Raw genomic sequence first — 121,999 nt, forward strand, 5'->3', positions numbered from 1 at the left:
TCCACCCCAAAGTTCTCAGAGCTGGAAGGCACATGGTGTTTAGGGAGGAGATCAGAGCTGCTGCACCTCATACAACCCCAGAGAGGACACTGTTTGCCCTGAGTGGTGATTCCCCCACGGCTCACAGCGGCTGCCATGATCACAACACAGACCCAGGGGGAGGAGTCTAAGTATGTTTGTTTGCTTGTTTTGTTTCGAGGCATGGCTTCTCTGTGTAGCCTTGGCTGTCCTGGACTCGATTTGTAGACCAGGCTGGCTTCAAACTCACAGAAATCCTCCTGCCTCTGCCTCCCTGAGTGCTGGGATTACAGGCGTGTGCCACCATACCTGTCTTGTTTTAATCTTCATTTATTTATTTTTTAAATTTTTTTGTTGTTCTTTTATGTGTATGGGTGTTTTACCTGCATGTGTGATTGTGTACCATGTGAGTGCCTGGTGCTGCAGAGGCCAGAAGGCGGCACTGGATTGCTAGAGATGGAGTTTTAGGTGGTTGTGACTCACCCAGCTTGGGTGTTGTTAAGAGCTGAACTCCGGTTCTCTGGGAGAGCAGCAGGCACTCCTAACTACTGGTACAGCTCCCCAACCCCTTAAGTGTCTTTTTGATACTGAGTCAATTAATTAATTAATTAATTAATTATTAATCTCTGTCTATCTATCTGCACACATATGTGTATGAGTGTTCACTGCTCTGCATGAGACAAGAAGGGAGCACATATTCCCTATAAGCTGGAGTTACAGGTGTTTGTGGGTCAAGAAGCAAGAAATCCACAGGAGAAGAAATCCACAGCAGAACCAGTTAGAACACCCACACAACACACAAACCTGGAAATGTTCAAAGTATCTGCCCAACATCCTTTCTTAGAGTCTCAAAGGGCTCCTGTTTAGATGAATACCTGATGAGGACATAGTGGAAATGGCTCTTGGGAGGTAGAGGCAGAACAATCAGGAGTTCAAGATCCCAGCGGGGGATGTAGCTCAGTTGATAAAACACCTGTCTAGCATGAGGGAAGCCCTGGGGTCTATCTAGGACCACATAAACCAAACATGGTAGCACACACTTGTAATTGTGGCACTTGGGAGGCAGGGGCAGGAGGATCAAAAGTTCCAGGTCATCCTCTGCTACAAAGTGAGTTCAAGGTCAGCCTGCATTATGTGATACTGTTGAAAACAAAGACCAAGAAGGCCATCCAAACCTCACCTCCCCACCCTCGAAGAGACTTTTTTTTTTTTTTTTAATAGAGGAGCTGAAGAGGCAGGAAATTCCTGGAGGTGAAGGCTGGTGGTGTTGTAATTGGGATCTTAGGGGTCTCTGATTGGGTAGCAGAGTGGGAGGGAAGCACAGCCCTGCTGCCCCCCTCTTTCAACCTCTGCCCATCTCATTTTTGCCTTGGGCTAATCTCCAACCTCAACTACAAGACCCGTTTGCACACCAGCAAACAAACAAGGTGGCAAACAAAGAGCTGTGTGTGCGACTGTAACCAGTCTCGCAGGTGGCTGGGGTGTATCGGAAAGCAGCAGTGGGCGCTGGTACAGATGGCATCTGGGAAGCCGTGGGGCGAGGGCTACGCTCCTGACTGCCCGGGCCACTCTGCCCTCCACCCCTGCGGTGGTCACAGTGTGCATCAGAGGGGGGCTGGGATGGGTCACACAGGCTGAGCGCCTGTCCGCTCTCCTTGTCCTCCTGAAGATGGGTGTGGGTGACCTCAGGCTACCTACAGTGTGTGCCCTCCTGCTAGAATGGTCTGGAAGCTGGTGAGGGCAGCTGGACTCTGAGATTCAAATGCAGGCCTGGAGCTGGTCACACCCTGCTCCCTGGAGTCAGGGCTGGAAACCACTTCTGGGAACTCAGTAGGCCGCTAAGTGCTGAAGGAGCAGGCACTCAGGGGAAGGAGGGGAGCTGCCTGCAGATCCTGGCAGCTGGCCTGCTGTAGGTACCTCCATGGTACACAGCATTTTCCCCTTCCTGTCTTCCTGTTTAGAGCCCAGAAGCTACTTAAAGCTTGGGACGGGTACTTTCTAGCCCTCAGCAGTCTCTCCTTGCCTGTCTCCAGTCTCCATTGTCTGCACCTGCTGCTTTTACGCAGGCTGCCTGTGTCACCACCATCATGGGGTGCCTGCCATTGCTCAGCAACTCATTCTCACAGTTCAGTGAAGGCCAGGATGGCTGCTCCCTTGCTCCGTCTCTCTCTCTCTCCCCTCCTTTCCTTCCTCCCTTCTTCCCTTCCTCTCCTCCCTACCCCATTTTTCTCTGCCTCCCTCCTCTCCATCCCATCTCTCTCTGTCTCTCTTTCTTTTTCTCTCCCTCCCTCCTCTCCATCCTATCTTCTCTGTCTCTCTCTCTTGGTTTTTTAAGATAGGATTTTTCTGTGTAGCCCTGGCTGTCCTGGAACTTGCTCTATAGACCAGGCTGTCCTGGAACTCAGAGATCCACCTGCCTCTGCTGGGATTAAAGCTGCGTGCCACCACACCTTGCTTTCTCACTGTCTCTTGTACATGACTCAGCTAGGAACACAGTCATAGAGGCTCTTGCCTGAAGCTGGATGGAAACTATCATTAGCCTCTCCTTGTGCCCACGGGAGGAATCACTGAGGCCTAGAGAGAACAAAGGGGCATAGAGATGGGCAGGTCTGGGGTATGAGTTGAACCAAGAGATAAGGGCATGCCCATAGAGACAGAGAGAATTTCAGCCTCTAAGTTTGAGATTGTCTGTGTGGTGGTTTGAATGAAGATAGCCCCCCTGGTAAATTCAGGAGTTTGAATGGTTGGGCCTCAACTGGTGTTGTTGTTTGGGGAGGCTTAGGGGATGTAGCCTTGCTGAAGGAAGTGTGGCACTGGGGCGGACTTTGAGAGCTTGAAGGCTTGCATCGTTTTGAGTTTGTGTTCTCTGCTTCCTGCTTGCAGTTCTAGATGTGAGCTCCCGGCTTGCTGCTCCAGTCACTGTGACTGCCTGCTGCCCTGCTTACCTGCTGTGGTGGAAATGAGTCCATCCCTTCCTTGGTCATGGCAGGAGAGAACCTAACTAAGGCAGCCTGGGACATGTGCATCAGCCGCATTTGCAGAAGTCAAAGCTGTCTCTCCTTGCCTGTCTCCAGTCTCCACTGTCTGCACCTGCTGCTTTTACATAGGCTGCCTGTGTTGTAGAAGGTTAAAGAAACTCCACTGCAGCACATTTTCCCTTGAGAGCCATTGATCCGAGGGCTGGCATGTGGCTCAGATGGCAGAGAGCTTGCCAGGCATCCCGGGCCTGATCCCTCTCACCCCAAATCCCACTTATTTGGCTAGGAGCTGTCTCTCTCTGTACTTTAGGCTACCCTTGAACGCAAAATCCCCCTGCCTCAGTTTCTAAGTGCTGGAATTACGGGCATACACCACCTGCACCTGGTACTTAAGTTACTGTAATCAGGGGTGAGACAGAGCATCAGTGTGGAAGCATGTGATGAAAGAAAGCTGCCAGGAGAGAGAAGGAAAGAGAGAGAGGCAGAGGGAGAGACAGAGAGAGAGAGCGCTGTGGGGCTGGAGATAAGTCCCCAAGAGCATGCTTTGTGGATCCACTATATCAACCAGCTCCCCCCCCCCATCTAAGTTTCCAGTACTTTCCTGTAACCCACCAGACAATGAAGTAGCCTGTAACTGGGTGGATTCTGAGGGCTTATGGAGCCCGGAGCCCTCAGGGTCCACTGAGCCACTTTCCAAAAGCACAAGAACTGGTATCCAGCCCTTAGCATGTTGTCTTGGGGAGGTGAAGAGATTTAGTTGTAAACCATAGCAGGGGGGTGGCTTTTCTTTACTTTGTTTTTGCTTTTGAGACAGGGTCTCAAGAAGCCCAGACTGGCCACAAACTTGCTATGTAGTGGAACTCCCAACCCTCCTGCCTCCACCTCATGAATGCTGGGATTACAGCTATTTGCACCACCCTGCCTGGTCCAAGGAGTGACAGATCAGGAGCTATAGTGGGAAGATGCAGTTAGACACAGGAAGAGGAATGGGCTTTGGGGGTTCTCAGGGGGAGACTGGAGAGCCACTTGGAGGGGTGTCATTGAGGGGACTATGTTCTCAGATTCGGACTGGAGAAGTCGTGGGAGCCTGGGGTTTTACTCCCGGCAGGAGCCTTGGGGGTGGGGTGTTTTGGGCAGCTGCAGTTCCAGTAGCTCACAGGGAGCCATCAAGTCTTTATGCGTTTGAGTTCTGACACGCCTCGCCTGGGATCTCTTCCAGCACGCAGCCTCCAGCCCCAGAGCCTAGCTGGCTGTCAGTCACTCAGCTGGAGCTGAGAGAGCAGAGGAATTGGTCTGGGCCCAGGATGGCTCTGAATCCTGTGGAGGAAGCCCTTAGAAGTGACTTCTCTGGGCCTGAGATCCCAGCACGAACTGCAGACCAGCAAATAACAGCAGCCTTTGCATCCGATGCAGGACTGACTGCATGGGACCCACGGATTCATACTGTCATCTTGCAGCAATTAATAGTTTAGGAACACTGACTCAGACAACCAGATTCTTAGCTTCGACACAGAAATGAATTTCAGGTCAAGCCAGTATGGGGCAGAGTTGGAAGTGGTTAAAGATATTTTAATATAGGTTTTTAAACACAAGGGTTTAAACAAGGGTTAAGAGAAAAAGATGCTTAGAGAATAAAACAGGTCAAGTGTGGGTGTGGCTTCTCAGGGGGCTGTTGCAATAAAGTATCTTACTCACTTATTTACTTAGGAAGAGAAAACCTCAATGGAGAAAATGTCCCCATTATATCGTCCTACAGGCAAGTGCCCAGTTTCACTCAGGGGGCATTTTCTTGATGAATGACAGATGTGGGAGGACCCACTTCACTGTGGGTGGAGCCACTCCTGGTGGCAAGTAGTCCTGGGTGGCATAAGAAAGCAGGCTGAGCCAGGCAGTGGTGGCACATGTCTCCTAACCCTAGTACTCAGGAGGAAGAGGCTGGCGACCTCTCTGAGTCTGAGGCCAGCCAGGTCTACAGGGTGAGTTCCAGGGCAGCTAAGGTTATGCAGAGAAACCCTGTCTCAAAGAGCCAAAAGAACGAAGAAAGGAGAGAAGGAAGAAAGGAAGGAAGGGAGGAAAGATAGAAAGAAAGAAAGAAAGAAAGAAAGGAAGGAAGGAAGGAAGGAAGGAAGGAAGGAAGGAAGGAAAAAAGGAAGGAAGGAAGAAGAAATAGTAGGCTTGAGCAAGCCATGGGAAGCAAGCCAGTAAGCAGCACCCCTCTACAGCCTCTGCTTCAGCTCCTGACTCCAGGTTCCTTGCCTTGCTTGAGCTTCTGCCTTGGTTTCACTCAGTGAAGGACATGACTGGGACCTGTAAGGCATGCTGCTTACTGGCTTGCTTGGTGACAAGGCAGCTGGGAAGGACAGAGATGAGGGTTGGGGCTCAGTTTACTGTCTCCTTTTGATTCTAGGACCCCAGCCCACGGGATGGAGTTGCTTACATTCGAGCCGTGTCTTCCTTCCACAGTGAAATCTTTCTAGAAATACCGTCTCAGCCTACCTGGAGACCGTTTCCATGGTGACTTTTAACCCAGCAAGGCTGGTGATCAAGGTTAACTATCATGGCACCCAGAATCTAGAAAGTTCCAGAAAAAGGTTATGAGGTATAGAAAATACAAAAAGAAAAAAAAAGGACAAACAGCAAAGATACCTGTAACCCAACTCCCTAACCATGGCTTAAGCTCAGAATAGGAAGGAAGCCCTGCCTTCTGCACAGCTTCAGAAACTGAGGCCCGAGGAAACAGCGTAGCTCAGCGAATATTATTTAGAGAGTGGGTCAGATTTAAGGACTATGTATTTTGGGTTTCAGACCAAGATTGGTTTGTAATATAGAATGCTTGTGTTTTCTAATGATGTAAGAGAGGCGATTTGAAAATATGGACAAGTGGGAAGCTCTGTTTGGCAGCAATGCCTGCTGATTTTCCTCTGAGAGCAGAGGGAGCTTTCCCTTCAGTCTTGGGGTACCCACCTGGCCTTTCCTTCCATCCCACACCCTGGGCTGGGCAGGATGAGGCAGAGTTCAGCTCTGTTCCCCAGGAAGGTGTGACTGGCTTCCAGCTGCCAATCAACAGCATAGGAGCAGCCCTGAAGTCTTCCCAGCCTCCCATAGGAAGCCAGGCTGGAGTCAGCCCAGGGACCAGATGCCGCAGCGCCACCCACAGGGCCTGACTGTGCAGCCAGGAAAACAACCCACCTGTGTGTTGCCCTATTTAAAATTCCAGGATCCCAGCTTGTTCCTTTAACATAAGCGTTGGCCCAGCCCCACGGCTTGTCAAATCATCTTCTAGAGAGATGAATTAGCTCATCAGGAGGCTGGCCCCATGCTGCTGACAGGGGCCAGGTGTGCTGATTTTCTTTCTCTCCTCACACTTTTTTGGCTTACTTGTCAATAGACCGCCATGGTTGACCCTTGGTCCAGTGCTAGGAACCAAACTCAAGGCCTTGCACACACTAGGCAAGTGCTTTGCCACTGGACCATACCTCAAGCCCTTTTTTACCACTTGAGGGAGCCTGTAGTCACTGAAGATGTTTTACCCAGTGATGCAGTGCTTTGAGAAGAGCATGAGTCTAGTTCTAAACCAGGCTAGCCTCAAACTCACAGAGATCCATCTGCCTCCCAAGTGCTGGGATTAAAGGTGTGTGCCACCACAACCGGCCTACTTTTTTACAGTTCTTACAAAAGCCTGTGAGGCTCAGACATCTTTGCTTTTGCCTTGTTCCCATGGGTGACCTTGCTGCTGAGCTTAGGTTGAACACAGCAGGGACAGAACAGTGATGGGTTGGAGATTCTGAGAGCAGGAAGTCCCGTGGCTTTGAGATGTGTGTGTGGGCATCCTGTAGCCTCATACACTTCCCCAGAGCCATCTCTGTTGTCTGCCACCTCTGAGCTATTGAGTGCATTTTGGGGTCTGTAGAAGAGGGTTAGTCTTCCTGGGTGAGATGCAGGCCTGGGCTTTGGTGTCCATCTTGGCTACTCCACAGCCAGAAGCCTCCTCTGCCTCCATCATCTGACCAGTCAGCCCCTGATTGGCTTCGGGAAAGTCCAGCAGCAGCTGAGGTGACCTACAGCTGGGAAGAGCTCTGGCACAACGGCCCATTTCCAGAATTGCCCCGAACTGCCAGGAATCCTAACATTTGGGAAGCTGAGCAGGGGAATGGTTACAAGTTTAAGCTTGGTCCGGGCTACAAAGTAAGCCCCTGTCTCAAGACAAAACAAAACAAAACAAAAAAGTAAAACAAAGGAAGAAAGCCCCCAAAGCGACAGATAAACAAAGAGAAAAGGAGCGTCCCATGGCACTCCATTTTCCATCCCTAGCTTTTGGAAGGTTCTCTTCTGGGAGAAATCAAAACTCCAGATTTCAACATCTGTGTGATCTTTCCGGGAATTCTCCTCTTGGCTGGCCATGCTTCGGCTGTGTAACCTTGGACAAATAGCAACGTCTCTGAATCTCCAGTCCATATCCATAAAGAAGGAAAATCATTTTTCCCCCTAAGTTTAGTATGGTGGGTTAGGCCTGTAATCTTAGCACTTGGGAGGCAGAGGCTTATAAGAAGACTGAAAATTCCAGGCTGACCTGGGCTACACAGCTGTACTTTAAAAAAGAAAAGAAAAAAAAAAGGTCCCTGAAGTTGGGCAGTGGTGGCTCATGCCTTTAACCCCAGCACCTGGGAGGCAGAGACAGGTGGATCTCAGTGAGTTTGAGGCCAGCCTGGTCTACAGAGTGAAGTTCCAGGACAGCCAGGGACATATAGAGAGACCCTGTCTCAAACAACAACAACAACAACAACAGCAAAAGTGGTCCCTGATCCATGTGACCTGTTGTCAATCTTGGGGCTGATTTTAATATGTATTATCTCTTAGCTCTAAATAAATTATCTTGGTTCTTTTGAAAAAGAAAAGAAAAAGTCACTGCTGTAGAAATGATTCACTGGTTGAGAATATGTACTGCTCTCTCGGAGGACCCAAGTTTGGTTGCCAGCACTCCCCTGAGACTCTAGATCCAGGGAATCCAATGTCCTTTTCTGGCCTCCGCTGCACACACGTCCCACCCACACACTTGAACGACCCACGTTCCCCCCAGCTCTTTCACTAAAGGGAGCTGAGAGGATTAAATGAACCATGTATATAAACATGTTTACAAAGTAATACAGTGAAGCCGGGCATGATGGTTCACGTCCATAATTCTGTCACTCAGAGGTGGAAACAGGAAGATCAGAATGTAAAGGCCATCCTCAGCTATAGATTGCATCACAGGTCAGCCTGGGCTACCCCAGACTCTGCCCTACCTTGAGTGTAATACTGTGGTCTAGCATTTGGGCCCTGGAATCATACAAACGCAGCTCTGCCGCTACCCAGTTGTAGGACCCAGTGAAAGCCACCTAACCTTCCTGTGGCTTGGTTTTCCTGCAACAAAATGGATTTAATACAACCTCAAAGGGGTGTGGAGGAGATTAAAGGTGCTGATGTGCTTGCTGGGGACCTCAGTATCACCCCAGAACCCTGCTAGCCTTCCTGCTCTCCTGCCCTGACTGCCAGCCATAAGCTTTTTTTTTTTTTTTTTTGATTCTTTGACACAAGGTTTCCCTGTATAGCCTTGGCTGTCCTGGACTCACTTTGTAGACCAGGCTGGCCTGGAACTCACAGAGATCCACCTGCCTCTACCTCCCTGAGAGTGATGGGATTACAGGCATAGGCCACTGTGCCCGCCGCCACATGCCTTTCACTGCGGCACGCTTTCCATCGTGTGCACATGCGCGCAGCAGTGTGTTTCTGTAGTCTTCCCCTCCCTATTAAAGAAAGGGTAGGTCTTATTACTTTTTAAACATTTACTTATTGGTTTTGCAAAACCTGCACTCCTGGTGCAGGGTCCGTACCGCTCCCTCCCCCAAAGTGACTCACAGACCACGGTTCGATGCAAAAGCAAGAGGCAGGGATGGGGGTTGTCCCTTCAAAGCAGGAGACGACCCCAAGCATACAAAGCACAGAGTTTTTATTCCTAAAAATCAGGCCTTTACATTGATTAGTTAGCAGAAAAGATAGCAGTTATGCGGTTGGCAGCTGTAGCGGGGAGCTCACAGCTCCAAGGATCGTCCTCCCCTCTTCTCCCATCTCTCGGTTCTGTAGCAGGCCGCTTACAGCTTCAAGGACAGTCCTCCCCTAAATTGTCTGACTTGCTCTTTCTTCTTAGCTGGCCCTTATTCAAGGTCCAGTTGTTTTTCTTTCTAATTTGGGATGGTCCCATTTCTCAGTTTCTTTATTTGTAGGGAAATTTGTGTGTCACAGCTCACATGTGGAGGTCAGAAGACGGCCTGCAGGAGTCAGTTTTCTCCTTCCACCATTTGAATCCCAGGGATGGAACTCAGGTTAGTGTCGGCAGCAAGTTTCTTTGCGGGCCGAGCCCCTTCCCCTTTCCTGTCTTCCTTCCCGCCCTCTTTCCCCTCTTTCTCTTCCTCTCCCCTCCCCTCCTCTTTTTTTTTCTCTCTCTCCCTCCCTTCCTTCCTCCTCTTATCTTCTCTTCTCTCCCTTTTTCTTTTCTTCTCTTTCTGAGGTGAAACTCACTTAGCACAGGCTGGCCCCAAACCCATTATGTAGCAGAGGGCTGACCTTAAATTCCTAATCCTCCTGCCTCCACCTCACAAGTGCTGGCTTTGCAGACAAGCATGACCAGGCCGCCTTGGACCAGGCCATCTTGGACCCCATCCTTTTTGTTGCTGTTCGCTTTTTTTTTTTTTTTTTTTAAATAGAGTTTCTCTGTGTATCCTGGTCTGTCCTGAAACTCACTCAGTAGCCCAGGCTGTCCTCAAACTCTCAGAGACCTACCTGCTTGGACTCCGATCTTTTTGTAAGCCCTGAGCAGTGTCCTCTATTGACTAGCTCTTGACCAGTTCGCAGGTAGGCTGCTCCCACCATCTCCTGTCAGCGTGGCAAGGAATGTGCCACCTTTCTGGACTCCTTTCTGTCCCTGTCATCCTGTGACCACTCCGTGGATCGTACAGGGAAGGGTCTTCGGGACAGTAAGCACAGCTATACATGTCCTAGAGCGACCTGGGCTTTGGCCCGGCCTTTGTGTTTTTCATAGTCACAGTTTCACATGCCCCACAACTACATCTTAGCCACTGCTCTAATCCACTAAAAGAAGAGCCTTCCTGGTTCCCATCCCCAGGACTTGCCATGAGGATTGAGGTCTGCAGCCCTATCTCACGCCAGCACTAGACCGACCGAGCGTTAAACCAGCTCTGGGATTCTTCATGTGTCTGCCCATCGCTCTCTGCAGAGAGGAGCAAATGGAGCAGGGCTGGTGGACAGAGAGGACAGAGATTAGAGGGTCTAGGCTGGAGCCCCAGAGAGAGTCTTCAAGTCCCAAGTCTCCACCTCATGTCTGGGGCTCCCCTCTGACCGTGTGGAGGAGGGGAGCTCAGCCAGAGCCCCAGCAGGGACCACACAGTGATGGATGCTTCCCTTAGCCACATCCTGTGCCAGCTTGTTCCTGATGAATGGGGTTGCACAAGAGGACGGTACCAAGTCCCATTCAACCCTCACCCTGCGGCCATCAAAGAGCCTTTCCATGCTCAGAGCCCTTGTAATTTGCTCTCATTTACACTGCTTTGTTCTGGGATGGGGCATCATGAGGAACCCCCAGGCAGAGGCTGCAGGCCCGATCATGTCACTTCACCTCCCTTCTTCCAGCCCTAGGAGGGCAGTCCCTGAGGGACGGCTGCCTTCCCACACCACTCTCTCTGCAGCGGTCTGCTTGAGGAAGTGGTGAGTCTGTTAGAGGGGAATTCTCAGTGTGGCTTGCTTGGGAACCAGATTGGGGTAGGCCCAACATGGTGGGTGAGGCTGGGCCAAACCTTCACATACCTGCACCAGCAGGTTCCCTCTGCCAAGTGAGATCTGCGGCTGGCATGCCCAGTCGGTGTCAGGAGGAGGTCCTCAGTGTTTCCTTTGCCACCGTTGCCTGCTCAGAAGACCCTGTGCGCGGGCCTGGCATCCCACCTGCTGCCCCAGCCTGCTGCTGTTACCTCTCAGCCTCCATGTGCTTCCCCGAGTTTGCAGCTTTCTCACAGGCCTTCCAGGATGAAGACACGCTATGGGGACCATGCCTGCCCTGCTCTAGGCCACTGCAGAGGACCGGGGCACTTACGCTCCCAGCCATTCAGCTTCTTTGCTATAATTTTAAAAGCTATGCAGAGCCAGGGCTCTGGGTAGATAAGCACCCTACCTCCTCAGCTTGCGTTGATTTTAACTTTTGCTGCCAGTCTTACACACACACACACACACACACACACACACTATCCCCAACACCTCCTATTTGTTCTCCTTAATTCCCTTTTCATTTTTTCTTTAACATTCATTTACTCTCTCTCTCATTTATATATGAGAGAGAGCATGTGGAATCAGGGGACAACTTCCAAACTTTCAGGCTTTCTCTTTTTCCACCATGTGTGTCCTGGTCATCAGGCTTGGCAGCTAGCACTTTAACTGTCTGGATCATCTTGTTCCCACTTTCCCCTTCCCTTATCCCCCCACCCCCTTTCTTTTGGCTTTTTAAAAAAGTTTCCCTATGCAGTCCAGGCTGGTCCCAATTCTCTATCCTTCTGCCTTAGCTTCTTGTGTGCTGGAACTAAAGGTATACACCACCATGTCCAGCTCCAAAGCATCTTATTATCTTTGCCATTTGTTTTGTTTTGTTTTGTTTTTGTTAATGCAAAGATGTGGTTGTTTTATTTTATTTTGTAAGTTATTTATTTTTATTTTATGTGCATTGGTGTTTTGCCTGCATGCATGTCTGTGTGAGGATGTCGGATCCCCTGGAATGAGAGCTGCAGACAGTTGTGATCTGCCATGTGGGTGCTGGAAGAGCAGCCAGTGCTCTTAACCAACGAGCCACACTTCTCCAGCCAAGATATGGTTTTTGTATTGGTTACTTTACTTGTTACTGTAATAAAATATCTGACAAAGGCAACCCAAGGAAGGTAGCCCAGTCCATAAGATGCTTGGAATGAATGATGTTCTGAGAATGATTCCCCCCACACTGCATGAACTGAGCACACACCTGTAATCTCAGCCCTTGGGAGGTGCAGGCAGGAGGATTAGGTGTTCGAGGCCATCCTTGGCTACCTAGGGAGTTCGAAACTAGCTTGGGCTATGGAAGAATCTGTCTCGAAAAACGAAAGCAAAAAACCAAAAATCCACAAAGGGTCCACTCCGCATGAGGAAAGAGTGCTCAGCTGACTCAGATGGGGTAAGCGGTGAGGTGGGGAAGGCCCTCTGAAGTGCTTTAGCAGCCACAGCAAGGTTGCTAGGTGACTGTCACCATTCCCCTTGCTTCTGAGCTGCTCAGCTTATTTATAGAGGACCAGCATGTCAGTTTCCCCTGTCCAGGATGGGCTGGCCGTCCCACCCAAGCTGGTTGTTCTCATCAACCTTTGCTTACTCATGAAGCTTTCCTTGCACACCTGCTCCACGCAGTTCTGGGGCAGACTCTAGGAACCTGGCTCTCAGGCACCACAGGGTTTATTGAGCTGCTTGACTATGTCTTAAGTCCTTCATGCATTTTAAGTTATTTGGCTTTAACAGAGCCTGTGAGGACAGTTACTATTACTCATATGTATTTACTATATACATACACACATAGGATATGTGTGTGTGTGTAACGTATGATTTATAGTACTGGGAAATTGTGGCCTTGTGCATATGGGACAGGCACTGTGTCAGTGAACTATATCCTCTCTCTTTCTCTGTCTTGGCAGGGTCTTCTGGCTGGCTCTGAACTTGACATGTAGCTAAGGCTCACACTGAACCTCTGATTCTCCTGCCTCTGATTGTGCAGCACAGAGATTACAAGTACGTACCACCATGCCTGGCTTTCTGCGGTGCTGGGGCTCAAATGCAGGGCCTTGAGGATGTACTCTCCCAGCAGAGCTATGTGTCTCGTCCTTACTTGCTTTGGTTCTGCTTATTTGTTTTGAGATAGGGTCTCACCCTGCAGCCCAGCCTGCCTCTCACTCCTGAGCCTCTGACCACAGCCTCCCAAGTGCTGGGGTTGTGGGCGGGAGCTCCAGGCCTGCCCCTTTCTTAATATTAAATTAATTTTCAAAGATTGTTTTTATTTTGTGTCTATGAGTTCTCTGCCTGAAAAAAAAATGGGGAGGGAGAAGGAAAGGTTTATTTTGGTTCCATTTCAGAGGAAATATTTCAAAATCCTGCTGTAACCTGTGATGAGACAGAACCTCATGGTGGAAGGAACGCTTCCCACTTCCTTTCTACCAGTAAGCAAAGAGAGAGAGGTGTGGGGGAAAGAGAGAGAAAGAAAATATTCTTTTTAAGTGCACACCCCCAATGACCTACTTCCTACAAGTAGGCCCCGCCTCCTGAAGCTTTCCCCACTACCAAATAGCCCCTTAGGCTATGAATCTGAATATGAACTAATAAATTCTTGAGGTCAGCGCCCCTGTGATCTGGCCACCTCCCAAAGATCGCCTCTGAACATTTGCACCAGGGGCCAAGCCTTAGACATAAGTGCTTTTGAAGACGTTTAAGATCCACGCCTTAACAGGTTCTGAGACCGAGAAAGCTCGGAAAGTCCTGCACAAGCCCAGATGGAAGGTTCCAGTCTTGTATTAACTGGCTATGCTCCAAGACAGGCCTACGTGAGGTGCAGCCCTGGCTTTAACATTAAGTCACTGAGCCTGGCTTGTGCCTCACCGATGGGTCCACAGGAGAAGCTTTGTCACACAGCGTGGCCTGTGACTCAGCGCATCTGCGCTTGTGATTGACACACCGGACTCAATCCTAAATCCTTCCCAGGTTCTTTCTATGTCTTCATGAGAGGGAAGGTGTGTCTCTTTTGATCTGTGATTCCGAGAGCGCCTACAGTGTCTTCCCGCAGAAGCCCAGGGCTGGAATACTTACTTGCCCATTAGACACCAGGTCCCAGTTCCAGCTCCAGTGCTGTTACCAAAAGAATACGGTGGTTCGTGCCTGGAATCTTTGAGTGTGGAGGAAGAAGAAGGAGAAATTTAAAGTTATCCTTAGCTACACAGGGATCGGCCTGGGTTACATAAGAGCAGTCTCAAAAAAAAAAAAAAAAAATCCACAAACATTTCTCCTACTTGGTGAGAATTCCTCCGGCGACTCCCATTTGCTAGGGCGATGATTTTTAGCTGAATAGTGAAGGCAACAGGAGGAATTCTGTCAGCATGCATGACACAGAGTCCAATGTCACAGCTTGGCGGATCTGGAGAAAACTTTGTGAAATGTTTTGCAGGACATTCTGGGAATATATAGGAGAATCTGGTCCTCTGGTGGCATTCCCAATTTAATCTTTCATACGAACCTGCCAATCGTTCTCTCTGGTTTGGAGCCATTTGGGAAGGAATTCCCAAAAGGTGTGTTTTAGAAACTAATCTATCCTTACTAGGTATTAAGTGACAATGTGACACGTACGAGCGTACGAGACTGCCTTTCAATGTTTCTTGCTTGCTTGTTCGGCTGAGGCAGGGTCATATGGAGCTGGCCTTAAACTTACTATGTAGCAGAGGGTGGTCTTGAACATCTGACACTCCTGCTTCCATCTCTCAAGCGCTGGGATGTGCCCCACTGTGCCTGGATGTCCTTATTTTCATTTTTTCCCCTTTGCTTTATTTTGAGGCAGAGTCTCACTATGTAGCCCTAGTTGGCCTGGAACTTGCCACGTAGACCAGGCTGGTCATGAACTCACGTAGGTGCGCCTGCCTCTGCTTGGTTTAAGTGCTTGCACTATGATGCTCAGCCAGCTATATATTTTTTGAGACAGGGTCTCACTATGGAGCCACGCTGACCTGGAGCTCACAAACCCCCTGACTCAGCCTCTCATGCTTTTGGATTACAGGTGCCCACCACATGCCAGACTCCTTTTAATGTTCTGGTGAAGGTTCCCTGATGAGTGAGTCAAATGACTATAGCCCTCAGGGGCTGTGTTAATTCAATTTAAGGGCTCACCAAGAGCATTCCAGATCCCACTTGGCAGCCTGACTGCTCTTGGCTTGGCTTTGAACTATGTCACCCATCCAGAAACTTGCCTGAGAGTGGATCTTGTTCTGGAAGCTGGCAGAGGCACGGTGTCAGAGGGGACAGGCCTCTCATCTGACGTGAAAGGAGACTGCAGGCCACAGACTTCTGCCCCCCTCCCCTCCCAGAATCAGGGCATTCCTGTGTGATCCTGGCCGAACTGTGGGACATTCTAGAACTTTAGATCCTCAGCTGACAAGCGGAAAAAGAAATCTAACCTCTTGCCCTTTCAGCACCTGCTCCAAGGATCAAATAAGGTAAAATACATTGAGAAACAGAGAGCACTTGTCTCTCTCCCGAAGCCTCTGATGTCCTCTTTTCCCTGCTCCTCCTTGTGGTTATGTAACCCCCAATGGTCCTAAGGCATGGCTCTCCTCTTGGGCCATCCCGTCTTCCCCCAACCCCAGACCCTTCATGGCCCCTACACACCTTCTCCTCCCCGCCTCAGGGACTTTACTCCTGAGGTCCTTTGCTTAGCAAGCTGTTCCCCAGGTACTCACACCAGCTCTGCGGCTCAGAGTGCCTCTGTTCAATCATCCCGTTGTCTGAATTGCCCTTCTTCACTCCCCTGACCCTGGCCAGTGTCCCCCAGCACTTACATGGCTGCCTGGTACACTGAGGACTTTTTAAAATGTCAGTACCACAAGGGAGCTGAGACTTACTTTTTCTTCTACAGTCCTGGTGTTTAGAACCTGTCATGTGTTCGCTTTCTACCAAAAATAAAAATAAAAATAAAGTTTAAGAGACTGAGCAGGGTAGGGTGCGGAGAAAGGAAGAAAACCATGGGAGAATGATCTAAGATTAGCAAACAGGGTGGGCTGGGCAGATGGCACTCCAGTGGTGCCAACCACACAGAACAAAGGCCAGGAGACCCCACATTTGTTCTTGCCCCAACCCCATCTCCTGGCTTTAAGTGTATTAGCACAGAGCTTCGGAGTAATTACCAGAGGCCTTTGGATTGTTTACTCCTCATTTAACCGCCCCCTTTGCTCACTTAATTGGTCTGAAGCCCGTGGCATGGGTAAATAACTGTGGAGCAATCTGGCTCCCAGTCAGCAGCAGGGGCAGTTGTGCTGCTCATGGGCTCTGGGTGCAGTTCATACTGGAGCACACTGAAGCACCTTTGAGGTCCCGGTGGTGTGCTCTATGGGACTTGCTCAATTTCAGGACCCCCCCCCCCAATGCAGAGCATGCATACCCAGTGGGGGGGGGTCCCAAATCCCTGCTCTCTGAGAATGGGCAGAATAAATCTTGATTCTGGTTCAGGGGAATCAGATCTAATGGATATGCCTGGCCGCGCCATCTCATGTCTTGTCTGCTTCCATTTGCTGTCTGGTCTCTCTTGCCTTCTGCCTGCTGCCTTTCTGGGGACAGGCTGCCTCAAGCCCTTGCCAAGCTGCTCAAGAGGGAGCTGAAACTCAGAGCCTGAGAGAATGGACAGCCAGGGTTAAACAGAGGGCCCAGGAATACTTGTGGAGGTGTGAGGCTGGGGTAGGGGTGTTGGTGAAGAGCCTGTTGCTGGGAGCATGGAGAGATGATGGAGGTGTTAGGAGCAGAGCTCTGTAGAGAGTGTGACGTTCTCATGTAGAGCCATAGGAATAAAGGGAGAGCTTTAGTCAAGTCAAGTCAAGTCCTGCTGGGGAAGGAGACAGCAGAGATGATGATCACCCAGAGAGAGGCAGCAGCTGCTTGCAGGCAGAGGGGCTGGTTATGCAGTTTGCAGGAAAAGTCCAGAGAATCCAGACTGATGGACCTTATGGTCTCACATGGGAAGATGGGGCGTGGAAGCCTATGTCACATGTCTGATGGACAGCAGACTTGGCTTCGTGACATTACCCCTGCAGGAAGGCTCATTTGTCAGGGCTCAGCTCTGGGTCTAGGCAACTCCTGAAACAGACAGAATAGGGTGGTCTCTGTTTCCCACCTACTGTTTTCTCGGGGAAGGGAACAGATGACTTTTTCACTCTCTATACTCTGAGTCAAGAACAAAGTCAGACACAGAGTTGGCCCTCATAAGATATCCAGAATCATCTCTGGAGCGCCTGTCTCCCTCAGGGGCCTCACAGGTAGGCTCAGGGCTGTGTCATGTGCTCAAAAGGGACCTACCAGTTCTACAGGTAACCAACCCAGGAGGGAGACAGCCTTCCCTCGCCTCACCCACTGTTGTCCTTAGGTCACCGGGCCCTCTGACAACAGACACCTCTGCACCTCTCCTGGCTGCAGGAGCCCAGCTTCAGAACTACAGTAGCTGCTTTTGCCAATCAATGATGTACATGGTGTTTGTGTTGTTTGAAGTTCACTAACGGCGTTAAGCAGGGCACAGGTAAAGCGCCTGCTGTGAACACATGAGGACTTGAATTCAGATCCCCCAGCACCTACATCAGAAGCTAGGCATGGTGGCAAGCACCTGTAATCCTAGAGCTGCGGGGTGCGGGTGGGGCGGCATAGAGACAGGAGGATTCCTGAGGTTGCTGTTTAGCCAGCCTAACTAAGTTGGTATGCTAGATTTAGTGGGAGACCCTGTCTCAAAAGATAACATGCAAAGCAATAAAGGAGGTATTGACCTCTGGCACACACACACACACACACACACACACACACACACACGCACACACACACACACACACACACACACACGCACACACACAAACACTCCCATGCACAAACTCATGAATGCATGGGGAATGTCAGGGAAAGATACTTCAGGAAGAGACATAATTTAGTAATCCAGGCTTCCCTTGGTTGGGAACTCCTCCATTTCATCTGTGATTCAGGAAAGAGATGTTCCTGCTTCCTTCGGTCCTCCAATACTCCCCAGAAGAGAAGTGCCACAGCAGAATCCTCTCAGGGAAAGGACTTAACTCCTGCATACTTTGGCCCAGCCTGGCTCATGACAGGAGCTGCTCCCAGTTCTACAGCTAATAAGAAAGTCAGCCCCGGGGCACTGGGGCCTCATAGTAAAGTTTTAGTAGCCACGGTGGGTTTGATCCCATACTTCTGAGAAAATGAATCACTCCAGGTTCAAGTGAGGAATCTATGGGCAAGCCTCAACAGCTTGCTTCTAATTTGGGGATGGAGAGGTGTTTACAACCCCCCCCAGAGGCAATACAGATTAGAGGAAGGAGCACTAGGCAAAGGGGCCTCGTCTCCTGCCATCCCACAAATCTCTTCCTCTATGGGCCTGGCATCATATTAGTCAAGGGTTCTTTCAAGGAGCTAAAGATGCATCCCTTTCCATCTCTTGGCCTCAGCTTCCTAACAGGCAAATGCTGCAGTGGGGGATCCTTCTGTGTCTGACCTTTGATCCTGGGTGCCTGATGGAGTCTGCAGCCGAGGCTGCTCCTCGGGGCTCCTGTGTGAGAAGCCTGCTGCAGGAGTCAGGCAGTTCAGGAGGGTTGTAATGGCTGGGGCAGCTCAGCCATCTTTTGCCCAGTCCTCTGCTGCAGTCTGCTGGGTTAGTGCAGAACGGGTTAAAGTCACTGAGTGAGGAAGGGCTAGTCACCTAGTCCCCTCCTTCTGGAGTGCTTTCCTCCTTTTGTTCTCAGGAATCTGCTCTGCTTACTTGTGTTAGGCAAGCCCGGCACTGGGCTTTGAGCCATGGCTCTCTGGCACAGAGATGCAGTACTGTAGTAACTTGCCCTTGCTCTGCCCCAGGCAGAAATCTAAAGCAAAGGCAGTAGAGAAAGCCTGGACTCTGAAACCACAGGCTTGCTGAAGCTAGAGGTGACTCAGGAGAGCAGAGCCCAGGGCACTCATTTAGAAGATGGGGAAACTGAGGCTCTTCAGTGAAAACATTTCTCAGGTTCTCCCAGCAAGTCAGACACAGACTCAAATGCAGGTTTCACAATGCCGACACTGAGACTTTCTTTTCTTCTGGGCTGAGCTGTAGGGTTTGAGGACAGCTCTTGGACTGAAGCTGTTACAAACAGGTAATACTTGAGCAAGTAGGCATGATGCCAGGTGCCAGTGAAGCAAGAAAAGGGGACTGGCTCAGTGGAGCTGCCATCCTGGTGCTCCAGGCACTCCAGGTGAGCGGTTTTTTGGAGCCTCGGATAGTGGTCAGCAGGTCTATTCTCACGGAGAGACCATGCTGCTAGAGACCCCTTCAGTTCAGGGCTGAGCCTTTGAAGCAGGCTTCAGGCCCCTTTCTCTCCTTAGTAGCTGTGTGGCCCTGGAAGAGTCCGTAAGCTCTCTGAAGCTAAGCTACAGTTTGCAACATGGTAGCATGACTAGCCTTTTCCCCATGGTGAGTTGCAGCAGGGCAGAGTACAGAGAAAGTGGTGACTAAGTCACAGTTACTATCCTGCCTGGCACTTCCTCAGCTGCAATGCATCAATCAACCTCTCTGTAGCATCCTCCTCTTCCTTTTCAATGCGGTAGCTGTTTCTGGGCCTCCCTCTTTGTGGGGCACAAAGCTCTGGAAGGCAGCAGCAGACAAAGTTGCTTCCTTTATAAAGCACAACAGGGAGCCACGGTGCTGTGCCAGTCCTGCAACCTAGATTATTTGTGGCTCCTGGACCGTCTCCAGGTGGACCAGCTGTCTGTGGGCTTGGGCAGAATTTAGGGGAAACAAACCACAGGATGCCAGAGTTGCAGGTGCCTGTGAGCAGCATGGCTATGGGGTCAGCCTTCACCTCTCTGTGAAAGGTTATCCATTGCAGTGTAGGACCAGAATCCTCTCATTCCCTGCCTCACAGATGTCTGCATGCAACAAGGTTGGTAGAAATGCAGAACTTGGTGCTGGGGAGACAGCTCAGCCATTAGAGTGCTTGCTGTACAAGTGTGAGGGCCTGAGTTCAGAACCCACATGAAAAGGAAGGCCTGGCCTCATGCAGCTGTAATCCCCCCACTGGGGAGACAGAGACAGGGGGTCCCTGGAGCCTGCTGACCAGTCAGTTTAGCTGAATCAGAGCTCCAGGTTTAGTGGGAGACCCTGTCTCAACTAACTAAAAAACTAACTAACTAACACGGGGAAGAAAGAGAGAAAGGCACTCAGCATTGTCCTCCAGCCTCCACAGGAACACACATGCAAACGCGCACATGCACACTGGGCAGGGGAGGGGATTGAAAGCTTTTCACATAGCTCTGCCTCCACCTCTTCTGCTGGCTCTGCCAGATTCCCTGAGGATCCTGTCTGTCCTAGTCTTCAAGGGAAATCAGTGGCTTGGGGGATAGTTGACCCCATCCCTGTCCCAGAGTCGAGTATGAGCTCTGGCTTAGCCAACCAGAATACCGGATTCCATAGAGTCGCTGGGATTGGCTGAAAATGGCCACTCACAGCCAATCAGTGTCTCTCCTGGGAGAAATGACCTCCTCTCATTTCTGCAGATCAAAGCTTGAGGGAAGGGGCTGTCAGGGATCATCAGGTCAAAGCTTGAGGGAAGGGGCTGTCAGCTGCCAGGGATCATCAGGGGAACTAGCCCAAATGTACACAAAAGGGCAGAGAGCAGAGAGGGCAGTCTCAGGTCTGCACTGTCGGCCCATCTGTCTTCACACTGAGACCAAAGCCAAACTGCTTCTGGGCTTTTCGCAGGGATATTTATTGTATTTAGTTTAGCTGTTGTTAGTCAATTTGTTTATTTAAGTACACGCACGCACGCACAGCCTTATTCTCTTCTCCCTCCAAAGTGAAGTGTAGTACCAGCATCTCTGGAATACTGACTTCTTAAGTTCCACCTGACCATGGCCAGGGGCGGCCCCCACCCCTGGGGAGGAGGAAAGCATCCTGAGCAACCTGCCTGAATCATCATCCCTCTGTGCCCCCAGCTCCCTCTTCCTGCTTTCCCCAAGGCCCAGTGCCCTGACTACCATCCCTGACTCACTCAACCTGTCTCAGCCCAGAACAGAGGCCTGTGGTTTTCGCAAGTCTGGGCACAGCCTGAGGAGGGGATGGGGGTACTGGTGTTGAGAAGGGGGAGGTCACTCTCAGGTAAGGACCAGGAAGCGATTCAGTTGTGGGCTGTGTGTCTGGACTGAAGTGCCAGGACTATGAACTAGCTGGGAGTGACCCCAGGCTGCTGGCAACAGAGACCCCCTGACACTGAAGGGACTTGCCCCGCTTCCCCATTACATTGCCCCTGGAGGTGGAGAGCCTCTGGCACTCCAGCCAGTTACCTTCATTTCTGGTTGTAGTCTGAGCCTCCTACGTCGCCGCAGTTTTCATTTTAGTGCCCCTAACCCTGTCAGCTTCCTAGGTCCATGTCTGGGGTCTTTCTTCCACAGTTCTACCTCACCCGAGGGTGGCTTGCAGGGGCCAAGGTGATGCTTGCCAAGGAAGCCTAAGGGTGGTGGAGTTTGGAGTGGTAGTATGCATTCTGTGAGCTCCTAGGTATAACCACTGTCCCTGGGAAGGGTGGGGGAAAGAGAGGGGAGGGGAAGCAGGGAAGAAGAGATGAGAGGAGGATGGACAGGTGAGGAGAGGAGGACCAGGTAGGTGGCTAGAGCCATGGACACCAAATGCACTCTCTTTGTGCCCTGTGGTATTTGGAGACTCTTGCCTGGCATGAGCCCTTGGTCAAGGGTGTAGGAATCTCAGGTGGGCCGACACCAGGCCAGGTTATGACAATGTCTAAAACATCTGACTAGACTATTCGTTAGAGAGCATCATTTAAGCCAAGCCCTCCTCCAGATAGGAATGCCAGCTCTGTGGCCAGCCACCTGGCTTCCAAAACTCAGGGACTTCTAAGGTGGGTGTCACCCCCGTCAAGATCCTTTAATGACCTTCAGTTTTCCTCAGCTGACACCCTAGGCCGTCCCATCCCTAACTCCTGCCTCCCCCGTGAAACAGCAAAGAGATGTGCACACCAGCAAATGTCAGGCCAGGGTGAGTGGGAGGGAAGACAGCCTCAAGACCCGGGATCCCCTGTAGCAGAGGGGAGCAGACACACCTGGCGCCCACCCAGCATCAGCCTCAGTCATGAGAAGCACCCAGATGAGGCTGTCACAGTGTCTGTACTGTGTGTTCCCACCATGGTCATGCTGACCGCTGGTCCTCAGCCACACCTTAACATGTAGAGCACTATGGGGCAACTTGGAGCAAGCAGGAACTGCTTATCTCCCCAGGCTGCAGTCTCCTCTGTAATCTCTCTCTCTGTCTCTTGGTGTCTCTGTCTGACTGTCTGTCTGTCTGTCTTTCTGTCTCTCTCTTTCTCTCTCTCTCTCTCTCTCTCACACACACACACACACACACACACACATACACACACACACACCTGCTTTTACCCTTGATGCCTGTGACCATGTTTGGCAGAAAGAATGGGTGAAAGGGGAACTCCACTAGAGCTGGGGAACTAGGATCATGCTTTCAACGAATGAATGAGTGAATGGAGGTATGACTGAATGTCTCTGGGACACTGTGGTCAAACCCCCCCCCCCAGGAATGGTGGGGTATAGAGGATTATAAGAAACTGTACAAAAACTCTGATCCGGTACCATTTTATCTGTTTACTTATTTTTAATCTATACCATATTTATTTATTTATTTACTTATGTGAGGGCATTTGACCCGAACGCGGTGTGCCTGTGGCGGTTGAAGAACGGCTTGGGGAAGTCGTTTTTTTCTCTCCACCATTAATCAAACTCACATTGTCAGATAGGTGACATATACAACTTGCTGGCTCCTGGTGCTATTTTAGAGAAAGAAAGTCTCGGCATCACCAGCAAGGGAAAACTTGACACATGGCCTCTCCTGTGTAGCCTGCTGGGATCTAGCCTTTGCTGAGCCTCACCCTCCTAACCCACAAAGCCAAGATTGTGGGTGAGGCCACCCCTCCACACCCCCCAACTCTGACACTCTGCGACCTGAGATAGAGTTTTGTGTTAGCTTCTGGCTCCCAGTCTTGTGACCAGATACAAGGTCAGCCCTGCAGATTTCAAGACAAATGAGGGCTCTGTCTTGGTGGCCCAAGCCTGACTTCCGTATCTGTGGCTTTGCCCTTTGCTCGGTGTGGCCGGCTGTCACTGTGTGAGCGGAGTCACCTGTCCCACCAGCCTCTCTGTCTACGGTCCTTCTGGCACACCCTGGAGCTGGGCCAGGGGAAGGTGGTTGGGGGCCTGGCATGTCACTGTGGCTACCCTGGAGAGCCTGGCTCTGCACTCCAGGCTTCAGCCTTTCTTTCCTAAGCCCACCTGTATTTCTTGTAGCCAATAGATTTTGGAATGAGTCAGACCTGCCTTGGCATCCCCTCCTTGCCCAGCTTCACTGTGGGTGTTTGGCCTACTTATCTCATTACCCTGAATCTGAGTTTCTCTGTTCACCAAACTGGGATGATAGTATCTATCTGTTTATTTATTGGTCTGATTTGTTCGGCATTTCACCACTATCCGCTATGAAATAAACACTCAGTCTCACTCCATTCCCACACATACCAAGGATTCAGCAGTGGACAAGCCAACCTAGTCCATATTCTTGTGACACAGCAGAACAGAAGTGTTGGCAAGGCCCACTCTGAGAGCACTCTGTGCTCACAGCTGCCAGGCATTAGAAATGTGATGAACAAGAACAAGCAAGGGGCTAAAATTCAAAGTTCACCTGATGCTAGCTAAGTTGACATTTATATTATTATTATTATTATTGTCTCCAGTGTCGTTTTTAAAGACAGGCTCCCACGAGCCCAGGCTGGCTTCAACTTATTATGTGGCTCAGGATGACCTTGAACTATCTTGTTTCCACCTCAAGTGCTGGGATCACCTGATTTATTCAGCGCTGGGAATGGAACCTAGGGCCTTCTTGCACTCTAAGCAAGTACTCTATGGACTGAGCAATGACCCCAGCCCTAAAGTTAAGTTTTTGTTCTGTTTTGGTTTTGGTTCGGTTTTTCTACACAAGGTTTCTCTGTGCAGTTGCTTTGTGAACTCGCTCTGTAGTCCAGGCTGGCCTCAAACTCAGAGATCTGCCTGCTTCTGCCTCCCAAGCGCTTCGATTAAAGGCATGTGCCACCACGCCCTACTTAATGTTAAGTTTTCAAAAGCATGCTTTTAAGCTCACTTTTAAGTCTGCTGGGGCAAAGCTAGCTTTTTGCCTATGAATTTTATGAATTCATATGAATTTTATGAAATCTAAATGTGGATCAAGTTTGGCTGACAGGAATTTAGCAGTAGAAACCAGATATGCCTGAAGGATATGGAAACACACTGGGTTTTAAAGATATAGTGAGGAAAATAAATAGAAAAGTCTTACCTGTGAATATTTCATATACCAATGGTATGTTGAAAATAATAAAAGTGAGTACAGTACCTTAAGCAAAAGTAATTTCACTTTGCTTTTTGTTGTTTATTCTCACCATGTAATCCTGCTAGCTTAGAATAATACATTATATAACCCAGGCTGGCCTTGAACTTCCAGTGATCTCCCTGCCTACAGCTTCTCAATAGGAATGTGAGGAACGTGCCACCACGTTTGGCTCTTTTTATTGATTTTAAAAAATTAATTACATATGTAATACCAATTATTATACATTATAGCAGTTCATTAATTATTTTAAATAAAGAATAATCATAACAATATGACAATAATTAATTGCTAATTAATTGTTTTAAAATTTAGCTTAGAATGTACAATATTTAGCAAGGTCACACAATCTCAGAATGCATTAAACTGCATGTTCTCCCTCGTATGCGGAATCTAGCCAATAATATATGTTTTTGCAAACAAACGCGTAACTCCACCGAATGTAGAACAGTATCACATAAAGAAAACAGAACAAGAAAGGCTGAATGTAGGGGGATAAGAAAGGACTGAATTCAGATTACGAGCATAAGTTTGAAAAAAAGAAAATTGCTAATTGTTTTTCTAGTTCTAACTCTGTCACAGTTTTGGCTGTAGGTAAGTACACAAAAACATTGAATTTTGAAAGTGTGAAAGTCAATTTGGGATTTGTGTCTAACTGTATAGAAGTTCATCGAGTTGTACGGACTGGTATAGTAGCCCGGTTATTTTTGGTAGATGATGTTTTCATTTATTTCCAACATTTCTACAATGAAGTTTGTTTAAAATGATAACTGTTTTTCAAGTTTTATTTTTAATTGTGTGTGTGTTTGTGCATAGGGGGTTTACGTGCACGTGAGTGCAGGTGTCTGCAGAGGCCAGAGCTGTTGGATTTCCAGGAGTTGGGGCTACAGGTAGTTGTGAGGCATCTGACCTGGGTGCTGGGAGCTGAGCTTTGGTCTGCTGGAAGAGCCCATGTGCTTTTAACCACTGAGACATTTCTCCAGCCCCAAATTCTTTTCTTTTTATTCTTTCTTTCTTTTTTTTTGTAGCCCAGGTTTACCTCAAACTAAGTATGTAACTGAGGCTGACCTTGAATTCCTTATCTTCCTTCTTTTCCCTTCCCAATGTTGTGATTACAGGCATGCACTACCATGCCCAGAAACCTTTTTATCTTTTAAATGTGGCTTCTGGCAGTGTAAAATCACACGGATGCTCTTAGACGGTGTTGTGTTGGGCAATTAAACAAGCAATTATGATGTGAACTCAAGAGGCCGTGGTGAGCATTAAGTGAGATGCTATAGGCCAAGTGCTTCGTTCATTAATATTAATTTCAGCCATGTTCCAGACATTGGGCTGAGCTCCAAATCACTCAGTTCCCTGGCTTTGACAAGCGTATCTGTATACCTCTGTCTGAGCCTGGCTGCCATCACTGCCGGTGACTTCTCCAGGAGTCTCCTGCGTCTTTTATATAAACAGAGCAAGCTGCTTGAATAACCAACAGACTATACAATCCTGACCCCCCCGCCCCAGTTGTTTGGATGTTCTGTTGTGTATCAACCATAGCTCAAACCCAAGCACACCCCCTGCCACTCCGTTCTAATCAGCGCACACTGCTTCATCCTGACATCTGGCTACTTTCCAGGGACTTCTGAAACACTTTCCGATTTTACAGAGAGATGAAAATTCCCTTTAATTTAGAGATTGGACTCCCCCTCCCCCAGAAATGCCAGTAAGGGCAGAGGAGAAGGGAATAGGAGGAGGAAGAGGAAGAAGAGGAAAAAGAGGAGGAAAAAGAGAGAAAAGTAAGGAAGAGGAGTCTTCTAGGCAGTTTTAACTGTCAACTTTTTACAAACTAGAAATCCCATGAGAGCCCCAACTGAGGAACTGTCTACATCAGATGGGCCGGTGGACGTGTCTATGAAGGATTACCTTGATTGTTAGCTGATTCAGGAAGCAAGAAGCATCCTCCTCCGTGGTTTCTGCCACACTTCATTGACTGTGATTGAGTTCTCTGGCCGGAGGTCGTGAGTGGAATGGCAAGCCAGCCTTCCTCTGCTCCGGCTTGAGTTCCTGCCCTGACTCAGTGACAAACTGTCATCCATGCACCTCCTTTCCTTCGCTAAATTGCTTTTGATTAGAGTGTTTTATCACAGCAACAGAAAGTAAACTAGAACAGAGTGGAAGGGAAGGGAGAGGAAGGAGGAGGGAGGGAGAAGAGAGAAGGAAGAAAAAAGGAGGAAAAGAAGGAGTCATCACCACCCTCTAATACCTTATCTTATGAGAATAATTGGAAAGGGGGCTTGATTTGGAAAGATTTGACAAGCTAATTTTATAATTCATATGCAAAGGGCTCAAGAAAATTAAAGCAATTTCTTCTTTTCTTTTCCTTTGCCTATGTTTGTTTGTTTGTTTGTTTGTTTGTCTGTCTGAGACAGGTTTCACTATGTAGTTTTGGCTGGCCTGGAATTCTTTGCTTAGATCAGACTAGCCTCAAATTCATAGTGATTCACCTGTCTTCGTCTCCCATTGCTGCCATGCCCAGCTTCTTATTCTTCATTTTTTTTCTTGTTTGTTTGTGTGTGTGATGAAACCTCACATAATCTATATCAACTTCCAACTTGTTATGTAGCCAAGGATGACCTTGAACTTCTGACTCTCCAGCCTTCACCTCCCAAGTTCTGGGGTCACAGGTGAGAGCTGCTGTACCCAGCTTTGCTAAAGGTAATCCCGGAAAAAGAACAAAGTCGAGAACATGGCCCTGAGCAAAGGTCACTGCGGAGGAACAGTAACCTAGACAGGGCAGTGCTGACATAAGACTAGCAAACAATCCCTGGAAGGCAACCAGGAGCCCAGGAGTAAACACTTAAGTCGACGGTATGATTTTGGCAAGGGTGTCAGGGCAGCTCAATGGAAGAGGCTAGTCTTTTTCAGTAAGCACCTTTGGGACAACTGCACACACAAATGGAAAAAGGTCAGCGGGACCCCGTTAAGGAGATGGGCACAAAAGAACAGACCTGATGCTTCTCCAACAGCAAAGCTGTAGAGAAAAGGTAGAGCAAGGTCACCCAGGCCTGGGATGAAGGATAGAGGTTCTGTAGTAAGTACCAGTTACCAGGTTTGGCAGCAGGGCCTTTACCTGCCGGACTGTCTCACCTGGAGACCAAGTTCCCTCTCTTAGGTGATGGGAATGTTCTAAAATTAGTTGTTCTGAAATGGTTGCATGGCCCTGAGTAACACAGAAGCCATTGAATCACTCACTTTAATAGGCAGACTTTACAGTGTGTAAATTATACCCCAACAAAGCTGTTGAACATTCAGGGGCACCACGGGTAAGAGAGTATAGCTCCGGTGACCTCGGGGCATCAGAGAGTTCTGGCTCTATACTGCTTAGCTTCGGTGTCTTGGACAACTCCATTGACCTTGGACTGGGGAGATGGCTCGTAGGATACAGCACTGGAAGTTTGAAGACCTGGGTTTAATGTTCAGAACCCACATGTAAAATTCCTGGTGAGATGGTCCGGCAGGTATAGGCCTGTTGCCAAGCCTGGTAACCTGACTTCTATGGCAGAACCCATGTGATGGGAGGAGATGACTGACTCCTGCAAGCTGTCTTAGGATCAACCACATAGCTGGTGCGGCAAAAGTCATCCCCAAATCCTTTGCTTACCCCAAACACACACAACAAACTTTATTTTATTTTATTTTATTTTTTAGTTTTTCAAGACAAAGTTTCTCCATGTAGCCCCAGCTGTCCTGGAACTACATTAAAAACAATCAAACAAACAAACAAGCCAGGCATGATGGTATGAAATAGATCCCTGGAACTCATTGGCTAGCCAGCCTAGCCCAATCATGAAGCTCTGTCTCAAAACAAAACAAAACAAAACAAAACAAAACAAAAAAAGTAGATGGGTATTTTGATGTATGATATTCAAGGTTGGTCTTACATATGGCACACATGAACACACACACACACACACACACACATACATACACGCACACACACGGTCTAAAAGTTCTCTGACCTTGATAGAAAGCAGGTTTCTCAAATGACTGGACTCACACTGAGGAGGGTGTTGTCAGAGTGAAATGAGAACACTTGTGGGGTGCCTGGGATGAAGCCGGGACCTGCCCAGCAACAACTCTTCCGGTTGCTAGGAGGGTCTTCATCTCTGGTTCAAAATCAATCCTTTAACCTGAACAAAGCGGGACTTCACATCTCTCCAGCTCACCCCCGTTTCTCATTCCCTACGAAAAAGCAAATGCGGCTTAGCTGGCCAGTGGCATGCTGGGGTATCAGGATGCTGGAAGAAAGTGTGTGTCACCAGTCCTGCCACAAAACCTCTTAGTGGTAGATTCTCCATAAAATTAAAATCACGGTTATGAGCACTTTCGGTCCCAGTGCTTGGGAGGCAGAGGCAGGAGGATCTCGGTGAGTTCTAGGCCAGCCTAGTCTACAGAGTGCGACCCTGTCTCAAGCAAACAGCAACAAAATCACAATAATGAGCATGAATGAGCCTTCTCTGCTGAGCATGCTCCTTGAATAACTGCGAACACCAAAGGTGCTCAGCACCAGTGTTAGGGAGACATCCAGAGTTTATCTACTAAAAACATGTTTCTCTCTCTCTCTCTCTGGGAATCAGGAGCTCATGTAGCCCAGGCTGGCCTCCTGACCTTGATCTCCTGATCCTCTTGCCTCCACCTCCCCAGTGCTGGAATGACAGGTGTACACAACCACACCTAGTTTACACGGTGCTAGAGATCAAACCCAGGGCCCGGTGCATGCTGGGTAAGCACTCTACCCACTGAGCGGCATCCCCAGCACACACCTGTCCTCTTGATGCATTGAGCTTAAAAAAAAAAAAAAAAAAAAAAAGGAGTTTGGAGATCAGCTGCAAGGGAGTACTTGTGTCCCCACTCAAAATTTGGAAGGTCGGCAAGCACCTTGCTCTAGGAAGTAGACACTCTGGGAAGGAGGACACGGTAAGGTCTTCGGGGGTGCTTTGTGCTACCTCACGTGATCCCTACAATGTGGGAGGGCTCTGGCTTCACTACTACTACCATTCCTTTTTTGTCAGGGGGCCAGATGGTGAGCTATAAGTGAGGGCCTTGTAGCTAGAGACAGAGCCTGAGTCCTGCTTACCCCACCTGATTGGCTCTGGTGGCTCTTTCCCAGGGCAGTCCCAAGAGCCCCTCTGCAGAATTCTAGGGCCCTGTGCAACTGTCTCACTCCAGCACCTCAGCTCGTTCTCTGTCACCCATCGCAGAGAGATACGTGGCGCTGCGCAGAATCACAGTTGCTCAGAGGCAAGCACAGGACTGGGACTGGGTGGTTTCTGCCATGTCTGGGGTCCTGGGGTGTCCCTTCAGCCTCAGGGGATTGTGCAACTGCCAGGACTCCCAGGTGGTGGCAGGACTCCCTCCTCCCCTAGTCTCAGAGATAATCCTATAATGAATTAAATGGAGCAATTATGAGGGTTGGGGAGCCTGTACTGCTTTTGGGGAACCAGTTGGCATCTCACTTACGTTCAGTGGTGTACTTAGGCATAATCCCTTTCATGCTCTCCTCTTCAGTTCAAGTCTGTAGTCCCTGCCAGATGCTGAGGTTGAAATGTGAGCAAGAGTCACCTGCCTCTGTCTCCTCTCCAGGGACAGTGCCACCAAGACACTGAATCTCTGTCTAGTGCAGGAGGGACACTGGGCCTACTGCAGCAGGAACACGGAGCTGCTGTCCACCACAGCACACATCAGAGGCAAAACTCACTTTGTAATTCTGTTTGTTCAGAGCAAAGGATGAAGTGAGGGGTTTTAGGAATAACTCAGTCCCAGCTTCATCCTTCCAACTGGAGCATCCCTCTCTGGTCCGTCTGTCTGTCCGTCTGTCTGTCCGTCTGTCTGTCCGTCTGTCCACCTCCTTATCCCTTCAGGTCACCTGCTCAGAAAAGCCCTCTGTGTAATATTCTGGCTTTTTGTTTTGTTTGTTTTTGGAAGAAACAAAATATCCAGGACTGGGGAGGGGTTTATAAGGAAAGGAGTTTTGTTTGGTTTAAAGTTCTGGAGGCTGTGAAGTTCCAAGATTCCAGCCAACATCTGCTGGGATTTGGTGAAGGACACTTTGCTACATGGGAGATGAGAGGCCCAGCACAACATGACAAGCACGCCTTACATCTCTGCAGCAGCCTGCTCTCTTTGCACAACCCCCCAGCCCCAGGCCCAGAGTGCCCGTGTGGACAACAGGGCAGCCTCCACCTGGGTAGCAGCCAGGGAGGTGGGGCAGCAAGAATCATGTATCTCACCTCGGGTTCTAGAAGGATCCCTGCCGAAGCATGCTGGAAACCGAAGGCTTAGCTCAAAATCCTCAGGCAATTTGGGAGACTTGTATCTGGGAGCTGCTGGGGAATTGGCACGCTTAGGGCATAGGGCCATGGAAGGGTCATTTAGACTATGTTTTTGCCTCTGGGCAGGAGGCATTGATAGAGGCCCCCAAATAGGCTTCGGGAGTGCTGAGTCAAGTCTTAACCCTGCCAGGCATCAATAGCTGATCACAGATGAAGGATGGCTGTTGGAGAGTGAGTAGGTAAGCACTGAGTAGCACTGGTGTACCAGGCATGGAGCCTCCTTCTGGATACAGTGAAGAGCTCTTTCTGGTTGTTTCTGAGATAGGTCTCTCTCTCTCTCTCTCTCTCTCTCTCTGTGTGTGTGTGTGTGTGTGTGTGTGTGTGTGTGTGTGTAACCCCAGGTAGCTCAGAACTCACTATGTAGTCCAGGCTGGCCTCAAACTCACAGAGATCCGCTGCCTTTGCCTCCTGACTGCTGGGAGTAGAGTCATGCACCCTCATCTGTCCACCTGTCTTTTGTATTTTGAGGAAAACTCCCTAGACCAACCCCTCATTGTACAAAACACTAACCTGAGGGTCAGAGAGGGTAAGAAATTGCCTAGGACCATACAGCATGGTAGCATGAGCAACAGGCCCTGTGTCCCAGGTGTCTGGCTCTAAGCTGGTGTTTTTTTCTCCTATCCTGAAAAGAGAAGGAAACTAACTAGGAAAATGGAGATGGGGCATGGGTGAGTGGAGACAGAATGTGAGGGGCTAGGGTACCACTGACCTCAGCCAGCCCTGGAGAAGGGGTATTGTGGGGTGAGAAAGGAGGGATGTGGGAGGTGACCCCGCCTTTAAGTTTCCTTTGCTCTGTCCAGTCCTCAGGCCGCCCCTCCTGGAATTTCCCACTGTGGTGCGGTTTACCTCATGAGCCCCACTTGGCTTTGTGGCTGGGGCAGTGTCTGGGAGAGAATCCCACAGCCCTGTGGCTGAGTGGCCTGGGGCCATTCTCACCCCTCTCTTCACCGCAGCTTGCTTGGTGACACCGGGGAGGAACCAGCAGCCTCTGGACTTGGCTTTGAACCCTCTCAGAAGTTCACTTAAAAATGCAGAATCCGAGCTGGAGAGGACAGGGTCTCCACAAGGAGAGCAACAGAACAAGAAAATTTGAACACAGGGAACTTCCCAGAGACTCATACTCCAACCAAGGACTATTCACGGAGATAACCCAGAACCCCCGCACAGATGTAGCCCAGGGCAGTTCAGAGTCCAATTGGGTTACATAGTAATGTGAAGAGGGACTGCCTCTGACATAATCTGATTGGCCTGCTCTTTGATCACCTCCCTCTGGGGGGGAGCAGCCTTACCAGGCCATAGTAGAAGACAATGCAGCCACTTTTGATGTGAACTGACAGACTAAGATCAGAAAGGAGAGGAGAACTTCCCCTATTAGTGGACTTGGGGAGTGGCATGCAAGCAGAGGGAGGAGGGAGGGTGGGATTGGGAGGGGAGGAGAGAGGGGCTTATGGGGGGATGCAGAATGAATAAAGTGTAATTGATGAAAAATTAAAAAAAAAGTGTTAAGGGATCCTTCTTGTCATCAAAAAAGTTAAATTTATCGGATGTTTCTTTGGTTTCAGAACCATGTAAAAGACAAATTTTTATAAGGTGAAAAAAAAATGCAGAATCCAGGAGATGGGGAGATGACTCCGTGGGTAAAGTGGCTGCAGTGCAAGCATGAGGACCTGAGTTCGATACCCAGAACCTGTTTAACAGCCAGGGAGAGACTGAAGACGAAGCGGAGAGCAATAGAGGGAAATACCTGTTACTAACTTCTAATGTGCCCATTTGCATACACAGGTCCACACATGCATATCCTAAATACCTCACCACACACACACATACACAATGCAGACTCTGTCATCTGTGCAATAACGAAGACCTGGATTTGGTCCTCAGAACCTTCATTGTAATGCTGGGCACACAACAGATACATCTACAGTGCAACTCCCATACCGACGGCTCACAGATCGTTTGGAAGACGGGGTGGAAAGATTGTAAAAGCCAAAAGGTCAAGAAGTGTGCTGTGAGATATGTCTCCTAGTAACATCAGAAGCTCCACCCAGAAAGTCTCATCCACATCACTACCTAAACATGACCCGAAGCGAGGGTGAGACCGATAGACATGCCAGTGGGTTGGGGAAAGCCTACCAGGCCTCAGAAAGCACTGCAGGCAGCCAGCAGTGCTAAGATTGGCAGAAAAAGTCTTCCCCGGGGAAGAACACAGCAACGTGTTATCTGATAACAAATGGTCAACCCTAAACACACACACACACACACACACACACACACACACACACAGGTGAGCCCTTTCTTGGTGGGGATACAGTTGGGAATGTGCATTTTAAAAGCCCTTGCACCAAAATACACATACTGTGGCTGAATTGTACAAACTGTGTAGGCAGAGAACCTGGGTTACTGAATCCCGCCCCCTACAAACAGAATCCCGAAGCCTGGCCTGCAAACAGAGCTCAGGACTTTGAGCAGTGGCCCCTGATCCTGCCTCTCTCCTTGCCTCTTCTTGTCTCCCCGGCTTGCTTCTGAAGTTTCCCTCCCTGAGGGAAGGCTCTTTCTAATCAGACAGGATGTGTGGAAGTGATTCAATGGAGACTGGGCAAGCAGGGTGGCGGCTCTGCTTTTAGACAGAGGACAGACTTATGACCCTCAGGGACTCAGCCATGCTGAACTTGATGTGGCCAACAGAGCCCAACACCCAAGCAAGCGAAAGAGTCTCTGAGGCTAAAGAATCGTCATATGCCTCAGTGTCCTAATCTGTAGGGCCATGTCCTACAAGGGAAAGATTTGAAGCCTGCAGAGCCATCTCAAACCTATAAATCATCACCTGTATGTTAGCACTAGGCAAAGAGCTGTGGAAACTATAGACAGATTACATGTCAGACAGGGACAGATTCAGAAAAGGACCTTCCACGTTGTAATATTGTTTTTTTGCCCCAGGCGTGATGCTTAGAGTTTCAGCTCACCTTATCTTCATGGTAACTGTTGTAAGATAAGGGCTGTAATTATACCTACACCTGACAGGAGATGAAACTGCCTCCTAGAGAGGAGGCCACGTCTCACACAGCATCAAAGATGGCACAGCCATCTACGACCCTGGTCTGTCCGACTTTGTCAGGTCCAAGTTTCTCTCAGTTTTACTCTCTGGACAAGCACATCAAGGTGCTGAAGCGTTCGCCACCAAAGTCTGTCTGGGACCAGTTTATGTGTGCAAGAAACCCCCTAGCTGCTCCTGGGGAGGGATGCTGGAGATTGGGGGTGTGCTGAGCAGGTAGCCGTGGGATGAAGCTGTTGAGGATGGGGGATGATGGTTCAGGAGGACCGTCTCCCACCCCCATGCAGGCAATGGGTCGATGATGGGTGCTGTACTGAACCTGGGAGGGTGGGCCATCACGATCACAGAATGAGTGGGACAGTACATCAAGAGACACCAGGGCTTTGCTAGAGAGAAAGGCACAGAGTCAAGGGTAGGGTCATCGTAAAACTGTAGGTCCAGGGCTGGAGAGATGGCTGTCAGTAAAGGGCTGATTGTGTAAGCGTGAGGACTTGAGCTGGGATCCCCAGCAGCTACACACAAAGCAGAGCAGTGCACATCTGTCACCACAGTGCTATAAAGGTGGGGACAGGTAGACCGAGAGCACAACAACCAGCCAGCCTAGCTGACTGACTAAGCCCTAGGTTCAGTGAGAGCCTGCCACGACACCTGACATTGACCTCTGGCCTTCATATACATGTGCACACACGTGCATGTTCACGCTCATACACATGAACATGCACACAGATGCACAGGATATACGTGGTAGGGTCTGGGGATGCAGTTTCAGGAAGCAGATGCATCTAGTATCTGTAAGGCCCTGGGTTCAATCCCCAGTTCTGCAATGTGTGAATTAATGAATTTGTTCAGTGACTACGCAGGTGAGTCCTGCCTGTGATTTGGCTGGAGCGTAATGTGAGGGTTTGGAGCTAAATGAACACAGATTAAGTTCTGACTCTACTGTTAGAGGCTGCCCCGACCTCAGACAAGCTACTATACCTGTCTGAATCTCAACTCCTGCAACATGAGAGGGACAGTGAGAGCCCCTCACTGGGGACTCAGGGTCAACCTGTGGATCACACACAGTGACACTTAGTTCTTTTCATTTTTAAAAAATCTTAGAGTGTGTGTAAGTGTTTGTGTGTGTGTGTGTGTGTGTGCATGTGTGTGTGTGTGAGAGAGAGAGAGAGAGGGAGAGAGAGAGAGAGAGAGAGAGAGTGAGAGAAGAGCTGAGGACCAAACCTCAGTGCCCACCCTCACCTTCTGCCCTGCATGAGACAGGGTCTCTTGTTATTTGTTGCTGCACACACCAGGCTAGTTGGCCTGTGGGCGTCCCTGAATTCTGCTGTCGTCACCTTCCACATCACCAGAGGAGGGCTGCTGCTGTGTGCTTTTACCTGAATTCAAGCTTATGAGGCAAGCCTGTCTCCCACGGAGCCATCCCCACAACCTGATGCTTAGTTCTTGATGAATGGTCACAAGTATTAGTGAAGTTACCAATGCTGTTGATACTACGTGATAGGAAGAAGTAGGAGACAATGGGGCTATCATTCATGGTGCCAGTATCTATCAGTATCTCTGGTACCTTATGTCAGGATCAGCTCAGAGTGCTAAGAGTAAGAGCAGATCACAGGTTCTGTTTCAGGTCCTTAGAAAGGCTTGCTCATTCCCAGGCTTCTAGGTGGGGTGACCCAAGCAAGCCTAGGGCCAACAGTCAGACAGACAGCCCGACAGCCAGGCTCCAGCAGCTCTCAGCAATGCGGCCCCGCCCACTACACCAGCCTGGGGCAGGAGGACCAAAGGTGGGATTGGTGGAAGATGAGCTCATGCCTATAGGCCTGGCCTATGAGGCTGGACGCTTCTCCCCGGCAGGAGCCTGTCAGCCTTGCTGGCTGGGGGTGAGGATGAGCTGGTGCCCAGATGCCCATGGCCAGTGGGTCTGCTGAGTGTTTGATTACATTCCCGGGCACCCCACGCAATGCCAAGGCTGGTTGTTCCCACTCCTGCTGGGGCCCATCTGTCTGAGGGAGAGCTGGAGTCCAGGCCAGGCCCCCACGGCCCACCTGCCTTCTACCTTCTGTTTCTCTTTTGCCGGCAGCCCTCCTATGGCCAGGTGGCCTGGTCCCCGATGACTTCATCCTCCTTAAAGGTACCAGGTCCCTTTAATAGTCAGGCCCTACACCTTGTCCTGTCTGCGGGTCCTCAGACTGATAGGGTCTTTGCACTGCTTTTGTCTCCCAGTTCCATTCTCTTCTCATTAGGCCAGGAAGGACCCCAGGCCATGAAGGAACAGCCTGAATTTCATGTTCATCAAACACATTGCCCAAGATGCCCAGTCTGTCAGACAACTGTCCTCAATAAAGCCGTCTTCTAAGGTAGCAGCTGTCTAACCCGGAGTGACCAAAGAGCCCAGGTTCTTTTAGCATCTCCTTTGTTGAAGGTCTCACATTTGGAGAAATGCCTCAGTCCCAAGGCAGTCAGGATCTTGGACAGCCAACCAGCAAGTGTATCTAATCTAATCAACCTGTGAGTTGAGGGGTCACATACCGGATAGTCTGCATATCAGATAGTTACACTGTTATCCATAGCAGTAACAAAATTACAGTTATGAAGAAAGCAACAAAAATAAATGTCTGGTCTGGGGTCACTACAGCATGAGGAACTGTATTAAAGGGTCACAACATTAGGACGGTTGAGAACCACTGATCTAGATCACACTGCCTCTGGCTGGTGCCTCATTTGCCCTGAATGAACTTGAACCAGCCTTTAGCATGCCCCAGAAGGAATCAAAGGGTTCAGTATGTTAATAACACTTTCTGTGCTTCCAGACTTCATCAGCACCCTGAAATTCCATCCCTGCTCACACGGGAAAGGTGGCCATGTCCTGTAAAAGGCACAGCCTGAAAGGGAGGGATAAGGGAGAGCTGCCCAGTCCACAGGAGTAGAGAGAGCTTTCCCAAGGAAGTGGGAGAGCGCACAGTGACTCCTCCCTAGTCCTGTCCCAAGAAGTTTCTTTTGGTGTTGCAACACAGTGGTGTCATTCATGTAGTTCATGCTCAAGAACCACGGAAATCAGGTGACACAATAAAGATTCAAAACTTGTCTCATAAAAGTACATGTTTGATTTTGTATTGGGCCACATTCGCACCTATCCTGGGCTACAGGTGGTAGGTTAGACACCCAGGTGGATCAGATGCTAAAGATCTTAGTTCAACCTTGGCCTCCTTTGCTTAGAGACACAGAGTTCCAGTGAGGGCATGCAGAGATAGGCTCTACACAAGAGCGCATAGACATCTGGGCCCCATCCCAAGACTGTACTTATGCTGGGCTAAGACTTAGGTATCAGGAGTTCTGGGAGTTCTTTGTGTGGTACAATTGTGTAGCCTGCATTAAACAGCATTATCAGACACGCATCCATCCCCAAAGAGCTAAAAAAAAAAAAAAAAAAAACTAATCAGGAGTCAAAATCAAGAGGGGCTCATGCAACCTAAAGGACCACACGGGAAGGTCAGTAGAAGATCCTGGGACAGGGAAAGACACAAGCAGCACAGCCCAGAGGTTAGGAGACAAGGGTTCAGACAGACCAGAGCTTGCCTATCAGCTTCACCTAGATCACTGACCCTGGGAAGGTAATTAAAGCTTTTCTGAGATTCAGCTAAGCCATTATATCGGCCTTGCAGAGAAACAAGATAATCTTTGGAGAGAGAGGGAAGCCATGGTTAGGAGCTTAGGAATGTGAAGGCTAAGGCACACAGAGTCCCAATTCCTCAGCGCACGGGAACTGAAGCCAGGCATCCACCAGAAAGTCTCAGGGCAGCCAGGAGATGCACCAGGCCAGGCGTGGCAAGGCAATGGGAGAGAATGGATGGATGCCTGATGCCCATGTGCTTCGGACACAGAGTTCGCCCCTACCCTCACATCTCCTTCCCTGTACCACTCAGGCCAGAGCCCTGCCTGACTGGAGGGCCCCCCGAGGAAGACAGCTGACCACCACTCTGCACATGACTAGTCAAAGACCTTGTGGGGGCAGCCTGCCATCCCCCACTCTGGTTAATGTATAATCGTATCAGATTTGGAGACTGGGTGACAGGCAGCCAAGTGAATTACTATCCAGAGTAGCCTCCTGCCAAGGTGACCACAGGGCTCCCATGCTGGAAGCCAGTAACTCCTCTATCCATTAGACATAGATATCCTGGGGATGAGACTTCAGAGACCCTCTGTGACACTCTGTGCTAGTGACCTATCTGTCCACCACAACTTCCAGAATTGGTCATTGGACCAATTCTCACCTGGAGACTAGAAATAGCCAAAGGTTCATTTTAAACCCATTTCCATATGTGTGTGGTGGACATGCATATAAGCGCATGTTTTGCACGTGTGTGTATGTGCGTGCACACGTGCACACATGCGTGTGCATTTGTGCATGGGCATGTAGGCTGAGGTTGATGTTGGGAGCCATCCTCCATCACCCTCCCACCTTATTCATTGAGGCAGGTCTCTCAATCAAACCCAGAACTTGCCAACGTGGCTGGTCTCGAGAGCTGGCCTGCTCTGGGATCCTGTCTGCACTGTTGGAGTTAGAATTACTGGTGGGCAGCCACACCCACCAGTCAGTCCTGTGGAGTCTGAACTCTGGTCCTTACATTTACACAGCAAGTGTGTTGGCTGCTGAGTCCTCTCCCCAGATCCCAAACAGTGGGTTTCAATGAGCCCCCTCTCCAGTCCCTAAACAATGGCTTCATTCTGACATTTTTACAGAGGAAGATCTTTGCATTTTGCATACACGCACCCTGCTGCCTCTTCTCTTTCTCCTTCCTGCCTCCATATCAGACACACATATTTGTGCATGTCTATATTCCATATACAAGAGGAAACATGCAGTTTTTGTCCATGCTCCATTGCTCTCTTGTTGCATCTTCCATTGGTCCTTTCCCTCCTTCCTCTTCTCTTCATTCTGCCCCTGAGAGAAAGGGCGTGATAGCTGCTTTTCTGGATCTGCTTTTCTTTGTTTAATGTGGCTGGCCTGATTAATTTTTATTGTCAGCTTAACACAGTCTGGGATCACCTGGGAAGAGGAGGTCTCAAATGAAGAATTGCCTAGACGAGATTGTCCTGTTGGCATGTCTGTGGGGCATTGTCTTGATTATGACGTGATGGAATAGGGCCCAGCCTGCTGTGGGTTGCATCAACCCTAGGCAGGTTGGCCTGGGTTAGAAAAAAAAGCTAGCTGAGCATGGGTCTCTGAGTGGGTGAAAAAGCAGCATTCCTCTGTAATTTCTCTTTCAGTTCTTTTCCTGGCTTCAGTCAGTGATGGACTGTGACCTGGAAGCATAAGCTGAAATAAACCCTTTCCTCCCCTTTTGTTCAGAGTATTTCATCACAGCAAAAGAAAACAAAAAAAAAAAAAACAAACACGACAGTGGTGAACTCCAGTTTCATTGATTTGCCTGCAAATGACATGATTTCACTCTTCATGGCTGAGTAAGGGATCCAAATTTCTAGCTCAGAATTCCAGCCAACCAAGTCCTAGCCATGGATGGGACCAGGCCTCAGTTCTTGTCACTCTGCATGGAAACCATATCTGCTTTGAATGCTCTCTTCACAGGTGTGACCCTATCTGACAGTGAAGAAAGAGTGGCTGACGTGTGTCTGACTTGCCTACCATAACCCAGGCCCTGGGTTCAATCTCAATATTGCAAAAATCAAACAAGTGGCCAGTATGATGGGTCAGTGAGTAAAGACGCCTGCCTGACTTCCAGCCCGACCACATGAGCTTGACCCTAGGTCTCACATAGCAAAACGAGAGAGCAGACTCCCACAAATTATTTTGACTTCCAGTCTTATGCCATGACACACTAACACACACACACTAAATACATAAAATGGAATACGTTTTTAAGAAGCAGAGAGAGACAGAGAGTGAGAGTCAGCACTGTGTGTAATGACTTAGACTTATAAACTTCAAGAGGTTTAGGCAGGAGCATCAAGAGTTCAAGACTAGCCGGGAGGGCTGCATGAAACACAATAAGGAAACAACAACAACAAAGCAGACTTGGGTCATTTGCCCTGGGTCACATGAGCTAACAGCCACAGTGGGAACGATGAGGGTCTGAAAAGCTCTTGCTTACCAGCCAGATTCAAGATCGCTGCTCAGCTGGACATCAGGTAAGAATGCTGTGTTCCAGCAGATTGCTGGGGGAGCTAATGAGTTCTCTCTCTGTGGTAGGAGGAGCACAAAACCAAAGACATTCAGGTATTCCCCAGGGATACTGGGGAGGGGGCTTCAAGAGTAAGTGTGTGTGTATGGGGGGGGAGGTTGAGAGTACCAAACACAGACAGGATGCTTGCACAGATGTTTCCCTGTGTGAGGAGGGACCCTCTCCTGACCTCTAGTTTTGAAGGCCAGAGCCACACCTGAAAAAGCAGAGGCTCAGGGCTTCCCCGGTGAAGGGTGGCAGTGGCTGGGGTGGGGGAATGGTAACTCCTGTGGGTCTCTTCTTCCTTTCCCCTCAAATATGGGTTCCCCACATAGGCTGTGTGCTGGAATCATCCAAGTAGCCACAACAGAGAGGTATCCTGTGAAGACTCATCACAGACAAGCTGTCTGTGTCTTCTGTCTTCTGTCTGGGAAGGTTGTCAGTCAACTAGGTCAAGAATATGACAGCTTTCACAGGTAGAATTCCCATCACCACACACACACACACACACACACACACACTTTACAGACAGGGATGAGGCTTGGCGGGTTTAGGTCATGTAGCCTCATAACAATAAGAATTACCTTTCTCAACCTCTATCGTTTTTGTTTGTTTTGGAAGGGGTTGAGACAGGTTCTCATTCTGTAGCATAGGCTGGCCTGGAACTCACAGCAATCCTCCTGTGTCAGCCTAACAAGGTGCTAAGGTTTCAATCATGAATCACAAACCATCACTACAACTTTTTATCTTATTTAATCCTCAAAACCATCCAGGGAAGTAGGAGGTATGAGAGAAAAGAAAAGGAAAGAAAAAAAAAAAGAAAGAAAGAAAAAGGAAACTGAGGCTCTAATTCTATGACTGCCCAAGGCTACATAGTTAGCAGTTGGCAGTGCAGAGCTGGAAGTGCGTGCGTGTGTGTGTGTGTGTGTGTGTGTGTGTGTGTGTGTGTGTGTGTGTCGGTGGGTAGGTTGGGTGGGGGGTCGTAGCTTGGAGATCTGTCCTTGGGGGCAGATAAATCACTGACCTGCAAACCAAGCACCTTTTCCACAAGAGTAGTCTGGGTGACTTTGGGTAACGCTACCTGCCCAGGGACTCCATTTCTCGAGCAATGGAACCTAGAAGAGAAGTGGCAAGGGGCCGTCATCTTCCCTGACTTCATCCTTACCCCATTGTGAGTTCTGGGCGGCAAACCAGTTGGCTCCCTTGCTTTCCCTCCCAGCAGTGAGCTAGAGAGCTGGCAGGAGGCGGATGATCCGCCTCACTTCTCCCACCTCCCTTCCCTCCTCCTCTTCCCTGGGCCTGGACACACCTACTCCAACTTTCTCAGCAGCCTCTGGGCTGGGGCTGTGCTGAGAAAGCCTTCCTGCTCCGTTCCTCTGTACCCTGTACCTCTGGAGCCTTCAGCTAGGCCCTGGGGACAGGAGGCCCCAGCCCAGCACCCCCTCCTTACAGGCACCCTCCCCACCTGAGGGACACAGGTAAGACCCAGGAAGGGACTGGGAGGTTGGGGCTGGGATTATAAAGTGAATTTGTTTTTACGCCTGGTATCCGAGCAAGCTGGCACAAGCGCCTGGGAGGTGGTGAGGGAACCAGGAGCCGGCAAGACAGACATGGAGGGGTGGACAGGGTCTCCAGCCTCAGTCTCCCTAGTTGTACTGGTGACGCTGATGTGTCCAGCCTGCACCTCAAAGGATAAGATTCTAAACTTGAGGAGAAAGAGGAAAGTCATATTTGCATGCAGGGAAGGCTGGACTTGTGTCTTTTGCCTGGATGTCAAGGATGAGTCTTCCTGTTGTAGGAAGATTTCCTATGTAATTTCAGAAAGTGATCGGAGGTGAGGGGCTAGCTTCTTATGTGTCTGAGGGGCACAGAGACCCCATGGCAGATAAAGCTACATGGTAAGGAGGAAGGAAGGCTTGAGAGAGGGTCAGACAACAGGGTCACCCATGGCTCACCCTTTAGGGGTGCACTCCCAGACCCTTGGCTTTCCAGGATGTGTAATAGGGGCGTACGTGGTGACTAAATGCTGGGAAAGGGGTGGTCTGAGAGGCCCCGGCGGTAGAGCTGACTCGGAAGCTGCAGAGATCAACTCTGCTCTCGTGTCTTGGGGGGAGCAGGAGCTGAGGCCAGAGAACCCAAGCGGAATGCCGAAAAAGCCACGGGGTCTCGGGTCAGCTCTCTGTGGGAGAAAGATGGTCTGTGCGTGGGGAGCGGTAAGGCTGTGCTGAGGCTTGCCAGCAGTTCCCAATGCCACCTCTGCCCCAGTCAAGATCCAGAGATGATGTCTGGGATCAGGAAGGAGGAGGGAGGTGGAGAGAGAGACTCAGGACTTCGAACGCTCTAGCCTTCAGCCTCACTGTCAGGTGGGGAGCTGAGGGCCAGCTGATTCACATGCCTGTGATAACCGTGATGGCCACCGCAGCTGGCATGTGCCGAGCTCTTCCTGTGTGCTGGGGTCTGTGCTGAGCATGAATGTATCGTCTCCTTAGTCTTCCTAGCAGACAGTGCAGCAGTGTGAATAGGGAATCCGTTTGTCATGCGACCGTGATTCTTATGCTGTGTGGCCCCCGGGGGTCATGTCTCTCTGGGCAGACATTTCTGCAAATGCAGCCGAGGTTTTGGCAGCCATTAAGATTCAGTCGTTTTTACTTAAAAATTGTTTTACAGTGTGTGTGTGTGTGTGTGTGTGTGTGTGTGTGTGTGTGTGTGTGTGAAGTGTGCAGGCATTTGCATGTCACAGCATGCTTGTAGACGTTGACAAATTTCAGGAGTTGATTCTCTCCTTCGATCATGTAGATCCCAGGAATAGAACCCAGGTCATCAGGCTTAGCAGCGGGCACCCTGAGCCACTGCTGTCTTGCCCACTCTGTTGATTCATTCTCAGCTGGTGCTAGGAAGGTAGCACAGTGGACACAGTGTTTACCTAGCACGCATAAGGTCTTGGGTTCTAGCCCTGTCACTGCATGACCTGGCCATGGTGATACAGGCTTGTCACCCCAGCGTTAGGGAGGTAGGAACAGGAAGATCAGAAGTCCAAGGTCATCTATGGCTACATAGTGGGCTCAAAGCTAGATTAGGCTACATGAGGCCCTCTACCAAAAATAAAGATTTTTTTTTTGGGGGGGATGGAATTAGCCCCATGGCTCCATTGACAGACAGGACAGGAGGAAGAGTCTGCTGGCTGCGTGTTCCATGTCCCTGTAAGAGGCAGGTGTGAGGGTTCTCAGAAGGCTCTGCATAGAGAACCTGCCAGAGTTCTCCCAGGAAGATACTGAATCCCCACTGGTGGCTTGTCCAACAGATGGAATAAAGCGATGAGCCTCCTCTCCCTGTGTCCTGCTTTCATCATCTGTGATATATGGGGAAGGCTGAAGAACTGGGATCTACGATTCTCAGCATCTGTTCTCAGGGACCTGGGGAGCCACACACAGAACACCCGTATTCTCCAGACACTGCCTAGCAGCCAGGCTTGCTCTTCGTGGCATGAACCTCCTGGCTCCTCCACACCTGTCCTTGGGAGTGGGGCTGCTGTGTCCCATCATCTTCTGCCCTGGTGACTCACCTCCCCTCGGCCTGGTGGGGGAGAGGGTGCTTTCGTGGTAGGCTGAGACATAGAAGCTACCACTGGCCCGAAAGGGACCCCAAAGGAGGTCAGCAGCGGGTGTTGGTCTTCAGGGGAAAATCACTGTGTGCTGGGGATGCAGGTGATGGGGACCTTCTGCTACCCCTTGGTGGGCATTCCCTCTGGAAGCTTCATGATTCCTGGGTCGCCAAAGCCAACTGAGCTAGGGCAGACCACAGAATTCTGCTGCTCCGTACGTGTTGCTAATAATCCCATTTACAGTGGCTGTTTGAGGAAGGTGGTTTTACTGAGAAAGGTGTGAACCTAAACCCTGAGCGTTATTAGTTGTGTGACTGGGGCATCAACTTCCCTAAAGATCTGTCTTTTTATTTAAAGAGTAAGGACGGTCATAGTTCTGTGTGCGCCTGGGTGTTTGGGGTGTGTGTGTGTGTGCACAAGGGTGCACATGCATGAACGGGCCAGAGAATATCCTTGGATGTTCTCCATCTTGTTTTCTGAGTCAGGGTCTCCCACTAACCTGGCACTAGGCTGCCTGGCCAGTGAGCCCTAGTGATGTGCTGGTTTCCATCCATTCAGTGCTGTGATTACACACATGTACCAGGCTCAGTTTTTTTATTTGGGTTCTGAGTATTGAACTCATGTCCTTGTATTTGCAAGGCAAGCACTTTACGGGCTGAGCCACCAACCCAGTCCAATACCCTTCCTCTCTCAGAGAATTGGTGTGGGATCAGTGAAGTCCCAGGATGGGCCCACGGTGGCTCTTCTCTCCTCCACCTGGGTGGTGTCATCCCAGGGGACCTTGACTAGCTCCCATCCTGATCACAATGAGGTCTGCAATGTTTGAGGTTGTCTCTCTTGCTAGAAAGTCAGTCATGGAGCTGGGTGCGGTGGTGTATGTCTGTAATCCCAGCACTCGGGAGGCAGAGGCAGAGGCATGTGGATCTCTGTGAGCTCTAGACCAACCTGGTCTACCAAGTGAGTCCAGGACAGCCAGGGCTACACAGAGAAACCCTGTCTCTAAAAAAACAAAACAAAACAAGAACAAAAGAAAGAAACTGAAGAAACTCAGTCATAGGATTGTGTTTCTCTGTGCAGAGTCACATTCTGTATGTGACGTGTGAACAGTTACCGCAGGAGAGAAGAGACGGAGGCCTCCATTCCAGTCGCAGGTGGGAGGGGCTGTGAGCTAACACCATCACAGACAGCACTCAGCCTGGGAGGCTGGTGACTACTCCAGGGTCACACCACAAGTGGAGAAGGCCTGAGCTGGACCCACAACTCTTGCTTTCCCCTTCCCCACTCTGCCTCAGCCAGTTAGGGGCTATTTCTAGTCAGGCCACTCTTGGGGAATGGTGGATTGATCTCCCGTTCCCTAAGGCATGCTGGATGGGCAATGAAGTTGATCACTAGATTATACATTGCTCTCAAAGGGACAGAAACTTATCAGGTGGACCCTTTCACACACCTCTAACACACACACACACATACACACAGAATCCTTCCCTGTTCCATAGCTCTTGCCATTAACCCGGCAGTTATCTGTAACTGTCCAATCAGAAGGGTCTTCAAGGGTTCTCAGAATTTCCTGTGGAAGAATTGTAGGTAATACCACAGGTTTTCAACATTTACCCAAACTAACATAGCCAGTTTGGAATGAAGCTCTGGGTCGGTTTTCATCCAACAGCCATTTGTAGTCACAGGATGTGAATGAGGAGGAGAGGTTGCTGGCTTGCTAAGCCCTAAGAGTTGCATGTGTCCAGGCTAGACCATCATACACAGTCCTTGACAGTCCTCATTGTCTTTTCCTGGCTCTTCCTGCTTCCTTTGTTTTCACTGTGGGGACAGACTTAGAAAGGTCAGCTCCTTCCTGTACACCACACAATTTCTGTTGTCTAAGACTCACTACATAAGGTTGGGGAGGCCAGCCTGGGCTACCTGAGTCCTTGACTCAAATCAAGCTAAATAACAATAGCTAATAGAGACAGGTCACCCACGTATGGTTTACTATCTCAAGATAGGCAGTAAAATATAGGCAATCTGGCTGGCAGAGATCAGAGGGACCATTGTACGTATACCATACAATGTAGCTACAGATTTCACATGGTTGACAAGGAAAGGCAGAGGCGAAGTCACCTCACAGGAAGAAAGCAGCATATGCAGAGACAGCAGGAAGCCTTCAAGTATAGGACCCTTCCTGCTGTTCCCCACCAGCACTGGGTAGCACTGGGCAGCTGTTCTGGGAGGTAAAGTGAGCTGGGCCATCAAGGGAATGCGGCTCAGTTTGTTTGCTTACTTTTACATGTTGAGACAGTGTTTATCACTATGGCTCAGGCCTTCCTGGAACCCTCTATGTAGCCTGGACTGGCCCCAAACTTGTAGCAATCCCCTTGCCTTAGTCTTGTAAGTGCTGAGATTATAAACGTGTATCATCAAATTTGCTTTTTAAGATAGTTTTTTTTTAATTGTTTTTGAGACACAGTCTCACTGTGTAGTCAGGATGGGCCTCCATCTCCTGACCCTCCCACTTCAGCCTCCTAAGTCCTGGCATGACAGGTATGGGCCACCATGCCTGGAGCATGGCCATTTAAAATCCAGACAGTGGGGGATCATTCACATATGCAAACGTAAGCGTTGTTAAGGCCCCTCATCCTTCCGTGCCTCTCCCAAGCTTTTGGCCCAGGTTTTTTTTTTTTTTTTTTAAGCAAGTCTATCTGGATCTCCCTACAGATCTCTGCATTACATATTTATTTATGTATTTATTTATTATGTGTGTGGTCGAGGGAGTGCCGTGGCGCATGCAGTAATGAAAGGATAACTTTCAAGAGTCAGTTCTCTCCCTCTAGGGATTGAACCTATGTTGTCAGGCTTGGTGGCAAGTGCCTGTACCCACTGAGCCGTCTCTCTGCCTGTCCCATCCCCACAGGCCTGAAAGCAGAAGGACATTCTACCACAGGGCCACCTGTGACTTGCCCTCTGTAAGCACTGTGAGACAATGATGAGGCTCAGGTCCCAGCATCTTGCTAGGCACACCTGTCAGGGAACAGACGTCAGAATAAAGGTTAAGGTGTCTCATCTCCCCATAGGCTAGTCCAGGCCCCGATAGGCCATCATGACTCACAGGTTAACTCAAAACCTGTCTCTAAACCTGTTTCCATCTGCAGTCCAGAAGAATTCAGTTTGGGCACCTTGTAGCTTCGAGCTTGCAGAAGGCAGCAGCTGCTTCTTGCCCCACTCTCAGTGTTCTCTTTGGTCCTGAGGTCACAGTGGCCTGTGCAAGGCCACCAGCCTGGCCAGAGCACAGCAGGGCTATTCCCAGGCAAGGCTGGGTGGGAGCTGCTACAGCGGCTTCAGCGGCTCCCCTGGGCTCCCATGCCCACGGCCAGGCTGAGCAGGATGGTACACGCCGGTGTGGGTTAACGTCAGCCTGGGAGAGTGTGTTGGCTTGCATGTATTCACGTGCCTGGGATCAGAGCTGCTGTGTTTAGCCTCCTCCCAACACATTAGGGACCCGAGGTTCCTGAACTGTATCGCTCTGGACCCCTGAGAGATCAGCTGGGGAAGCAGAGAGGTCCGGACGGTCTCTCTGTGTGGGAGCTCCTCTGCAGCCACTCCTCTCCTGATTGTCACTGTCCATCTGTAGTCCAGGACACCCACTTTCACCTCAGTGGAGGGCCGCATACTGCCACGTTACAGGTAACACTCGCATGTTACAGGTATAAGAGTCACCAGCTGTGGTCGAACAGGAGATCCTGAAGTCTTGGGAACTGTTCAGCTCCAGGATCTCAGAGCCTTGGATTCAGACCAGTAGCCTGGCCCTGCTGGACCCCTGCATCGAATCCTGGCACAGAGCCTGGCCAGTGTCCAGTGTAATCTTTTAAGTTCTCTGTGTAAACTTTCAGAAAGAGAGCACATGAAGCTCACGAATGTAGCTGCTGGCTTTTTTATAAAGTAAACGGGAACAGAGGCCAACCAGAGCCAGAAGCAGATGCCACAGCCCCAGGAGCCCTGCTAAGGTCTCTCTGCCATGCTAGAGAGACATGACCCACATCCAGCTGGCCGCCTCAGGACGGCAACACCTCCCTTTTCCAGGCTACGCACTCCAGTCACTGCGCTGATGATGGTGGGGGACCAATGACTTTATTGCTAAACTAAACTTGACCTCTGGAGTTGCTTTGCTGTGACCACCTTGTTCTGTGGCCCTTAGATCAGAGCTGAGTTCACCAGACATTTAGAGAAGCTGCCAACTCGAAGCGGATAGGAGTAAACTGTGGTGGGGCTGAGGGAGTAGATTTTCGGGGGCTGCATGGCTCTGGGCAGGGCACTGCGGAACACTAATTTCCACAGCCCTGCCTGGCCTGGCACCATTCCCATACAGCTCGATTTTGAGAACCACCTCCTTCCTGGTTCCTGGGGAGGGGTAGGAAGAAAACTCCACTTGATCCATACCCAGTTAGACCGCTGTCATCATTTACATGGGTTCTTCCCTCTCAGAGTCATCTCTGAAGCCCTTACTAGGGTTTAAAAAGAAGAAGGAGAAAACCTTTCTAATGAAATATGATATTCACCCAGAAAAGAGCATGAGTCATAAACACTCAGTTCAGGGCGAAGTAACCATCTCCAAGATAAACTGAACATACCTTCAACGCAGAAACCTTCCCCTTTGCGTGCCATTCAGTCACCAACTGCCCCTACACCTTTGAGGAAAACTTTATCTTACTCTAACTCATTCCTTCAATGCCTATTTTAAACTTTATATACTAGTTGTTACACAAGGTGTACACACACACCACACACACACACACACACACACACACACACACACACACACACACACATAGCTCCACACCAGGAACAAGACCGTCTGTACTGTTACCTAGAAGAGCGGTTCTCCTTCTTGGCTGCATAGCACTCCATTACACAACCACACCCCGACTGACTGAAGCATTCGGCACTGGTTCTTTGGGCTGTTTGACAGAGATGATGATGATGAGCTGGGCTGGTCCTGTGAGGAATCCCAGGTGAAGGCTTGTTCATATTTCTGCTGGGCCCTGCACATGTGTTCATGCACAGAGGGCTTCCGTTTTCAGGTTCATTCAGTTCTATTTACTGCAAGCAGAGCGTGGATCGTGGGGCTGGGACTGTCTGAGGGTGGACAGACTCTGCCCGAGGGAGGTAACCAATTGCCCCTGGGATGCAGCAGGGACAGGCTCAGAATCCTGCCTCAGGGTAGGTAAACAATTACCCCTCAGGCCTGAACACAGATGGATGTAACAGATACGGGCTCCAATTCAGCTGAAGTTCAGAGGTATGAGGCTAGCTGCTTTCCCTCACCCGGCCACTCTTTTGAGAGATCCACTGTGTCTGCTCTGCCAAGGCCCAATGCCCCTTCCCGCACCAAGAGCATCCAGAAGATCACCATGGAGAAGATCTGTCCCCCACTGGAGCAACCCCAACCCATGCCCCTCATGCAGTCATGCTTCTCAGAGCCAAGGCTGTGGTCCCCAACACACCAACACTCAAATCTCTTGTTTAACCTCGAAGACGGCAGTCTTTCTGTAAAAACCCTTTCCACACTGCCCCACCTCACCAAGGCCCTATAGGGGATCTGGTTTCTCAAACGAGGCACTGTATGTGGAAGACCCTAAAGAAAGAGCCACGTGTCTTTTTCAGTAGACCCTCAGCGCCAGTTACATCGAAATCACCCAGGAAACTTGTTAGACTCCTACTCCTGAGCCTCACCCTTGAGGATCTTGAATCAATAGATCTGGGGTGGGGCTGGGATATTTCTGTTTTAACCCCCGGTTACTACAGCAGCCTGCTTGCCAGAGCACAGGCTGCTCGGAAAATCTGTTGTGTCTGCAGATGACTGGAAAGAATATACGTTTAGGGTAGAGAAGGGAAACTAGGATGTACAGAGTCCTTGGATGGAGGAGTGTAGTCAGGGTCCAGCACCTTTGCATCAATAAAGGATGCTCCAAAGTCACGCCTCACTCACCAGGGCTACTGGCTCTGTGTGCGGTTTTTCCTCATTGCTAGAAGACTGCTCTCTCTACCTGCTGTGACCTGCCTGCCTGCCTGGCTCTGTCCTAAGCTGCCCTGCTTAGGGGAGGGACAGGACAGATGGACAGAAGGCTGGGCAGAGCCAGGCTGGAGAGAAGGGAGCTCAAGGGACATGGAGCCTTGGCTGAGAATCTGCTGGTGTGAGCAATCCCATGGTTTTAGGATCCCTGCTGTGGGGGAGGGACCACAGAACCTCTCCCTTCCTGGTGGCTCTTTCCAACCTGCGGGCATGAAGAGACAGGCCAGGCAACTGTTAGACACAGAGGCCATGTGAGTTTTACTCCCAGCTTGGCTGTGGGATCGGAAAGGTGGGTCACCTGTGTGAGTCCCATCAATGTCCTTTCTGTGTTTGTGTGTGCGCACCTGCACCACTGCATGCATGGGGAGGCCAGAGGACCACTTGCAGAAATTCCCTCTCTCCTTCCACTGTGCAGATTCTTGGGAGCAAACTCAGGTGGTCAGGCTTGGCAGCAAGCAGCCTTGCCTGCTGAGGCCATCTTGCTGGCCCTCAGCAGCGTCTTTTCCAGAACAAGGCTAAACTCAGGGCTGCTGGAGATGAAGTGTGCTTCCATGCTCACCACAGTCCTAGCTCATAGTAAATATTCGATTAATGCCATCTCCCTCCAAGGATGGCATGTCTCCACCCTCCGCTGGTCCTCAGTGCATCACCAATGATGGCTTAGGGGAGGGTTGGTTCAGAGAGGTCGGAGAATAGGGGCCAGTTCATTCTATTTCAGATGGATGCTGGGCTATACAGAATGAGAGACTCTGCTCAGGCATCACTCAATCCCTCTGATGACGACCATGCCACTGGGGTCATAACAATGACCTCATGAAGGTCCCAGGCATGGCATTGTGCTGTCCACATCTCATCCTGCTTTGGTCTCCTAGCAGCCTGATGCTATTTCCTTGTTGATTATAAAACAACGAAGGCTCAGTCAGGTCCCCTCATTGGCTGAAAGTCACCGACATGGGCCAAGGCAGGACTCAAGTCTATATGTGACCACCAGGGTATACTTCCTTGGCTCTACTCAGCACATCTTCCTGTGCCAGAGTTAGAGGTAGAACCTGGCAGGGAGTGGCCACACCACCGGTAGGGGGAGGGGTGGTAGGCAAAGAGCAAAGACAAGACACAGCATCTACTTCCTTTGTCTGGGTAAGTGGGTGAGGGTCGGGGATTTGATGGCCCCAGAGCAGGAAGCTCTGGATACGGGCAGGAGGGGGGAGATTGGGCTTTATGAGCTCACTTATAGATGATGGAAATGGACCAGAGAGGACCCTGCACATCCATGGAGAACACACAGGTTCAGGAGTGCCATCACCAGAAACCATGTAAATGGCCAGAATATTATTTCCTTCTCCCCTTCCCTGACCTCCCCTCCTCTCTCTTCTTCTCCCCTTCCATTCTCTTCCCCTCCCTCCTTTCTCCTGCTACTCTTCCTTTCCTTCTCTTCCTCTTCTCCTTCTTCTCCCCTTCCCTCCCTCTTTCCCTCCTTCCGTCTCTCCCACCCCGCCTCTCTGCCTCTTTTCCTGTCCTCTTCCTCCCTCCTTCTCTTTTCCTCATATGCCTCAGGCTGCTTCTTCACCTTTGAAGCAAATCACTGCAAAGAGAGGAGCGTCACAGACCTGCAGGTGTGTGTGTGTGTGTGTGTGTGTGTGTGTGTGTGTGTATCCCCGTGCGTGTCTCTGGGACTGCTCCCACAAAGGGCTCTTGGGCACACTGATGGCGAATTGATATGCAGAGAATGCCTGCATTCCACAAATTTTTGAACTTGTACTGTGACAGGACTGACTTCAACCTGTCAGCTACTTCAGCATCCTGCCTGGCATCTTGCCAAATGCTTTTCACACTAAGTCCTTCGAGGCCCCCACTCCCAGGGGAGGTAGGCGAGAAGACGGAGGCTTGGGGTGGCAGAGATGCTGAAGCAGGCAAGGAGGGCCACTCTTTCCAATCTCCTAGCATGCTCTTTGAAGCCACTGACAGTAGCAACAGACAGAATTTAGACGGTTACATTCATGGGCACAGTGGTCAGCGTGAGTCGTTTATCCAAGCTACAGAGCAGTTACATACACATACACATTCACACACACACACACACACACACACACACACAAGTGTGCACACACTAGCCACTGAGTGTTCACATGTGTGTGAGTGCACATGCCCATCTAAGTATGTGACTATGGAGGCAGTAGCTGCTGTCACTCTCCACCTCATTTATGTGGGTGTCGGGGATCCAAACTCAGGCCCTCACATTTGCAAGGCAAGTGTTTTTGCCTGCCAAACAACACCCCAGTTCCCATCCTGTGTCTATTTTCTACATCACACACATACACACACACACACACACACACATGTTGTTTTCTACTTAAAAAAAAAGTAATTCTGTGGTCGTGGGATCAAAATCAGGGCTTTCTGCATGCCAGACAAGCCCTCTGGCACTGAGATACATCCTTAGTCCTATTTTTTGGAAAAAAAAAAATTAATAAGAGTAAATGAAGCTATTTAACACATGGCATGTTTTTGTAGTGAGAACATGTAAAATGTATTCCTAGCAACTTTCAAGTATATAATTTGTGTGTGTGTGTCTGTGTGTTGGGGAGGGGGCCCTGGGAAGTGAGCCTAAAACCTTGTGTGTCCTCAGCAAGCACTCTGACCCTGAGATACAGGTCAGCTCACTTTTGACTTTTTATTTTGGGATAGAGTCTCACTCCGTTGCCCAGGCTGGCCTTGAACTCTCTCTCCCCGGACTCCAGGCAGGCCTGGAACTTGTGATCCTCCTGCCTTGCCTCCTCAGTAGCTGGGACTGCAGGTGTGCATCGCCAGGACCAGCTGTAGTTCATCATTAATTAAGGGTTACCTGCTGCACAGTGGCTGTCCTGAACTCACTGCTAACTGCAACGTGGCGTCTTTTGATGGACATTTCTTGCCTCCCACACTGGAGCTCTTGGAGTGGCTAGTTCAACCATTCTATAGTTTCTCTGTGAGTGAGATGATGCAGCGCTGGCTTTCCACGCCTGATTTACTTCACCTGGTGCAGATGCCCTTCAGCTTCATCCACCTTGGTAGGGATAATGGGGTTTCCTTCTTTCTTAAAAATCCCTCTCTCTCGTTCTCTCTCTCTTGGTTTTTCAAGACAGAGTTTCTCTATGTAGCCTTGGCTGTCCTGGAACTCACTCTAAAGATCAGGCTGGCCTTGAATTCAGACATTGACTTGTCTCTGCCTCCCGAGTGCTGGGGTTAGAGGCATGCAGCGCCACCTCCGCCCGGCTAAAAATCTTATTTTTTTAATTTGATTTTTTTTTTTTTTGAGAATTTCATACAAGGTCCGTATTTATATCATTTCCACCTTTCCTCTCCCTCTCTTACTGCTTCTGGTCCTCTCAGATTCATGATCTCTTTTTAATAACACACACACACACACACACACACACACACACACACCTACTGCATCTGTTTGGTGTTGCCGGTACGCACATTAAGGGTTTAATGGTAACATACTTAAGTCCCTTAAGGCTGACCACAGCGGCTGGATAATCTTTCGGAGAAGATAACCTGGAGAAAACTACTTCTTTCTCTCGCCAGCCACTCGTTGCCTACTGCTCTTCGTCTAGGGTTGGTGCCTTGTGAAATTCCCCGTGTCCATGCTGGCATGTCAGCTGGTGTTGCCATTATTCAGGTCACACTTGCCATGAGACAGGGGCTTCCAGACATCACGGGAAGGCTGCACCCATCGAGTCAAGACACTACAGCTGCATAAAATTTTCTTTTATCTTATCTGCCTGTTTCTTTTTCTTCATGTTGATTCCATTTCTATTTATTTATTTATTTTGTGTACCCACGCGTGCCACGGGAAGCACGTGGCAGTCAGACGACAACTTTGTGGGCCCATTCTCCTTTCCACCACATGGGTCCTGGAGATAGAACGCAGATCATCCATCGGGCTTGGTGACAATCACCTTTACCTGGCGAGCCGTCTTACCAGCCCTGCGCTATTTTTTATTTTTCGTTTTAAGTCTGAGCAGTATTCCATCGTCTACGCAGACTACATTGTCTTTATCCACGCATCAGATGATGGACACGTGTGTTGTTTCCATGGGGCATCAGAAACAGGCTGCGGTGAACGTGGGTGGGCAGGCTGATTTCATTTCCTTTGGATACTCGCCCGGAGGTGGGATTGCTGGGCCATATGTTGGTTCTATTTGTACTTTTTTTTTTTTTTTTGGAGGAACCTCCCCGCTGTTTTCCATCACGACGGTTTACATCACCACCAACAGGCACCGGGCTTCTCTTCCTTCACACCCTCGCCAGCACTTGTTGTCTTTAGTCTTTTTGATGACAGCCATTCGAACAGATGAAGAAAGACAGGCCTAGCGATTAAGTTATCCAAGGCCACCCAGGTCGGAACCTCAGGTCTCTGTGTCTGGAGACTCAACATGGTTGCAGAGGAGTCTGCTGAGTCAAAGAGGCAAGAAGCAGAGGAGATACATAGAGGTCTGTTCAGCAGGCCCGCAGGTCTCCGTATTTTACTCTCTTCTTTCACTTTTTATCCTTCCTTCCTTCCTTCCTTCCTTCCTTCCTTCCTTCCTTCCTTCCTTCCTTTCTCCATCCCTTCCTTTTTTTTCTTTCATCTTTTCTTCCTCTCTTCTCTATGTTTTGCTTTGAGACAGTGTCTGACTGACCTAGCTCAGGTTTGCTTTGAGCTTACCACTATGTAGAAGATGACCTTAAAGTCTTTCACCTCCCAAGGGCTGGGGTTCTACTGTGCTGTGCAATGGATCCCCTAACTGAATTTTGTGTGTGCCACCACGCTTGGCCTAACAAAGCTCTCAATGAGTGATGTTAATCCCAGCACTGAGGAGGGAGAGGCAGGCAGATCTCTGGGGGTTCGAGGCCAGCCTAGTCTATGTAGTGAGTTCCTGGCCAGCTGGGGAATTATGAGATAGATAATGTGTCCTGGGACCTCCACTCATTTCTTGGCCAGATACTGCACAGTTGAAGTCACAGATGAGTCTCTGAATACAAACTCAGACCCCAGGAAAAAGGCTCTGTCCCTAGAGACTTGGTCAGCACATTCCAGGCCAGGCTCTGTTAGGTCTGACTTCAGAAATCACTTTCAGTGGGGTTCCACAGGGACCTGGAGGGGCAGGGGTGGTCAGAGGGGCCTGAGGGGAAGGATGGTTGGTGGCCAGTGGGTGGAGGTGGGTGGCTTTCCAGACTCCTTCCCCCATTTCTGCAGGCCAGCTGGGCCATGTTTCTTCTGCTTGGCTCTGGGAGTTTTAGCTCACGCGCAGATGCTCTTCCTCCAAAGGCAGTAGTCTCACTTAGGCTTCTGGGCCATAGGGCGTCCAGCTGCTTCAGGGAAAGCTGGTGGTCCTCCTGGGCTTGCCTTTCTCCCACATGGGTCCTAACCAGGCCTGTCCCTGCTTGACTTTCATTATCAGATGAGATTCAGGGTAGTATGGCTGTAGCTGGGCTCTGCCCTCTGCTCAGGGTGGAGAGAGTCATGGGAGCACAATTTGCTTCTCTTCCACACACAAACTGGCTTTGAGGAGGGGTGTCTGCAAGTGTCCATCAGAAGCATTTGCCACCGAGTGCCAGCCAGCTAGTGCCACACAAGAGCTCAAGGCCACACACCTTCCAGTGATGGAAAGAGAAGTTGGAATCCAGGTTTGGGGAGAACTTTCCTAGAGCTATTATGTGAATAACTCATGATAAAACAACAAAATGGTAGATTATAAAAACCACCAGATAACAGGATACTCTGCCACAGGCCACAGATGGAACTGGATCCCACCATTTGGTTTCGTGGGTTGTTCATGGGTTGAAGGTTGTTTATTTTATCTATCTATCTATCTATCTATCTATCTATCTATCTATCTATCTCTCTACCTACCTATCTATTTTTGCTTTTTTGAAGCAGGGTTTTTCTGTGCTGTCCTGGCTGTCCTGGAACTCACTCTGTAGAGCAGGTTGGCCTCAAACTCAGAGATCCTCCTGCCTCTTCATCCCTAGTGCTGGGATTAAAAGCATGTGCTACTGCTACTCTAGTAAAGACTGTTAATTTTAATCAGTGGTGTGTGTGTGTGTGAATGTACTCCATGTGTGCACACATTTTCATATGGAGGCTAGAGGATGACCTCAGGCATCATTCCCCAGGACACAATCGCCATCATTAGGGACATGGTCTCCCATTGGCCAGGAGCTCACTAATGAGGACAGCCCAGTGAGTCGCAGATCCCCCTGACTCTGCCTCTCAGTGCTTGGATTTGCAGTGTGCAATGCTATGCCCAGCTTTTTTATGTGGGTCCTCGAGATGGAACTCAAGTCCTCATGATTACATAGCAAGCACTTTAATGCTGGAGCCATCTCCCCAATCCCCGCACAGTGTCAAGGCACTGGTCCACCTCCACGTCCCTGCTTCTTCTTCTCTGTGTAACCACCAAACCCACTCAAACCCCACAGCGGCATCCCCCTCTCTGCAGTTCTCTGTGGGGTTTTAGCACCTCTCTGCTCACATAGACATCCTTATTCCTTGCTCCCTCCAGTGCCCCACTTGCCCCCTTGCCCCTGCCTTGGGGCCTTGCATCACTGTGTCTATGGCCAGGAACTCTCTTCCTCAGGATAACCACACAGTTATCTTCCTCACTCTGACAGCATCCTGTTCTTAGGTTGCCTGTCCTTCCAAACTCACTCTCCAGGATAACACTTCTTCTCCATGGTTTCCCAGTATCTCACATTCAGGGGATGACACAGTGACTATCATCTCCCTGCATGATGTCCACAAGAACACATCTTCCCCCACACAAGAATGTACTCTTCCACAGGCAGAAGTTCTCTTGTCCTTTGCTCTAGGACTCCAGGTAGAAGGTTCTACTTGGTGAGCACTGAATGAACCATTCAATGAATCTGGCAAAGGAGACACCCCCCCCCAAAAAAAAAAAAACCCAACATCTCCCATTTATCTCTTTTCTTCTTCCAAACCCACGTGCCTGCGAGCTCTTAGCATCCTACACATGCTTCCTGCTGCATTCCAACCCGTGAGAATCCAGGTGTAAAGCCTTTGGGCCTTCTCCTGGGAAAACATTTAAAATAACCACCCAGGTACAAACTAACAGTTACAGTTTAGCATAGCGTTGGTACGAGGGTGGGCATTTTCTTGTCTGTGAAAATACTGTCTTTGGCGCTGGGAATGTGGCTTAGATGGCAGAGTGCTTGCCTAGGATATGTGAAGCTCCGGATTACATGAGACTCATGTCTTCATTGTCTTCAATCTAAAAGTTGATTTTTTTTTTCCCTTCAAATGGTAAAGAAGCTCAGACATCTTTCTGGGTCCTGGGAGAGCCCTCGATTTATGGTGGAAAAGTAGACCCTGAGTGGCCCCCATCCCAATTCTGCTCTTTCCCGTGCCACACTGTGGAGCCGGGCAGGTTTGTATGCGGTCCTGGGGGTGGAACCCAGGGCTTCTTACAATCTAGGCAAGCAAGCTACCCGCTCTGCCGCCTTCCTTCCAAGTGGTTGTTCTTCCTTCCGGCCTCAGGGATGGGTGGGTCTGATGCTTGCAGATCCTCTCCTGAGAGAGCCTCTGGGCTGGCTGGCTGCAATCTCAGTACACTGCTGGTCCTGAAGGGTGTCACCTGCTCCATCTCTCCGTGTGTCCTCTTGTCATTTCATCTGTTCTCCTGCAGCCCTGGGAAGTAGGTCAGAAGAGCTCTTATCATCACCAGCTTACATGTAAACTAAGGCCCAGGACAGGTCAGGTGGCTTTCTCAAGGTCATGTGACCCGTCTGTGTGGTTCAAGCCACTGACTGTCTTCTGCACACGTGCATCAAGGTTCTTTAGTTTTCTTATGTGAACGCCCAGTAGTGGTTGCCTACAAACTGACATATGGATTGAGTGCTCCTCTGGGTTGTGTGGATGAGACTTCCTTTTAGCGAGAGCTCCCACCCAACAAGCAGAGCTATGAGGGTCTTGATCTGATGTAAGATTAGTTTCCCCAGAACATAGTCCTGCATCTTCTCAAATACCCTTGGTGACTCTATTATCATGAAAAGAAAGAAAGGAAGGAAAGGAGGGAGGGAAGGAGGGAGGGAGAAATTAGACTTCTTGGCTGACAACTATGAGTTTCAAGTCTGTTTTGAAGGCGTATTCCCTGCCCATCTGCTCTATCACCCCTACCCCCTTCACCTGCTATAACAAACAGAATACATTTAAGATTCCCTCATGAATGCCCTCAGAACCATCCCTAGCACAGAATGCCTGGAGCAAAAAAGGCACCAGGAGGAAGATCTAAGAACACTGGCAGCACCCAGTTTACTGCCGTTGCCCTAGGTTTGGGGAAAGGGAAGATAGACTCCGTTGGTGCGGAAGGACGTGTGCCAAGGGATTCACAAGTAAATCCAGGGACTTGTCCTTTCTTGAAAGCCTCTCCAAGTTTAAACAGCACCTGAGCTATCAGCCAGCGCTCTTGCAGCTTGGGTACACAGACACACCAGGTTCCAGAAACGGGGAGTCTGTTCAGGGGTCAGCTCCTGTTGCAACTAGGGGAAGGGTGTCTTTGGACAGCCATGCAAGCCTGTTTCCCTTCCCTGAGAGCTAGAGTAAAAGACAAGTGTCTTCCTACCTTTCTTCCCTCCCTCCTTTCATTTCTTCATATTTGTGTGTGTGTGTTTGTATACCACAGCAGGCATGTGGAGGTCAGGCACCAGTTTTCTCCTTCCACCACACAGGTCCCAAGGATCAGACTTATGCTGTCAAGCTCGGTGGCTTTACTCACTGAACTGTGTTTCTTTAGGAGATTTGAGAAGCTGCTCATTAACACCAGCCATGTGCCAAGGAAAGGGAGGTGCTGGCCCTTGGAAGGCCACTCAGAAAGTCTCTGCTTTTTCCTATCTCACAGCACATTTGTTTCCTCCCTCCCTAATAAGGGTTTCAGAGTTTCAGGTCTTATGCTAAGATCTTTGATTTATTTAGAGACAATTTTCATGGAGAGAGATGGTCAGGAATCTGGTTTCATACTTCTGTGGGTGTCCAGTTTTCTTCTCCACACGACCCAGTTAAACTACTCCTGTGATTTACCCAGAGGATGGAGTCATGTCACAGATACACGCGCACTGCAGCAATATTGACAATCACTAAGAAACAGACTCAGGTATCCATTGACAGAGAGTGGATAAGGATAATGCATGTATACAGAAGGATTTTTTTAAAAGCCATAAACAAGCACAAAGTTCTATCATTTGTAGGAAAACTGATAAAGATGAAGATAATCATATTAAAAATTAGATTCATTCCAAAAAATCAAATATCATGGGTTTTCTCTCATTTGTGGTTTTTAGATTTTAATGTAGTCATATGAAATCATGTATGTTTATATAAAATAGAAGTAGGAATAAAGATGTCTAGAGGTCCAAGAGGACAAAGGAGAGGGCTAAGAAAAGGGGAGGTGGAAGCCATATGCTCAACATATAACATAAACATGTATGAAAACTTAAAAATTAAAGTTTAAAAAAGGGAGGTGTTAGCCAAAGAGCAGATGTCCCTCTGCTCCGTGCTGGGGTATTTCTGGGAAAGACAGGAGCATTTCCTGGTGTCCCTTCAGTTGAGGCTTGATCTGGCTTTGATTCATGGATCTCCTCATAGAACAGACATTAGTCAGAGTCATAGACTCCCAGAGTTTCAAGTGGCATGCCACACATGGGCTGCTGCATGTGCCGTGACAGGTGTGAAGATCACAGCACACTCGACCAGATGGCCCCAGACTTCTTCTGACAGGACCCAGGTTGCTGGGCGAGCGGAGCCAGCTTGCCAGAGTGGAAAGGACTTTTAGGGGTTCTCCAGCAAGCTGCTCAGCCCTGAGTTACCTATGGGGTGAGAGGCAAGGCTGGAGGTAGGGCACAGACACCAGCCCTGCTTCCGACAACACAGTCATCTTCAGGTTGTTTCAACATCACGTGTCCAGCCCAGTTCTGCTGGGAAAAGAAAGTTCTGCCTTTAAAGGAAGAGACAGCTCTGGAACCACTGAGCCATTCCCACCCCACTGCCCCCAATACACACAACACTTAGGAAGAGGTCTGTACTGTGTTGCTGAAGTATGTGGCTGAGGCCACACAGTGGTTGACCTCAGAAGCTGGGGGACCTTCTCAGGGATCCGACCCAAGTTATATGCAGCATGAATGGGTGTACAAATGGGTCCATGGCCAGGCACATCTCTTGAGGCCTCTGGTGGCTCATTTAATGTCTGATAGAGAGGCCTCTGTGTGTCTAGGTCAAAGAGCCAGGCCTGAATGGGCCAGAGGGAAACTGCAGTTTCCTGGAGTAGAATGCCCTCCACAAGTGCAATCAGACTGACCCCTGTCCCCAGGGACAGGGATGGTGCCATCTTCTGGGACACTCTGGATTAGTGGTACCAAGTTTAGTGCCACGAAGTTCTTGAACACCAGAATCAGTGTCCTGAGGACTTGGGAACTTAATCACAGACCAGAAGCATGGTCTCTTAGAATCCTATGATAGCAAAGTTGGGGATGCAGCTCAGTTGGCAGGATGCTGCCTAGCATGCAGAGTCCTAAGTCCCCAACACTGCATACACCAGGTGTGATGGTGCACTCCCATGATCCCAGAATCTGGGAGGTAGAGACAGGAGGATCAAAAGTTCAAGGCCACCCTTGGCTATATAAGTAAGTCTGGAGCCAGCCTGGGCTACATGAGACCTTGTCTCATACAAACAAGCCAGGGGCAGGTAAGATGACTCAGCACATAAAGGTACTTGCTGCCAAGCTTGATAACCTTAGTTTGTTCGCTAGGATTCAAATGATAGTAAAGAACAAACTCCAGTAAATTGGCCTCTAAGGTCCACATGTGCCTGTAGCCTCCTCCCTTCCCTTCCCTTCCCTTCCCCTCCCCTCCCCTCCCCTCCCCTTCCTCCCCTCCCTCCCCTCCCCTCCCTCCCCTCCCTCCCCTCCCTCCCCTCCCTCCCCTCCCCTCCCCTCCCCTCCCCTCCCTTCCCTTCCCTTCCCTTCCCTTCCCTTCCCTTCCCTTCCCTTCCCTCCCCTTCTCTCTATAAATAAATGAATAAATGAATAAATAAATGTAACAGAAAGACAGAAAGTTTTAAAAAATGAAACAAACAAGCAAGCGAATCCCATGGCATTGTGCTGCGGAGGGGCAGATGCAGGACCAGTTGGGGAAGGGCAGAACACGATAGCTGAAACTCTTCTGATCCACAGACCCACTGTTAATAGCATGAGCCAGTCCCTGAGGCATGCTGGCACCAGGTGATATCAGAAACCAGGTGGAGATGGGAGCCAGGAGAGGTGGCTCGGTGGTTAAGAGCACAGGCTGCTCTTCCAGAAGACCGGGTTTGATTCCCAGCACCCATACGGCAGCTTTACCACTGTCTGTAACTCCAGTTCCAGGGGGCCTGACATCCTCACACAGATATACATGTAGGCAAAACGCCAATGCACATGAAATAAAAACAAATTATTTAAAAAGACAGACAGACAGATAACCACAACAACAAAAGGGCTCACACCTGTGCTCTCACTCACTTCATTCTCATCAATTTGGAAAACTGATGATCAGCGAAGGCAGGCCTGAGGCCACACGGCTTGGCGCCCCTTCTGTGAAGTGGAGCTGGGAATCACACAGAGGCAGGCGGATTCATATATAGATCCTCACGGGGTTTTATTCATGAACAGATGTGTGTGACTTGATGTCTGTACGTGATAGTCAGTCCCGCTGCCTGTGTCCCCTTTCTGTCTGTCTGGGCCTGGGGAAGTTAGGGAGCGCCAAGCCCCACCCCAGACAAGTACCTGCTAGCAGCTTCCCAGAAGAGCATGGAGTAGGGCCAGCAAGCTGAGTTCCTGCAGTGATGGAGTGCAGACCTGCTTCCTGTTCCGCCGGGGCACAGGCTGGACTCTCTCCAGGGATGTCAGTGGCCTCACCCGTCCCCGGCTCTGATTCGTTGAGAACTAAGAATAAATGACACTCACCAGGTTGTACGCAGATAACATGTGTGTTCATGTTCAGTTTTTCTTCACTGTCATAAAACCCAGTGGGTAAGAGGCTCTTACCAGACCATCTTCCAGACAAGAAGAACAAGGTTCCCAGAGGTCAAGCAGCAGGCTCAGCAAAACCGTTGGCTGAGGGACGGCGCTTAGACGAGGGCCCTAAGGAAACAGCGTCACTTTCTCGTGGTCCAGTTGGAGGAAAGTCCCTGGCTGTCATCCTCACTCTGTGACTTTGGGCAAATCACTTTCTTCCTCTGGGATTTTATTTTCTTCCCCTTCCATAAAAATTTTTTTATCTTATTTTTAATCATGTGTATGCATGCATGTCTATATGTGGGTATGTGTTCATGAGTTCGGGTGCCGCTGGAGGCCAGGAGAGGGTGTTGGGTCACCCATAATCAGAGTTACAAGTGACTATGAGCTGCCAGATGTGAGTGCTGGGAACCAAACTCTGGCCCCCTGGAATTTTGTCCAGTGCTTTTAACTTCTGAGCCATCTCTCCAGCCCCATGTTTTCCCCACTCTGAAAGGAACGGACCAGCTCCAAAGGTTCATTCAAATTTTCTTCTCTCAGGACTCTACTTAGGTCCAGAATCTGCCATTATTTTCAGCCGGTATCAATTGAGCGGGGTGAGTATCCAGGACTGATCCCTGTGCGCACTGAGGCTCCCACCATGAATAAACAACACAAACCTCATGTCTTCGTGGAACCTGGTATCCAACCGGGCAGGAACGAGACAGACCCTGAAGTGGCATACGTGGTACTGGGGTGGGGGGAGGAGTCAGGAGGCAACAGGAGATGAAAAGCAGATATCAAGAAGGAGCAGATCATGTGAGAGGCTTACGTTAGAGAAGCCACAGAATCCAAGGTCTTGGGGGTAGCTCCCCATTCAATGTGTTTGCAGAGAGAAAAGGCAGCTCCAGGACATCAGGAGCTCAGGGAACGGTGAGACAGCACCATCAGGTGGTTCGGGACCTTTTGCGCTATCCTAAGGTGATAAGATCGTAATCTAAGAATTATGGGAAACTTAGAAAGAATTTAGCTGGTAAACAATAGGAAGATATGAAGGGCTCTGTGTATTTTTTACAAGAAAGCTCATGTTGTGCTCCTGGGTGTGGGAGGCTTGGAGGGTGAGACAGGGAGGCCTGGGTGCCTCTGCGCCCCGAGAGCATGCTCATCTGTTGGGACCAGGTCCCAGGAAACAGCCACGTGTAGGCACAGTGCCCTCCCTTCATAGGCTGCCTGCCCACTGTGGCTGTCTGTGGGTCCTATACTTTGCATGTGGGCACATGCCTCGTGCTACCACCCCAGGGTGTATCTCTCCGCCTCTCATCCCCCAGGGAGACCCTGTGACCACCTCATCCCTACAGTACATCTTAACGGGGTCGGCTTGGCGCCTATGCCGGCTCAGCCTGCTCTTGTTGGGACCTGCCCATTGCTGGTGCTGACCCAGGGGAACAGGAAGCGCCCTGCACAGCGGGGCAAGCAGAGCAGCCAGGGCGGGCTGCGAGCACCTGGATCCCTGAGCTGAGGCTCCTTTACTGGGGTTAAGGGCTCTTTCCTCCCGGGAGTTCAGCTTCGGAGACCGCACAATCCTGTGAGAGCTGGGACCTGAGTGATTCAGGGTCCCCTCCTGGTTGAGGGGAGTAGGGGTAGGTTCCTGTATGATTTCTGCCTCAGCTGCAGGACGGACTAAGGTAAGAACAGGGTGGGGAGGGGGTGAAGGTTGAGAAACACTGATTATGGGCCCCCCCCCCAGGTGTGGGTGTCTGCTTCTTTCCCGCATCCTTTTGCTGAGGTGCTTGAACTCCAGGTACCTCAGACTTTAAGTTTTTAAGCTCCAGGCTGTGGTGGTGAGGCTCGCAGCGTGGGCAAAATCCTGCCCCTCTTCTGTCCCAGGCTTCCAGAGCCCGGGTCAGGTGGGCTTTTCCGTTCCCGCCTCCCGACTTGGAATATTTCCTGCAGGCTGTCAGGGAACCCTGTGCCTTGTTCGCTGAGGACTGAGTAGAGGTGGCGCCCTCCGCCTTTCCCCCTTGCCCTGGAAGGTTAACTCTTCGGTGTCTTTGAAGAACAAGATAACCAGAAAAACGAGTCTGTCCCGTCTTACCCAGGAATGCTCCGCACATGGCCCACAGCCAGGGTGTTCCTGGGAATGGGGTTCTCAGGGACAGACTGGGCTCGAGCCCTCTCATGGGGCTCCCAAATCGGCTCCTACGCCTGGTTCTCTCTGGTGCGGGCTCAGCTCTGTGGGACACAGCAAGTGAGTGGCGAGGACAGAGGAGTCCGGAGGTTAGTTCAAGGAGAACCAGTTCCTCTGACCATGTGAGCTGGGGAGGGCTGCATCCCCAGAATGGGGCTCTTTGCCCTTAGCACACGAATGCAGAGCCAGTTTGAGGTCTGTTTTGTTGAGTCCAGGAGTTTCCTACCTGGAGTTAAGCTCTGTCTGCAGTGGGTAGGGGTGGGCTAGGTGTCCTACAGAAGCAACCCAGCCTATGACTGGGTTGCTTCATCCATCTCCTGCTTTTGCCTCCTTATAGGTGCAAGGCCCTGAGCTCAGCCTTCCCATTATTAATAATGGCTAAGCTTGTTAAAATGTACCCCCTACTGAACCCTGTTGCATCACTCACCTCCATTTCTCCCTTTAATTTATACAATATTGCTATGACAGAGTTCCTGCACTTTTGTTGTTGTTATTGTTAAAATAAGGTGTCGTGTTGCTCAGCCCAGCCTCAATACATAAACGAGGATGACCTTGAACTTCTGATCCTTCTGTTTCTATCTCCTATGTGCTGGGATTACAGGCTATACCTCCACACGGGGAGTTTCATGCATTTTAGGCAAGCACTCTACTGACTTTGCTATATCTTCAGTCCTAAGTAATACACAGATAGGCGCATTAAATTTTTCTTTTTAATTATGTGTGTGTGTGTCTGTGTGTGGGCGCCTGCAGAGGCCAGAAGAAGGTGTCAGATTCCCTGGAGCTGGAGTTAGATGCAATTGTGAATGGACTGATGTGGGTGCAGGGAGCCTGCCTCTGGTCCTCTGGAAAAGCCTCATGCACTCTTAACCACTGAGCCATCTTCTCCAGCCCCATCTAAACACTATTTATATCCCTGGAAGAAGGAATCAAGGTTCGCAGAAGTCAGGGGCTTTGCTGGGAGGCTACCCGGTTAGCAAATGGGGCACCGGGGCTGAGATCCGGGTAGCCTGGTGCCAGGCCTGGGATCTTGGTGGCTGTGCTTGTTTGTAGTCCCTGTGTGAACAGATGCAGTTCAGTTTGGCTCTGGCTCAGCACCGGTCTCCACCGGGCTTTATGAGGAGAAACTGCTAAGCTTGGGTCCTTGGCTAAGAGTTGGAGCGATTTTACCTTCACGAGGTAGCCACAGAGGTTTCTGGGACAACAACAAAAAAGAGCCAATGAGTACACCCACAGGAGGCTCCTGAGAGGACATTTCCAGCTGTCTGGGTCCTGACACGGGAGGAATCGGTTGGAAGCTCTGTCCACATCAATGTGGACAGGGGGCAGGCGTGACTATACTTTTTATCCTGCACCCTCCCTTGCACTATTGAGGAACAAAATATGGATCTGGGGGGATGGGAGGAGGAATAAAAGAGGATATGAAATGAAAATGTCGGAATCAAACCAGTTATTAAGTACAATTAATATATGCTTTAAAAAAAAGAAGAAAGAACCACAGTGGTAGGAGCTGTTTCTTCTCTGACTTGAACACTTTCCCTCTTCTTACTCAGGAGCTTTTCACCATGACTCTTGTCCTGCTGGGTCTAGCCATCCTGTGGCTCCACCGTGTGGCCTGTGAGAAGCCCCTAGAAGAAACCATCCCCCCCTTGGCTTGGTGCTTCACACATTCCCTGTACAACGCCACCATTTTTGAAAACTCCGCTCCCAAGACCTACGTGGAGAGCCCAGTGAAGATGGGCATGTATCTGGCGGAGCCCCAGTGGTCGGTGAAGTATCGGATCATCTCCGGAGATGCAGCTGGAGTATTTAAGACCGAGGAGCATGTGGTGGGCAACTTCTGCTTTCTGAGAATAAGGACCAAGAGCAGCAACACGGCGCTTCTCAACAGGGAAGTGCGGGACAGCTACACACTCGTTGTGCAAGCCTCAGACAAGAGCCTGGAGTTCGAAGCGCTGACCCAAGTGGTGGTCCACATCCTGGACCAGAACGACCTGAAGCCCCTCTTCTCCCCGCCTTCCTACAGGGTCACCATCTCCGAGGACACGCCCCTCAAGACCCCCATCTGCAAAGTAACCGCCACAGATGCCGACCTGGGCCAGAATGCTGAGTTCTATTACGCCTTTAATGCCAGGTCAGAGGTGTTTGCCATCCATCCCACCAGTGGGGTGGTCACTGTGGCCGGGAGGCTGAATGTCATGTGGCGAGGGAAGTATGAGCTCCAGGTGCTGGCCGTGGACCGCATGAGAAAAATCTCAGAGGGCAGTGGTTTTGGCAACTTGGCTGCTTTGGTCATTTACGTGGAGCCTGTGTACAGGAAGCCCCCAGCCATCAAGTTAATGGTCCTGACTCCACCAGAGGGTGATGGAGGTGCCATCTATGCCGTTGTCACAGTGGATACAAATGGCTCAGGAGCTGAGGTGGATTCCCTGGAGGTGGTTGGTGGTGATCCTGGAAAGCACTTCAAAGTCCTCAAGTCCTATGCCCAAGGCAATGAGTTCAATTTGGTGGCAGTCAAGGACATTAACTGGGCAGAACACCTTCACGGCTTCAACATCAGCCTCCAGGCCCGCAGTAGCAGCAGACTTCCGCCTCACTCCCTCATCAGGGCTTTCCACCTCCCACCCTCCAAGCTAGCCAACCTCAGATTCCAGAAGGCTGTTTACAGAGTGAATCTCAGTGAGTTCTCCCCTCCCGGAACTCGAGTGGTGTTAGTGAAGGTTGCCACGGCCCTCCCCTCTTTGCGATACATTCTAAAGCCATCTTCTGGGAGCACAGCGTTCAAGTTGAATGCTCGCTCGGGTCTGATCACCACCACGAAGCTTGTGGACTTCAATGACCGCAGCCAGTACGAGCTCCATGTGAAAACCTCCCTGGGCCTGGCCACCACCACCGTGATCATTGACGTTGTGGACTGTAACAACCATGCCCCGGTCTTCAACAGGTCCTCCTACGAAGGTACCTTGGATGAGAACATGCCTCCTGGCACCAGTGTTTTGACCGTGACTGCCATAGACCAAGATCATGGGGATAATGGGCATGTCACCTATTCCATTGCTGGCCCCAAAGCTGTGCCGTTCTCTATCGACCCTTACCTGGGTGTCATCTCCACCACCAAATCCATGGACTACGAACTTATGAAGAGAATTTATACCTTCCGGGTCCGGGCATCAGATTGGGGGTCTCCTTTTCGCCAGGAGAAGGAGGTGTCCGTTTCTCTGAGGCTCAAGAATCTGAATGACAACCAGCCTATGTTTGAGGAAGTCAATTGCACCGTGTCCCTTCATCAAGATGTTCCAGTCGGGAAATCTATTATGGCGGTGTCTGCCATAGACATGGATGAACTTCAGAACCTAAAGTACGAAATTGTGTCTGGCAACGAACAAGACTATTTCCATCTCAACCATTTCTCGGGGGTGATATCTCTCAAACGCTCCTTTATGGATCTCATGGCTGTTCGGCCCACCATCTATTCTCTGAAGATTACAGCCTCTGATGGCAAGAACTATGCCTCCCCCACCACTCTGAAAGTCACTGTGGTGAAGGACCGTCACTCTGAGGCTCCCGTACGGTGTGATAAAACAGGAGTGCTGACCCATATCACGAAGACCATTCTCCAGTCCGCCGGGCTGCAGGGCCAAGAGCTGGGTGAAGAGGAATTCACGTCCCTCAGCAGCTATCAGATCAACCATCATGCCCCCCAGTTTGAGGACCACTTCCCCCAGTCCATTGACATTCTGGAGCAGGTTCGCATCAACACCCCGTTGGCCCGCCTGGCAGCCACCGATCCAGATCCTGGCTTTCACGGCAAACTGGTCTATGTGATTGCGGACGGCAATGAGGAAGGTCGCTTTGACATTGAGCTGGAGACGGGGCTGCTCTCGGTGGTAGCAGCCTTGGACTATGAGACCACCAGCTTCTACGTCCTCAATGTGACCGTGTACGACCTCGGCACTCCCCAGAAGTCCTCCTGGAAGTTATTGACAGTGACTGTGAAAGACTGGAATGATAACCCACCCAGGTTTCCCCCGGGGGGGTACCAGCTCACGGTTTCTGAAGACACAGAGGTCGGGACCACAATCGCAGAGCTGAAGACAACGGATGCCGACTCAGAGGACAACGGGCGGGTTCGCTACTCCTTACTAAGCCCCACCGAGAAGTTCTCTCTCCACCCGCTCACTGGGGAGCTGGTTGTCACAGGGCACCTTGACAGGGAATCAGAACCTCAGTACATACTCAAGGTAGAGGCCAGGGACCAGCCCATGAAGGGCCACCAGCTCTTCTCCGTCACCGACCTGATAGTCACCCTGGAGGATATCAATGACAACCCTCCCCAGTGCATCACAGAACACAGCAGCCTGAAAGTGCCAGAGGACATACCGCTTGGGACGGTCTTGACATTCCTAGATGCCTCTGACCCTGACCTGGGCCCTGCAGGTGAAGTGAGATACATCCTGGTGGATGATGTCCATGGAACCTTCCGGGTGGACCCGATGGCTGGAACTCTGACTCTGGAAAAAGAGCTGGACTTTGAGAGGCGGGCTGGTTACAACCTGAGCTTTTGGGCCAATGACAGCGGGAGGCCGCTAGCCCGCAGGACCCTCTGCCATGTAGAAGTGCTAGTCCTGGATGTAAATGAGAACCTCCACTCTCCTCGCTTTTCATCCTTCGTATACCAGGGCCAGGTGCAGGAGAACAGCCCTGCAGGGACCCAGGTGATGGTAGTCACAGGCCAGGATGACGATGGTGGCTTGGATGGAGACCTCCAGTACTTTCTGCGGGCTGGCACTGGCCTGGAAGCCTTCAGCATCAACCAAGACACAGGTACTGCGGTGAGGTACATGGGGTGCCAGGGCCTGGAGGACAGTGGGCTGAAGGGAAGACACAGGGACAAGTGGGGATTTACCCTCCTGCTCCTGGTATTTTAAATATATCTTTAGGAGAATTTTCCTGCAGTTTTTTTAAATATATAGGCTCACACAGATATACACATGTATGTGTAAAATGCATATTATATGCATACAGTAAACATACATATACCACTTATGAAAGTGGTACATGATGATTACGCATTTCTTTTTTTTCCTTTCTTTTAATTTTTGAGACTATAATTTAATTTACATTTCTCCCTTTCTTTTTCTCCCCCCAAACTCTCCCATATATCCCTCCTTGCTCTCCTTCAAATTAATTGTCTCTTTCTTTTCTTTCCTAATTGTTACTCAATGCATTTACGTACATGTACATACACGTGTGTTCCTAAATATGACCTATCCAGGCCATACAATGTTACCTTTATGTGTGTGTGTATGTTTACAGGACTGACCATTTGCACTGGACAAGCAGTTGTGTGCTTTTCCCTGGGGAAGGCCACCTCTCCTGTTCCCAGACTTCCTTGGTTGCCTATAGTTATGTGCGTAGAAGCCCTCATGGCTTTCTCTCCATACAGTTTGGCGTGTATGCTCATTGGTGTCTTTCTTGTTCAGTTTATATTCGGCTGGTCACGTTGGTGAGACCCTATGGGTGTAGCTTCTGCTATAACTAGAAATCACGATCTCACAGCAAACTCCCTGGCCTTCCGATTCTTACAAGTTGTCCACCCACCCAATCTTCTTTAAAGTTCCCTGAGCCTTAGGTGCAGGACTGTTTTATAGATGTATCCACTGGGGCTGAGCTCCACAACTCTGCATTTTGGTTGCTTGTGGTTTTCTGTAATGGCCTCCATCTATCTATTGCAAAGAGAAGTTTCTTTGATGATGGAAGAAGACTGCATATCTGTGGGCAAAAGGACAAGTGCCTAGATTGTTGGTAGGGATTATGCTGGTTTAGTAAATTAGTGGTTGTAGCTTCTTCTCAAGTATTTATGACTTCATCATTAGCACTGAGTAGCTAGGTTTCCAGTATCAAGCATGGTCTCTCTCTTACTGAGCAGGTCTTAAGTCCAATTAGAGGTATGCTTGCCACTCTTAGGGTTACTGTGCCACGATGTTTGCTGATGTGGTTCATAGGTGTCATAGCTGGGTAGGACTGTTGGTTGCCTCCCTCCTTTGGAAGCTTGCACGGTACCTTCTGGTACCATGAAAGCTAGTCCTCAGGGAGGAGGCTTTCAGGTCAGTTCCAGCTCAGGGGTCTCCGGGCCCAGTTTTGGAAGTGCATGGTGTCTTCAGCAATAAGGACTTACCTTTCACCTTTGGGAGGTATGTTTTGAGAGTCTCTTGGACACCCTGGCCAGCAACTCAAAATGAGGCTTCTTGTGTCTGGTGCTGGTTTTTGTTTGTTTGTTTGGTTGGTTTTTGTTTGTTGTTTTTGTTTGTTTAGATGGTCTTTGGCTCTTGGAGGGAACCCCATCAGTCCAGATGACAAAGGTTCATTAATACTACACATGAATATTTATACACAGAATTATGTTTCCTCAGATCACTTGTACCCTGCTATGCCTCTTGGCCCGTCCCCTACCTTCTTCTGTATTTACCCCCTCCCCTCTCAAAGAAGCTCCCCCTCTCCCATTTCTGGGAGCAGATCATGTGTATGCTGCTGTTCCCCACTCCATTGCTCCCCAAGCCCCATATCCTGGCACCGATCTGGTTTCGCTCTCTTGGCTTCTGTGGTTACTGTATAGCCACATATGCATTCAAAGGTGTGTGCACACATGTGTGAGTGCGCCCATAGATGTGTCAGCAGGCACACAGAGGCCAGAGGTTGATATTAGGTTTCATCCTCTATTGAGCTCCACTTCACTGTTTGCGACAGTCTGTTACAGAACCCGGAGCTCACTGATGCAGCTAGACCGGCAGCCAACAAGCTCCACAGACTCTTCTGTCTCTATCACCCCTTCTCCCTAGAGCTGGGGTTATGGGCACAGGCCACCATTACCCAGCTTTTATACGGGTGTTGGAGCCCTGAACCCAGGCCCCCATCCTTGTACAAGCAGACACTCCACTGAGCCATCTCCCCAGCCCTGGTAGGGTGGTTTCTAAAGCCTCTGTGAGATCTGAGCATTTTGGGTCACTTGCTGTCCGCAGGAATGCTCGAGACTCTGGCACCTCTGGACCGGGAATTCGCACCCTCCTACTGGTTGACGGTAATGGCTGTGGACAGGGGCTCCATTCCTCGCTCAGCTGTCACCGAAGTCTACATTGAGGTTACGGACATCAATGACAACATACCCCGCATGTCGAGACCCGTGTTCTACCCCTCTGTCCAGGAAGATGCCCCCTTGGGTACCTCTGTGCTTCAGCTGGAGGCCCGGGACCCAGACTCCAGCTCTCAAGGGAAGCTGACCTTCAACCTCACCAGTGGGAACCACATGGGCTCCTTCGCCATTCATCCGTTCACAGGTGAGGCTCGGAAAGCTGGAGGGCCAGATCTACAACATGGTTCTTGGGGTGTTCCTGGGGTGGCATCAGCACCACCCGCAGACAGATGGGAAATGCCAAATCCACATTCTGAGGGTGGACTCCAGAAATATATGTTTTAACGACACAAGTGTAGCAGCCTTATGGGTGCCAAAGTGGAGATACTTTTCAACAAGGCCCATCTCCCTCCATAAGAAATTGAGAAGAACTTTTTAAAGTCTTTCTTGCCTCAGGGTCCAACGCATGACCCAGAGGTTAGTCAAACTGAGATTAATCCAGGCCTCCAAATGCTCTCAAACTCACCCTTCTCCCTCGTCACACCAATGGCCAGAGCTATCACTGGCCTTTATTCTACTTTCTTTCTGGTGCTATGGTAAAAACATCTGATCAGAAGCAGCTTAAGGGAGAGAGGGGTTTATTCACTGAACACACTTTTTGGCTTATACTTCCAGGTCACACTCCATCATTGAGGGAAATCAGGATAGGAACCCAAGGCAGGAACCACAGAGGAATACTACCTGTCAGCTGGCTCTCTGACATGCTCTCGGGCTCACACTAAGCTAGCTTTCTTATGCAGCCCAGGACCACCTGCCCGGCATTAGTTAACTATCACACAGACCCTCCACAAACTCGCACACAAGCCAATTTGATCAAGGCAATTTTCCAGTTGAGGCTTTTCTTTCAAATGACTCTATAAGGCTGGGTTAACAGCTGATGCCAACCAGGGCAGTCCAGATCACAGACTAGCCTAAAACCTGCCCAGGAACAATTGCGATCCCACCCACCCCATCAGCCTTATCACAGGCCAAGGATGAAAGACGGTTCAGAGGAATCCAGGGGTCACCCGTGCGGCCTTGAGCCACGGAGAGCCCCTCCACCACCGCAAGATATTTGATTTGACTCAGAAACTTTAAGCTTGTAGAAATTTGTGTGCTTGTAGCCCACATTGGCAAGTCCCACAGAACATTCCGGACCTCTGGATGTCCTAAAAAAAAAAAAAAAAAAAAAAAAAAAAAAAAGCCATGCTCTGACCACATTTCCCCCACATTCTCAGAGGGCCACAGTGTACCAGAGGCAGACAGCAGCTCACTGAGCAGATCCCACATACATTCTTTGGTCCCATAGTCCCCTCTCCTCCCCTCCCCTTAGTCCCAGCCTGCTTCCTCCAGTTATGGCACCTGCCACTCCTGTTCCGGCTGTAGTTTGAGAGATGATGCTGCAGGCCTACCGTAAGGAAGGCTGACCTTTTCCATGTGATCCAATCTTTCCTACTCCACAACATTCTCTTGCCCCAGAAGGACAGACAGTAGAGGGGGAAGAGGGGCTGCTTGTGGGCTTTCCCAGGACCGCAGGACACGGGGATAGGGGACAAATGGTAGGTAAGGAATGCCAGCGTCTTTGACGCTGAAGACTTCACCTTTGACCTCAGGCTGTAGATACATCCTCTTGTCTCTGAGCTTAAGGAACTTTTCTTATAGAAAACAGGTCTAAGCAGGTTCTCCCCACAGGCTCACCCCATGTCCCCAGTGTCCTGACCACCCCCACTCCCATTCTTTTTTTTTTTTTTTTTTTTTTTCAGAAGAGTGAGGAGATGGATCCCTCACCTAAGGCATTAACTCCTCAGCTTCTCTCAATCCCTCTTCTATTTACTGTCAACAGTCCTCTGGCAGCAGGCCAGGCCTGATGCGCTTGGAGGCAGAGGCATTCCCAGCTTCCCTGCAGCCAGACAGAAGAAATCCCAAGTAGCGTGAAGTCTTAACTCTGACACGAGCATCATATCCACCATCAGGCCCCAACCCACCTTCCTCACTCAAGCCACTGTACCATCCCACGTCCCTGGAAGGCTCCTCTGTGTCCTTGAGGTAAAGTCAGGGCTCTCTGGGTCCCAAAAGCTGGCACCTAAACGGGCCCCACCGACCTCCCTGGCTTCAGGGTACCCATCTCACTGTACCTCTTTTGGCTCTGGCCCACATGGCTGTGTCAACATAAAAACCACAGCTCTTATCTTAAAGTGAATAAGAGTTTATCCTGGAGCCATAGTGTGTGACTCTAGCCTGGGAATACAGATTTAAGTTACCCTAGTCAAACCCCACATCCAAGGATGGATGTAGTCTCACAGGGTTTTTATAGGTTTACAGAACAAAGAAAGTCATAAATCTAGACAACTTTAAAATATATTGGCCGCTACACCAGAGAGGCAGAAACATCGAAACGGGAAGCTTTTTTATAGACCCAAGATGCTATCTGATGACATTCTTGGCTCTTGGATTGGTAGAAGCTCATATTCTGTTAAGTTAATAGCTTCTAAGACGTTTTTATTTGTTATCATGAGATGTTAGTTCAGATACAGAGTGTGCCAGGGAAAGGCTGTTCCAGAAGGCTAAACTAGCCCAAGATAAAACAATCACCCTCTGAACCTACAAAATTCCAGCTTCTCCGCAGGACTGAAACCCCAGTTAGCCCACCCGTCTCTGCACACACACACTCCTTCCAGGAGGATTTTCTTATTCACACCCAGACACAGCTTCTTCAAGATTTTTTGTTCACAGCTGCTTCGGACCATAGAAGCTCTTAACACAGGGTTTGGCAAATGCTACAGAAGTTTCTCTCTCTCCTCTCTCACTATGTAGTCCTGGCTGGCCCCGAACTTGCTAAATAGAACAGGCCGGCCTTGAACTCACATCAATCTGCCTGCCTCTGCTTCTCTAGTTCTGGGATTAAAGCTTGTCTGCATGTCAGGCTTTCCCCCTCTTTTTGTCTATGCGGCCTTCAATCTCCCACAGAGCCCAATACAGATAGATAGTTCCTATTTAGCTCTGGATAGACCTGTGTGTGGTGTCGAATGCCTACAAACCCAGCACTGAGGAGGCAGGAAGATCAAGAGTACAAAGGTGGCCTCGGCTACAGAGTGAGTGAGTACCCGGACAGCTTGAGTTATGTAGAAAGGTACTGCCTCAAGAAAGCCGAAATAGACAGACAATAATTTGGGGATGATAGTTTCAACCCATGAACATTTGAAGGTAACATCTGTACTAGGTATTGGTCTGTGCTTATGTTTCCACCAGTAAAACACAACCATCCAAGCTGCTCTCTAGATGGTTATGGGTCCCGAGTGAATTAAGATGTAGTGTTATAGAAAGAACTTAGAAGAAAGCCTAGCATGTACGGGGTTAGCAACATTGGCTCTGTGATGTTGAAGGATGGAGGAGTAGGGACATTGGAATGAACAAGTGGCTGGGGAGAGCCCTAGACTATGGTGGATCAAAGGGTGAAGGAGCAGGAATCTCTCAGAGGTGACTCAACAGATGTTGATAAGCAACTTGAGGAGAGGTAGAGGGAAAAGGGTGGGGTGATGGGAAAACTTAGTTCAGAAGTGAAAAGCAATAATAATAACAGTGTGTCACCTTGGGCTGGGAGAGGTAGGGATTTACGCCACACAAGCTCGGGGGATGCTTTCTGTCCTAATGTGGAGGTTCACCTTTGCAAGACCTCAACCACATCTCACCTTCATGGGCACTCCTTGGGAATCCAGACACCAAGGATGTCCAGAGACTCGAAGGTCCACAAGGGAGGAGCAGCTCAGGGGGTCACCAAGCAGTGGTTTCAGGAACACGGATCCCCAGAGGGACAGGGTGGAGGTGGGGAGAGAAGGACCAAAGATAAATTCAAAACAATGCTGAGCACAATGGCTGTATACCTGGAATCCCAGCACTCGGGGGGCTGAGGTTGGCTCTGGGCTGGGCAGGCTGCTGATAGTGTGTGCGTTACTGAGTTTTGGATACCCACCCTCCTGCCTCATGGTGAAAGTGGCTGTAGGTGAGAACTTCGCTTAACACATTCTCTGTTCATGTCTCCCACCTCCTCACCATCCCACCCCCTTTTCCAGAGCTCCAAAAGTAAACAGAAAAATAAACAAACAAAGAAAAATCCAGGACTCTCATCTGAGAGCTGTGTGTAGCACTGAGCCTGGCCCTGTAACAAGGTCCTGGGAAAACTTTGTTCATGTCTCTGTCCATCCATCCCTTTCCAGGTCTCCTGTCCACCGCCAAGCAGCTGGACCGAGAGAACAGAGATGAGCATGTCCTGGAGGTAAGTGGTGGGGAGGCAGGGCACTGCTTCTGAAAAGGGGGCTGGGCTGTAGGCAGCTGGCTGCATGGCTCCAGAGCTCTGGCTAGTTTCTAGCCCATCCCTCTTGGCTTGGGGAGAGCAAAGCACTTAATGGTCCTTTCCAGGGTTCGATTAAGGGCCAGAATAAAGGTTCCTGTCTTCTAGATCTGTGTTCTTTCTAAGGTGTCTTTAAGATTGCATGGCACTAACCCTACTTCAAGGCTCTCCCACACTACTCTAGAGTGGAGTAAATTAGTAGCAGTTATGAACCTGGCTAGCTATTCCCCTCCTGAGCAGCCCACAACCCACCAGGCATCTCATCTAGCCTTAGGGCACCTGGAGGGTAGGTAGGGATGCCCCATAGTCGTTAGCAGCTTGGAGGTCATTCTGCCTTTCTATGCTACAGGCTAAGAAATTCTCATTCCCTTTGAAGTATACTGGGGTAGCACATCTGTGGTCCTAGCTATTTAGGAGAATCTCAAGTTCAAAGCCAGTCTAGGCTACGGAGGGAATTCAAGGCAGTCTGTAAACTTAGTGAGAGACCTTGTGCCAAGATTTAAAAATAGAGAAAAATGAGGGTGCCACTCACTGGTAGATCATGTACACAGCATTTGTGAGGCCCTGGGTTGACATCCTGAGTCACAAGAAAGAAAGAAAGAAAGAAAGAAAGAAAGAAAGAAAGAAAGAAAGAAAGAAAGAAAGAAAGAAAGAAAGAAAGAAAGAAAGGAAGGAAGGAAGGAAGGAAGGAAGGAAGGAAGGAAGGAAGGAAGGAAGGAAGGAAGGAAAAGCATTCGTTATTAGGAGCAAAATGGCCTTGATTTTTCAGTTCAGTAAGCTTAAAAATCTAGAACACTGGTTCTCAACCTGCGGGTCATGACCCCTTCATAGGGGTCACCTCAGACCGTTGGAAAACACAGATTTACATTAGCAAAATTACAGTTATGAAGTAGCAACAAAAATAATTTTATGGCTGAAGTCACCACAACATGAGGAACTGCGTGCTAATGGGTTGCAGTGTAAGGAAGGCTGAGGACCCCTGATCTAGAAGAACTTCTAAACTGCTTCTTTCATGTGCAGAGTGAGGCTCAAACCCAGGGCTAGGCAAGTGCTGTACCACTGAACCACACCCCAGCCTCTGAGCTACCGTGAGTGGAAACGCCTTGTCTTGTACCATTTCCTCAGCACTATGGATGTGTCAGACGACTGGGTCCCAGCGCCAACGGCACATGATTCTAAAGTTGGGCTTTATTTTGGGTATCAGGCAGCATGTCTGACCCAGGTTTCACCCATTCCTGCAAAAAAAGATGTCTAACCCAAGCAGAGTAAACAATGCTTCTGGCAATCAAGGGAAGAAGGCCAGGCTTTTGTGGTAGATTCTAACTATGCCTTCTTCTGGTTCTTTCTGGTTCCCTGCTGTTCTAAGGCCAGACTATGGCAGTAGCAGCAACCAGTTCTAACACACCGGAAGCCATGATAGGACCATGGTGACGCTGGGCACTCCTTCATAGAGGCAGCACAGGAACTCACACACCGCTCTGTCTGCAGGTGACTGTGCTGGACAACGGGGACCCCCCGCTGAGGTCCACTTCCAGGGTGGTGGTGCGCGTCTTGGATGTCAACGACAACCCACCCGTGTTCTCCCACAAGCTCTTCAATGTCCGTCTTCCGGAGAGACTGAGCCCCTTGTCCTCGGGGCCTGTGTACAGGCTGGTGGCTTCGGACCCAGACGAAGGTCTCAACGGCAGCGTCACCTACAGCATCGAGGAGAGTGATGAGGAGAGCTTCCGGATTGACCCTGCCACGGGGGTTGTTTTTTCCAGCAGTACCTTCGCAGCCGGGGAGTACAACATCCTAACGGTGAGTGGACGGAGGGCGCAGAGCTGGAGGGCACAAGTTGTGATTTTCCTTTTTTTATTTCTTTCTGGTCTGTTTTAGCTCATAAGGAGGTGGAGGAGGAGCCAGGCTCACCCCTGAGAGACACTCACAGCCTGTTCTGCTGGACCAGCATTAATCCATTCCTTAGAAATGCATCCCCAAAGACCACCACTAGACTCCACTTTGTGTGTGTGTGTGTTTATACATATGTACTCTTGTGCAGTTGTTCCTTCTCTCTCTCTTTTTGAGACATGCACTCTCATTGACCTGGAACTCACTAAGTAGGCTGGGCTGGCAGGTCGTTGAGCCTGTGATTCACCTGTGTGTGTGTGTGTGTGTGTGTGTGTGTGTGTGTGTGTGTGTATGTGTGTGTTGTCTCTCCAGCACTGGGATTACAAATGGGCATCACAGCACCCATATTTTTTTTAATGGCTTCTAGGGATTCAGTTCATGTGCTTGAAAGGCAGGCACTTTGCTGACTGAGCTATCTCCCCAGCCCCTTGACTCTGCCCTTATAATAACTTAAGTGTATGGGTGTTCTGCCTACATGTATGTGTGTGCTCTTGTACATACCTGGTGCCCGGGGAGGCCTTAAGAGGGCATCGGAACCCCTGACACTGGACTTATAGATGGTTATGAGCTTCCATGTCGGTTCTGGGAACTGAACTCAGGTCCTCTGGAATAGCAGCCAGTGCTCTTCCTTCCAGCCCCCTAGATTCTACCTCTTGAGAAAGACTCCCCAGCCTCAGCACTGCATCATTAGGAACCAAGCTTGCAGTGCATGGAGCTCTGAGGGACACACTCAAACCATCTCTAGACCATAACAGGGTGAAGCAGGGGAGGAAGGGCCTGGAGGGTGTCTAGAGAAAAATGGTCCCAGATGATGAATTTATGTGAGGGACATCACTTCTTCAGTGCCCTCCCTTAGGGAACCAGGGAGTCCCCACTCTCTCCCAGGGGACTGAATTGTGGACTGTGACCTTTTCTCTTTGAGAGCAATAAAGGCCCTTGACATTCTCCACTCTTACGGGAAACAATTTAGAAAAATTGACCATGGTCTCAGAATCAAAATATACCTGTTGGGCACCTTATTTTTTAACAGTTTTATTTACCTCATTTTTTAATTCTGAAAATGGTTTTTAGACTGGGTCGTACTATCTAGCCTGGCTGTCACTATGTCACTGCATAGCCTTGGAAGTCACTGAGTAGATGAGGCTGGCTTGGAACTCACAGAGATCACCTATCTCTTGCCTCATCAGTGCTGGGATTAGAGTGTGTACAGCTGAATGCAGGTCCTGTGGAGGGAGCTAGAGGCACCTGATTGTCTCTAGAGCTGGTGTTGCAGGTGGCGGCTGAGAACTGACCTCAGGTCCTCTGCAAGAACAGCAGGTGCTCTTGACTGCCGATCCATCTTTTTATCACCCTGTGCTTGGGTTTTCAGCCAACTACAGCCATGTGGCGTCTGTTAGGCAAATGTTCCACCACTGAGCCACATCCCCAAGCCCTAAAATCATTTTTAAAGTCCTGAACTATTTTGGGTGAAAATGGCCTGTCTGAAACCACAGCTTTAGGGCTGTGGATTCCAGAGCCTGTCTTGGTGTGTTTCCCGCACCCTGGATTTTATTCCACGCATCAAGCTGCATGTCTAACCCAGGAGTTTCCAGACATTCCTGAATAAGCATCCAATAACCCGGAGAAGCTTGAGGAGAGCAGAGGCAAAGGCGTCTGAGAATCATGAGCAAAAATAAATGAATTATCTCTGAGAAACAGACCGTGGGCCTTCTTGGGTGAAGGAGAGCAGCTCCTGTCTTGACTTCTGACCTTGACTTTTTCCTCTTCTTCAGACAAGTCATTTGAGTCTTTTGAATCTCTGTAAACTGAGGCTAAGATGTCAGTGTGTCAAAAGGCAGGTCGTGCGTTCTCATATCACACCATTAAACTGAAGCCCAGCCTTGTTGCTGGTGGGTCACGACTCAGGGTGTGGACTCAGGGTCACATGACTCAGGGTGTGGACTCATTACGTGTATCCCTGTTGCTAACCACAAAGGGGAGATACGTTATTGTAGTATGTCTCCCAGGCCTACAGTGAGGGCTAAACATTGCACACAGAGCTCTTAGAGCGAGGACTGGTCTTAGCGGAACTCAGCGAGTCTGGCTCATTATGTTTGTTGGCGGTGATATGGAGTCTATGAGTGTAAAATCCAACTTAGGAATCGCTATGCAGTAAGATATAGTGGCTTTCTCTGATAATCCTTCTTTGATCACCGTGATCAAAGCCCCGACAGGAGCAGCTTAAGAAAGCAAAGACTTTTTTGGGCTCACATGTCTAGAGGGTTTTGTCTTTGATTGCTTGGCAAACGTCATGGTGGTAGGATTATGTGGCAGAGGAGTCTTCATGGCTGTCTAGGGAGCTGAGAAAGAGATTCAGGTGAGGACTGAGGCATGAGATAGTCCTCAAAGATGTGCCCTAGTGACTTCCATTTCAGCCCACGGCTACATCTCACCGGCTCTCATCATACCAAACTTCATAGGAAGAACACATCAAGAGACAGACCCGTCGACTAGGTCGGCACCCTTACGATCTAATTTTTCCTAGAAATGCTGTCACAGATGTGCTCCAAAGCATGCTTCACTAATCGCCTGTAGACATTTATCAATACAGTCGCATTAGTTACTTCTGTGGCTGTGATCAGACACCATGACCAAACGCAACTTTAGGAAGAAAGGGTTTGTTTTTGTGGTTCCAGAAGGATAGAATTCATAATGTAAGGGAAAGCATGGTGGCAGGAGCAGGAAGCAGAGAAATCCACACACAGGAAGCAGAGGGAGACAGAACAGGAAGCAGGGCAAAATGATAAACTCTCAAAGCCCACCCCAGTGACATGCTTTCTCCAGCAGGGCTGCATCTCCTAACAGTTCCACAATCTCCTCAACCAATGCTGCCTAGTAGGGATCAAGTGTTCAAGTATCCAAACCAAAGGCAGATATTTCTCATTCAGACCACCACACCCATCAAACTGACAATCAATATTAACTGTCCCAGCATTTTGTTTTGTTTTCTCCACTAACCAAGAGATTGTAGAATGTAGGCCAGATGTGTTCGCCTAGCAACAATCAGAGCTGCTGTCTATCATCATTCTTCAAGTGTGTGTCCAACGGATGAGTGAGTGGATGGAGGGCTACATCCACAATGACTCAACTTGGCTTTTGGTGTCTTCTTAGATCAAGGCCACAGACAGTGGGCAGCCAGCCCTCTCCACCAGTGTCCGGCTACACATTGAATGGATTCCCCGGCCTCGGCCATCCTCCATCCCACTGTCCTTTGATGAGCCGCACTACAGCTTTACAGTCATGGAGACAGACCCTGTGAACCACATGGTAGGAGTCATCAGTGTAGAGGGACGACCTGGCCTCTTCTGGTTCCACATCTCAGGTGAGGACCAAGGAGCACACATCCCTCTATTTTCATGTCTCCGCCATAGCCCTTCTTTTTGTTCTGATGATCACCTCTTTCCTGGTTTTCTGGGGCCTGGTTTCCCTGGTTTCCTTCTGTAGAAGGAAGAACACATCTGCCTAGGCCTCCTCTCTCATAGCCAATATTCTGTTTATTTATGGTATTTTCTTTTGCTTTTAAAAAAAATCTTCTAATTTTTGATTATGCGGTTGTGCGGGTATCTGTCTGTGGATGTGCCATGTGAGCATGGATTCCTGCAGAAGCCGTTTGGCCCCTGAGCCCCTGTGACTGCAGTTAGTAGACAATTGTAAGGCACTCAACGTGAGTGCTGGGAACTGAACCTGGGTCCTCTGGAAGAGCAGCTACCACGATCAAACACTGACCCCCTCCTGGCAATTTTATACATGTTTAGTTTTATCTAACCATGAACGCTTTTGTCTCCTATCTTCCTGTTCCACCCCTTAAACCTTTCTATCTGGATTTTTTTTTAATTAGTTTCTTTTCTTTTCTCTTACTTTTTTTTTTTGCACAGACTTGTTCTCACTTGTCCTTGTGTCTGTCACAGGCGGTTTGCACAGTCTAATATGAAGCTGGGAAGTCTAGCTTCGTTGTCCCCACATGTCTTAATCCCATGTGTCAGCCACTTTTGTGTTGTGATGCAATCTTATGGTTTCGGAGTCTTCAGCCCATGACGGCTTAGGTCCATGTGCTCAGGCAGACCCTCATGGCAGCAGGAATGTGTGGTGAACGGCTGCTGTTCACTTCATGGCTGACTAAGAAACAGAGAGCGAGGCAAAAAGAACCAAGGGATTCTCCCAATGACCCAGCTCCCAAAAGAGTGCCATCATCTGAGACCGGGCATTCAAACCATGAGCCTGTGGTCACACTGACTGATCAAGCCACAGCAATGCCAGAAGCAGAAAACATTCTCTAGCAGCGTTTGCATTCCCACAGAGCTCTTCAGCCCTCACAGACCTGTGTTTCTTTAGATCATTTGATAATTGGACAGATAATATAATACAATATCTTTTTATATACAATATTTTTTTATATACTCCAGACTGTCACCAGATAGCTGCCATCCCCAAATGGTCTTAGATGCTCTGATTCAGCCTCTTCCTTGCACACCCACAGACTTGCCAAAGTCAGCCAAGGTTGCTGCTTACCAGGTGCTCCAGGTCTGTGGCCAAATCCAGTTGGGCTACAGCTGCCTAAATCACTGACGTCGTATCTGCTCTTTCCCTCCTCCAGATGGGGATAAGGACATGGATTTTGACATTGAGAAGACCACGGGCAGCATTGTCATAGCCAGGCCTCTTGACACAAGGAGAAAGTCCAGCTATAACTTGACTGTGGAGGTGACAGATGGGTTCCACACCATTGCCACCCAGGTGAGAGGCCTTTGTCAAGAGGCCCTGGCTTGGGAGAAGATGAGAGGTGAAGCTGGTTGGAGTAAGGCTATCGAAGGCTTTCTTTTTTATGTCAAGGTTTCTTAAAGAGTACTAGGTTCTGGGTACCAGTCTTACTTGATACACACTTCACTTCTGTAGTTGTGGGAGTATCCCCCCCATCTACATCTCCATATAATGAGAGAATTGATGTGAACAAATAGTTTTACTTAAAGATAGTCTGCCATAAGGGCTACAGTGGATATGAGGAATGACGAGTCGCAGGGCTTTCAACTTCTGCTCTGCTGTTGTAGAGTAAAGCCATTTCACATACTGGGACTCTCCACATTTTTCTTGAAGAGATAGCCAATAAGGTTGTTCTGTTTGTTTTCTTGAGACAGGGTCTCTTCCTAATGCTGTGATAAGATACCCTGACAAAAGCAACTCAACAAAGAAGGGATTGATTTGGCTCACAGTTCGGGTTACAGCTCTTCAGGCCAGGGAACTCAAGATGCAGGAACTTGAAGCAGCTGGTTACATTCTACCCAAGTCAAGAGTAGGAAGCAGTGAATTAACACACACACACATGCCTGTGTTTGCTTGCTCTTCCTACTATTATATAGTCCAGGATCTCTTGCCCAGGGCACGGTACAGCATTGGATGGGTCTTTCTACTTCAGTTAATATAATCAAGATAATCCTTCACAGATAAGTCTACAGGCCAGCCAATCCAGACAACATCTCCTTGAGACTCCCTTCCTAGGCAATTCTAGTTTGCGTCAAGTTGATAATTAACACTAGCCATCACAAGGACTTACTCTGTAGCCCAAGGTGGCCTCAAACTCATAGTAATTCTGCCTCGGATCCCCATAGACTGGGATTACAGGTGACCAACATTATGTTTTGTGTGTGTGAGAGTGGAAAGCTGGACAGGGTAGTGTATGCCTTTAATCTGAGCATTCATGAGGGAGAAGCAGGTGGATCTCTGTTTGTGGCTACCCTCTTCTACAGAAAAAAATCCAGGATAGTCCTGGCTACACAGAAATCCTGTCTCAAAAAGAAAAAGAAAGTAATCTCCCGGGAAATCTGCTATCTGAAAGCTTTTTATTTTGAAATCTTTCCATACATTCAGTAGCTATTCCTGGTTAGAACGGCAGCTGCTTCTCAGTCACTGCCAACCTGGATTGGACCATGAAGTTCCAGCAGGTACCATGCCTGTGCCCGTGTAGTTCACAATCGGCCTCTTTGCTCCTTGTCCTCCTGCCTAGGTGCACATCTTTATGATTGCCAACATCAACCACCACCGGCCTCAGTTTCTGCAGGATCACTATGAAGTCAGTGTCCCCCAGGACACGCTGCCTGGGGTTGAACTCCTCCGGGTCCAGGCCACAGATCAAGACAACGGCAAAGGCCTCATCTATACCATCCACAGCAGCCAGGACCCTGGAAGTGCCAGCCTCTTCCAGCTGGATCCGAGCAGTGGGGTGTTGGTGACAGTGGGGAGATTGGACCTGAACTCCGGGCCTTCTCAGCACATTCTGACAGTTATGGTGAGTAAACCCAGGAGCAGATGAGGACGGAAATCTTAGTTACTTTCTTGTTGCTGTAATGAAATACCCCAACAAAAGCAAAGTAAGAGAAAAAGTTCCAGAAGGCTTCATTCCATCATGGCAACAGAAGCAGCAGGCTGTCTGGTCACATTCATCCATACTCAGGAGACGAGAGAGTGAATAGGAAGTGAGGCCAAGCTATGAAGCCTCAAAACACGCTCCCAGTGGCTCACTTCCTCACACAGGCCTTCACCTCTTAACTCTTCTACAAACTGCTAAGTCTAGGCACCAAGCATTCAAACACATGAGCCTCTGGGGTCGTGTCATATTTAAACTACAATGGGCTTGCATGCAGGTAGAGAGAGTGGACATGCTGGTCCTGATGAGCCAGGAATGTTGACATTTGTAACGTAATCCCTGAGGTGTAATATTTCACAGCTGGTCAGAGATACCTGCTTGAAGGGATGCCTGAAGTGAAGATACAGATGGAGTAGCTGGCTGGCAAGCAATCTCCTGCCAGCCTCAGCTTGCTCACCCCAAATATCTACAACAGATCTCTGCCCACTCTGTGATTTTTATGGATGTCCTGTAGATTCATGTATTGTCAGACTTGGGAGGGACCTAGAGGTCCTCCAGCTCAGGGCAAGGACAAGAATCAAGCAAGCAAGTCGGCAGGATATAACATTTAAGGAGGACTCACTATCTGAGGCCTGTGCTTCTGTGACTCCGAGAGTGAGAGTTGCCTGGAATTTGGCACCCTACATCCCCTAACTACCCCAGCTCTGGCCCCGCCATTCCTCCTATCTATACCTGTTATCTATACCACAGTGGGAGAAAAATCGCTAACGACCACAGAGTTATTTATGAGGAGGCTGGACTCAGAATTTGACCTCCTGTCTTGGGGTCAGTATTCTTACATGCTAATTTATTGCCCTCTGGGAATATTAATGTACATTGAAGGATTTGAGAAGGCCTGCGACCAAGAGAGCCCTTTGACTTTATTCAGTTCAGTGTTTCCCAAGTCTACATGACCAAAGAACACTTTTAATGAGTTAGTATCTTAAAGAATTCATAGCCTGAGACCTGCTGTATTTCTGCTTATTATGCCTTTCTTCTAAAGTAGAAACAGCCAAGCCAAATAACTGATAATGAGACATCTATAAAAGCATAGATTAGAAAAGGATTTAAAGGAACCCACAGAAATTAGGCAGCCTGTTCATTGGCATCCTGTCTCCTGGCCCTGACCCTTCCTCCTTCAATTCTGTTTGCCATCTGCTCTGCTAAACCCCGTGTTAGGTCCGAGACCAAGAGATGCCCATCAAGAGGAACTTTGTGTGGGTGACCATTCACGTGGAGGATGGAAATCTCCACCCACCTCACTTTACTCAGCTCCAATACGAGGCCAAGGTTCCTGACACCACCGCCCCTGGCACAGAGCTGCTGCAAGTCCGAGCTGTGGATGCTGACCGGGGAGCCAATGCGGAAGTCCACTATTCCTTCCTTAAAGGTGAGGACCTGGCTGTGAGCTTGGGGAATTACACAAAGGGCCAGCAGTAGGGACAGAGCTCTACAGGTTACTCAAGTACCAGCTCTGTAAGCAGTGACAGATGACCATTCTAGAACATTCTATGTGTCAATGTGCTTCCAAAAATGATAGCAACAATAAGCAAAGGTGCTCTCAAGTTCTGGGGAAATTTGTGAACAATATAATACAAGCCACCAGTGACCACGAGGAAGGCGTTTATAGGGCCTGTAAATGTGTTAGAATGTAATGAATTCGTGTACATGTGTGAGAAGGGAGTGTGTAAGCACTTCATCACGTTCATGACATCGTTTTTAGGAGTTTTATTTTCTACTCAGGCCACATATTGACTTGGCACCTGTTATATGATTTTCTTCCTCTAAAAACTGAGAATGTCATCTTTGCTATAAGTCTGTAAGAATCCCAAGAAAAATGTATATGTGTCATAAATTATAAAACGTGCAAATGCCAGGGATTTCACTGTCACTGAAAAGCGTCAATTATTAGTTAATGTGGGGCTAGAGAGATGGCTCCAAGGTTAGAAGTTTATACTGTTCTTGCAGAGGATCCAAGTTTATTTCTGCCTATGTTGGGCTTCCCACCTGTAACTCCGGCAGGAGGGGTGGGGATCTGACAATTTAAAGTAGTAGACACTGTAGGAGCTCGGTAAACATGACTTACTGTCTCCTCAGAGCACTAAACTGCTGAATGCATCTGCAAAAGTCAGAGATTTTTACACATCCTTTTTGGGAGAAATGGTTACCCACAAGGCAGAGACCCTCATAAATAAGAATATGGATTATGACACACTCATTTTTTTCTGACTTATGGGATACGATCACATAATTTATCTCATTTCATCTCATTAGCAACTGTCCTGATAGTCTCATTTTACAGATAAAGATTAGTTTTAAGGGGCTGATGAGATGGCTCAGTGGGTAAGGGCCTTAACCCTAACCTTAAGCCCAGGACCCACATGGTAAAAGGACAGAACTGAATGCCACAAGTCATCCTCTGACCCCCACAGCATGTGGTGACATACAAGTGTGCCCCCCACCTCGATGCACATGCAAAGTAAATAAATGTATAAAAATTTTGAAACATTAGTTGTAAACATTCTATGGATTTTAAAACCGCTCATGCTCACTTTTGAAAACACGGGAGATAATAGGAACTAATGAAGAATATAATGTGCAGGCAAAAATGCCAAAACCCAGAGATATCTGTCAATGCACTTCCTGCCCATCTTTTCCAAGCATCTTTTGGTAGTGCTGAGATCACAATGAGTCCATAATTTTGTGCCTTGACTTTTTTTTTCTCTCAGCAGCATAGCATGAGAAATAACTAGAATTATATTTAGATACTTAATTTAGGTACTGTTTTGTTTCATTTTTGAGACAGGGTCTCATGTTGCCCTGGCTGGTCTTAAACTCACTGTGTAACCAAGGATGATCTTGAACTCCTTATCCCCCTGCCTTTGTCTCTCCAGTGCTGAAAGTACAGGCATGTACCACCATGCTTGGCTAACTTAACTACACTTAATGGAGCTACCCAAACCTGCTGTTCACTCGTGACCCCATATCTGCCTATCATCCCGTGAAAAGGCTCTAAAGAGTGGCAGAGTCAGCTGGAAGGCTTTATGATGAAGCTCGGCTGTTTGTCTGGCCACATAAAACATGTATGATATAAAGAAAGGGTTAGGATTATAGGTTACTCAAGTACCAGCCTGAGTGCTTCTAGTGGTGACCAAACCAACCTCCCTGCCACTCAGGTTCTCTTGCAGGGAGAGAGTGCACATCTTTCTGGTTCCCCCTCAGACTTCATGATCAAATTCTGTTACAAGTGTCAGTTGGGTTTGAGTATATCCAGCCCTTACCTAACATTTGCTTTTCATTTTGTTTTTTAACCAAAGGAAAAAAAATAGGTTCCAGGCCACATGCCTTTGTACGAAATATCTTTTATAGAGAGTCTGATATAATTTTTTCATTGAATTGTTTTTATAATAACCTTCCGATTTGTAGCAAAAATGGTTTTCTTTTTTAAAAGATGAGCATGAGGCTGCCTTCTTTTTTTTTATAATTTTATTTTTCTCATTAGTTACATTTTGTAAATTCTGTATCCCAGCTGTATCCCTCATTCCCTCCCCAATCCCACCCTCCCTCCCTCATCTCCTCCCTGCCCCTTTCCATGTCCACTGATAGGGGAGGACCTCCTCCCCTTTCATATGACTCCCTTTTGTCAGGTATTTTCAGGACTGGCTGCAAAGTCCTCCTCTGTGGCCTAACAGTACTGCTCCTCCCTTGGGAGGTGAGGAGGTAAAAGAGCCAGTCATTGAGTTCCTGTTAGAAATAGTCCTTGTTCCCCTTACTAGGGAAAACCAATTGATTACTGAGCTATCACGGGTCACATCTGAGCAGAGGTTCTAGGTTTTATCCTCTCATGGACTTTGGTTGAATGTCCATCTCAGAAAAGACCCTGTGCCCAGATAGGTTTGGTCCTTGTGGAGCTCCTATCCTTTCCACATCAAACTCCCCTTCTTTCATAGGATTCCCTGCACTCTGCCGAAGGTTTGGTTATGAGTCTTAGTATCTACTTTGGAGCACTGCTAGGTAGAGTCTTTCAGATGCTTTCTGCGGTAGACTCCTGTCATACGTTCAATGCATATGAGGCTGCCTTCTAAAACACATATCAAAGCTGGAGTGAATCTATTTAAAGGAAAGTAGCCATAAGACACTGTTCCAAAAACAATTGGCCAATGGCTAAATATTGAAAAGAAACTATCAAGATGATGTGATCTGGCAGGAGATTAGGAGATACGGGTATGGTGGGAGGCATGGTGCGGAAGCCTCTGGGTCTGGGCACTTTGTACCTTTCCTCCCCACTCGCCTCCTTCTTCCTTCTTCAAGCATGTTGAGAGACTTTCTAGGGGGAGGCCATAGAGGGAAGAGTGGCTTTTAAAGTCCGTCAGTATCGGCAGCCTGACTCCATGTGTGCAGGCCCACCTTATAAGTACGTAAGCCGGACTATTAAAGACAAATTCGAGGGATGCCTCTGAACGCTCTGCTGAAGCTCTTCTGCAAGAGGTGCTGATGAACTCGAGGGTGAAGCATGCTTCCCTTGCAGAGTGTAAGTCCCCTTTCTGGGCTTCAAAGGCTCGTTGATGACAGCTTTGGTTTGTAGTCCAAGTTGTATCCCAGAGGCCTTTTAATCCCTCACACTTCTATTTAGGAAACACCTACAGGGGGTGACATTTGGAACTACGGAGTGTGCATCTGCTCTACGCATGATATACTAAATCCAGGGAGACAGAGACTCAGAGTGTATCCTGTCCCTGCTCAGTGCCATGGCCTCTTGACTGACCTGAGAAGCCTGGCTGGTGGCTCTGTAGGGTGTAGCAAACTTCAGTTTGTCCTGTTCTCTGTTTCAGGCAACAGTGAAGGTTTCTTCAACATCGACTCCCTCCTAGGCATCATCACAGTAGCCCGGAAACTCGATCATGTCCATCACGCTAGGCACACGCTAACCGTGAAGGCAGAAGACCAGGGCTCTCCACGGTGGCATGACCTCGCTAAGGTGGTCATTCATGTCCACCCTTCCGACAGCAGTGCGCCCATCTTTTCCAAAGATGAGTACTTCATAGAGATCCCGGAATCAGTCCCTGTTGGCTCCCCCATCCTCCTCATCTCTGCTACAAGCTCCTCTGAAGTCACCTACGAGTTAAGAGAGGGGAACAAGGATAGGGTGTTCTCCATGAACTCCTATTCCGGCCTCATCTCCACCCAGAAGCCCTTAGACCACGAGAAAATTTCCTTATACCAACTGAAAATCCGAGGCAGAAACATGGCTGGTGCGTACACGGACGTGGTGGCCCTTGTCTACATCATCGACGAGAACGACAATGCTCCCACATTCCGAAAGTCAACTTTCGTGGGGCACATCAGTGAGGCAGCTCCTCTGCACAGCATGGTCCTGGATGAAGACAATAGCCCCTTAGTCATCCGGGCCTCCGACAGTGACCAGGAAGCCAATTCCTTGCTAGTCTATAAAATCTTGGAACCAGAGGCCTTAAAGTTTTTCAAAATTGACCCCAGCATGGGTACCCTAACTATCACGTCAGAGCTGGATTATGAGGACATACCCTTGTTCCAGTTCAACGTCTATGTCCACGACCAAGGGACGTCCATCTTATTTGCACCCAGACCTGCCAAGGTCATTATCCATGTCGGAGACGTCAATGACACCCCGCCCAGGCTCTCAGAACAGATATATGAAGTGGCAGTGGTGGGACCCGTCCACCCTGGCATGGTGCTTCTCGCAGTGCAGGCCAAGGATGAAGACTCAGAAGTCACCTTTAGCATCAAAACTGGCAACACTGATGAAGCTTTTGCCATTCACCCCACCACAGGCCAAATATCTGTGGTAAATCCTGCTCTTCTGGGGCTTTCTCAGAAGCTCAGTATTATGGCCTCTGATGGTCTGTATCATGATACTGCACTGGTAAAAATATTTTTGACCCAGGCTCTTGACAAAAGCTTACAGTTTGATCAGGATGTCTACAGGGCAAGAGTGCAGGAGAATCTACCCCACAGGCAGGCACTGGTAATTCTTGGTGTCCATGGAAATCATTTGAATGACACCCTCTCCTTCTTCCTCTTGAATGGCACAGACTTATTTCACATGGTCAAGTCAGCAGGGGTGTTACAAACCAGAGGAGTAACATTGGATCGGGAGCAGCAGGACACTCACGAAGTGGCAGTGGAAGTGAGGGACAACCGGGTCCCTCAGCGGGTGGCTCAGGCTCTTGTCAGGGTCTCCGTTGAAGATGTCAATGACAATGTCCCCGAGTTTCAGCATCTGCCCTATTATACAGTCATCCAAGATGGCACTGAACCGGGGGATGTCCTCTTTCAGGTATCCGCCACTGATAAGGACTTGGGAGCCAATGGGACTGTCACATATGGGTTTGCAGAGGATTATGCTTATTTCCGGATTGACCCCTATGTTGGGGACATATCGCTCAAGAAGCCCTTTGATTACCAAGCCTTGAATAAATATCGCCTCAAAGTCATTGCTCGGGATGCAGGTACCCCGCCCCTCCAAACAGAGGTAGAGGTACATGTCACTGTCAGAAATAAATCCAACCCATTGTTTCAGAGTCCATACTACAAAGTGAAAGTCCCTGAAAATATCACACTCTACACCCCGATTCTTCACACCCAGGCCCGGAGTCCAGAGGGCCTGAGGCTCATTTATAACATTGTCGAGGAAGAGCCTTTAACGCTGTTTACCACAGACTTTAAAACTGGTGTCCTTACAGTGACAGGACCGCTGGACTATGAGTCTAAGAACAAACATGTCTTCACGGTGAGAGCCACAGACACGGCTCTGGGAGCCTTTTCTGAAGCCACAGTAGAAGTCTTAGTCGAGGACATCAATGATAACCCTCCTACCTTTTCCCAGTTGGTATATACCACTTCAGTTTCCGAGGGCTTACCTGCTCAGACCCCCGTGATCCAACTGTTGGCTTCTGACCAAGACTCAGGACAGAACCGAGATGTCTCCTATCAGATTGTAGAGGATGGCTCAGATGTCTCTAAGTTCTTCCAGATCAATGGGAGCACGGGGGAGATGTTCACCCTCCAAGAGCTGGACTATGAAGCTCAACAACACTTTCACGTGAAGGTCAGGGCCATGGATCGAGGAGATCCCCCTCTCACTGGTGAAACCCTTGTGGTTGTCAATGTGTCTGACATCAATGACAACCCCCCAGAGTTCAGGGAACCTCAGTACGAAGCCAATGTCAGTGAGCTAGCAACCTGTGGCCATCTGGTTCTAAAAGTTCAAGCTCTTGACCCTGACGCTGGGGACACCTCCCGCCTGGAGTACCTGATTCTTTCTGGCAATCAGGACCGGCATTTCTCCATCAACAGCTCCTCAGGAATCATTTCTATGTTCAACCTTTGCAAAAAGCAGCTGGATTCATCTTACAACTTGAGGGTAGGTGCTTCTGATGGGGTCTTTCGAGCAACTGTGCCAGTATATATCAACACTACAAATGCGAACAAGTACAGCCCTGAGTTCCAGCAACACGTCTATGAAGCCGAATTAGCTGAGAATGCAAGAGTGGGAACAAAGGTGATTGAGTTGCTAGCCATAGACAAAGACAGTGGTCCCTATGGCACGGTGGATTACACCATCATCAATAAGCTGGCTGGCGAAAGGTTCTTCATCAATCCCAGTGGTCAGATCACCACCCTGCAGAAACTGGACAGGGAAAATTCAACTGAAAGGGTGATTGCTATTAAGGTCATGGCAAGGGATGGAGGGGGGAAAGTGGCCTTCTGCACCGTGAAGATCATCCTCACTGACGAAAATGACAATGCCCCACAATTCAAAGCATCTGGGTACACGGTGTCCATCCCATCCAATGTCAGCAGAGACTCCCCTGTCATCCAGGTACTGGCGTATGATGCAGACGAAGGTAGGAACGCAGATGTCACCTACTCAGTAGACTCAACTGAGGACCTTGCTGAAGAGATCATTGAGGTCAACCCAACCACTGGTGTGGTCAAGGTGAAGGAGAGCCTGGTGGGACTGGAGAACAGAGCTGTTGACTTCAACATCAAAGCCCAGGATGGTGGTCCTCCTCATTGGGACTCTCTGGTACCAGTACGACTGCAAGTGGTTCCTAATGAAATCCCTTTGCCCAAGTTTTCTGAACCTCTGTATACTTTTTCTGCATCTGAAGACCTTCCAGAAGGTTCTGAAATTGGGTCTGTGAAAGCAGTAGCTGCTCAAGATCCAATTATCTACAGTCTGGTTCAGGGTACTACTCCAGAAAGCAACAGGGATGGTGTCTTCTCCTTGGACCAGGACACAGGGGTCCTGAAGGTGAGAAAGGCCATGGACCACGAGTCCACTAAATGGTACCAGATTGACCTGATGGCACATTGCCCTCATGAGGATACTGACTTGGTATCACTGGTCTCGGTCAACATTCAAGTGGAAGATGTCAATGACAATAGGCCTGTATTTGAGGCTGATCCATATAAGGCTTTCCTCGCTGAAAACATGCCTGCAGGGACTACAGTCATTCAGGTGACTGCCAATGACCAGGACACTGGAAGTGATGGACAGGTGAGCTACAGGTTGTCGGTGGAGCCTGGTAGCAACATCCATGAACTCTTTGCTGTTGACAGCGAAAGTGGCTGGATCACAACACTCCGAGAACTTGACTGTGAGACTCAGCAGACTTACAGTTTCTACGTGGTGGCCTTTGACCACGGACAGACCATCCAGCTGTCTTCTCAGGCCCTGGTTGAGGTGTACATCACGGATGAGAATGACAACCCGCCTCGGTTTGCTTCTGAAGACTATAGCGGCTCTGTGGTGGAGAACGGTGAGCCTGGTGAACTTGTGGCCACGCTGAAGACTTTGGATGCTGACATCTCTGAGCAGAACAGGCAGGTCACCTGCTACATCACAGGTAAGGGTGCCTGTTATAGATTGGAGGCATTCGGAGACACTGAGAACATCTAGCAGGAGGCACTCTGAGACGAAGGTCACACTTTTTGGTCACCTGCTCCCCTAGGATCTCAGCTGTCCCATCCAGAGACTTGACATGTCTTTTCTCACTCATCTTTCAGGTATATTGGGAAAAGCCAACCGGGGGAAACTCCTAAAGTTGCCTATAAATTAGAAAGTACTTTGCAAAGAGGTAATCATTATTTCTTTAGGTGAGGAGGTGGAATCAAATGATCATGTTATACTTGCTTGTCTTAGTCACTATCCTACTGCTGTGAAGAGACACAATGACTAAGGCAACTTCTATAAAAGGAAACATTTAATTGGGGTCTTGACTACAGTTTTAGAGGCTTAGTCCATGATCCTCATGGTGGGAAGCAGACAGGCATGGCTCTGAAGCAGTAAATGAAAGGTTTATATCCTGATCTCAGGCAGCAGGCAGAGAGACTCTGGGCCTGGTGTGGACTTTTAAAACCTCAAAGCCCATTTCTAGTTGGCACACCACATCCAACAGAGCCACATTCCCTAATCCTTCCCAAACATTTCCACTCCCTGGCTAAACATCCAAGTATATGGGCCCTTGGGTTCTTTCTCATTCAAACTAGCACATTACTTTTGGCTGTTTTGTGGAGGGACTGGGGTACCCAAGAGTTGTGACTCAAAAGTTCGGGCAACTGCCTGTGTTTGTGGAATTGTGTCATGCCCAGGGCAAGTTTGAGAGAGGTTCTTTACCCAGAGTATATTAGTCACATCTCTTATTGCTATGACCAAAACACCTGATCAAGGCAACAGAACTAAGGAAAGGCTTATTTTGACTTGTGGTTTAAAAAGGGATATAATCCACCGTGCAAGAAGATGCGGCACCAGAACATGAGGCATCCGACCACACTGTATTCTTTTTTTCACTCAGTCCAGGCCCCCAGCCCACGAGCTGGTGCTGCCAACCATATTCAGGGTAGATTTTTTTCCCAGTTAAACCTCTCTGGAAATGCTCTCACAGATGCTTATAGAGGAGCATTCCCTGGATGACCCTAAATTCAGCCGAGATGAAAATGAAGATGAGCCTTCACACAGAATGTCCTTTTCTTCTCATTCCCAGCACCATGCCTCCCGCCCCCAACCCCCGTTCCATAAACATGGCTCATTCTGCCCATGCAGCTGTTCAGGGGGTTCACAGTTGAGTATGATGTTCCAACAAAGAGCCTCAGACTCCCTGAGACAGACAGGGTCAGAAACACTTGAAACAGTTGGAAAAAAAAAATGATGGTTACCATCTTGGATACCAAACACTTGACACCAGTCTTGAAACACCCAGAATAAGAGAATAATGGAGGGCGACAGTCAGCTCTTAAAAGAATAGAACCGTGGAAAATCTTAGAATCTGAGGGAGACTCCATCTTTCCACAGCTGTGCTGAGAGATGAGCACATGCCCTCCACTCAGTGTGTGCCTTTATCTGTGTATTAAACCCTGCAGTTATTGTCACTGAATGCTTCTGCTCCACTGTAGAGCCAAGACGTTTCTCATACAGATCTAGAATTTGCCTCCCTTTGACTCCCCTCAAGGCCTTCATAATCACGAGAAATAGGAGCCACATTTGTACTTCTTGTAGTAATCATCTCACTTTAAAGTAGGAAGAGATTTCCTAACTTCACAAGATAGACTCAATGTAGAATCATGGGCCCCTAGTTTAGGGATGAAAATTCTGGCTCTCCCAGCAATCCTGAAAGACAAGTCAGGGTGCAGCCATCCAGGACACAGAGCCCAGTTCATTCCTCTTCTTGGTTCCTGATAGCTGTACCTCTGCTTTTTAGAGGGAGACCCTCTGGGTCAGTTTAGCATCAGTCAAGTCGGGGATGAATGGAGGATCTCCTCAAGGAAGACCCTGGACCGAGAGCACATAGCCAAGTATCTTCTCAGAATCACAGCATCAGACGGCAAGTTCCAGGCTTCCGTTCCCGTGGAGGTCTTCGTCCTGGACATCAATGATAACAGCCCGCAGTGCTCACAGGTAGGCCCTGAAAGTATTGTCGTGGGAAGTAGAGGCAAGGAAGGTTGGGAGAAGGTAGGAGAAAAGAGACAAACAAACCCTCATTGGCCACCACGGTCCATATGTTCTTTGGCATCAGAAGCAGACCTTAGGCTGGTGTCCACGGACAGGAGCCATTCTGGGCAGCTCCTTGTTCCAAGTCAATACAGCTAACTCTTCAGGAATCATGGTACACATCAGTCTCCTTTCACATCATAGAAAGGCTGTTACTTTGCCACACAAACCCAGAGGTAGTGACATACATCTTCCTGCTGCCAAACCTAACAACCGAAGTTTGATCTCAAGGACACACATGGTGTAAGGAGAGGACCAACTCTTAGAAGCTGTCCTCTGACCTTTACACAGCAGCTTGGAACACACATGAACACACACACACACACACACACACACACACACACAAATGCCATAAGACAGCCAGAGAGTTTTCCCTTCAAATATGTATTTTAAAACAATAGCTGTTTTTTAACTTTCAGAGGAATTTCCATTATTCCAAAAGTTTGCTTACAAAACCTTAAAGTGTGAACATCTTAATTTTACAGCATCTCAACTTTGAACAATTCCTGTCTACTGATAATCTAGCCAGTCACGTTCGACACCTCAGTGCGTACCTATATGTACAGATACACATCTGCCCAGAGAGCCGGCCACCACCCCTCCACACAGAGACAAATACCTACAAAAATGTACACACGTAGACGTAAGCAACTGCAGATCTGGTGGGCAAATGTGCACATATGTATTTCATACAACTGTACCCATGTGTGTACTTGCATATGTGCATATTTCAACGTCCTTGCACACACAAATGCACGTATGGCACCATGCAGCACACATGAACATGTACACCCTGTTACTTTTCTTTCACCCCTCTCTTCTGTCACATAAAACACAGCAGAAGAGAGGCTGCAACGTTTGTGCACTTGAGTCCCAGATAAGCACATTTTTGAGTGGTTTCAAGAAGACAGCTTGTTCTTTGGGGGAGAGAGGTGGCCACCTTTTTTTTTCTCTTTCCCATTTGGTCGTGCTTACATCCTCCCTCTTCTCCTGTCTTAGGAGAGGCCAGGCTCAGACTCAGCCCAGCCTTCTCATCAGCACCAGGGAGGAGAGATCTGAGACCCAGCCCCACACAGTCCAGTTGGGCATGATGTGTCCACCCAGAGAATGCTCAGAGTCCATGTTTGCCTGCACTCCCTATGGTGCAAACTAGGATGTCAAGGGGACACCAAGTTCTCATGGGCTCCAGCTGTTTTCCGGTATCTAGAGCCAGTTTGCCCTGTGGGGGAGGGAGGGCAGGGCAGGGCAGGTGGTAGGGCTACTGAGATCTGGCTCTGCCTTGAAAGGCCACTGGTCTGTCCTGGGAATATGAGCAGGGAGGTGATCTTGGCAGCCTGGCCTTACAACAAAGGCAGGGATGGAGCTTGGCAGGGCTTGGCCTGAGGCTGCTGCCAGACATGCCTCAGCCTCTGCCCATTCCCAAAAACCCTTTCTAAGTGGGCTGTGGCGGGTTCTTCCAGCCCTGGGCATTGACTTGCCAATAGCTGCTGCTTGTGAGCCAAATTCTGAGTTATTCTCTGTCATTCCTCTTCTGACTTGTTACTGTTGCTGTTTGTGTGTATGTGTGTGTATGAGTGTGTGCGTGCGTGTGTGTGTGTGTGTGTGTGTGTGTGTGTGTGTGTGTGTGTGTGTGTGTGTCTGGTGTCTTTCCTTGATAACTTTCTACCTTTATCTTTAGAGACCCGGTCTCTCAGTGAACCCAAAGCTCATTGACCACCTCCCTGTTCATATTCCCAGGACAGACTACTGACCATTAAGGTAGAGCCAGACCTCAATGATCCTCAGGCATCCACCTACCTCCAACACCGCTCCCCACTTTTTATGTGGGTGGGGACTGAAACTCAGATCCTCATGCCTTTGAGGCAGGCACTTTAACCAATGAGCCATCTTCTCAGGCTTTGAACATCATTATTTATTATTGTGCTGTGTGTATGATGAGGCAGGAAGTTGGGAAGATGTTCATGTGGAGGTCAGAAGACAACATTGTGAAACCAGTGTTTTCTCCCTTTTACCTTTATATGGGTTCCAGGGTTAAAACTCAGGTTTTAGGATCGGATTGTGTAGCAAGCCACTGAGCCCTCTCATCAGGCCTCTGGCTTTTAATCTCCATTTTTCTTATATGTCTTTTAAAAACAAACAAACCAGGAAGTCATGTAGTTCAGGCTGGCCTTAAACTATGAAGCTAATAATGAACTTGAACTCTGGATCCTCCTGCATCTGCTCCTGAGTAGAGGGATTACAAGATGCCCCAACTCATCTTACCCCATCTCCCTCTCCCTCTTTGTTCCCTTCTCTGCCTCCCTGTCTCTGTCTGTTTTCACTTAAGTCACTTCTCTGCCTGCCTCCTTCTCTCCCTCCCCAACTTCTGGATCTAAGCACACTGCCTCAGACTCCTGACCTTCACCTTTCCATCTTCAGCTTCACTACACTGGCAAGGTCCGTGAAGACGTCAGCCCTGGACACTTCGTCTTGAAAGTTGCCGCCGTTGATGTGGACATGGACACCAATGCTCAGATCACGTACTCTCTGCATGGACCTGGAGCCCAGGAATTCAACCTAGACCCTCACACAGGTAGGTCTGAGATGTTGAATAAAGGCAAGATAGGCCGATGCCCTTTCCAAGCCAGTGGAAGATTTAGACTAGTAAGTGCCAAAGTTGGTGCAATCTCAAGATATGCACATTGCAAACTGGGCTACTGGAACCCAAGACTTCAGTAGACACCTCAAGCAATAAAGCTCCTGGAATCCTGGCCTGGGCTAAGGAAGAACTCAGTAGATGGGACATATTGTCATCAGACCGGCTAGGGACAAAGCAGAGATAGAAAATGGAGGGCATCAGGATAAACCATGAATGGCAATGTCAGGCTGAACTGTAGGACTGCTGGAGAGAGAGGTAGGAGCAATAGCTCCAGGTAAGACCCTCTCCCTCTGCTGTGGGAAGCAGGTGGCTGATGGCAGCCAGGTTCAGGGGCCAGCTGCCAAAACTTGGCTTAAATTCATAGCACCAAAGATGACTCAGAGATTCCTGAGCAGGGAGGAGTAGGTGGGTGGGTAGTGGCAGTGAGAGCCATGTCCCAGGAAGTCGTCTGGGTGGATCAGAGACCACATTGTCCTTCCTGACCCCGGTCCAGCATGTTGAGTGATTTGGGAAGCTGCTTTCTGCTGCTGTTTGCTCAGCTGCAGGACTACCCATGAGGACTTAAAAGAAAAACCAATTGAGCGGTTTTCTTCAGAGTATGAAAATGATGCATGCTCAGTGTACAGATTCAAAACCACCGCAGGTGTGTATGCTGGAGAAGCCAGAAAGCCAACACAATAAGCCCTCACCAAAGCCCACTCGGGGTGGGCTCGCCTTCCCAGTCACCTCCAAAATCTCTCTGCAATTGTTTCTCGGGTGTATAATTTGCTGTTTCTCCCCTTAGTGATGATAGCTTGCAGGTTTTTGCAAGGAAGAATGCAAAGTTGTTTTCAGTGATTCCTGACAATACATTACATCTTAGTTTCACATACGCTGCTGTGATAAAAGACTCCAATACAAAGAAACTTAGGGGAGAAGGGTTTATTATTGCAGCTCACAATCCCAAATTATCGTCCCTCATTGAAGGACATCAAGGCAGGAACTTCAAATAGCTAGTCACAGCACACCTACAGTCAAGAGCAGAGAGAAATGAATGCATGCATGCTCCTTTGTGCTCAACTGGCCTTCCCCCACTCTCTTACATAGTTCAGGACACCCTGCCTAGGGAGTGATGCCTCCCACAGTAGGCTGTGTCTTCCCATGTCAGTTAAGACAGTCCCCCACAGACATGCCCATCTGCAAACCCGTGTGGACAGCCCCTCATTGAGACTCTCTCCTCAGATGCTGTGAGGTTGGTTTCAACTGACAATTAAAACTAACCACCACATACTACTTTACTATATGACTAAACCATAATATATTAATCAGTTTCTACTTGAAAAGCATACAGGGTGATTTAAATATGCCACTACTATAAACAGTACCTCAGACAACATCTTTATACATGCATTTGTTTGTTTGTTTGATTTTCTGAGACAGTGTCCCAAAAAAGCCATAACTGTCCTGGAACTCACTATGTAGATCAGGCTGGTCTCTAACTCACAGAGATCTTGCCTGTCTCTCCCTAGTGCTGGGATTAAAGACATGTGCCACCATATCCACATATACATCATGTGTTTTTATTATTGGGTTAATTATTCTATGGGGTATATATATGTGTGTGTGTGTGTGTGTGTGTGAGTGTGTGTGTGTGTATACTATTGAATGAATACATACATTCATTTCTACAAGTGATTTTTGTTTTTGTTTCTCAAGACAGGGTTTCTCTGTGTAGTCCTGGCTATCCTGAAACTCACTTTGTAGACCAGGCTGGCCTCGACTCATGTAGTTCCACCTGCCTCTGCCTCCTGAGTGCTGGGATTCAAGGTGTGCACCATCATGCCTGGCACAGGGAAATTTGGGGCCAAATTTTATATATTATGACATTTTCTATGATATAAGTTGCCTAATTGGCCTATAAAACTCTGTCTAATTGTTATCTTATTAGTGGCCACCTTAGATTGGTGATGATGGTAGTGGAGTGTTGTGGGAGAATCAGAAAGGTAGGCAGGTGCTAGGGGATGCAACCGGGCTTCTTCTCTGACAGCGTGTACAGCACACAGACCAGTCTCTCTACGGTGATAGAACCCGTGGCAAGACTGTTAACGGTAGCTCTCCAGAGGGGCACGTGTGTCCTCTAGAGGAAGCTCATCCTCTCATTTCCCCTGGCAGGGGAGCTGACCACCCTCATAGCCCTGGACCGGGAAAGAAAGGACGTGTACAACCTTGTGGCTAAGGCGACAGACGGAGGGGGCCAGTCATGCCAGGCAGAGGTGACTCTCCACCTTGAGGATGTGAATGACAATGCCCCTCGGTTCTTCCCCAGCCACTGCGCTGTGGCCGTCTTCGACAACACCACAGTTAAGACCCCCGTGGCTGTGGTCTTTGCCCGGGACCCTGATCAGGGTGAGTATGTGAAGAACTGGTGGCCGCCATCGTGGCTGAGGCGTTGTCTCTGCGTCGTCTGGGATGGGCATGGGCTAAGACTCCTTATTGAGTCTGTGGATACCCAGAGTGGAAAAGATCTGCAGACAGATACACACCCGAGCCTGCGACAAATGGCTTTAGTGACCTCTGAGCAGGCTCAAAGCATCACAAACCATATCTCCTCTGCCGCTTAGAGCCGCAGAATGTTTATGCTGCCACTGAAGCCCCGAAGCATTCTTTTCTCTAAGCCATTTTGAATACAGTTATTCAGAAATCTACAAAGCGTCTATTCAGTTCCTTAATTTATGTAGGAAAGAACTTCTGGCCCTAAGGCTGTGATGCTTATTAAAATCCTTTCCTCAAATTTTAGACAGTAAAGTTGGACCATTTTCAATATTTTACTTTTTTCTTAGGTACTGGGGTTTGAACCTGGCATGCTAAACCAGCTGTCTATCACTGTATCAGTTCCTTTTCTTGTTACTGTCACAAAAATGCCTGACAAAAGCAGTTTACGGAAGGGAACGTTCATTGTGTGTGATGGTCTGGGAAGGGACAGGTCCACCATGGCAGCAGGACACCAGGTGTGGCTTGTCACACTGTGTCTACACTCAGGAAGCAGGGCCGGGCTGTAAGGCCTTGAGGTCACTTCCAGTGACCCACTTCCTCTCGTGAACTCTACCTCCCAAGTGTTCTGCAACTTCTCAAAACAGCACCACAAGCTGGGTACCAAGTGCTCAGATACACGAGCCCATGGAAGCACATTTCACATTTGTACCACAACCACTGAGCCCCAACAGCCTGAATTTGTATTTCAGTGACACTGCTTTCATTTTTCTTTTCCTTGTGAGATGTGCAAAGTCTTTTAGTCTCGATGTGATTGAATACCATAGACTAGGTGACTGGTAAGGAACCAGTAAAGTTCAAGGCTGGGGAGATGCCCAGCTGGCCAAGGGCTTGCTGTCAATCATGAAGACGTGAGTTCTATCCCCAGCACCTGTGTAAGAGAACTGGGCATAGTGGCGTGTGCTTGCAATCTCAGTGCTGGGCAGGAAGATATGTGGGGCTTGCTAGCTGTCTGGCCTAGCTGATTCAGTGAGCCCCAACCAGTGTAAGACCCTGTCTCAGAAAAACAATATGGATGGCTCCAGAGAAATGACACCCAAGGTTGACCTCTAGCCTCCATATGTGCATGGACGTATATGCATACCCACCTGCACACACAGAAATCTGCACACAACAAAAATAAAATAGAAGTTTATCTGGCTTGCAGTTTTAGAAGTTGAGAAGTTAAAGAATGTGGTACCAGCAGCTGGGGACCCCTTCCAGCTGTATGACAATACAACAGAAGGCATTGCGAGGAGACCAAGGAAACCATGGCATCTTGGCTCTGTCTCTGCTTCTTATACAGCCACTGATGCCCTGGCAGCCCTGCTTTCATGACTTCATCTCAGCGACCTCCAGATATCATCCACACATGAACTAGGGGCTGAGTTTTCAGACATGAACCACGAAGGTCACATTTAAACTATGGCACACAGCCAATTTAGATCCACCATGGTGTGTTTGCCCATGTTGTACCAATTAGAGCATCTACCATCCTGAAGCATCCTAATGTGGTCCATTTTCCTAAGACGAGTTTTAGCATTGATAATCTGGGTAGGCTAAAAGATGGGTCAGAGCAGCCAGATGAACTTCAGATGACCACGGTGATGATGTTTAGAAAAGTGGAATCCTATTCTGCCAGCAATGCAAATTGAATATCTCCTATATTCTAGCTTGGCATTGCAGGAGGCAAGATTTTGAAGGACTATGGGACACTAGGGAGGGTGAACAGTCAGTCCAAAGGCAGAGAAGCCGGACCTGGGAAACCCGTCACACACGCTTATGTTCATGTTGTGGGTGCACATGTGTGTGTGTGGGGGTACCTGTGTACATGAGTTCATGTGTGTGGAGGCCAGAAGTCAGCCTTGGGCATCCTTCCTTTGCTTTTTGAGACAGGGTCCCTTCTTTGGCATAGAGTTAGTTAGTTAGGTTAGGCTGGCTCGCCAGCAAGCCCCCGAGATCTGCCAGTCTCTTCTTCCCAGGGCTAGGACTGAGAGCACACACCGTGCCTTGCTTTTTGCATGCATTCTTGGGACTCAAACTCACGCCAGGGTGACAAGCACTTTTTCAAACAAGCCACACATCAAGCCCTGTTCTCTTAATCTTTTACTTTGACATCAATTACAGGCTCACAGGAGGTTGCCAACTAATTGGTGAATAAGCCTGTCATCCTCCCAAGAACTTTTTGTGAGGGCTTGGAGTGGCTGCCAGAGAGATTCTCACTCTTGACACGCCCTGGGCATGTCAGCTTTAACGAGCCTCTCCCAAACCCTGCTGTGGGGCGTCCTCAATACTATTCACCCCTGGTTTCTACAGGTGCCAATGCCCAGGTGGTGTACTCACTGACGGATTCCGCTGATGGCCAGTTCTCCATTGATGCCACCTCAGGAGTGATTCGTCTGGAGAAGCCTCTGCAGGTCAGGTCAAGCTCGGCTGTGGAGCTCACAGTCCGTGCCTCAGACCTAGGCATCCCAATACCTCTGTCCAGCTTGGGCACTGTCACGGTCTCCGTAGTTGGCCTGGAGGACTACCTTCCCATCTTCCTGAACACGGAGCACAGCACGCAGGTGCCTGAGGATGCCCTGATAGACACGGAGGTGCTACGCCTGGCCACCCTCACGCGTCCCGGCTCGGAGAAGACCGGGTACCGCATCACGGGTGGGAATGAGCAGGGCAAGTTCCGACTGGATGCTCACACAGGTGAGATGGGCGGGAGGCAGCTCAGTCCTCCATTCATGGGGTACACTGGTTTTTCATGTACGGGGGGGCATCTGTCCGCACAGTCTCCCCTTCCTGCCCCCGCAGCTGGCATCCTTTGGTTGTACATACACTGTCCTCGGTTTTTCAGAGACCTGTAAGCCGGTCCCTTTATCCATGTGGGCCTAGATTACCTGAGAGGGTCATTATTCTTTCCTATCTTCAACTAGAATTCTGTCCAGGACCCTCAGTGATCCACTTACTTCAGCTGGTGCTTTCCTGTTCTCAGCACAGGCCAAATCCCAGGTGACTTGGCATGCCTCACTCCTTCCCTGCACCAAATGCTTGCTGAGACCCAATATTCAAGCAGCATAGGACTAGCTGCCTATCTTAAAACCACCCCCATGCCCAGCCAAATTCCTGGTACCCCTGAACTTTCCGTTGTAATCACGAGGAAGGAAAGAATAAGGAAACCACCTCTCTTTTCTCTTCTTAGCTGACCCACAGGGACTCATAGAAGGATCTCACTTTTGCATATCATGCAGAATCCTCCCATGCACCCCAATGCACAGGAGTTGGCCCCAAGCCCCTCAGACCTCTGCCTTATGGTTCCGACTGCCTCGTCTCCATCACCTCTTCTCTCCTCAGGAGTCCTATATGTCAACGGGAGCCTGGACTTCGAGACGAGTCCCAAGTACTTCCTGTCCATTGAATGCAGCCGGAAGAGCTCTTCTTCCCTCAGTGATGTGACCACCATCGTGGTTAATGTCACCGACGTTAATGAACATCACCCCAGATTCACCCATGAGCTGTACACCGTGAGAGTCTTAGAGAATGCCGTTGTGGGTGATGTCATCTTGACAGTAAGGACCTTCAGCTTCACTTTTTGTGGGGTATGGGCTCTAGGGGTGGTCCTTGCCTCACTCCCCACATGGGTACCCAGACATTACAAGCATGGGTTGGTTTATCAAGCTGGTGCTCTATAGACTTGACCATGACTTGTAGCTTCTCAACAAAACTGTGTCACAATGTTAATGCCAGGATGATTTGGAGAGGCCACAGGATTGGCAATATTCCGTAGGAGACCAAAAAAGAGGTTGACTGCAGAGGTCTTTTCAATGCCTATGACAGAGAGTGACATGGAGTGGGTGAAAGACAGGGACAGAGGGAATGTCACATTGTACTTCTTTGTATCTTAAATACACAGTTTCTCCCTCTTTCATGGAAACACGCCCATATTTATTTCTCCAGGACTCCTCTCCACCTCCCTTCTGGCCTCTCCTTCAGCCCCCAATATGCATCCTATGCCCCAAACACATATCAAAATTTGCCTTCCTGAATACACCCTTGGCTTTACATTTCCTTGCCCATACCATTTCCTCTGCCTGGGAATGTTCTTTCTATGCCCAGACACTTCCTCATCCTGAATCTTCTTCTAACCTTCCTGGGGTGTCACTCTACTCTGTACTCCCATGAGACCCTAATCACCCATAACATCAAGACACAATGCTTTCTGAGGGTGTATCATTTTACACTTTTCTTCACATCTTGGCCCCTGGGACAAATTCTGGTGTACCCTGTCACTGTGAGAGAATGGACAGAAAAGTGAATCCAGGGCATGCTGAGGTCACAAGACCTTCTCTTGGGGGTGGGGACCACCAACTCAGGGGCAGCCATTGGGATATGGACACAGCCGTCCCTCCCAGGGCTACGATTCCTTTCTGGTCACCCTTGTGCCTGCATTCATGGTCTCCTCTCTACCGCAGGTGTCAGCGTCTGATGATGATGGACCTGTAAATAGTGCCATTACCTATAGCCTGGTAGGAGGGAACCAGCTTGGCCACTTCACCATCAACCCCAAGAAGGGGAAGCTGCAGGTGGCCAAGGCACTGGACTGGGAACAGGTGAGCTATGGCTGAGCAGAGGTGTAGCTCTATGGCAAGTCCAGAGGGCAAACACAGCCCATCCTGATGTCCAGACGACCCCAGGATGATTCCTCTGTGAACTCGGAGGTGAGGGACAGGCTAACAAGGGATCAGTCCAGTGACAACTACCATGGGCTGAGATCAGTTTCTGGCATCAGGCACCTTGCCGGTTGCCTGAGATGCATCTCACCATTTGATGCCCACAGACATCCTGAGAAGAATGACTCGACTTTATCCTCCTCCAGCTTGGTCCTTTTCCCAAGGCTTCGTAGTTAGGAGATGCAGGGTTGCAAATCACTCTCTTTCTTTCTGATTCTGGTGCCCGAGCACCAGGGCCATGAGTGGGCTGTGGGAGGAGGCGATACACCAAGGGGCAGATGCCAGGAGCCTTCTTCCTAATCCCCTGCATCTTGTTGCAGACGCCCAGCTACTCGCTGAGGCTCCGAGCCACAGACAGTGGGCAGCCCCCATTGCACGAGGACGCCGAGGTGGCTGTTGAGGTGGTTGATGTCAATGACAACCCTCCCCGGTTCTTCCAGCTCAACTACAGCACTACTGTCCAGGTAAGCACCCCCAAGCCCATCCTCCTCTTGAGCCCCTCTCACTGGGAGGAGCTTCCCAGGGGTGTCTCCTCACTTCCCAGGAGGGTAGTGAGGAGGTGTATACACATATGCACAGATATAAAATGTCATAATGAAACCCATTATTTTTGTATTCTAACTAAAAAGAATTCATGATTATGAACTGGAAGTGTCACCACCATTCATCTGTGGCTTCCTAGCACACGCAATCTGTCAGCTGTGGGGCTCAGGCAGTGTCCTTTTCTGTAGGATAAGGGTTTGACCTTTGGTTTCTAAGACCCAGGGCTGCACTTAGGGAAGACTACCAGGCCGGCTTCCAGCCTGGGATCTCTCTGTGGGCAGAGGGATAAGAACTTGTCCCTGGAAGATGGGACCACAAAGGAAGGACCGGAGCGGCTGGGCCTTACGCCACTCTGGCTTCCTGTTGCTCTCCGTCACAGGAGAATTCCCCCGTTGGCATCAAAGTCCTGCAGCTGATCCTGGATGATCCTGACTCCCCACAGAATGGGCCCCCCTACTCCTTCCGGATCACCGAGGGGAATGCTGGGTCCGTGTTCCGGGTGACTCCTGATGGCTGGCTGGTGACAGCTGCAAGCCTGAGCAGGAGGGTCCAGGAGTGGTATCAGCTTCATATCGAGGTGAGTGCTGTGTGGATCCGAGCTGGCGTGTGTGGTGCTGGCTTTGGGGACAGGATGCCTGCTGGCAGACACAAAGGTGGTGCTTCTGCTGTGAGGAAAAAGCGTGTGGAGTGTGTATGTGCCTGGTCATGGGCCAAGGACTTCATACTGAGGCCTGCATGAATCCGCATTTATCTGTGTGTGTGTCTACGTGTGTGTCTTTGTGTGTCTGTGTGTGCCTGTATGGGTATGTGTATGTGTGCCCTGGTGTCTATACATCTGTGTGTGTGTGTGTGTGTGTGTGTGTGTGTATCTGTGTCTGCATGTGTATTTGTCTGTATGTGTGTCTGTGTGTCTCTCTGTGTGTGTACATACATGTGTTTGACTATCCATGTGTGTATACTTGCTTGTGGAGGAAAAACAAACAGCCTTAGCAGCAGATGTGAAGGGGATGGCTCCTTTCTTGTGGGCGTTCCGTTCTGATAAACAGTGAGTAGACAAATAGGGGAGCCACACCTTCTGACTTGAGATAAGTAAATAAAATAACAAGAGACTCAAGGCAGGGGACACACATATTTGTCACACAGGTGCTATCTGAGCGGAGACTTGTGGGGGTCTGGAGTACAATGGGCAGAAGAGTATTCCAGGAAGGAGGAGTGATCAAAAAAATCGGAAGCAATGTCTGGAAGGATATTGAAGTGCAGATAAGGTCGGTCAGGCTTCGTGGGGCAGGAGGATTGCTCGCGTTGTGTGGCTGGCTGATACCTGAGGTCCAACCTGTGATATTTCGACAGAAGTACTGTCTAGTTAACTGGTTTCTGCATCAGAATGCCACAGGTGGGACAGGCTCAGGCCAGCCATCTCATGATTCTGGGGGCTGAAGACCAAGATGAGAGTGAAGCTGTGGGCAGACCCTGGTGAGGGGTCTCTTCCTAACCTGGCAGAAAAACAGCAGGCTACTGCCCACTCTGCCTACACGGGCACCTGTGATCCCTTTCAGCCAGAGTCTGAAAACAGTCCTGTAATCCTAGTACTAGGGAGGCTGAGGCAGGAGGATTGTAAGTGTGAGGCCAATCTGGGCTACAAAGCAAGTCCCAGGACAGACTGGGGCTACATGTGGAGACCATGTTTTAGAGCAAAGCAAAGGAGTTATACACATCTGTAATTCCAGAATTTGGAAGGCTGAGGTGGGAGGGTTGCAAGCCTGAGGTCAGCCTGGGCTATAGAGCCAGATCTTGTCTTGTAAAATAAAGTTTTCCTTCCCTTATTTTTTCTTCCCTTTGTGAAGGTGCTAAGCATCTTCACAAAGGCCCCACTGCTACGATCTTATTTTCCAAAGGCTCCACTTAGCAAACAATGAGGGCTGCATTTTAATTTAATTTGAACTTTAAATGGGCAGAAACACCAAGCTTTGGTGACAATTGCTCCACAGCCTTGCCGGCCTTGGCCAGCCAGGTTGAACGGTCACCCTGAGTTTTTTTGTATTTGTCTATAGCTGTGTTTGGATCCCTTGGTGCTGGAGTTCTGAGCAGTGGTGAGCCTCCCGTGGTGGGTGCTGGGAACAAAGCTTGCAGCAAGCACCCTTGAGCACTGAGTCGTCTCTCCAGCCCCGATTCTCTCTTTTAAGGAGGGCCTTCCACCCTTGTTGAAAGCCTTCACGAGCTTCTCACACGTGCGACATGAGATCCAGCCTTGGGCTCCTCAGCCCACTCACTGTGCGTGCCACCCCAGCCTTCCCTCCATTTGCTCCAGGAGCCTCCTGTTTAATGGAGCGTGCCATGTCTTCCCCAGCCCAGGACCCCTTACACGCTCTTCCTTCTTCAGAGATGCCTTCACCTGCACCTGACCTGAGGCAGACCCCCTCACTTGTCTTCTTATCACCCTGTTTATTTTCTTCACTTTGTCCAAGCTGATAGCCTCATGCACGCTGAGAACTCACCCTGCCTGTCCCCTTACCACAACAGAGGGTCAGGCCACAGAAAGCTCTCAGCCGGTCCAGAGAAGGAGTTCTCCCTCCTGCTCTGATCTCGTAGGAAAGGGCCAGAGGAGCTCTTCCTCAGTGGGGTAGCAGCTGTGGAGGGGTGTGACGCATGCTCAGAGGTACCTGCAGACTGGCAAAGTCTGAGGCGGGAGGGAAGAGGCCTAAAAGACTGACCTGTGCTGGGGAGCTGGCTCAGCCAGCATATGCAGGTGCACACAAATCAGCAATACACTTGGAGGCTTGCTTGGAGAGGTCTAGAAAGAGGTTCAGGCTCCGTGAGGCTCAGGCAAGCTGGGTTGTTTTGCTGTTTCCGTATTTTCTACAAAACCTTAAGAAAAAATCTCCGGCAAATCCCTGTGTGTTGGAGTTTATCTTCTTCCAAACACGACAGCATGCAACACCTCTCTCAGCAGGTATGGAGAAGGAAGACCGGCCGGCAGGGGGCACTGGTAGGGGGAACAGCCTCAGCTGGGCATAGAGGTACTGTCGGGTGCCATCACTGTCCGTTTTACCCACAGGTGTCAGACAGCGGCCTCCCACCCTTGTCGTCTTCAACGTTGGTTAGAGTACACGTCACGGAGCAGAGCCGTTACCCTCCCTCCACCCTCCCACTGGAGATCTTCATCACAACGGGGGAGGAGGAATTTCAGGGTGGCATGATAGGTAAAATCCATGCCACAGACCGGGACCCCCAGGACACACTGACCTACAGCCTGGCGCAGCAGGAAAGCCTGGGCAGGTACTTCTCCGTGGGTGCGTCCGATGGCAAGATTATCGCCTCCCAAGGACTGCCTCATGGCCGATACTTGTTCAATGTCACAGTCAGTGATGGGACCTTCACCACCACCACTGGGGTCCATGTCCACGTGTGGCTCATGGGGCAGGAGGCTCAGCAGCATGCTGTGTGGCTGGGCTTCCACCAGCTCACCCCCGAGGAGCTGGTGAGTGACCACTGGCGCAACCTGCAGAGATTCCTCAGCAATCTCTTGGATGTCAGAAGAGCCAACATCCACCTCGCCAGCCTGCAGCCCGCTGAGGCCTCGGCTTCCGGGGTGGATATGCTCCTGGTCTTTGAAGGCCATTCTGGAGCCTCCTACGACCTCCAGGAGCTGGCATCTGCCATAGCTCACTCATCCAAAGAGATGGAACACTCGGTGGGAATTCAGATGAGGTCAGCCCTGCCTGTGGTACCATGCCGAGGGTCTCGCTGCCAGGATCAAACCTGTCAAGAGACAGTGTCTCTGGAGCCCAGGATTGGGCCCACTTACAGCACAGCCAGGCTCAGCATCCTGACACCACGGCACCACCTGGGGAGAAACTGCTCCTGCAATGGTAAGATCTGGGGTTGTATTGCTGGGTCCTGGCTGCCTGCCCCCGAGGTTCATGAGCATGGCTATGAAGTCAAACTAAATGCCACAGACCAATGGAGAGTGACTTCGTAAAGCCTAGACATGGGATGCTACCCAAGTTCTCTCTACTTTCTGGAAGTTTGAAAGTAACAATTGATTACAATAGATAAAGTAGCTAAAAGCATGACCTGGGCCATCAGGGTGCTGAGGTATACATCTTCATTCTCACACTTTCCAGCCAGATGACTAGAGAGAATTCTTTGACATTGCTATGCCTTTGGGCTTTGCTAGTGCAGGGATTGAGTTTGGTGTATCAGGTACCCTTGGAGAAGAGCCTGATAGAAGCTTCCAGACATGCCAGTTACTGATGCCACGGCTGCCAGCTTCACAGCCTGCTGGTATCAGCTCAGGAAGTAAACCCAACATAGGTTCGAATCCCAGCTCTGCCGTTTACTAGTGGTGTGGCCTTGGGTAGGTTCTGTAAAATCCACTAAATTCCTTTTTCCCATCTAGAAACTAGAATGATAACAACAGCAGCTGACTACTTGAGTTGGTTTGGGGAGTAGACTACACATAGATATAATATCTTGTAGCCCGTGGCTGGCCGACCATCATTCACATGGGAGCAGCCGGTACTATAAAGAGCCTGCTGTTTGTCAGGCTGCTGGGCTCTCCATGCACCAGTGTGTCCTGTTCAGAACCCTGCACTAAGCAACACCAGGTACTCAGCTCCCTGGAAAGGCTCACCCAGTACCCCTGGCATGAAGACCCGGGACCAGCTCAGCTTTGTTAAAAAGGAAACTGAGCTAGGCTAGGGAAATGGCTCCCCATTCAAGTATGAGGACCTGAGTTTAAATGCCTCCCTTCAGGTGTGGTAGCATAAGCCTGTAATCCCAGCGCTGAGAAGGCGGGGTCAGGGAGGATAACAGGGCCTAGCCAAGTCAGATGGGTCTAGACTCAGCGAGAGACGCTGGGTTAAAAGGTAAAGTGTAGAGCAATTGAAGAAGACTGGCCCTCACACAGGCACACACATGCACACTCACCAGCACACACACACACACACACACACACACACACACACACACAACGTGACATGGCCTGGCCTACCTTTTAGGGACCCTTTCAACTTGCATTAGGGAGCCTGTGGCTCAGATTTAGAGACTGACCAGGAATAGTGGATACCTAGGCGAGGGGATAAGGGAGTCCCCATTCTGCATTTTGCCCCAAGGTCTGCTGCAGGAAAGCTGCAATAGCTGAAGGCCCTCTCCGAACCCTCTAGCAGCAGAAAGCAGAGGCTCTAAAAGCCAGTGCTGCCGTGCACTGCACTGGGGAGGGTGTGCTCAAAGAGACTGCTCTGAGCACGCTTCTAGAAGTTTGTATCGCAAGCTCTTGGCTGAGCCCTTCCTTTGGCATTCAATTGGAAATACATGGTCCCAGGGCTGCACTTCGAGAAACCCTAGCTGGGCTTGCTGTCTGCCAGAATCACTTGTGTGTATGTGTGTGTGTGTGTGTGTGTGTGTGTGTGTGTGTGTGTGTTGGGGGAAGTGTTTTGTAACATTTTAGAAAAATAGGACACCCCAGAGAATTGATCCATGTGTTGTATGCGAGCACCTCAACATTCTTTCAAAACCTCACTATATCCTTGTAGCCAGAAGCTCGGTAAAAGCCCAGAATGGGACCAGTGTCTTCTTAGAGCCCTCCCTTAGGCTCCCTTCTTCAACAATGCCCACCATGGGAAGATTTTTTTTTTTTTTTAATTCTGGCTGGCCTTGTAGCCAAGCATGACCCTGAACAGGAGTGCATGGTGGCCAAACGAGCCAAGCTAGACACCCCCACCCAACCCTGCTGCTCGGACGAAGCCTCAGACACTTACCTGTGCAACTGTGCATTAGAAGTCAGCAACAGGGCCGGGGATGCTGGACTTGACAGAGGTTTGGATCCCTCTATCCATCACCTGCCCCCTTTCTTTACCACAGAGTGGCTCTTGACCCCTTCAAGAGCACCCTGCTTGGCAAGTGCCCTGATTACCCGAGAAAAAGGCAGACCCCCTGTGGTCCTGAGGCTCACACAGCTGCAGAACCTTCGTCAATTCCACCTCCCGTCTTCCAGGGATAGCCAGAACATACCGGGGGATGCGGGACTTAAAAGCTTGACTTCACATACCTGATTGGTTGATTAGTCCCCGCTGCTGAGTTTTCTTTCTTCATGGCTGCAGCTCCCTGTTGCTGACCCTCAGGCTGGGAGTGAGCCTGAGGAAGCTGTACCCAGAGGGGGGCATGCAGGGTGACAGCCCAGCTCCCTTTGTGGCTCTGGAAATGTAATCCATCCAAAGCCAGACTGGGCCTTCGCGTATCACATGTGGGACGTGACCTGTTTGCCAGTCTAAGAGATCTGGGACACTTAAAGGATGGTGACATCTTGGGTTCATTTGCAGGTACCACCTTGAGGTTCAGTGGTCAGAGCTATGTGCGGTACAGGCCCCTACAGGCTCAGAACTGGCAGGTCCACTTCTACCTCAGAACGCTGCAGCCGTGGGCCCTTCTAGTGTTCACCAATGAAACAGCCTCTATTGCCCTGAAGGTAAGGTGACTCCCACGTGAGTGGCTTCCATAGCACCCCAAACTGGGAAGAGGAGGGGTGCTGTGAGGATAGCTACTGAGCCAGTTCCTGGCAAAGAGTCCCCTCATGGTTTTCAAGGATTCTGGGTATGGCTATCAGTCAGAACACACAGGACACAGGACTGTCCGAACCATAGCTATTCTTCCTGGAGATACAAACCCAAGGCTATCCAGGGGTGGAGCTGCTTGCTCTGTGGGGTGTGAACACCCTGGAAGACAGTGAGAAGGATGTGAGCCTACATAACCCTGGCGCTGTGAGGGTGTTTTTAGTGTGTGGTAGGAATTTCCACTAGGAGAACAAGTCCAAGGCAAAGCCTCATGGGAACACAAGGAAAACAGACCAGTCGCTGCTCAGCCCCTCAGTGATTCATAGTACAGCCAGCGGAAGTCTCCTTTGCTGCCCGGGTTAATACCTCCATCACAGCGTTGCGCCAGGTGACTGCTTTCATGATTTCAGTTTGCTTAACATGTTATCTGTTGAGCATCCGTACGTGACAGGCCCTGTTCTGTGCACTTGGGTCTTGTTGTTCTATGGGACAGGAACCCCCCTTAGAGTTTTCTTTAAGTGCCACGGAGACTGGTGGTAAAGCAAGGAGATTTCAGAGTTAGTTTGAATGTGAAACGTCCTGAGGGCACAGGGGATGGGAGGGTGAGGGGCTGAGAGGTGGTCGCGGAGGTGGTGGCTGAGCAGTGATTTGAAGAGGGTGAAGAGATGTGTTAGGTATGTTTCCTGTTGCTCTGACATAATCAAGTTCAAGAATAAAGGGCTTATTTTGCCCTGTATTTTAAAAAAAAGCGGAGGGAGTGTGAGCAGCTGGTCATGGTGCATCCAGGGTCAGGAAGCAGACAGAGATGGATACTCAACTCTTTCCCCTTTTATCCAGCTCTGGACCCCATGCCCACATTCAGGATGGATCTTCCCTCCTCAGTTAAGCCTTTCTAGAAACTCCTACATAGACATGCTTAGATGTGTGTTTCCATGGTAATTGGTTGACGATGGAGGAGAAAAAAAAAAAAACATCACAGGGAGGTAGCTGCAGGCATGTCGAGAGTAATGGCCAGGTAGATGAACAACAGGAGGCTGTTGACATTCTTAAACAACAGCCCAGCGTTGTCCGTGGCTCCAGTGACATGAACAAGTTGGGGTCAAAGTGTAATGGGGGCGGGGCATTTCAATGAAGGTCTCAGAGGCCCTTGTAAGGACTCTGCTTTCATCTGAGTAAAACAGAGGGTTTCAGAAGGTCTGTAGCAAACACAGCCATATGATTTATTGTCTTCATGGCACCTGGACTGAGAATAGAGTTTAGAAGAACAGAGACAGAAACAGAGAGATCCAGACAGGAGGCTGAGACAATATCCGTGGTGAGCGAGCCTGGCTATGGGGACCAGGGTGATGACAGTGGACTGTGATGGAAGTGTCAAATCTGGGAAGGAATTTGAAGTTAACAGCCTTTCCCAGTGCAGTGTAGGTAAGAATAACCCTTAGGGCACAGTCCCATGAAGAGGGAGGAGAGAAGACAGGGTGCCAACAAAGGGTATGAAATGTGAGACTTCAAATGGAAAATAGGAAAAAAAAAAAAAAAAGATTAGGTGTCCAGGAAAACAAGTGAACTTGGATTAGAAAAAAAATGTGTGGAGGGATGTGGCTTAATGAGGGAGAGCTTGCCTGGTGTGTGAAAGACCCTAGGTTCATCCTAAGAAGGAAGAGGAAAGGGCAGAGGAGGAAGAAAGGGAGGAAAAATAGTGTGAGGAGGAGGGAGAGAAAGAGAAGGCAAGAAAAGGAGAAGAAAAAGGAAAAAGATGAAGGGTGGGGAAAGGAAGGAAAAGGAGGAAGAGGAGATGAAGGAGGAAGAAAAGGAGGTTAAGAAAGAAGAGGAAGAGGAGAAAAGGAAAGAGGGGGAAGAAGAGGAGGAGAAAAGAAAGGGGGAGGAGAAGTAGTGAGCAGAAGGAGGCGGCAGCAGTGATTGACTGAGGGACTGGCTGCTGAGAGCAGAGCAGAATGAGGTCTGTCATTTGATACCACAACAGGGAGCACACTGAGCACTAGGCACCAATGGACTTTAGCACAGAAAAGATGGGTTCATTTTGGGGACAAAGAAAGAAAATGATCCCCAGTTCAAGACAACTTTTTTTTTTTTTAATTGGAGGACTCACTGTGTTTGTGTGGTAAATGAAATGATCCAATAGGGAATGGACATTTTGCAAATGCAGGAGAAAGGAGGCAGGAGAACCTGGCTTTGGAGGGGGTGAAGGGGACAAGGATCAGTAACGGGACCAGCTTTAGCTGAAGAAGACAGTCCTGCCTGCGAGCACCTCTGGTGCCTTCAGCAGGAAGCAGGGCCATCAGCTGAGAGTGCTGTCTGAGGAGAGCAAAGCTACATTCAGTCGTGACTGGTTGGCCTGACGCTGGCCAGCACCAGAGGCTCACCTGCCGCTAGGGTCATGGGTTGGAAGCTGGGCAATGGGTGAGGATTCAGTAAGATAATCATTTTCTCCAACTACAGCTCAAATTTTTCTAAAGAAGCTGCCTTGCCCACACTAGACAGAAGAATATTTGGTTCCAAGCATGCCTAGTTCCTGTTCTGTCTTGTTTTTTTCACAACACAATGTCAATTTGATGCTTGCCAGCACAGGGACTGAACCTTGAACCAGACAGAGGCACACCAGACAAGCACACTCCCACTGAGCTATAGGCCCCAGCTGCTCTTTTTCTGGTTCAAAGCAGGGCCTCGCTGTGTATTCCAGGCTCGCCTGGTGCTTTATAAGCAAACCTATACCTACCTGTTGAGTAAAGAAAATTAGCTCTAAGCCAGAGGCTCTCAAACATTTTGACCTCAGGGACTTACGATGTGTGTGCCTGGGCAAGTAAAGAGGTCACAGGGCAACTTGGGTGTTGCTCCTCGGGTACCATCCACCTTCTTTTTTTTGCTTGTTTTTTTTCTGTTGTTTGTTTAGTTTAGTTTCTCACTAGTCCGGAGCCAAACACCTAGGCTAGGTTAACTGGTTCATGCAGTCACTAATGATCTAAAATACAGGGTCCCATCAGTAAGGTGCCTTTAGCCCTCAGTTTCCTCATCTGTCAAATGGGATCTTGATCATTCCATGGAATATGGTGGAGGACTGGATGAGATTTCGAGGACATTTGGATTCTTCAGAGACAATCGTTGAAGCATTTGAAAACGATGTGGCTCAATTGGTAGAGCACTTGTCTGGCATGCATAAAGGCCTGGATTCTATCCACAGCACCGTTTAAAGGAGATATGATGGTGAACAACTGTAATTCTAGCAAATCAGAGGGTAGAAGCAGGAGGATCTGGAGTTCAAGGGCATCCTTGGCTACATAGCAAAAGGGCCTGGTGGGGAAGGAGAGAACAAGAGAGAAAAAGAAAACATTCCTGCAGCTGAAAGCCTGTCACAGAAATCCTCATCTTGATGATGGCTATCTGTGCTCTCTTTGTAGCTGGCTAACGGCTTCCCTCAGCTGGAATACCGATGTTCAGGAGGTTTCTATGGAAACCTCTCCTCCCGGCATCCTGTGAATGATGGACAGTGGCATGCCGTGCTGTTAGAGGAGAGGGACACTTCTGTTCATCTGGTCATTGACACCACAGACAACACCTCCCTTGTCATCCCAGAGGAATGTCATGGCCTGAGGACTGAGAGACACCTGCTGCTGGGTGGCCTTGTCCCCTCGAGTCCTTCCTCAAATGTCTCGCTGGGCTTTGAAGGTTGCCTGGATGCTGTCGTGGTCAATGGTGAGAGGTTAGAGCTGCTTGGCCATGAAAAGAAGATGGCAGGCTGGCTGGAGAGACGAGCCCTCAGCCAGTGCTGCTGGCCTGGCACTGCCTGTAGCCGGAACCCATGCCTCAATGGCGGAAGCTGCTCACCTGCCCTTGGATCAGGTAAGGACCTGGAAGGTGACCAAAGGCCCCTGATTCTGATTTAGCCCTTGTATCTCACTGCAGATTTGGCATGAGAGGGTCCTCAGCCCATGGTGATCTTGGGCAAAGCCACTAGTATCTAGTAGACAAATGAGTCTTGAGCTGCAGCACAGAGACACAGGTTTTGCTGGAGGCTCTGACCAATAGTGCACTCACCTTCCTCTCTCTCCCAGGCTACCTGTGCAGGTGTCCTCCTCCATTCTCTGGCACGAACTGCGAACTTGGAAGGGAGAATTGCACTTCTGTGCCCTGCCAAGAAGGTGGCGCATGTGTCTCCTCCCCTGAAGGCATGTCCTGTAACTGCCCTCAACCCTACACAGGTGACAGGTAAGTCCAGAGAGGTCACATGTCCGGGCTCCCTACCCTGGCACATTAAGGAGTGACCTTTGCCTTCTGGCCTCCAGTGAGTCCAGAAGCCCAGCCTCTGGAGCTTTTCCTCCTACCACTTCCTTGCATCAGGACACTGTGGGAGGGAATGCTTGTGAAAAAGATGGCTTCCTAAGCCCAATTCACAACCATCTGAATGAGACCTATAAACAAGGGACCAGGAAGCCACACATTTCACTAAGCTCTTTATGCATGTCAACCCTGGCTGACATCTGCAGAGAAATGACCACACTTGCTTTGTACTTGGAAAAACAGATTCTCCTGGACCCAGGAATGGCTTTGTCTCAGAACCCACTGCAAGACTTTACACCCTGTCCCCAACAAGGCTGGGCCATGAGGGTAGTTAGGGAAGGAGACACATTCTAAAAATCTAGAAACAAAACATTTGGGCAGGTATCTAATGTCAGAGCACCCAAGCTTGGGAGACTTTAAGCAGTCATAAAAAAGAATTGTGAATCAATGGAATTGGGATCACCCGCAATGGACCTTGATTCTATTTTAACAGGCTCCTGGCCAGGGGATTCCCTTGTAGTCAGCCTGGATATAATAGCCATTGACTGCCAGGCATGGTGGCTCATGACTACAACCCCAGCACTTAGGAGGTGAAGCAGGAGAGTCAGAAGTTCAAGGTCTAGGCTGGAGGAATAGCTTAGTGGTTAAGAGTGCTTACAGCTCAATCACAAGGATGGGAGTTCAGATTCCAGCACCCACATGACAGGCCATGTGCTCCATGAATGCCTGTAACCTCCACTTCAAGGGAATTATATGACTTGCTGGCTTCCAGCCTAGCCAAGAAAATAAAAGCCTCAGGCTTAGGGAGAGACCCTGTCTCTCTTCTGCCTTCTCCATGAATACGTAGGCATGGGCATATATGCACACACATAGACCCATATACTCATACAGTCACACACACACACACACACACACACACACACACACACACACACACACAATTGAAAAAGTTCAAAATTATCTATGCAGACTTAGTGAGTTCAAGGTCAGCCTGGGCTAAGATCAAAAATCTCAAAGAAAGTCATGACCACCTTCCCACTGTTTTGGAAATGGGGAAACTGAAGCCCAGAGAGGGGACAAGGATTGCCCAAGATCACCCAGTGTTCCAGTGACTCATGTCCTTCTCAGCAATCATCACTGCCACCCTGCTCCCCGCCTGTTTTGATGTAAGAATGGTATTCACCAGGGTCATGGGACGGTGCGTGGGAGCAGGCCAGGAAAGTGGTGTTTGCGTTTGAAAAGAGGAACCTGGGGAACACAGCATTTCACACTGCAGAACAAGCTGCTCATGGTGAAATTCTAAGCACTGAGGGATATTTGGGACTTTTCCCCCTCAAACCCCTCCAAAGTGGAAAGCTGACAACAGATGCTCTCTAAGGGCCTTACACCAGGCAATGCCAGGTTGAAGTTGGCCTGGGAGATCACAGAGTGACTTGGTTTCTCTCCCTGTTGCTGTGGTAAAAAGTACTCTGACTAAAGCAACTTAAGGGAGAAAGGGTTTATTCTGGCTCCCAGTTCACAGGGTCAGTCCGTAGTGGTGGGGAATCAAGGGGGAAGGGGAGCAGGAGCTTGAAGCAGCTGGCCACACCCACAGTCAGGAAGCAGAGAGAGGCGAATGCATGCTGCTGCTCAGTTCTCCTTCTCTACTGGTCCAGCCCAGCATCCCAGCCAGGGGATGCTGCCACCCACACTGGGCACATCTTCCCACCTCAGTTAGTATAATCATAGAAATTCCACACAGGCGTGCCCACACAGCCATCCATCTCCTGGATGATTCAAGATTCGGACAGGTTGACAATTAACACTTCAAGCAATTGTCGCATGTAAGGCAGCTAAGCTCTGGGTGACCACGCCGGCTTCTTAGAGCTCAGTGAAGAGAAGTAGGCGGCATTGCCACCTGGTTCCCATCCCCAGGCCACAGCTGACCTGTATCTGGTAAACAGATGTTCTTCCTATGAGAGAGCTGGGTAGACCAGATGGGCCTCCACAGCAGGAGCATCTGATTTCACTGGTGAAGAGAATATCCCTGGCCTGGATGTCATTGGTAAAAAAACGAACACTGGCGGGTTCCATGGTCACAAGTGAGGCTGTTGCCGAATCCAGTGCTTGGCCATAGAAGATGGCTTGGTTGGTAACAGCGCTTGCCTTGCAAGCCTGAGGATCTGAGTTCAGTCCCCAGAACCCACGTGAAAATGTTGGGTGTGGTGGTGCACACTCGTGATTCCAGCTCTGAGGAGGCCGAGGTAGGCAAGTCCCTGGAGCTTCCTGGCAAGGTGGCCTCACTTAGTTGGTGAGAGACCTGCTAAGCAAGTGAAAGACCCTGATTCAAAAAGAAGGTGGATGGTTGCCTAAGGAATGATATGCAAGGCTGACCTGTGTCCTCCACACACATGTGCATACGTGTGCACATGCATACTTGCACACATACCAGATAACATGAAGGGATTCAGAGAAGGATGCCTAGTGTTCTGCTCTCTCACCCTCTGTCTTATTCTTGTGAGACAGAGCCTCACCATATTGGGGGCTGACAAGGCCCCCTGATCCTCCTGTTTCTGCCTCTCCCATTTTGGGGCCAACACAGCCAGCTTTTTGTGAAGATGCTGGTGACTCAAACTCAGTTCCTCAAGTTTGAACAGTAAATGCCCTTACCCCCTGAGCAATGTCCCCACTGCCAGACTGCACACATATGCACACACACACACACACACACACACACACACACAAGCAGCCAGCCCATGTTGCAAATCTCTCCTGCCAACCTGTGTCAGTGAGAAGGGAGGACTGTGGAGAACCATGGACAGCTCTATGCCATTCCTTTCTAAGACCTGCTGGGAAGTTTAGTCTTGGAACTGAAGGAAACAGATACACACTGTGACTTGGAGATGGCGTGGTGTCTGTCACAGGGGGGTATGGGTAGTTCTGATAGTGACGTGTTGGTGGGTTTGACAATTTCCTTTGACTTTGGAAAGAAGTCATAGGATTGGGGATGGGTGCTCTATCCCATAGGACCTTGGAAGAGAGACCTTTAGAAGGCTGGAAAAGTAGCTCAGTGGTTAAAAGCATTTGTTGCTCCTTCAGAGGACCTGGTTGCACCCATGTGATGACTCACATGTGGATCTTATTCCCTCTTCTGGCCTTAGAGGGCATCAGGCATACATGTGGTACACAGACATACATGCAGACGAAGTATTCGTACATTAAAATAAATAAAGTTGTTTTGTTGTTTTTTTTTTTTTTTTTTTTTAAGAGGCAACTTCAAACGTCCACTAAGTACTTCTCAATCTCTGCAGGTGCGAGATGGAGGCAAGGGGCTGCTCTGAGGGACGCTGCCTCATCACTCCTGAGATTAAGAGAGGGGACTGGGGACAGCAGGAGTTTCTGGTCATCATCGTGGCCTTACCCCTCCTCATCGTTGCCACCGTGGGGCTCCTCCTCTACTGCCGCCGCTGCAGGTCTCACAAGCCAGTGGCCATGGAGGACCCAGACCTCCTAGCCAGGAGCATCGGGGTCGACACCCAAGCTTCTCCCGCCATTGAGCTTGACCCCCTGAGCACCAGTTCCTGCAACAACTTGAACCAGACCGAGCCCAGCAAGACCTCAGTTCCAAACGAACTCGTCACCTTCGGGCCTAGCTCCAAACAGCGGCCGATGGTGTGCAGTGTGCCTCCCCGGCTCCCACCAGCTGCCGTCTCCTCCCACCCCAGCCATGAACCTATCATCAAGAGAACCTGGTCTGGCGAGGAGCTGGGTAGGTATAAGCAGAAGTCCTGTGGCTCGGGAATGGATGGGGGGGGGAGTCCCAAATACTCCATCAGCTTACACATTGGCATGCAGTGGAGCAGCCATTGATCAAACCAGTCTCCGGGAATGGGACACGAAGGGACGCATCCCAGCTCACACTGCACAAATGACCGGAGATGCCAAGTGTCTTGGCCCAGAGCTTGTGGTTCATTATACCTGCTCCATGACCCACTTGGGAATGGGGGGTGGGGGTGGGGTGGGGATGTCTGCTGTTCTGGAAATGGAAAAGGTTCTGGCTGTCCAATCCGGAAGTGAGAGCTGGCTGGTCTAGAGTCTGGAACTACAGTCCCTCTCATCTTTGGCTCAGAAAGGGGTGCAGTTGTGAAGAGCTTTCTGGTTTTTTCTGGTGTGCTTCCCAGTAGTTATGACAGGTATTATCATGGGATGTCACTGGGACCAGAAAGATGAAATGAGTTGCTCTCTCTCTCTCTCAATTTCTCAGTGGCAGAGATGGGTGTGAGAGAAGAGGATTCCTCCGATCCTCCCCCCATTTCATCACCCCCCCCCCGTGACAGACACCATGCCATCTCCAAGTCCACAGAGTGCCTCTGTTCCCTTCAGTTCTGAGATTAAACTCTGGCGTGTCTTGGGGAAGAGATGAAATAGAACTGTCCATGGTTCTCCACAGTCCTCCCTTCTCACTGACACAGATTGGCAGAGATTTGCAAGATGGGCTGGCTTTGAGTTTAACCTCAGGGCTTCAGCTTGCCCTCACTGGATTGTAGAGCCATGCCAGCTTCCAGAAACAGCATGTTTAGATAGGTCACACGCCTATGAGCCGTGTCAAACGTCAAGTCATTGATAGCCCCTGTACAGCTTGCTGGAATGACCACCATGGAACACACAGAACTCACCAAGTCTTTCTGTTCTTTCAGTATACCCAGGCGGAGCTGCGGTCTGGCCTCCAACTTACTCCCGGAAGGAGCACTGGGAATACCAGCATCCCGAAGCAACTCAGGGACCTCTGCCACCCTCTCCTCATCACCATGTCAGTCCTGCCGTGATGCCAGATCCCACTGGACTCTATGGGGGCTTCCCTTTCCCCCTGGAACTGGAAAACAAGCGGGCGCCCCTCCCACCCCGTTACAGCAACCAGAACCTGGAAGACCTGATGCCTCCACGGCCCCCCAGCCCCCAGGAACACCTGCTCGCGCCCTGTCTCAACGAGTACACAGCCATCAGCTACTACCACTCCAAGTTTCGCCAGGGAGGGGGTGGGCCCTGCCTGGCAGAGGGGGCCTATAAGGGGGTGAGCATGCGCCTCAGCAGAGCCGGGCCCTCCTACGCTGACTGTGAGGTGAATGGTGGGCCTGCCACAGGCCGGAGCCAACCTCGAGCACCCCCCAATTATGAGGGTTCAGACATGGTAGAAAGTGACTATGGGAGTTGTGAGGAAGTCATGTTCTAGCTTCCTGCTCTCAGAGGAAGGCAGGCCCAGGCCCTGCACTGTCTTCCAGTCTCTTGGGGGCGTGAGTTGGGTGTGACTGGGAGAAGGAGGAGAGCCACCGACATCCCCAGTCCAGATGGCCATCTCCCAAAACGTGCTCTTCAGGTCCCCAGCTTGTTCTTGAGGGTGGAGAGAAGCTGAGGGCAGAGCTGTAAAAAACAGCAGTAGAGCCCCAGAAAAGAGGGGGATGCCCAGACAGGTGCATGCTGGGATGAGAACTAGGGGGGCCAGTCCCTCAGATGGAGTCAGTCCTCTCAGCCTCAGCAAGAAAAAGCTCCAATCACTAGCTCAGCACGTTTGGGCTACATTCTTCCAATTGCTCCCATGCCCATCGTGAGGCAGGCAGGTTTGTGCCTCCAACAGGCAACCACGCACGTGAAGGGAAGACCCAGGGCCTTCTGAGATCTGGGCAGTGGCCTCTTAAGGAGCTGAAGGGTAAGCAGCCTGCAAGCAGATACTACAGCCACCTGCTTTGTATGTGCATTTGGAACGTCTGTCAGCACCATTCTGGGCACTGGGAGCAAGAGCATTCTTGGGAGATGAGTCGCTTGTACCTCCATCTCCCAGAAGTCTTGTTCTAGAAGCTTCAGGACTGTGGTACCTCTGCCAGTGGAATCCTGCCCGGAACCTTCTGGGTTGAAGAATTCAGATCTTGTGGCATGCTGAGCTAATTTGCCCCAAGTTTTCCAGGCACTTTTGGCCCCAAAGCAAGAAGGGAGTAGTTTATTTCAGAAATTCTTAGGCACTTTTCAACTTTGCTGTCTGGATGTGTTTTCCCAAAGGGTTTCTTCTTATCTAGACACAAGGAATTCCACTCCTGTTCAGGACCAGGTGGAGGTGAAGAGCCAGCCAGCAGACCCAGGCCAGACACCTGCCTTCTCCTTCCCCTTCA

At 49.5% G+C, this 121,999-nt stretch overlaps 1 protein-coding gene across 2 annotated transcripts; it reads left to right on the top strand.

Moving 5' to 3' along the window:
- The first annotated feature begins 41,195 nt into the window (after nt 1–41,195).
- On the top strand, nt 41,196–121,459 carry Fat2 (FAT atypical cadherin 2). 2 transcript variants are annotated; one of them, XM_021634608.2, is made up of 24 exons: nt 41,196–41,356; nt 65,285–68,555; nt 70,751–71,065; nt 75,114–75,172; nt 76,736–77,047; nt 80,288–80,498; nt 81,771–81,910; nt 83,175–83,456; nt 84,753–84,963; nt 88,406–92,464; nt 94,316–94,512; nt 97,024–97,177; nt 99,395–99,628; nt 102,068–102,451; nt 103,097–103,311; nt 104,215–104,352; nt 104,793–104,936; nt 105,395–105,592; nt 108,071–108,884; nt 111,336–111,481; nt 114,980–115,421; nt 115,634–115,787; nt 119,150–119,607; nt 120,536–121,459. In XM_021634608.2, the coding sequence occupies exons 2-24, from the start codon at nt 65,297–65,299 to the stop codon at nt 121,066–121,068; spliced, it is 13,059 nt and encodes a 4,352-aa protein (XP_021490283.1). In that variant the 5' UTR covers nt 41,196–41,356; nt 65,285–65,296; the 3' UTR covers nt 121,069–121,459. The 2 variants fall into 2 exon arrangements, with proteins under 2 accessions (XP_021490283.1, XP_060219671.1); XM_060363688.1 differs by lacking the exon at nt 41,196–41,356 and adding an exon at nt 62,114–62,163.
- The last annotated feature ends 540 nt before the right edge of the window (nt 121,460–121,999 follow it).

Source organism: Meriones unguiculatus, chromosome 11 (assembly GCF_030254825.1).
Source record: "Meriones unguiculatus strain TT.TT164.6M chromosome 11, Bangor_MerUng_6.1, whole genome shotgun sequence".
In the NCBI taxonomy this organism is placed as follows: Eukaryota; Metazoa; Chordata; class Mammalia; order Rodentia; family Muridae; genus Meriones; species Meriones unguiculatus.

Coding starts and splice junctions, on each gene's coding strand:
- Fat2 (XM_021634608.2), top strand. CDS start 65,297: ATGACTCTTGTCCTGCTGGGTCTAGCCATCCTGTGGCTCCACCGTGTG. Junction 94,513..97,023: donor ACAGCCCGCAGTGCTCACAG/GTAGGCCCTGAA, acceptor TTCCATCTTCAG/CTTCACTACACTGGCAAGGT. Junction 99,629..102,067: donor TGCCCGGGACCCTGATCAGG/GTGAGTATGTGA, acceptor TGGTTTCTACAG/GTGCCAATGCCCAGGTGGTG.